The 141,907-nt window shown below is 48.6% G+C and overlaps 3 protein-coding genes and 1 long non-coding RNA gene across 7 annotated transcripts; 3 read left to right on the forward strand and 1 right to left on the reverse strand.

The window, feature by feature from the left end:
- The first annotated feature begins 6,092 nt into the window (after positions 1-6,092).
- Positions 6,093-51,478, forward strand: Morc3 (MORC family CW-type zinc finger 3). Its single transcript, XM_051150283.1, has 17 exons — positions 6,093-6,256; positions 16,078-16,150; positions 17,971-18,103; positions 19,287-19,500; positions 21,468-21,616; positions 22,298-22,445; positions 27,242-27,370; positions 27,965-28,084; positions 29,938-30,035; positions 35,773-35,877; positions 38,068-38,190; positions 38,295-38,369; positions 39,992-40,037; positions 42,125-42,288; positions 45,926-46,805; positions 49,707-49,864; positions 51,317-51,478. Exons 1-17 carry the CDS (start codon positions 6,218-6,220, stop codon positions 51,468-51,470), a joined length of 2,808 nt encoding a protein of 935 aa, XP_051006240.1. The 5' UTR covers positions 6,093-6,217; the 3' UTR covers positions 51,471-51,478.
- Positions 24,930-25,893, forward strand: LOC127192931 (uncharacterized). 3 transcript variants are annotated; one of them, XR_007831079.1, is made up of 4 exons: positions 24,930-25,066; positions 25,239-25,393; positions 25,523-25,582; positions 25,841-25,893. It is a non-coding gene; the product is annotated as an uncharacterized LOC127192931 (long non-coding RNA). The 3 variants fall into 3 exon arrangements; XR_007831081.1 differs by lacking the exon at positions 24,930-25,066 and adding an exon at positions 25,098-25,152; XR_007831080.1 differs by lacking the exon at positions 25,523-25,582 and having other exon boundaries at positions 25,239-25,324.
- Positions 51,479-62,026: 10,548 nt separating the features above from the next.
- On the forward strand, positions 62,027-83,219 carry Chaf1b (chromatin assembly factor 1 subunit B). Its single transcript, XM_051150286.1, has 13 exons — positions 62,027-62,376; positions 63,130-63,262; positions 66,354-66,471; positions 67,529-67,632; positions 70,678-70,774; positions 72,569-72,653; positions 73,037-73,130; positions 74,974-75,043; positions 75,134-75,225; positions 77,722-77,884; positions 78,878-79,291; positions 82,361-82,452; positions 83,074-83,219. The coding sequence occupies exons 1-13, from the start codon at positions 62,251-62,253 to the stop codon at positions 83,181-83,183; spliced, it is 1,698 nt and encodes a 565-aa protein (XP_051006243.1). The 5' UTR covers positions 62,027-62,250; the 3' UTR covers positions 83,184-83,219.
- A 13,087-nt stretch (positions 83,220-96,306) lies between these two features.
- Positions 96,307-106,169, reverse strand: Cldn14 (claudin 14). 2 transcript variants are annotated; one of them, XM_051150277.1, is made up of 3 exons: positions 106,046-106,169; positions 105,723-105,881; positions 96,307-97,181 (listed from the first exon to the last, which is right to left on the reverse strand). In XM_051150277.1, exon 3 carries the CDS (start codon positions 97,099-97,101, stop codon positions 96,382-96,384), a length of 720 nt encoding a protein of 239 aa, XP_051006234.1. In that variant the 5' UTR covers positions 97,102-97,181; positions 105,723-105,881; positions 106,046-106,169; the 3' UTR covers positions 96,307-96,381. The 2 variants fall into 2 exon arrangements, with proteins under 2 accessions (XP_051006234.1, XP_051006236.1); XM_051150279.1 differs by lacking the exon at positions 106,046-106,169 and having other exon boundaries at positions 105,739-105,986.
- Between the last annotated feature and the right edge of the window lie 35,738 nt (positions 106,170-141,907).

Genomic DNA, 141,907 nt, shown 5'->3' on the forward strand with positions numbered 1-141,907 from the left:
CTTTCTTTCTTTTTTTTTTTTTTTTTTTTGGTTTTTCGAGACAGGGTTTCTCTGTGCAGCCTTGGCCATCCTGGACTCACTTTGTAGACCAGGCTGGCCTCGAACTCACAGTGATCCACCTGCCTCTGCCTCCTGAGTGCTGGGATTAAAGGCGTGCGCCACCACGCCCGGCTCCTTATTTCTTAACCTTTGCCCCAGTAACCCTGAAATCCAATTTTAGTTCTTCTGGTATCGCAAGGCAGTTATGCCTAGCAGTGGTTGTTGTATTTGTGTGGGCCCAAGACTCACCTGAGAGTGAAGGGTTAAAACACACAGTGATTCATGCCTTTAATCCCAGCACTCCAGAGGCAGAGGCAGGTTGATAGCTGTGAGTTAGTTCGTGGCCAGCCTAGTCTACAAAGAAAGTCTAGGACAGCCAAGACTACAAAGAGAGACCTTGTCTGGAAAAAAAAAAAAAAAAAAAAAAACAAGCAAGCAAACAAACAAAGAAAAAAATCCACACAGGGCTGTCCATCTTCTTCAGAAGGCTTGATTGAGACCAAGTGACTGGCAGGCTACAGATCTTCTGGCTATCATTTAAGAGAACCTCCTGAAGGCCTCAAGAAATCAGGCCACAATTCCCCCTAGGACAGAAACGTGTTAAGCAAAAGGCTTATAGCTTTCCCAAAAGACTAGAGAGCTTTCTCTCTCCATCTTGTAGCTGAGAATAAGTCTAGTTTAGTCCTCTCTCTCTCTCTCTCTCTCTCTCTCTCTCTCTCTCTCTCTCTCTCAAAACACACACACATAAAAGAAATAAATTTCCCTTATGCTTGGAACTGAAGGGACTGTCTCTCTCTTCAGGGCCACATCATGGTTGCCTATGATCTGATACAGTTTTCCTGTGTCAGACATGGCCACACCGCTTTTGTTACAGGGAGCCCACCAGAGATGAACACTCAGGCACAGCAGATGGCCAACTCAAACTCCTTAGTCCAGGCGGCTTTCAGGAATCCTAGCACTGAGCAGCTAGAGCGTGGTGGGGGTTTTGAGGCAGAAAGCAATCCCTGGCATATCAAGTGGCAGCTGCAGAGGAGGCTTCACATAAGCAAACAATCTGACAGAAGGTAAGAAAAGTTAGCTAGGGCACCCTGACCTTGGGTTCCTAGAACGGTGCTGGGTAATTTCCCACAGGATTCTCCATCAGGGAGAAAAAATTCTAGTTAACCTGAGATGGCCTCACCAGGAATACAAGACAGAGGAACCTCTGTGCTGCCTTGCCCTGTCACATTTTGTAAAGCTCCTCTGTAATGCCCAACTCAGCCGTGAAACTCCCAAAGACCACTAGGAATCAGTCGAATGCAAATCACACATGGTCTCATTTATTAATCAAGTTCAGAGCCTGGACCTTCAAGCCTAACCCTAACCCTAAGCAGGGAAGATGGTGGCCCCTAGCGCTAGGGGAACAGGTCTTTTAAATGAAAAAACTGCAGGTGGAGGGGGGCGGGTTCCAAGCCATTTCCAAGCCTTGCTGTGACCTGATTGGTTAGAGGGGTACAGAAAAGTAGCTCTTTAAGCTGATTGGCTGGGGGGACCAGGGCTAAGGCAGGGGACCAGGGCCAGACCACAGGAGGGAATTTTTTGCATGTTCTGGTTGTGGTGATCTGTGGCTCTGATTGGTTGGCACTGAGTGCAAGCTCATAGGAACAGTTGCTAGCTTTGCTAGCTGTGTATGAGGAACTCCAGGTTACAGGGGTGGGGTGGGGTGGGGCTGGGGTGTCAGGTTCTCAAGCCCTGACACAAAATGCTCAGGCCTTGAACACAAAATGGCGTTGATTTGGTCCCTACACCTCCATTTAGCTCCTGTAGCTAAGCTAACTTAGTTCCCAGAACTACTGTTTTTCTGGGTTCTTGTCCTTTGGACCCCCAGTGATGGCCAGCCATGAGAATTTTTTTACCTTCCCTAGCTGCCCCAGCCATGCTAGCCACTGGACAAAAAGGGAGCCTTTTCACTCCCCTTTCCTCCTTTCTGGCTCGGTGACACCAGTGTGTTTGGCGGATGGCAGGCAGTGTCTTGGACTGGACAGCCCACCTGCAGCCTTTTCCTAAATTACAGCCTATGCTGTCATTGAGTCATTTGCCCCTTTGTCCTGCTCGCTGCCTCTCAGTAACATCTCCCAAAGGAAGCGCACATTTTTATTCCTGCTGAACCCATGGCATCTTCATGGGGCAGTGGCCGCACGAGGATGCGCGTCTGCAGGGCTTCCTGGGCCACACCAGCGGAAACACTGGTTTTCAGAGCAATTCACTAGAGAAGTGATGGCTCTGTGCAAACAAAGAAGAAGCTACAGAGGCGCAACTGTGCTTGGCTGCTGACCTTCCTATACCAGGGGTTCCTTGTCAGAAGAGTCTCACTGTCTAAACACTGACATGTGTATATGAACTGTGGGGGAAAGGAAACAGGCTACATGTACACTATAGCACTTTATTGCTTGTTTGTTTGGTTTTGGTTTTTCTAGACAGGGTCTCTCTGTGTAGCTTTGGCTGTCCTGGACTCGCTTTGTAGACCAGGCTGGCCTCGAACTCACAGCGATCCACCTGCCTCTGCCTACTGAGTGCTGGGGTTAAAGGTATGTGCCATCCCCCTCCCACTCCCCCCTCCAAGCCCCCCCCACTCCCTCATCCCCACCCCCATCCCTGGCTTTAGCACTTTAAATTATATACCTCAAAGAACTAGAGGCCAAGCAAGTTGGCACACACCTCTAGCTGGAGCCCTCGGGAAGCTGAGGCAGGAGGATTAAGATTTAAAAGCTAGTCTTGGCTACATAGTGAGATATGATTTTTGTTGTTGTTGTTTGTTTGTTTTTTCAAGAAAGGGTTTCTCTTGTAGTCCTGGTTGTCCTGGACTTGCTTTGTAGATTAGGTTGTCCTCAAACTCACAGAGATCTGCTTGCCTCTGCCTCTGAGAGCTGGCATTAAAGGCATGTGCCACCATGCCCGGCTTGATATATGATCTTAAAAAAAAAAAAAGGAAAGAAAAGGAAGAAAGAAAGAAACAAAAGAGAAACAGGGTCTCAAGGATATTTGCACACCCACACCCATTAATGGCAGAATTATTCAGTAGCCAACCCAAATGTCCACCAGCCTAAAGATTACACAAAATGAGGCCCATCAACTTGGACCCATACTTACAGGACAGTGCTGGAATACGGCTTTATCCACTGGACATAAACCAGTCCTGAAGTAAAGAGCCATGGAGACTCAGCGAAGGAAACCATGCAGTGATAACCAGGGCTAGAGCGGGGAAATGGAGTTGTTTGGCACTCCCCAGTGGAAAAGCAGACAGGCCAGCATCACTAGAGATGCCAGCCTTTACTTCTTCCTGCCTCTCCCCACTTTCTGCTGTGAGTGATCTTGGGAGATGGCAGTAGACATGAAAGTGGAAGGGCAACCGTGAGACTCTGTGTTGCAGCTTCCGTGAACTCATCAGCCGTGATAGAGTGGGACTCTGCAGTCACTGTGTGTTCGGGCTGACTCACACCCCTGGAGATAACTCTTCAGGGTGTTTCTGTTTAAGCAGGCTGAGTAAGTTCATTGGAGGAGTCCTTACTCTTGTTATCAGGAAATTCGGGGTTTCCTTTCATGGGTTCATAGACTGTTAGTGAAAGAATTTTAAAACGGCCTTAGAAGGAACTTTATTTATTTTGTTTTTTGTTTTTCAAGACAGAGTTTCTCTGTGTTCCCCTTGGCTGTCCTGGATTTGCTTTGTAGACCAAGCTGGCCTCGAATTCACAGCGATCCACCTGCCTCTGCCTCCCGAGTGCACCAACACACCCGGCTTGATCTTAGAAGGAACTTTGGAGAGCATTTTACGAGAGTTGAAGAGCAGTGCAGGCAAACCATAAGTCTTGGCAGCTGCTGAGCAAAGAGGGAAGGAGAAGAGAGAGAGAGACGGTCATATTGTGAAGGAAAAAAAGACTTTACGTGTATTTGTGTTAGCTCCCATGTGCCCCGATGATGTGTGCGCGTGAAGATCAGAGGACGAGAACTTACGAGAATCCTGTCTTGGTTCCTTTTTTATTGCTGTGATAAGACACCATGACTAAAACAACTTCTAAGAGAGAGCATTTAATTTGTGGCTTACAGCTCAGGGTGGGTTCATGTGGAGGGTATGAAGTCCTTGCTCTCACAGGTGTGTACTAGGGACACCAGGAATGTCAGGCAGGCAGGGCCGTCCCTTCAGTCTCTGACAGAAGGCCGGGAGTGGATGTGGTAATCTGCTGGACTCTCATGTTTATCTCAGTTCTTCTCCCTAGACTCTTATCGTGAGCGCCTTTTTTTCAGTCAACAGAACTCATCTTTATAGACGAGGTCACATGTACTTTTAAAAGAGTTTCGATGTAGTCATGCCTTAAGCCTCACATGGCACTGAGTTAATTAATTGTCACCAGGAAACTTTTTTCTAAAACTGTGCTGTGCTTAACTGGTTTAAAATAAACTGCCTGGTGGCAGACACTGGAGGTTTGAGCCAACACCAGCCTCTGAGTTGTGTTGATCAGGACTTCCGTCTTTCCCCATGCTGACTGGCTCGCTGTTGACCCAACAAATGCATGACCATCGTGACAGGGAACATGACAACAGGCAGGCACGGCACACGCACGAGGCAGAGAAATGGAGCTAAGTGGGAAATGATACACTCTCACCCACTACCCGCCCCCCGTGACATCCTTCCAATGAGGCCACGCCCCTGTAACACACTTCCAATGAGGCCACGCCCCTGTAACACACTTCCAATGAGGCTACACCCCTGTGACATCCTTCCAATGAGGCCACACCCCTGTGACACACTTCCAATGAGGCCACGCCCCTGTGACGCACTTCCAACGAGGCCACATCCTCTAATGTTTCCCAAACAGTTCCACCAACTGGAAATCTAGCGTTCAAATATAGGAACCTAAGCTGTGGTCGTTCAAACCACTGCAAGTCAGTTCTTCCCTCCCACTCTGTGGGTCTTGGGGCACAACTTAGGTCATCAGGTTTGTTACAGTCTTAAAAGGAATAGAACTCATGAGTAGAGGTGCTCTGTAGTGAAGGCCGCTGGCTGCTCTTCTGGAGGACACAGCAGCTGACAAATCGTCTGTCACTCCAGTACCAGGACAGATAATGGTTTCTTCTGGTCTCTTCAGGCACCGCACACGTGATACACAGATGTACATTTAGCCAGGGTGTTGGTGTGTGTGTGTGTGTGTGTGTGTGTGTGTGCGTGTGTGTGTGTGTGTGTGTGTGTGTGTAGGGCGTGATGGTGCATGCTTTTAATCCCAGCACTCCAGAGGCAGAGGCAGGCCGATCACTGTGAGCCTGGTGTACAAAGTGAGTCCAGGACAGCCAAGGCTACACAGAGAGACCCTATCTGGAAAAACAAAACAAAGCAACAACAGAAAGAGAGAGAGCACGCGAGCGAGCGGGGGGGGGGGGGGGTGGGGGGGGGGGGGAGTGGGGGGGGGGGGGGGGGGGGGGGGGGGGGCGGGTCGAGGGGCAGGGGGGAAACACAAGTCAAAGGGTAGGAAAGGAGAGGCTCTCACACTTCAAACAGCGTTTAGTACTAGACAGCGTGGGTCCGGAATAAAAAGCATTAAATTGTTATTTCCATTTTTTGAGACAGGGTTCCACTGTGTAGCCCTGGCTGTCCTGGACTCGCTTTGTAGACCAGGCTGGCCTCTAATTCACAGAGATCCATCTGTCTCTGCCTCCCGAGTGCTGGGATTAAAGGCGTGAGCCACCACGGCCCGGCGAGCACTAAATTGTTTATCTGCAAAAGAGGAACTTGGTAAATTTTATGCTTCTGTATTACTTGAACTTTTACAAATAAAACATATGACTTTCATAAGATGGGAACTGCAGTGCGATTCTCATCCGAGTTTGTCTAGCTTCTCCACACGTCGCTCTTGGCGCGGTTCTTCAAAGTCCAGCGACCGGCCGCACGCAGCGCGTGCCAGCCCGCCACACGCATGCGCCCTACGCCGGGGTGGGGGGCACGAGCGCGCAGCAGGACAGACCCCGCGGGGCGAGCCTCTTGGCCTACAGCCCCAGTTTGTCTTTGCCCGAGGCGGAAGTGAATGGGCGGGGCCTCGTATAGCCGGCCCGCCCCGGAAGTGGGCGGGACATCGAACCCCACGGCGGACTAGCAACCTCCCAGTCGGGTTGCGGCCGAGGCCGGTCCTGGCTTTGTAGCTCGCTCAAGATGGCGGCGCAGCCACCCAGCGGGATCCGCCTCAGCGCGGTGAGCAGCCGCGCGGGGGAGGAGCGGGCCGGGTCCCAGGAGGGCCGGGCGGGCCAGCGAGGCGGGGGTGGCAGCGGGCGGCGGCGACTCGCGGGGCTGGCGCGGCGGCCGGGGGGTCGCGGCGGGGACGGGCAGCCGCCGCCATGTCGCTCCGCTCCGTGCGCGCCGGGCGTCTCGGCCGTGCTGCGGCTCCCGGTGGCGGAGGCCAGCGGTTGTGGGAGCCGCGCCCTCCTCCGCGACCCGCCCGCCCCGGGCGCAGCGGCGGGCGCGGAGACCGGCTGCGAGCCGCCAGGCCTCGGCGCGGGAGGACGGCCAGGGCTGCGGTGCGACGTGCTTCCCGCCCCGGTCCGCCCCGCGGGGCCTGGCACGGAGGCGCCGAGGCCGGGGCCCCTCTTCTCCCTCTTCGCGTCCTCGGCTTTGCCCGTGCGTCCGCTTCGGGCCGTGGCCACTACTGACCGACCCTTCAGAAGCAGTTGGGAGTGGCCACACACAAAACCGACTTACACTTTCGGGTCCAAAACATTGTGGGCGTGGCTTCTTCACCTGAGGATTCCGCACAAAGTTTTATTCTCTGCGGTCCCGGAGGTCTTGCCGGGAAAGTACTAACTCAGGTCGAGGAGGCCGGTGTTTGAAAGGATGTCTGCTGGAGGTGGGGGCTATGGTGGCGCATGCCTGTAATCCCAGCGCTCGGGTGACAGAAGCAGGAAAAATCTAGGACACTTCAGGGGATACTGGGAACCTGTATTTAAAAAAAAAAAAAAGAAAAGAAAAGGAGGTACTACAGTGTTGCTGCATTTCATTGCTGAGCGGTAAGGATTTCCGGAAGTCAAAGCACCTCTCCTAGGTTCTCGCTTGCACTTGAGGAATGCATCTGTTCTGCTTCCATTCATTAGTCGATAGTCTTCATATGGGATGTGATAGCCCAAGCGTGCACGGAATGCTGCCTGGTTTTATTGTCTGCCTGTTTGTGAGGTTGAGCAGTCTAAGCATCTTTTGTTATGTTTTTGTTTTTCATTGCCTGTTCATACAGTTTGCCCAGTTCCGCCCACACACACACACACACACACGCATTGGCTTATTTTACGTGTTATGAGTGGTTTGCCTGCACGTGTGTGTGTGTGTGTGTGTGTGTGTGTGTGTGCGCGCGCGCGCCCGCGCGCCTGGTGCTCCGCGAGATAAGGGCTTCAGGTCCCTTGACTTACTGATGGGCCTGGGCTGCCCTATGAGGTGCTGGGCCTCTGTAAGAAGGAAGTGTTTTCTTAGCACTGAGTCATTTCTCTAGAGCCTGTAGTTTGGCCATTCTTACTCTCCTGTTGGAAGAGGAATAGTGCTAACTATGAGACTTGTTTACATATCAAGGGCCTTTACGTATATATTTAGTTTGTTTGGCAGAAAAGTGTTTAAGAGAGTAGCTTTATTCTTTCCACTGGGTTTAAGTGGTACTAGTTCTGTTCCACAACAGGGTGAATCTGGGCAGAATAAGACTCGCCCCTTCAGGGCCCAAAGAGTTCTTATTCCCAGGGAAATGATAGAAATTGCTCAGTGTCACTTAGGAGTGTTCTGTTGCTGTGTCCCCGATCTTATGGAAGCTTCAAAATCATACAACAAAACAAAGTCCTAGGCGAGGAGCATCAGGCAACAGAGCAGAGAGGCCTCAGCTGGGCTTCACAACACTCTGAGAGAGACCATCCTAGTAAGGAGGGTCAGACACAGAAGATGATGGCAAATAGCTCTAAGAGGGACTGAAATGTCAGGCCTCCTGGCACAGATCTGTAATCTCAGCTACTCTGGAGCAGGAGGAGTACAAATTCAAGGCCTGCCTCAGCTACAGAGCGAGTTCAAGGCCCTCCTGGACAACTGCCTCACAGTAGAAAGGAGCGGGGACTGGGCTGTGTTTCAGTGGGAGAGTACCTGCTCCGTGTGGTGGGGCCCCCCAGCACTTGCGGGAAGGGCACTAAAGATAGCTCAGCATTCCATGTCCCAGTCGTGATGGTCTAGTTAGCCAAACACATACAGGATCTTCAGTACGGATGCAGCTAAGAGGGCTTCCATTTGTGCCAGTTAGCCTCAGGTCCTGCCGCAAGTGTTGGAAGTCCCTATTCTGGGTCAGGGATATATATCAGTATAATAGCACACACTTAGCTAGCGCTAGGCCCTTAGTACTACCCCAGGACCAAACATAAATACAAATGCTTTTTTTTTTTTTTTTTCCAGAGCTGTGGACCGAACCCAGGGCCTTGCGCTTGCTAGGCAAGCGCTCTACCACTGAGCTAAATCCCCAACCCTCAAATGCTTTTTTTTAAAAGTCACATCCCAAGTGACTAGGCTTTGCACACATACAAGCCCAGCACTAAGAAGGCTGAGGCAGGAGGATTGAGAGTTCCAGGCCAGCTTATAACATGTTTCTTGAGCTACCACCTAAAGAGCAGTCCCAGCTAGCCTCATGGTGAGGAGAGAAGGGTGAATTAGATGTTTATTTTAATTGCTTCTGCATCTGAGTTCCCCTCTTTTCCGCCTCCTTCCATGTGCATTCTCTGACTCTTCAAAATTGAGGCGAAGGGCAGGGAAATGGTTCACTCCGTTCAGTACAGTGCACACTGCAAAGAATGAAGACCTGAGGCCAGATCCCGGCCCCCAGTAAAGTGTCTGTCAGCTCAGCACGGGAGAGGCTGGAACCATCTGGAACTCACCAGCCAGCCAGCCAGACCAGTGAGCTCCAGGTTCAGTGGAAGACCCTGCCTCATAAAGAAAGATGATGAACGTAGGCAGGCGATGGTGACACACACCTGTAATCCCAGCCCAGAGTGAGTTCCGGGACAGCCGGAGCTGCACAGAGAAGCCCTGTCTCAGAAAGGAAGGTGAGAGTGATTGAGGAAGACAATCCTGGTCAAGCTCTGGCCTCAACATAAGCAAACACCCAGCACAAAAAGAGTGAATTCAAGCTGGGCGTGGTGGTGCACGCCTTTAATCCCAGCACTCGGGAGGCAGAGGCAGGTGGATCGCTGTGAGTTCGAGGCCAGCCTGGTCTACAAAGTGAGTCCAGGATGGCCAAGGCTACACAGAGAAACTCTGTCTCGAAGAAAAAAAAAAAAAAAAAAAAAGAATTTATACGGGGCTTGGTGGTGTGTTTCTATAGTTCTGATTGTTCAGGAGGCTGAGGCTGGAGGAGCACAAGTTCAAGGCCAGCCTGGACAACTTAGTGAGATCCCATCTTGAAATATGAGAAAGAGGACTGGGGACGCAGCTTGGTAGAGCACTTTGTCTGTCATGGGCAGGAGGCTAATTAAATCCCCAGGATACATAAGGACAAACAGGAAAGCTTGGCCTGTGCCTGTAATCCAGCACGTTGGAGGCGGAGGGAAACTCTGTGAACTGTGTGACTTCTAGGCCAGCTAGGGTAACATAGTGTAACCCTGTCTCAAAATAAAGATTGAAATGAGGAAGCAAGCAGACCATATTCCTTTATGTTGACAGTGTTTCCAGATGGAATGTTCTTGAGACCCTGGGTTCATCCCTAGCACGTAGCAAAGTCCAGAATTACTAGTTGCCCTGCGTGTGGTAGTGTTGGAGGGTTAATTTGGCTTTTGTGGATAATATGGCCTGTTTGGAACCTTAGAATTATTTCACCTGTCTGCTTTTAGTTCATAACTAGTTTGTACATTCTAGCTCATGAACCAAATTCAGCCTGGCACCTGTTTTTGTATATACTGTGATGAAAAATGAGTACTCAAATGTTTGAGAAAAGTGTGACACCTAAAGTGTTGGAACTCACCCTGCACATCAGTTTGCTTATAACTATGACATGCTTGGAGTGGGAGAGACTCTAAACATGAGCTGAAAGTTAGAGGAGGGCTAGGGCTGTGGTGGCACACACCTTTAATCCCAGCACTCGGGAGGCAGAGGCAGGCAGGTGGGTCTCCGTGAGTTCGAGGCCAGCCTGGTCTACAAAGTGAGTCTAGGACAGCCAAGGCTACACAGAGAAACCCTGTGTCAAAAAACCAAAAAAAAAAAAAAAAAAAAAAAAAAAAGAAGTGTAGAGGAATTTTAATCCAGCTCTGGCAAGAGATCACATCCAAAGACCTAGGTCTATGTGATCCGCTGGAATATACACTTTTAATCCCAAACAGTCACATCTAATTGAGGGTGGATAAAGTAACGAATAAGAAAGATTTGACAGAATGAGTCAAAGACAGGCTATGCCCAATTCATGAGAACAGACCAGAAAGGCTATGTAAGATCAGTGCAGAGGTAGTAGGGTAGAGCTTGGTGCATTTGAGTTCGTTATGTCCATTTGTGGAGTTCTGAGGCAATTTTTCCAAGCAGAGCAATTCAGTGAGAAGTGGAGAAAAGCCAGTTTGAATCAATCAGCTGGGAGAGGAGTTTTGAGTCCAAACAGGGCTGGAGAGATGGCTCAGCGGTTAAGAGCAGTGTCTGCTGTTCGAGAGGTCCTGAGTTCAATTCCCAGCAACCACATAATGGAATTTGATGCCCTTTTCTGTCATACATGCAAATTGAGTCCAAACAGCTGAGTTGAACCAGCTAGTCAGAGCAGAGTTCAGAACTAGAAAGACTGAGCTTATTAAGCAGCAAGTCTCAGAAGCTGAAGAAATCTAGGCCTGGGTTAGCAGATGGAGGCTAGAGGCTGAAACTTTGAAGGCCAGGGCTTGCAGAAGATTGGATTGTATGGAGGTTAGAAGCTTTGAGGCCCAGGCCTAGGGGTAGATGGGAATGTTCTGGGCTTGGCCCAAGAAGTGTTCTAGTAAAGTTCCCGTCTCATCTTATCTGCTTTGTTTTGGTTTGGTTTGGTTTTTTCCCAAGACAGGGTTTCACTGTTTTAGTCCTGGTTGTCCTGGACTCACTTTGTAGACCAGGCTGGCCTCGAACTCACAGCAATCTACCTGCCTTTACCTCCCCAAGTGCTGGGATTAAAGATGTACACTACCCCTACCCAGCCAGGGCAGCGTTCTTTTTGTTTGTTTGTTTGTTTTTGGTTTTTCGAGATAGGGTTTCTCTGTAGCCGGCTGTCCTGGACTCACTTTGTAGACCAGGCTGGCCTCCCTGCCTCTGCCTCCCAAGTACTGGGATTAAGCCACGACGCCTGGCTTAGGGCAGTGTTCTTCACTGTGCCATTTATACACACATTTTAGAATCATTTAGGAGGTCTGAGATCCTAGTGTGGACTGCAGTGCTAATTAAACATTTTTTATCTTATGTAGTTGTAAATAAAATGCTTATACTATTTACTGTTTGGTGCCTTTCCCACACCCTCAGAGATCCTTGTGCATGTAGCTGATACAGGTGCACTGTTCAGTGATACTACTTTATTTACTTTTGTTTCTGAGACAAGGTTTCTCTGTGTAACAGCCCTGGACATCCTGGAACTCACTATGTAGACCAGGCTGTCCTGAACTCACAGAGATCCATGGGATTAAAGGTGCCACCACACCTGGCTTTACTTACCTATTTTTGTTGAGGTTGGTTTATTCTGTTTTATTCTCAGATATGCCTGCCATTGTACTGTGATTATTATTTTTATTTGATTATTTTATTTTCTTTTATTTTTTCCTTTTCTTTTATGTTATTCAAGACAGGGTTGCTCTGCGTAGCCCTGGCTGTCCTGAGTCTCCCTTGGTAAACCAGGCTGGCTTCAAACTCAGAGCGATCCTCCTATCTTACCCCTGTCTCCCAAGTGCTGGGGTTAAGTATTTGTGCCACCACTGCCTAGCTGCACTTTCTTTACAGCTTTTTAATTTCCCTGGAATTAGTCAACGATACATATTTTATTTTCTGTATACTGATGACTAGGTCATTCATACTTATAAGAATATAGAAGTCTTTTCCATCTGTGCATCTATCAGTTGGGAGCCCCTGACTGGATGGTGACTTGGGGACCTGTGTAACCGTTAGGCCACTGTTTGGACTGTGGGGACTTCTTTAGGAAGCAATTAGTGGTTAATAGCATTGGCTGACCCTGGCTTTGTGGCCTCAGTCCTGACATCATAACTGCGGGTGTAACATGGTCTCTTTGTACCCAAGATTCCAATCTGGATGATAATAATCTTACCTATAACAGAATGGTGTTGTGTTTTGAGTTTTTGAGGAGCCATTGTGCTATGTTCATTGCAGCTGTACATTTTACATTCCCAGCAAGTGTCAGCCTAAATAATACAGAGCGGCTCTCCAAAACAGCAGATTGCAGTAGCAGGGCGTTGCAGGCAGGAGGCAGTAACCGCCATGGATGCAGGGAGGCAAACAAGACAAGCATGCTAGCGGGGACTGGGGAAGGGTTGCGTTTCGAAACAGTTGTCTTTGGCTGCAAGGACCAGGAAGCAAGGGTACCCTCAGCTCAAGAGTGGTAGTGAGTGTGGGCAGGCGATGCCTCCGAGCTCTTCATCTGTATATGCGGCCATGGTTTCTGTTAACTGGCAAGTATTTTCAAGGAACCCCCCCCCCCCCCATGGCTCTCTCTGCTTTTATTTTGGTCCTGACAACTTTCTTTGGTTTCCGTGTTTATTTCCTGGTATAGGGAGTGGAGGTGTGCTGTGGGGTGTGTTGGGAGGTTAGAGGTCAACTCTTAGGCCTCAGTCCTCCCTCCACCATGCGGGTCCCAGGGTTGAACTCAGGTCTGCAGGCTAGATGCCAGGCAGGTTTTTACCTGCAGAGTCATATTGCCTGCTACCCAACAGAGCACAGAAATCACAATTTCTTTACACCTTTAAACCTGTTGTTTCCTTTTTCTTTCTGAGACAGTTTCACTATATAGCTGGATAGCCTCACCTGGCCAGGAACTTGCTGCATAGCCCAGGATGGCTTCTGCCTTCCAAGTGCTGGAATTAAAGGTGTGCACCACCACACCTAGTTTCCCTTGGCTGTGCTTGTCTGGTTGGTTGGTTTTTGTTTTTTGTTTTTTTTTTTTTTAAATGTATGTGTATACACATGTGCATGCAGATGCTGTGGGAGCCAAAAGAAACGGTTGATTTGCTTAGTGCTGGAGCTACAGTCACTGTAACCTGCAGTTACAGTAGGAGCTGACCAATATGGATGCTGGGAACTGAACTCTGGTTTAAGTTCATTTGAATTCTGTTAGTTGATTTTTTTTTTAGTTTTTGCTTTTCTCTAATGCTAAGATGTACCTGTTGGGCAAATACTCTGCCATTAGTATATGTCTCCAGGGTTTTCACTGTTACTTGTGTTGTGACTGAGATTTCCTGGGAGAAGATGGGCCTACAAAGGCCAGTTGACACCCATTATGTGGATTAAGTGTTCAGAGCTAAGTCACACTTTGCCCCTTAATAGCCATTTACTGCCTCCTCTGTGGCTACCGTCTCTGTGACCATTGGGTAAGTGGTTTGAAGTACACAGATAGACCCCTCGCTTCCAGCCAGCTAGCGATGGGAGAGATGCGTCAAGCGTCTGAGGCTGAAAGCAGTGCTTTCCCAGCTTTGCTGTAGCCCAGCTCCTGCTGTGCCCGATGCCTTGATGTATGTGTCTCCCTTTGCTCTGCTACTGTAACAGCTCAGCAAACTTGCCACACTGGGACAGGGATTTGGGGTCACTTGAATCTGTTCTAGGACGTGGCTCTAGAAAGAACTGCCTTAGCCCTTTGATGTGAATATGAGAGAGAGAGAGTGTGTGTGTGTGTGCGTGCGCGCGCGCGCGCGCGCGCGCGTGTGTGTGATATCTTTAGATTGTATAGTTGTAAATAAATTTTATTTGTTTGGTTGCTTGGTTTTTCGAGACAGGATGCCTCTATGTGTAGGCTCAATTTTCTTATCAATTATATTTTATTATGGACTTATTAAGCGAGCCTACCTCCCTAACAACCTGACTAACCCAAACTATCAGAAAAGGATATTAAAAATCACTACAATGAAACCTAAAGGACATCAGTCCCTGGTGTAGTCTGCAGGGTTTCAGCAGATGCTGCTGGAACCTCACGCCTCAGCTGGAGTCCAAAGCCTGGAAACTTTCCCTGGAGCAGTTCTCTTTAGGAGCCTCTTGAAATGCAGGGATAACAGCCAAAAAACCAAGTCCCAACCAACAGAAATCTGCCTGCCTCTGCCTCCCTAAATGCTGAGATTAAAGGCTGTGGGCACACTTGTCTCTGAAGTCTGTTTTATTTGTTGTTGATGTTTTTTCTTTTTTTTTAAAGCTTATTTATTTTATGTATGTGAGTACACTGTCTTCGTGCAAATCAGATCCTATTACAGATGCTTGTGAGCCACCATGTGGTTGCTGGGAATTGAACTCAGATCCTCTGGAAGAGCAGCCAGTGCTCCTAACCATTGAGCCATCTCTCCAGCCCCTTGTTTATGTTTTCCCAAGACAGAGTTTCTCTGTGTAGTCTTGGCTGTCCCGGAACTTGCTGTGTGGACCAGGCTGGCCTCGAACTCAAGATCCTCCTGCCTCTGCCTCTGCCTCTGCCTCCCAGGATTATATGTGTGTGCTATTTTAGGTTTTTGATGTATTTTTACTTAATTCCTATGTGTTGTAATACAGGAATTTGGTTTTCCCAGCATTATTTGTTGAAAAGACCTTTCCCCAGTGAATGATCTTGGTGCCATTTTATATAGGGTTTGTTTGTAGGCTGCTTGCTGCTTTGCTGTTGTGAGTCTGCTGGTCTTGGATTCCACAGCTGGCCATATCATTCCTGTAGGGAGGGAGCAGGTCACTGTAGTTGCCTAGGTTTTCTTTCTTTTTTTTTTTTTTTTTTTTTTTTTTTTTGGTTTTTCAAGACAGGGTTTCTCTGTGTAGCCTTGGCTGTCCTGGACTCGCTTTGTAGACCAGGCTGGCCTCGAACTCACAGTGATCCGCCTGCCTTTGCCTCCCGAGTGCTGGGATTAAAGGCGTGTGCCACCACTGCCCGGCTGGTTTTCTTTTTGAGACAAATCTCCAACAGTCCGTGCTAGTTTCCTAGCTTAGGACTTGCTAAGGATAACCTTAAGTTTCTGATACCCTGCTTCCCAAGTGATGGGATTACAGGCTCTTGGTCACCATGCCCAGTTCTAAAGGGGGCTAGAGATTGAACCCAGGGTTTTGTGCACGTTAGGCAAGCATTCTACCTTTGAACTACACCCCCAGCCTCTTATGTTGGGAAGGTGGAGGCAAGAGGATCACAAGTTTAAGGTGAGTTTAAGACTATCCTAGGATACATGAGCCCACCTTTAAAGATAATGTGCTTAAACTAATTTATTACTTGTGTGCATGTATGTGCTTAAGTTGCTCAAGAACTTAGTGTTCGTCACTCTTCTTCCATACCCTGCCACTGAAGAGCAACCTCGGACATTACAGCGAGGTGTTAGTAATACTTCACATTGTTTGAAGAGGTCGTGGGTGCGAACCAGGCCACTGTTGACTGTGATAAAGCTGGAATAGATGATGAAACCAACTCAGGGGTCAGACAGTTAGTCCCTGAGAGGCCACGAGCCAAGCAGCAGATGAAGCAAAGCTGGTAAGGTGGTCAGACCTAATTAGTGCACTAATGGCCAAACACCTCCTGACAAGATTTTGTCTCAGAGTAGGGAGACTTGAGGCGTGATGTTTGTGGGACTTTAGGATGTTGGCTGGGTCAGGGTCTTACAAGGGAATTGGGAACTGGGCATTGTGTACAGAGGAGACAAGGGGTTGAAAGGGTCTTGGTGTGTAAGCTATTGAGTTGTTTCCCCAGCTTTATCTTCCAGGAAGTTTCTAGGTTTTATCTTCTTGGAGCAAGCAATGAAGTAATTTTTATTTGGCCTCAATTTTGTTTAACAGATTATATTGGGTCTTATGCTCATAATTAAGGGCTGAATTAAATTATATGAATTGTTGGTTTGTTTCAGCTTTGCCCGAAGTTTTTACATACAAATTCCACTAGTCATACTTGGCCATTCAGTGCAGTTGCTGAATTAATAGGTATGTAAACTGACGTTTTCATATGCTATCTTTTAATTGTAATTATAGTTTAATGACTTCTGAAAATTAATATGCAACTATTCCTTTAAAAATGTATCCTGAGTAACATTGGTATAAAAGTTTACTTAACAGTTGTTTAAGTTGGCATCAAGTGAATTACACCTCAGCCTTCCCTGTACTACCCAAGTGTGTCACAGCTTTTAGTACTTGCTAAGTCTACAAAGCACTTACATTGAAAATATTCTTATTATGATTATGAATGTAAAAAAATACAACTTATGCTTTACCGTAGTGTGTGTAACATAGAGTGGATTCACCTTTCAGGTGTTTCTTGTTTCCACTAAGGGGGAAGATAAGGTCCGGGAATATACCTTAATTATTTAATAATCATGAGGCAGTACATAAGTTGTATTCAGATTTGTATCATGAGGTCATGATGATTTTCCCCTTAGGAAATTGCACAAGCAAGAAATTTTTTTTCAAATTTAGGTGTATGTTTTAAATGCAGGAAATCTGGTTTTTTGTTGCTTTGTTTTGTTTTTGTTGTTGTTGATGTTATTCGAGACAGGGTCTTTTGTGTAGCTTTGGCTGTCCTAGACTGACTTTGTAGACCAGGCTACTCACCTGCCTCTGCCTCCCAGAGTGCTAGGATTACAAGTGTGCACTACCACACCCAGCATTAACCTCAGGAATTTCTATACATAGTTTACAATGGGGTGTGTGTGTGTGTGTGTGTGTGTGTGTGTGTGTGTGTGTGTCTCTCTCTCTCTCTCTCTCTCTCTCTCTCTCTCTCTCTCTCTCATCCTCTCTCTCTCCTCTCTCTCTCTCTCTCTCTCTCTCTCTCTTTTTGAGACTGGTCTTCTGTGTGTCCCTGGCTGTCTTGGAATTCGCTATGTTATATGTCCAGGCTGAATTCAAAAGATCTGCCTGCCTCTGCCTCTGAGTGCCAGGATTAAAGATGAGTGCCACCATGCCTGGCTTTAGGGTGGGCTCTTTATTAAAGGAAGGTTCTGCCTGAGGTATAAAAGCTAGAGGAGGAGGAGGAGGGACTTTGGAGGTTTTGTTTATTGAGGAAGGGCCTCCCTCTAGCCTAGGCTGGCCTGGAGCGCACAGTGGCCTTTGTCCCCAGCTTCTCTAACTCTGGGGTTGCAAGGTGAGCCAACTAAGGTTCTTCTAAAATCAGAGCTAATAAGCAGTTAAGAGATTATATTTTTCATCTCTCAAATTTACATTTCAATTAGGGGCTATTCAGATGGACTTTGTATAAGTCACATACTGATTTTTATTACTAATAACAGTTAAATATTTTTCATTTTTAATATATCCCTATATATGTGCCTGTTGTGAGAGAAGTGAGTATACTAAACAGGATGTTAAAAGTGGTAAAAGAAATATGCAGTAAAGCTGGAAGAAACTTGACAAGGATCACAATGGTAGACACTTGGAGGAGGTGGAGCTTCCATCACTGTGTGTAGCTTTGGAGAAACTGCCTGCCGGTTTCTTTATTTACTGTCATTTATCTTCTGTGTCAACGTCTAGTGCTCACTGACATTCAGTCTTTGATTTCCCTTATGGTAGACCAGCTGGTTTTAATCATCTTTGTGAGTTGTGGAGCTTCATGCTGCACTGTGGTGGGCACCAGACTTTACCCCTGCGTGATGGGAAGGGCTTGGGGAGCTAACTGACACAGTCTGTGTTTTCAAACCTCAGTAATAGCCTTTAAAGTAATGGTGGCGCTCTGCTGCCTATTACACATTGGTCTATGGAATGGCGTCTCTAAAATGCAGACTCAGACTTTCTCCAAACCCTTTGTCTTCCAGATAATGCTTATGACCCTGATGTGAATGCGAAACAGATCTGGATTGATAAAACAGTCATTAGTGACACTGTGTGCTTGACGTTCACTGATAATGGGAATGGGATGACAGCAGATAAGTTACATAAGATGCTGAGGTAGGTAAAAAAAAAAGTGTCACTGTTTGGAAAACGATGGCTTCTGTCTTGAAATTTTTCATGTGTCATACAAAATACCATTTTACTTTTTGTTTTTAAAACATGAAATGCTGCTGGGCGTGGTGGCCCTCACCTTTAATCCCAGCATTCAAGAGGCAGGAGGATAGCTGTGAGTTCCAGGTCAGCCTGGTCTACAAAGTGAGTCTAGGACAGCCAGGGCTACACAGAGAGACCCTGTCTCGGAAAAACAAAAAACAAAACAAAAAAGCCCCGTGAAATGGCTTACCCACAGCATGACTAGGTCTTCCATTATTTCCTACACTAGGGTCTTGTTAGGCAGTCCCACCGTGCTAGTCACCTTTCCCCATGTCCACCTCCCCAACACCCCAGTGTTCCTTTACACTTGGAGCACACAGATGGCAGCTTTTTACTTTGATATAAATTAGGCTTAGCTTGTGTTTCTAGTGGAGTTTGCTATTGGAATGGGGTGTTGTCTTTAAAGAGACCGAAAGGATGAAGAGGCGGACAGTAATTTATGCAGTCTCAGGCTGCAGAGTCAGGGAACAGTGTCAGGAGGGTCAGGCTTGTTTGCAGTGGGCACTGAAGTGTACAATACAGAGTAGACGAGAGCCTAGGCACAGAGGCCTTCAGTTGTCTCCCAGTGTTCTTATGCTGCCGAACAGTTAAGTTGACCCGTCATTAATCATGCCACAGCATTGTTCAGAGCAAGAGAATGGCTTATAGCTGGAGGAAGTGACCTGAGCTGTGAAACCTGAAGGTCCTTCGACATCGAGTTATAACCTAGGCCGTCCAGGTGGTGAGCTGGTAGGAGCACCAGAAGTCCTTAGCTATCAGAGGTGTGGAAACATAAGGTCCCCGTTATCTGCCCAAAGACGATGCTCCCAGGATGAGTAGACTCAGCACTCTAACCCAGGCGTTTTGCTTGGCATTACATTTATTAGGTTTATTAAAATTTAATACTTTCTGGACCCCCCCCCCCCACAGGGTTTCTCTGTGTGGCCCTGGCTATCCTGGACTCACTTTGTAGGCTGGCCTTGAACTCACAGCAAGGAGTGCCTCCCAATTGCTGGGATTAAAGACGTGGACCGCCTGCCTGACTTACTAAATTCTTTAAAAAAAATTTTTTTTAATGAGTGTTTATTGTTTAAATCTTTCTTTTTAGTTTTGGCTTCAGTGACAAAGTCACCATGAATGGTCATGTCCCGGTTGGGTTGTATGGCAACGGCTTCAAGTCAGGTTCTATGCGACTGGGCAAAGATGCAATAGTTTTTACCAAAAATGGAGAAACCATGAGCGTGGGCTTCTTGTCTCAGACCTACCTGGAAGCCATAAAGGCGGAACACGTTGTGGTCCCAATTGTGACGTTCAACAAGCACCATATCCTTTTGACTTTGGAGGGAACGCTGCAGAGAAAGGTTAAAGGAAAGGCACACTCTTTCTTTCTTCATTCCTCAGCCCTCGTCTTGTCCGCCACGTCTTGCTGTGGAAAGGTTCCTTCCTGTGACTCAGACTTGCCTCCAACCTCTGATTCTCTTCCTTTTCTTTTTTTAAAAATTTAATTTCAATAGCAGATGTCCTTTTTTAAAAAAGATTTATTATATACACAGTGTTTAGCCTTCATGTACACCGGCATTCCAGCAGAGGGTGCCAGATTTCATTATAGATGGTTGTGGGCCCCATGTGGTTGCTGGGAGTTGAACTCAGGACCTTTGGAAGAGCAGCCAGTGCTCTTAACCTCTGAGCCATCTCTCCAGCCCCCAAATTATTGATTTTCTGTCCTATCTACCCAAGAGCTAGGTTTAAGAGCATACAGCGCCATACCTATCCAAACTTAGGTTGTCTTTAAAGTTCTCATTTGTGTATAATGTCTTGTCTGCATTATGGATATACACCGTGTGCCTTTGTGGTGTCTGCAGATGTGAGAAGAAGGGGTTCCTTCCCCTGCTGCTGCACATGTGTGCTATGGCGGTTATTTGGAAGTCAGCTTTTAGGAAGCCTCCCCTCCCCAGTGCGGGTCCCAGGGTTGAACTCAGGTCTGCAGGCTAGATGCCAGGCAGGTTTTTACCTGCAGAGCCATATTGCCAGCAGAGCACAGAAGTCGCAGTTTCTTCACATCCTTGGCAACCATTGTTTGCTTTTTCTTTCTGAGACCTACATAGCTGAATGGCCTCACCTGGCCAGGAACTTGCTGCATAGCCCAGGATGGCTTCTGATTCACAGACTGGAATTAAAGGTGTGCACCATCACGCCTAGTTTCCCTTGGCTGTGGGCTGCCGAGCAGGTGCTAGGAATTGAACCCATCTACTCACAGGAGCAGCAGGTGCTCTTCAGCACTCAGCTAACTCTCCAGCGCCCACGGTCTTGCTCCAGTTCTTGTCTGCACAGACTTCCTTCCCTGTGCCTAACGGCCCATGTGCTTCTTTTTGGTTTTTTTGTTTTGTTTTTTTGTTTTGTTTTGTTTTGTTTTGAGACAGGGTTTCTCTGTGTAGCCCTGGCTGTCCTGGACTCGCTTTGTAGACCAGGCTGGCTGGAGCTCACAGCGATCCTCCTGCCTCTAAGTCCCACATTTTTATTCCAGTCCTTGTCTCTATATACTTCTTTACCCTGAGTTTTGTTTTTGTTTGTTTGTTTGTTTTTCTTCTTTACTGGAAATTTGCTGTGGAAATCTTCAATGCAATACAATTATGTGTAGTTACTTGATTGCTTTGTTTGTTTCAGACTGCGTCTCACTATGTAGCACTGTCTGGTCTTGCCTCCTCTGCCTCCTGAGTGCTGGGATTAAAGATGCCACGGTGCCTAGATGAGTTGTTTGTTTGTGTGTGTGTGTGTGTTTGTTTTTTGTTTTCCCGGCGCTGGAGCTGAAGTCCATAGTAGAGTAAGAGCACTGGTCTGTCAGATACTAGGATGCAGTCTACAGCACCACCAAATGGCAAACTTGTTCCAGAGCTCTCGTTTTCCTAGACATGGTTTCAGTGTGTGGTGGAATATGCACATCCCCGGCCTCTTACGCAGCAGGGTTACAAGCATGAGCCACTCTGCTTACCTTATTTCAAGCTTCTTGTGGCTTAATAAGAAACAGTGGCATGCAGCCCCGAGTCAGTCAGGAGTAATGCACTTGCTCTCTTCTTTCTCCCCCTCTCACAGGTGGATGGACAGTTGCCTTGAGCTCATAATCCCTCAAACTCACAGCAATCCACCTGCCTCTGCCTCCCAAGTGCTGGGGGGTTAAAGGGGTGCGTGCGCCACCACGCCTGGTTTTCTGTTGAGTTCATTATTAAAGTTGGTTTCTACATTAAAATTGTATAAAATCTGTTGTTGATTTTGATCTTTAACTAAGGACATACGACAGATGATTAATTTAGCAGAATCAAAAGCAAGCCTAGCAGCAATTCTGAAGCATTCTCTGTTCTCTACGGAACAGAAATTGCTGGCCGAGCTCGATGCTATTATGGGGAAGAAGGGGACGAGAATCATCATCTGGAAACTGAGGAGGTGAGTGTGGACACTGAGGAGGTGAGTCTGTACTGGATGCTTTTCAGCTGATAGAAGCCACTGGACCTCTCAAGAGTCTGTGTCCAGTGGACAAACATCACATCCCACACTTGTAATCAAAACAAAAACCCATTTAGGTTAATCCCAGCAGAGGCAAGTGAATCTCTGAGTTCAGTGCCAGCCTGGCTTACAGAGTGAGTTCTAGGACAGCCAAGGCTACACAGTGAAACCCTCCTTTGAGAGCAAAAAACAACAGATAGTGCTGTAAACCCTGCTGCAGGTGATACGGTAGCTGTGTCGTTAGGTTCTGAAAGCTTGCCAATTTATTATGTATACAGTGTTCTTCCTGCTCACCAGAAGAGGGCACCAGATCTCATTATAGATGGTTGTGAGCCACCATGTGGGTGCTGGGAATTGAACTCAGGACCTCTGGAGGAGCAGCCTGTGCTCTTAACCTCTGAGCCATCTCTGTAGCCTGGCCCTGTGCCATTCTATGATGTAGGCAGGCATGGATGTTGTTCTTCCTGCATGCTTTTTCTTTGTCTTTAATTGTTCGGTATTTGCCTCCTGACCCTGGCCTACTGTGTGCTTGTTTACTTCCTTACCATTTTGTATTTGTTTATTTTTCTTTTCTTGATGTGAAGTTAAATTTTGCTTCTTTCTAAATTTTTTTTCTTACAGTTACAAAAATGCAACAGAATTTGATTTTGAGAAGGATAAATATGACATCAGAATTCCAGAGGATTTAGATGATACTGCAGGGAAGAAAGGGTACAAGAAACAAGAGAGAATGGACCAAATTGCCCCTGAGAGCGACTATTCCTTAAGGGTATGTACTCAGCTGCTGTTGGAAACGGGCAGTCAGCAAGTCCTGGAGCCGTGGGCAGGCTTGGCTGCAGTGTGCTAGACAGGACTCCGCGCACTAAGCTGCTTAGTAGTGCACTAGTTGTTGTAGTTGCTCAGGGAACCTTATTTTAGAAGGTCGGTTGGTATGTAGCTTAGTTGGTAGAGTGCTTGCCTTGCATGCACAAGGCCCTGGGATGGATCCTTAGTGACAAATAAAGTAGTGCATGCCTGTAACCCTGGAGTGGGGTGAGGAGGGAGGGAGGCCAGAGGACAGGAGTTCAAGCCCATTCCTGCCTACATAGTTGAGGCCAGCAGTGGTTACTCGAGGCCCAGCCTGAGAACAGGGAGTGGAGACATCAGTTCTCACGGTGCATAAACAAATAAATACACACCTAATATATCTTGATTTGTCTTAATTTTGGTTTTTTGTTTTTGTTTTTTGGTTTTTTGAGACACAGTTTCCCTGTGTAATAGCCCTTGTTGATTTGTCTTGTAATGCAATAAGTTATTGACTAGAAAATACACAGTAATAACACCTTGTGGTAAGCATCTGTTGATTTAGAAATAGGTTGTGTTTCTAAGACTGTGTTAGTATCTGTCTCACTGTGACCAACACCCAACAGAAGCAACAGGGATGGGATGGCTACTTTGGCTCACAGTTCTAGGGAAGGTGTGGTACAAGGGACAGAACAGCACATGGACACTGTTTCTTATCCTACCCAGTTACCAGGGTGTGACTGCTTGAAGTCACACACTTACGAGTGAGACTGGTCCTACCAGTGAGGGCATAGCTGTCGCACCCAGTGCAGAAACCATGAGGGAGTTGTGCGGAGGCATCGTTCCTTGAAACAGGGAGAGTAAAAATGTTCAGGTTTTACTTTTCTACTGAGTCTTTCATCCATCTGAATTATTCAACACACTTCATTCAGATATTCTTGCAGTAATGGGGAGATAGAAAAACATGGTTTAGTGTGTAATGTTTGGCCAGTTTTCTTGTTACCTTTTCTTTGTTGTTGTTGTTGGGTTTTTGTTGTTCTTGTTGTTGTTTTTGTTTTTGAGTTAAGATCTTCCTGTGTAGCATAGACTGGCCTTAAGTCTCAGTCTTCCTGTCTCAGCTTTCTAGTTGCTGTGATCACAGGCATGTGCCACTACGCCAAGCCAATTTTCCTATGTGTTTGTTTGTTTTGGGGTTTTCTGTTTTTTGAGACAGGGTTTCTCTGTGTAGCCTTGGCTGTCCTGGACTTTTGTAGATCAGGCTGGCCTCGAACTCACAGAGATCCATCTGCCTCTGCCTTCCCGAGTGCTGGGATTAAAGGTGTGCATGCCACGCCTGGCAGGTTGCCCCATGTTGAATGCAGAGAAGCTGGACGTGTTGGCTCACATCTGTCTTTTCAGCACTCTGGAAGCTCAGGTGAGGGGGTTAGCCTGGGCTGCAGAGTGAGACCCTGTTTCAAACATCCACCCCAAAAAGAAAAGAAATGAAAACATGCTTTGAGCCTGGTGTGTTCGCGTAATCCTTTGACCCAGCACTTGAGGCATAGAGGCAGAAGAATGTGAGGGTACAAGGCCCATCCCAACTGCGTGGAATAAGGTGAAGGTGAGGCTTCTCAAGAGAAACTTTGTCAGCTTATAACATTGTCTTGTTTGAATTTGAGATTGCTTGTTTTGCCTAACAAATTGTTTTAGTTTGTCTTTTTAAATTATAATGCTGGAAAGAGGCAGGACAGCCAAGGCTACACAGAGAAACCCTGTCTCAAAACAAAAAACAAATAAAATTATAATGCCAGATATGAAAGGTCAGAAAATGTCCTTTTTATTTGCATATTTTTTCTAATTAAACCCACTTATTTGTAATTTTTTTTAAACGTTAAAAGCATTCTGTCAGTCAGGTGTGGTAGTGCACACTTGTAATCCCACCACTTAGGAGACAGAGACAGGCAGATCGCTGTGGTGAATTTGAGGCTAGCCCAGTCTACATATTGAATCTAGGACAGCTAAGGCTACACAGAAACCCTGTTTTGAAAAACCATAACAAAACAACAACAACAACAAAAACATATTTTAGCCGGGCGTGGTGGCGCATGCCTTTAATCCTAGCACTCCGAAGGCAGAGGCAGGCCTGGTGTAGAAAGTGAGTCCAGGTTGTAGAGATGGCTCAGCGGTTATGAGCACTGTCTGCTCTTCCAGCAGTCCTGAGTTCAATTCCCAGCAACCACATGGTGGCTCAACCAGCTATAACGTGATCTGATGCCCTCTTCTGGACTGCAGGGGTATGTGCAGGCAGAGCACTGTATACATAATAATAAATAAATATTTTTTAAAAAAAAATTGAGTCCAAGACAGCCAAGGCTACACAGAGAAACCCGATCTTGAAAAACAAACAAAAAGCCATATTCTTTGCGAACACGTACATGTATACAGTGTTTTTTATTCGTATCACACACACACCCCCCCACCCCATTTTTTTGTTCTTTTGAACCAGGGGCTGGCCTCAAACTTGATGTATAGTCAAAGCTGACCTTGAACTCTGATTCTCCTCCCTCAACTTCATCAGGAATTGGGTATGGGTGTAAGCCCGCACCCCTGGTTCCTGTCAGGGGTTAGGTATGGGTGTAAGCCCATACCCCTGGGTCCTGTCAGGGGTTAGGTATGGGTGTAAGCCCGCACCCCTGGGTCCTGTCAGGGGTTAGGTATGGGTGTAAGCCCGCACCCCTGGGTCCTGTCAGGGGTCAGGTATGGGTGTAAGCCCACACCCCTGGTTCCTATCAGGGATTAGGTATGGGTGTAAGCCCGCACCCCTGGTTCCTGTCAGGGGTTAGGTATGGGTGTAAGCCCGCACCCCTAGTTCCTGTCAGGGGTTAGGTATGGGTGTAAGCCCGCACCCCTAGTTCCTGTCAGGGGTTAGGTATGGGTGTAAGCCCGCACCCCTGGGTCCTGTCAGGGGTCAGGTATGGGTGTAAGCCCACACCCCTAGTTCCTGTCAGGGGTTAGGTATGGGTGTAAGCCCACACCCCTGGTTCCTATCAGGGATTAGGTATGGGTGTAAGCCCGCACCCCTAGTTCCTGTCAGGGGTTAGGTATGGGTGTAAGCCCGCACCCCTAGTTCCTGTCAGGGGTTAGGTATGGGTGTAAGCCCGCACCCCTGGGTCCTGTCAGGGATTAGGTATGGGTGTAAGCCCGCACCCCTGGGTCCTGTCAGGGGTTAGGTATGGGTGTAAGCCCGCACCCCTGGGTCCTGTCAGGGGTTAGGTATGGGTGTAAGCCCGCACCCCTGGGTCCTGTCAGGGGTTAGGTATGGGTGTAAGCCCGCACCCCTGGGTCCTGTCAGGGGTTAGGTATGGGTGTAAGCTCGCACCCCTGGGTCCTGTCAGGGGTTAGGCCCACCCCTGGCTTTTGAGAGGCCCTAGTGAAAGAACAAAGGGAATGCTGGCTTTGCCCAGGGTCAGACTTGCCAAGCAAAGTTTTGTCAAAACCCTACTTGTCCCTCTGAAGGGCCATGGCTGTCAATCTCAGAGCTACTATATGTTGGTCTGGCACTATTGATCTCCTTGTTCCCTTTGCACAACATTATTGATAAGCTTCCTGCCAACTTTGTCCCATTTTCTCTATTGCTGGCGTGAGCTGTCAGCTCCTGCAGCCCTCCTGACCCCAGCTCTGTTTTCTCAGCCCTAGTCCTCCCTCTGACACCTAGCAGCTTGGGCCTCCATCCTCTAGGCTCTGCTGAGGTTCCATGGTAGTTACCCATGGCAGTTACCCTGGTCTTAGTGTCACTGCTCAAGTAGTAGTTGGACCTGGGAGAATGGAGCCAATAAATGAAGCAGGCTATAGTCTTGTGCAATAGCCAACTTTATTGGGAGCCTCACACAATTTATACTGAGGTCATGAGCAGAGTTCTCATGAGTTCAAGCCGTGTACAATCACAAGAACCAGCTACACATCGCATAAGCATGTTTCCCATAGAGGCATGCATGTAAAGTGTAGCTGAGACATGTAATTGAAGAGCAGCAGCAGCAGTAACACTGACCTGAAGAAAGCTAACTCTGCCCACCACACCTGGGTGGGGGAGGAGCACAGAAGCACATGCCAAGAAGAAATCCATGTTTGAAGAAACTGAGGTCCAAGACTCTTGCCTTGTATCCTTGGAGTGTTCTCACAGCTCTATGCCTGAGCTGTGTTCCAACAATTGAGTTTGGTTTTTGCTTTGTTCTGTTTTGTTTTTTTGAGACAGTTTCTCTGTGTAGCCTTGGCTGTCTTGGACTCACTTTGTAGACCAGGCTGGCCCTAAACTCACAGTGATCCGCCTGCCTCTGCCTCCCGAGTGCTGGGATTACAGGCGTGCGCCACCACGCCTGCCTTGAGTTTGTTTTTTAATACTTTTTTGAGACAAGACCATTCTAGGTCGCCTCAAAATGAAGACCCTTCTGCTTCAGCTCTTGAGTGCTAGAGCTGTACGGTGGTGCGCACCTGTAATGCTTCCCTCAGGGAGGGCGAAAGAGTGCAAAGCCATCTTTAGCTATATGTTGAGTTTTAGGTAATTTATGCTATATTAAGACCTTGTCTCAGTTTTTTTTTTTTTTCTTACATCAGAATAATACAATTTTGTATTGTTATTCTTGATACTTGAGTTTGAATCCAGGCCCTCGACCCCATCTGACAGTCTGTATAATTTTATTGGGAGATTAAGGTGTTTGTACTTTCTTTTAAAATTCATATCTGAATAATGTTGAACAAATCTGTGAGTAGTTCTTTGGAAAAGACAGTTTGCTGTGTTTTTTGCAGGCTTACTGCAGTATTTTATACCTTAAGCCAAGAATGCAGATCATCCTGCGTGGACAGAAGGTGAAGACACAGCTCGTTTCAAAGAGCCTTGCCTACATTGAACGTGATGTTTATCGACCTAAATTTTTAGTATCCTTTATTTATAATGCTCTGTAAACATAGTGAGGCATACTCAGTGTCATTTGCTCTTTCCCTTTTTCTCCCTATAACATTTTCTTAAATTACAGGTGTGTGTAGGTGTAGATCAGAAGACAACGTGGAGGAGTCAGTTGTCCTTTCACCCCGTGAGTCCCAGGGATTAAACCCCATTGTCAGTCTAACGGCATTTTATCCTCTGACCCATCTCACCAGCCTTCTCTCACAAGAACTCCAGTCTCCAGATTGCTTTTCTGCATGTACTTTGGGGTGATTCTGGACACTGGCTGATGCCAAGTCCTTTTTAAAATATTTATTTACTTTATTTTATATATGAGTGTTTTGCCTGCATGTGTATCTGTGCCATGTGGGTGCCTGCTGCCCAAGGAGGCTACTAGAGTGTCAGATCCCCTGGGACTGAGATGGTTGGTTATAGGCCACCATGTAGGTGCTGAGGACCTGACCTGTGTCCTGTAGAACACCTGTCATCTATCCAGCCCTTGTATATTGGGATTTATTAATGATATGGAAAGGGTCATCACAAGAGAATGAACTGTTGTGCTCGGAATTTTCCTTAATATTTTTAAGACTAGAACCGTGAGAATTACTTTTGGATTCAACTGCAGAAATAAAGATCACTATGGAATAATGATGTATCACAGAAACAGACTCATCAAGGCTTACGAAAAAGTGGGGTGTCAGTTAAAGGTAAGATTCATATTTGAAAATGTTTTTAGTGAAAAAAATAAATACATTAAGTCAGGAAATTTTACAGTGTTTTTTGCTCATGACTTTTTAGGTGTCTTATGTTTTGGAGGTAGGAAGGGGTATTTTATGAGATAGGGTCTCTCCATACAGCCCTGGCTATCCTAGAACTCAGTTTGTATATCGGTTGACCTCTGCCTCCCAAGTAACGGAATTAAAGGTACGGGCTACCACACCTGGCTAGGTATCAGGTCACACACACACACACACACACACACACACACACACACACACACACACACACGTATGTACGTACGTATGTATATACATACAGATATATTTAAATACACATTGATGTTTTGCCTGCATGTATAGTCTGTGTGACAGTTTCGGATCTGGGGTTACAAACAGACAGTTGAGTGCTACCATGTGGGTGCTGGGAATTAAACCCAGGTCCTCTGGAAGAGCAGCCAGTAGTGCTCTTAATCACTGAGCCGTCTCTCTGCCCCAGTGTCAGTCTTTTAAAAGCAGCATTAGCATAGCAGTTGACTGCATTCATGTGTCATTTGAGTCCCAGTATTCTGTTGCCCTACAAAAGGAGATAGAGAACTTATTCTGCCTTATAGACTTGGACATTGGGACACATAAGTATATAGTTTACCAAAGACTTAATATGCAGTGTGGGTCCCAGGCACAGAAATACATCTCTGTGGCTGAATTGTTCAGAGGGAAATGTTTGGTATTTGTCTGTTTGTGTCTGTCTCACTAGGAGGCTCAGGCTAGGCTACATCTTCTCTCGCCTTGGCCTCTGTGCTGGGGTAACACCTTCTGGGGTGCATTTGGATATGAATCACATGATTGCTTCCTACTGGAATGAAATTGATTGGTGTATGTTTGTTGGTCTAACTTGGCTGTTTTTATTAGTGTGTACAGAACTAGCCTGAAAACCAGTAGCTGATTAAAACTGCCCTCCCCTGCTTGAGGCCTCAGGTCAGCAGGCTTAGTAGCAGGAGCCTATTCCCCGACCCGACTTTCTGGCCCTAGAGTTACTGCCCTAGGAAGTAACTTTCATTGTTATAATATTTAGTTTAGGGTATTAGTCATAACCCCATGTAGCTTGTTCTGTATACATTAGAGTATCTGTATTTTCTAGGTATTGGGTGACAATTATGAGAATAAATCGTCCTGATAAAAGGTTTGTTGTTTGATTTAAATATGGAACATTAATGAATTCGCATGTCATCCTTGTACAGGGGCTATGTTAATCTGTGTGCCCTTCTAATTTTAGTATCTGCTACTGAAATGAGTGTGTGTTAGAGTCTCAAGGCTGAGTGTGCTTTCTTCCTTTCTCTCTTTTTTTTTTTTACCCCTAAGTGTTTTGGTTCTCATTTTCTTTAAATCTTATTTTATGTTTCTTGTAGAATGTGTTATGAGTTCTGCACAGCACAGCAGTGTGGATTTGTGTAGACTGCGGTTTATAATACCAGATGTAAGAGGACGGCTCAGGCGGCGGCAGGGGGTGCTGCTGTCCTGTTGGTTAAAGGTTGCAGGTCAGGTGGCTGTCTGCGGATTGTGCTTGTGCGACTCACACGCATCACAGTAGACGTTGTCCTTTCTCTTGTGTCAGTTTGCACATAATTCTCACCTAAATGGATACCAGCCAGTAATGGGGTTTGGAGGAAAGCTCTAAATATATTTAGGAGTTAACTTACCACAAACAAACAAACCTAAGCACATACCAAGGAATTTTAGGGAAGTCATACAAGATAAAATAAGGAGGTGGCTCATGGCGTAAATCTTTTGAAGGGTGTGGTGAGCACCACGTTCTGTCTGAATGCCTTTTCATTATATTTCAGGCAAATAACACGGGTGTTGGAGTGGTTGGAATTATAGAATGTAACTTCCTTAAGCCAACTCACAATAAGCAAGATTTCGACTACACTAATGAATACAGGTATGTTGCTCATTTAAACGACTGGTGTGCTGAGGGAGGAGTGTGTTAGGGTGATGGCTGGAACCTTCCTCTCTCCATCCCTTTAGCTTGAGGACGTATTGTAGATGGTCTCTTGTGTGGTAGCTGGCTGTAAACCAGCCATTCGGCCTGGGGTGCCTTGAACCTCTGACCATCTTGCCTACACTTGCCACGCGCTGCAGCTGCCCGTGGATGCCCTAATACCATGCAGGTACTGCTCTGTTGCTGTGAATCTCGGGCTGATGTATCACATTAAGAAAACCAGGATGTATATTGCTTGTGGTGGGATAGAGGACAGCGTGTGAGGTAGAAGAAGATGGTCAGCTCACTTTTCTCTATTAGTCTGTCACTGTTTTCAAGTTCTGTAGTGTAAGGCTTCTCTCCTTTTTTGTTTTTTATTAAAGACTTTTTTTTTTTCTTCTTGAGACAGGGTTTCTGTGTTAGCCTTGGCTATCCTAGACTCACTTTGTAGACCAGGCTGGCCTCTGCCTCCCAAGTACTGGGATTAAAGGCATGCGCCACCACGCCTGGCAAGACTTTGTTTTTCAAGTATGCATGCATGCATGTATGTATGTATGTATGTATCTAAGTGTCAGTCTGCACATAGGAATGCAGATGTCCAGAAAAGGTGTTGGCGCCCCTAGAGCTGAAGTCTGAGTTTGGTTCTGGGAACCGAGCAGAGGTCACCTGTAAGAGCAGTAATCTCTCTTGACCACCGAACCATCTCTTCAGCTCCATATAGTTTCTTTCTGGACGTTTTATATTGCTGTGATAAGACAAATCAACCTGCAAGAGAAACATTTAATTTGGAGCTTCCAGTTGAGAGGTTGAGTCCATGTCCATCAGAAATGGGAGTATGGGGGCAGGTAGGTATGGTGCTGGAGCAGTAGCCCAGAGAGAAAGCTAACTGAGAAACGGTGAAAGCTTTTGAAACCTCAAAGCCCATCCCCTAGTGACACACCTCCTCTAAGGCCACACTTTTTAATTCTTCCCAAATAGTTCCACCAACTTGGGGCCAAGTACGTGAGCCTATGAGGGCCATTCTCATTCCGACCACCAACGCTGGCCCACACAGGTCAGCCTCAGCGTGGACCTTCCTGCTTGGATCGGAGGGTGGAAGGAACGGTTCCAGCCCTGAGGTGGGACAGTGTCCCAAGGGTATCCTGATGCATGGGAGCCCAGGTGGTGGTACCCGGGGAGCTTAAGAGCTGAAGAGGGGCACCTGGGGGAAAGTGTAAGGGGAGCCCAGAGGCAAAACTTGAAGCTGCCCAGCCTGACTGCTGAAGCTCCTCAGGCAGAGGCCTGGGTACTTTCCTTCAAAGTGTACAAAGTTAGCAAAGAGAGCTTGTGGTGAATAGCCAGCAACTGTAATGCAAAATACAGCTCAGTCCAACGTAAAAATCCTCATAGTCTTCCACAGTCTCAGCACAGTTCAAAAGTCCCTGTGAAATAAAAAAGCATATTGTGTACTTCCACAGAATGGCTCAGAATACACATTACCATTCCCAAAGAAAGGAGTAAGGGCTCAGTGAAGAAATACTGGACCGAAGCAAGACCAAAATCCATCAAGGCACACTCCAGATCCTGTTTATATCTGATGTCAAAAGGCTTAGACGGCTCTCCTCTCTCAGCTGTTGTTTGATTGATTTTTGAGACAGAGTCTCTTTAGTACTGCTGTTCTGGAGCTCGCTGTGTAGAACAGGCTGGCCAGGTATCTACGTACCACTTGTGTGTCTAATGCCTGTGGAAGCCTGGAGGTGGCCTTGACTCTCCTGGAGCTAGAGTTAGAAATGATTGTGAGTCACCATATCAGTGCCAAGAATCAAACCTGGGTCTCCTTTAAAAAGCAGTGCTCCGGACTGACTTAGACATGAACTCTGGTGCCCCATATTTGACCACCTCCTCTTGGTGGGGAGGCCTGGTGGCAGTCAAAGAAAGAATAAACAGGCTACCAAGATGAGACTTGATAGGCTGTGACCATATAGTGGGGGAGGAGGTCCCCTTCTGTCACAGACCTAGGGGAGGGGAATAGGATGCAAGAGGGAGAAAGGGAGGAATGGGAGGATACAAGGGATGGGATAACAATTGAGTTGTAATTTGAATCAATTAATAAAAATTTTTTAAAAAAAAAAAAAAAAAAAAAAAAAAAAAAAAGCAGTCCTCCTAACCCTGAGATTGCCCTCCAGCCTTTTTTGTAACGGAGCCTCACTGTTCAGCCGTCTGCTTGCCATACAGACTGGCCTGGCCTCTGCCTCCCGAGGGCTGTGACCTAAGTGTCTGCTCCACACTCAGCACCCGTTTGTGAGGTTTTGTTTTTTGTTTTTCGAGACAGGGTTTCTCTGTGTAGCCTTGGGTGTCCTGGACTCACTTTGTAGACCAGGCTGGCCTCACAGAGATCCACCTGCCTCTGCCTCCCGAGTGCTGGGATTAAAGGCATGCGCCATCACTGCCTGGCCCATTTGTGAAGTTTTTAAAGAACCTTTATAACCACCAATTAAAGGGTATGCTAAGCAGAGAGAATTTGTAAAAGAATATTTAAAAGTGAGTATCATTTCTATATGTTAATTATTGGCATGTTTCCTCTAAGAGCGAGAAGGAATAAGAATCTTAGCTGCTCACCACTGTCCCTGAGGCAATATCTAGTATATCCAGGGAAAGGGAGTGAGAGGACTCGTGGCTGGCAAGTGGCTCCGGGGTGACATGCTTGCTGCACAAGCCTGACACCCAGACCCATGTTAGAGTTGGGAAGAGAGAACTCTTCCTGGAAGTTGTCCTCTGATGTCAGCACATGTGTCCACCCACACATCCTAGGATGCACAAGGCTAAGAAGCTGGGAACAGTGCTGCACTCCTTCTAAGTTTGAGACTAGCCAGGGCTACACAGAAAAAAACTGTCTCAAATGAAACAAAACAAACAAATAAATAAATGAAAAAAAAATTAAAGGGCTGGAAAGAAAAGTAACAATTAGCTGGGCTAGTGACTCACACCTGTAATCCCAGTAATAGAGAAGCTGAGGTGTGAGGCCCTAACTTTAAAAAACCAACCTAATTATAAAGGGGGAAAAAAAATCACCTTTCTGGGGAGTTTGTGATCTGAAAATACGAAGACCTATAAACTAAAGCATAAAATGTTGGAATGGAATTTAAGATGTAAATAAATCATTTATTTACCTACTTACGTATAGGCCTGTTTTATATTCTTGCCAGCAAGTCAACCAGAGTCACCTAAGACAGTCCCTGCAGAAGAAACAGGTGGACTGACTTTGAATCTTTATGCTTTGCTTTTAGATCACACTAACCCTATAGTAACTAGGAAGTCTGTCTTAGTGGAATGATGGAGGATCTACGTGGTCACAGCCTTTTGTGCATCTGATCATAGGGTGTATTTAGAGGGTACGGGATTGCAGAGTAGGAGAGTGCTGCCTGTGGCCGTGCTGGAGCTGCAGGCTGCACCTGGATAGCACAGTGGGAAGTGCTGCCTGTGGCCGTGCTGGAGCTAGAACTCAAAGGCTCCAACGTGCAGGGCTGCTGCTCTGCCACTGACTATACTGCACCCAGCTAGGCTGGTGTCATACAGGACAAACACGCTGGTAGCATAGACCTAAATTAAATACCTCTGAAATGAAAAGGACCTGGTAGACGTTAGCAGATTGTAAAGGGATTGGTGTCCTTAAATTACTGATAGCTGTGGAAATTATGGGCTGTTCTGTGAAAACAAGTGGTCTACTAAGTAAAGCTGTATATTAATACATACCCTCCAGCTTTGACCCCACCCTGGGCATATTCTCAGGGGAAATGAACATGGTTGTATAGCCTGAGGCATGCAAATGATGATAAAAAGTGCTGGACAGATGTGACAGGTCAGGAAGGAAGGTGACTTGTCACCTGGGCATCACTGTGCTTGTATAGAGGGCCTTCTGTGGGCAGTGAAGTGAGGTCTCAGGGAACTGCGTGGAGTAGCTTGCAGGGCAATAGTTGTCTCTACTGGTAACCCGCCATCTCTGTGTAAGGTCTACTTGTTGGTTGTTTGTTTATTTTATTTTAATTTATTTTTTTGAGACAGGGTTTCTCTGTATAGCTCTGTTGACCAGGCTGCCCTTGAACTTACAGAGAGCTGCCTGTCTCTACCTTCTAGTGCTGGCATTAAAGGTGTGCGCCATGCTGCCAGGCTGAAGATCCAGCTTTTAAAGAAGCTTTATTTTAAATTCTGAATGTCACAATGACTTTAAGATCTGGTGTTGGCTGGGCATGGTTGTACAGCATTCAGGAGGCAGAGGTGGCCAAATCTCTGTGAGCTCAGGGCTAGTCTGGTCTACATAGTAAATTCTTGCACAGCCAGGACTGTGTAGAAAGACCTGTCTCAAAAACTCCTATATGTCAGCTGAGACCTACTGTGCTGTTCTTTGTAGAGGAACGTTCATTCAGAACATGGCTGCTCTGGCAAGTGATCACATCCAAAGACCTAAGTCTGTGTGATCCGGCTGGAATACAAGGAGACAGATCTGAGTTCAAGGCCAGCCTGGTATAGAGCAAGTATCAGGTAAAGAAAAGCTTAGGTCCAGTGGTGGCACACACTTTTAATCCCAAACGATGAAGGTAGAGTTGATTTTTAGAAGGAAGCACCCATGTTTGAAAGTGATATCTTAATTGAACGGCAGGAAAAGTAACAAGTCAGAAAGATTTGACAGAATAGGATACGCCCAACTCTCATGAGAACAGAGAGGAAAGGAAGGGAAGCGACGTAAGGGAGCAAGACAGAGGGTGAGAGAGGAGGCACTTTTACCTGGAGAGTTTTTAGAGAGAGGCTGAATGAGGGAACAAGGTAGACACAGAAAGCAGAAGGAGCCAGAGAAGGAGCCAGAGAAGGAGCCAGAAGATTAGAGCAGATGACTGAGGCAGTTTGAGGCCAAGCAGAGCAATTCCGGGCCAAGAGGGAAGCCAGATTAACTAAATCAGCTGGGATAGGAGCATGAGCCAGAACAGCTGAGTTGAACCAGCCAGGCTCAGAAAGAACAAGTAAGGGTGAGCTCATTAAGCAGCAGTTAAGTCTCCGAGTCTAAAACATTCTAGGCCTGGGTTAGATTGTAAGGAGGCTGGACACTTCCAGGACTGGGCCTTGCCTAGCAGACAGAGGCAGTAAACCTCAGAGACAATTGAAACAAGTGAATGAGAGTTGTTACATCAGACATACTAAACAAGAACACTATTTCTAAGCTATGCCTGTAGGGCACCCCATCCCCTTTCTGTCCTGCCCTGTGGTCCCTATCATGTCATCCCCCCTCCTGTCTTCCTGGGTAGTCTAGGGACTTCCAGTGACTGTTACAGGAAGAAAATGAGCATATGTGAGTATTATGTATTAGCCATACAGTTGGGGACAGGGAACAACCTTTCTGCTCACAATACTCCTTCCTTCCTTCCATTTTCTCTTTCCTTCTTTCTGTCATTCTCTCTTTCTCTCTCTCTTTTTTTTCCCCCCCTTCCTTTTTGGTTTTTCCAGACAGGGTCTCTCTGTGTAGCCTTGGCTGTCCTGGCCTTGAACTCACAGAGACCCACCTGCTTCTGCTTCCCAAGTGCTGGGATTAAAGGTGTGCGCCGCATGCCTAGCTCACAATATTCTTATAATCATTACTGAATAATTTTTGTTTTATGTTTACTTTTTAAAAAATTGATCTTGAATTGATTTCTTTTTCCTTGAATTAATGTCATAATTTTTTTTTAAGGCTTACAATACTGGCACTAGGAGAGAAGCTGAATGATTATTGGAATGAAATGAAAGTGAAAAAAAATGCAGAATACCCTCTAAATTTGCCTGTTGAAGACATACAGTAAGTACTGAGTACTAAGTACCGAGTCCTGAGTCCTGAGGGACTGTTAGAGATGGTGATGCTGCTGTGGCCTTCCATAGACTCCGGGCTCATTCTAAAAAAGAATCCACACACTCCAAGCTAATGAGCTCTTTGTTTCATCTTGCCCTTTTCTTTTTCTTTTCCACTTCGTGTGTATGGATATTTACCTACACTATGTTTTGTGCTCCATGTCTGTGCCTGGTACACACAGAGACTAGAGGAAGGTATTGGGTGCCCTGGAACTGGAGAGGTTGCTTAGTGGCTAAGAGCTGTTCAGAAGACCCAGATTTCACTCCCAGGACCAGGGAACCCTGAGCCCTCTTCTCTCCTCCCTAGGACCAGGGAACCCTGAGCCCTCTTCTCTCCTCCCTAGTACCAGGAAACCCTGAGCCCTCTTCTCTCCTCCCTAGAACCAGGGAACCTGAGCCCTCTTCTCTCCTCCCTAGGTACCAGCCACTCACATGGTGCACAGACATGCATGCAGGCAAAGCTCTCACATACATAAAGTGAAACAAGAAATTAAATTTTAAAAAGGAGAAGGACTGGACAGTATGATTAGCACATGTAGCACACACTAACAATTCTGTAAAGGTGCAGTGAATAAAATCTCTATGTTGTGATAGGCAGTGAGAGCCAAGGTACCATGCCTGTGCCTTTATAAGCATGAAAGTTAATCAGTTCACAAAGTGAATTCCATGATCTTATGAAACTAGGATTGTTAGGTTAGTTTTACCTCTTACTTGGTAAATCTAGAGTTTCTTTGAAGTTTTACGGTAATAAGGCCTTATTTATACAGAGTACCTCTTCCAGGCCCACTGTTGTGGAAGCATGCTCTTGTTTGTGTGGTTTGCCACAGACTCAGTAAGTGGACTCCTCTGCCTTTGCCACCTAAGTGCTGGGATTAAAGGCGTGTGCCCCATGCTTCGCCCATACCCCACTGTTTTAAAACTGCACTGAAAAAGTTGCTACAGAGGGAATAGAGACATAGTCAGTCAATAAAGTGCATGCTGGCAAATATGCAGATCTGAGTTTGATCCTAGAACCCTGGTGAAATGGCTGGGTGGAGGGTCGTGCACTTGTAATCCCTGCTGGGGCTGCCTGGCCAGTCAGCCTTGCTGTGTGGTAAGTTCCTGGCCAGTGAGAGAACAAAATACCGTTATAGTGTTGCTAGTGAAAGATACTAGAGGTAACCTCTGGCTTCCACAAGCACATGTGCACATACAAACAAGCATGCCCGCAAACTTACACAGACAAAAAAGAAGTTATTAGTGGCTCAGGTGTGTGATCCAGCACTCAGGAGACTGAGACTGGGCATGCTGACACACACCTTTAATCCACTATTCAGGAGGCTGAGGAAGGTGGATCTCTTTACGTTGGAGGCCAGCCTGGTCAGCATAGCTGAGTTCCTGGTCAACCAAGGCTAGGTATGCCTGAGACCCTGCCTCAAAGAGAAAATCTTATAAAATGAGTCTTCATAATTTATTTCTTAAGTATACAGGTGTATTGCTTGTGTGTATGTCTGTACCCCATGGGTGTCTGGTGTCTACCTGGTCCTTGGATCCCCTGGAACTGGAGTTACAGGTGGTTATGAGTTACCAAGTGTGTACGGCGACTTGTACCTGGGTCCTTTAGAAAGTAGCAAGTGCGCTTATCCACTGAGTTATCCTCTAGCTGTACATAAATTCTTCCTAAGACAAGTGTCTCTTTCACTACCCATCTTTCATTTTTCGAGGCGGTTTGTCTCGTTGCCATGGCTGTCCTAGAACTTTCTCTATAGACAAGGTTGGCCTCAAACTCAGATCCACCTGTCTCTGTTTCCCAAATGCTGGGATTAAAAGAGTATACCACCACTACCCGACCATCCCTTTTAAAGACAAGGCCTCACTATAGCCCTGGGGAGCCTGGAACTTCCAGACATCTTCTGCCTTCCAAGTGCTAGGATTAAAGAAGATACTTGAATTGTTATATTCAAATTACTGTGTGACCATGAGCTCTTGAAAATTACCAAAATTTAAAAACTTAATTTTATATACAGTAAATGTAGTTCAGTCACACAGTTTTCAGGATTGGAAATGAGCAGATACTTATTGTGGAAACAACTTAGAAAGTAAATGAAATACTTCAGAGTTGAAAGCTCCATTTTAATGTGCTGTTATTCTTTTGTTGAAGGAAGCGTCCTGACCAGACATGGGTTCAGTGTGATGCTTGTCTAAAATGGCGAAAGTTACCAGATGGCATCGATCAACTTCCAGAAAAATGGTACTGCTCCAATAACCCTGACCCACAGTTCAGGTACCTTACAGCTGGCAGGGCCCTTTCTGCAAAGGCAGACGTGCTGCTGGAGGTGTTTGAACAGGACTGGTGATGTGTTACTCCCATGTGATCTTTCTGTCTAGAAATTGTGAAGTTCCAGAAGAGCCTGAAGATGAGGATTTGGTACATCCTACTTATGAAAAAACCTACAAAAAGATGTGAGTGTTGTTTGTGAGTGTGGTGACAAGCTGTGAGTGGTACTTTGCCTCTGGTGTCCTATGTGGAGCAGCACAGGTGTGACTGGGCGGGTGTGGCGGACACAGCAGGGAATGCTGCTGTTGTCTCAGCTTATGCTGTGGGTGCGGCTTCACCAATTTCACCAAGAGGAATTTGGGCTTCAAAGTCAGATGAGCTGTAATAGGCACGCCTGTATGAGCCGACATCTCGGCAGAAAAGGCGGCGTGTATGTTAACCCCGAGACGTTGATGAGCCTGAGATCAGGGGCTCTTCTCCCGGAGGACCTCGGCTTGATCCCGCACCCTGTGGTAGCTCACAGCCACCTGGAGCGACAGTCTTAGCAGACCCAGCATCCTTTTCTGGCTTCCTTGGACATGACACACAGTCTTGTAATTCCAATTTAAAGAATCTAAAGAGTGTCTCCTCCAAAGTAAACACATTTATTATGTCACAGCTTGCTTTTAGGCTGACAGTATTTGCAGTGTTTTTGTTTTGTTTTGTTTTGTTTTTTTATGAAGATTTATTTGTTATTTTGTATCATATTCTATCTGCATGTGTGCCTACACACCAGAAAAGAGCACCAGATCTCATTACAGACGGTTGTGAGCCACCATGTGGTTGCTGGGAACTGAACTCAGGACCTCTGGAAGAACAGCCAGTGCCCTTAACATCTTAACCATCTCTCCAGCCTGGCATTTGCAGTTTTAAGCCACTCCAGACAAAGAGTAAATATCTGAGCTGGTCTTTTTGTGAATAGCAAATACTAACACCTAACTCCTTTTACTGTATTGTTTCATCATCTACACTAGAAAGTAGGTAAGTTTTATTTCAGTCAATCCATCTTACTTACTGAATCCTATTCCTTCAGAGGTGTGCCCTCTACAACCCTCCTTTTTTAAAAAATAATTTATTTATTTGTATTTTTTTGCCTGCATGTTTGTCTGTGTGAGAGTGTCAGATCCCCTGGAGCAGGACAGTTGTGAGCTGCCATGTGGGGTTCTTCCAGTCCCACAACCCCCCTATCTTTAACTGCATTTTCAGAAATCCCTAAAGGGCATAATAAAAGGAGATCTTGAATCTGTAACCTATTCTTCTGGCCATTCAGGTTTGGTATTGTCTCTCTTGACCTTGCACCAATTATACCGTGAGTTTGCTTAGGCCTGGATGCCCCAAGAAGATCCCTGAAGTAATAGCATTATAAAAAAATTTCAGAGCCGGGCGTGGTGGCCACACCTTTAATCCCAGCACTCGGGAGGCAGAGGCAGGTGGATCGCTGTGAGTTCGAGGCCAGCCTGGTCTACAAAGTGAGTCCAGGATGGCCAAGGCTACACAGAGAAACCCTGTCTCGAAAAACCAAAAAAATAAAAATAAAAAAAGTTCAGCCCTGCATGATAGCACTCACCTGTAATCCCAGCTCTCAGGAAGCAGAGGTAGGCAGATCTCTGAGTTCAAGAAGGCCAGCCTGGTCTACAAAGGCAGTCCAGGACAGCCAGGGCTACACAGAGAAACTCTGTTTTGAAAAACAAAAAACAAAATGAAAATGGGATTGTGAAATAATAATAGTGTAAATATCAAGATGTTCATTTTTACCTTTCTTTTAAAGCAGCAAGGAGAAGTACAGGATCAGACAGCTGGAAATGATTCCTCGGGTAATGAATCCTTCCATTTTATATGTCTTAATTTTTAGAAGTGCTTGGTTTAAATGATGCTGAATTTTAAAGTTTTGGACTTTTATAACCAGTTTAAAGGAACTCGTTGAATTTACTTCTGGGGGTGAGGGGCATCTGTTCTTGCTCTCTTCCCCGAGTCTTCCTAGCCCAACAGCCTTTTCAGACTGTTGAGTTAATATTTGGTGGGATATTACTGAGGTAAGGCAGCCTTTTAAAAATCTTGTCAGAGGGCTGGTGAGATGGCTTAGTGGTTAAGAGCACTGCATGCTATTCCAGAGGTCCAGAGTTCAGTTCCCAGCAACCACGTGGTGGCTCACAACCATCTATAGTGAGATCTGGTGCCCTCTTCTGGCCTGCCAGTGTATATGCAGACAGAGCACTGTACTTAAAAAAAAAAGAATCTTGTCAGAAATTCAACACTGGCTGAAAAAAAGACAGTGAATGCCTATGGTGTGCACACCCATAAATGGGACATGGGTATCATACCCATTCCCCTAAAGTTGACTAAACAGTGGGGAAGGGCTGAAGACAAGACTGTTAGGACCAGCGGTGTGGAGAGAACAGAGCCACAGCACTAGTGACTCCCTACACAAGATTAGAGTCTTCTGCACTGCAGCATGCAGGGGGAGCCATGTTGACAGTTGATGGCTACTAGGGGAGAGACACTTCCTTCCTTCCTTTCTTTCTTTATTTCTTCTTTTTGTTTTTCGGAGACAAGGTTTCTCTGTGTAACCTTGGCTGTCCTGGACTTACTTTGTAGATCAGGCTGGCTTCTGCCTCCAGAGTGCCAGATTAAAGGTGTGTGCCACCAGGCCCAGATCTTTTCTTTTTTAAAGATTCCTTTTTATCTTAATGTGCATTGGTGTTTTGCTTACATGCGTGTCTGTGTGAGTGTTGCCAGATCCTCTGGACCTGGAGCTACAGATGGTTGGGAGCTGTCCTGTGGGTGCTGGCAGTAGAACCACAGTCCTGGAAGAGCAGCCAGGGCTCCGAGTCATCTCTTCAGTCCCGTGGGCTCTCTCTTAAGGGTTAGCTCTTAGTAGGTTAGCTTTACTCTGGTGGATGGCTCCACCCCATTTGTGTATAGGAAGCTGAGATCGGCTCTAAAAGAGTCATGTGACTAGAGAGCGGGATGTGGGTTTTCACACACCTATTTGCTTAGCACTGAGGAGGCTGACATAGGAGTCCTGAGGTAGAGGCAGCTGCTTGAGAAGCTGTGGGTAGGGTGGGCAGTATTTTTTGGGCAGGAGGCTTCCATCTGCCCTAGGGTATGTATGCTTGGAAGCTCAGACCCCATGCTCACACCCATGCTCAGTGTGTGTGTGTGTGTGTGTGTGTGTAGGTGTGTGTAGGTGTGTAGGTAGTCCCAGGACTTGGAGGCTCAGACTCTAGCACCCATGCTTGTAGTGAGTGTGTGTGTGTGTACCCATGACTTGGAGGCTCAGACCCCAGGACCCATGCTCGTAGTGAGTGAGCGTGCGTGCGTAGTCCCAGGACTTGGAAGGCTGAGTGAGACAGGTGGATCCCAGAAGTTTATTGCCTAGCCATTCTAGCCAAATGGGCTTCAGGTTCAGTAAGACCCCATCTCAAAACATGAGGTGGAGAGTAAGTGAGGAAGAGAGCTAGCATTGACTGCTTGCTGCCTTTCACAGCTTGAGTCTGTATGCACACACACTAGCATGCACACACGCCCACACAAAACTGTATGTGGGAATGATAAGTAAAGATGTGAAGCTGTATTGCAGACTGGACAAGCTCACTGGTGCCTTTGCCCGCCCCTGCTTAGCAGAAGAGATACACACGCTTAGGTTAATTCTCATGTCTTCTGGGTGAAAAGAAAACAGTTGGCATGTATCTTGAGTTTGGTAAATGTTACATCAAAATAGTTTCTCTAAGCCAGGTGTGTTGGTATAGGCCTGTAATGTAGATCGCTGTAAGTCAGTCGAGGCCAGCCTGGTCTACAAAGTGAGTCCAGGACAGCCAAGGCGCTACACAGAGAAACCCTGTCTTGAAAAACCAAGACGAAAAAATAGTTCCTCTAAAATCCACTTTTTTTTCTCCGACAGATTAATCATGAGGTGTTATATCAGACCAGTATTTCACGTCAGAGCTTTTCTCCTGCGAAGGAGAGTGCTCCGAGGCCACGTCTTCCAGAACTCAGGAGTCCCTTTGTAACACGGCCTATAAATAACCACCTTGCCCCACCACAGTCTGAGCCTGAGAGCAACAGGTTAGTGGTGACATGAAGGGTTTTTGTAGAGCACGGATGGAGTGCCATGTACCTCTTCTGCAGCAGGGATGCAGTTTTGAGAAGTGACAGTGCACACGGATGAGACCGTCTCAAGGATTATCCCTACCTTCTATCTAAATACCACATACTTAAATTAGCTAAGAGGATATCAGTTGAGTGGGTATACTAGCACTTACTGGAAATCGTGCACTCGAGGTGTTATATGGTTTGATCAGCTCTCTATCTCTTGCTAGCTCCTTGGGTGGTTAGTTTGTTTGTTCAAGGTCGGTTTGGAGCTATAAAGTGGGAATTCTAGGCTCTACTCCTCCCCCTGGGTGTCGTGTCCCCCACTCCCACCCCTGAGACAGGGTTTCTCTGTGTAGCCTTGGTTCTCCTGGACTCGATTTGTAGAACAGGCTGGCCTAGTATTCATAGATCTGCCTGCCTTTGCTGGGATTACAGGCGTGCGCCGCCGTGCCTGGCCTGAGTTTAGGTTCTTACACAGCCATCTCAAGCTAGAAGCACAGCAGGCCCGAGTCTGTAGATGAGTGGTGGAAGCACCTCCTTATTGTACACCAGGCACAGAACCCACTCCTGGTCCATACACTTCAGTTAGCAGAACTACAGAAGCCAATGCTACAGTTAGTGCTTTTAGGGACTTCCCTGGGTCCTAGGACTATGGGTCTGGGCTTTGGTGGAGTAGCGCTTTGTTTCCATGTTGGCAGGTGTTGGGGCCTGCGTGCTAGGTTTTAAGATCAGAATGGTGCCTATAGCATGGTGTCAGTTGTGCTAAGGTCTGAGGGCCTTTAAGAGTCGATAGTATAAAAGTCACTGCTTTTATAATGACCAGTGTCTGTCTTAGTTATTTTTCCTGTTCTTATAAAACACCATGACATTGGGGTCTGTTTATTAGGAGAAACATTGAGACAAGACACTGGGAGGTAAGGGACCATGCCTTTTGAGAGGTGGAATAGCCTTCCCATTCTAAAAGTGGAACTGGGATGAGCTTGGTTATTAGGGTGGTGGCCACCATGCATGAAAGCTCTGGGTTATCCTTGGGACTGTAAAAAACTGGGTGAGGCCTTGAAGCCGCCGTTGTCAGGAGATGGAGGAGGAGGAGGGCCGCAGCGCAAGGCCGTTCTTGTACACATAGCACATTCAAGACCAGCTGGAGGAGACAGGAGGCCCTGGCCACGGAAACACAGATGAGTTAAAGTACGTGCTGGAGAGGTAGCTGAATAAAGGCACTTGCCAGGCCTAACAATGTCGGCAGACCACTGTACATCTGTGTACTTAACCACCCCATACAGTATAAATAAGTTAATAATAGATAAATAATAAATATACTAGGAAACTGAAAATTTAGTAACTATAGGCCTTGATGATATAGCTCAATTGGTGGAGTGCCTGCCTAGTCTGCACAAAGCCATGGGTTCTGACCACAAGGAAAAATAAAGAAAATTGTTTTATTTTACCAATAAAGACTCAGGAACCAGATGCTGGGTGAAAAACCTTCTAGCTCAGAGAGGCAGAAAAGTACCCAGCTGACCTTCCTACTCAGCTCACACCCTAATGGAAAAGGCCCAAAAGAAAGGCTCACAAGCTCAGCTGACAGCCCAGGAGGAAAAGGTCAAAAACCCCAAGGTCAAAGGCTTGCTAGCTCAAAGGCCAAGGAGCTCAAGAGCTGAACAGCCAGAAGTTCTTCCTACTCCTACAGGCTACCTCAAATACCCTCTAACTCTAAGTCTCTTCTGCTCTGTAACCCGTCTGCTGGTTTCTTGTGCCGCCTCTTGTCCTTGGGTTAGCTTTATTAAATCTTGTATACAGAAAGCCCTTTGATTAAAGATTTGTGCTTGGCCTGGTTGAACCACACCTTAATCACCTGCTTACAATAAACAAAGTTCTTGGATTAAAGGTTTGTGTTAAGGCTCAACCACAGAAAACAGTTCCCAATCTCAGGGCTCACAGTGGAATCAAATATCCTGCAACGGGCTGGAGAGATGGCTCAGCAGTTAAGAGCACTGTCTGCTCTTCCAGAGGTCCTGGGTTCAATTCCCAGCAACCACATGGTGGCTCACAGCCATCTATCGTGAAATCTGGGGCCCTCTTCTGGCCTGCAGGTGTACATGCAGATAGCGTGTGTGTATGTGTGTATACACATATATATGTGTGTTTGTGTGTATATTATAATAAATATATTTTTTTTTAAGTTAAAAAAAAATTCTCCAACAGTGAGGCTGTTTTCACACAGGTGTGTACATGTCCACACACATTTAGAGGCCAGAGAAGACATCAGGTATCCCACTATACCCCTGTCCACATGGTGCCCTAAGTGAGGTCTCCTGCTGCGTTTGAGTCTCACTGTTTCGGATGGCTGGTCAATGACTTTGTACATCTGTCTGTCTCCACCCTCCAGGGCTGCCGTTGCAGACACCTGCTCAGGTCCTCCCTGTTACACAGCAAGTGTTCTCACCTCCTAAGCTATCTCCCCAGCCTCAGGACAGTTATCTTATATGAAACTGACCTGGACCAGCAGGTTGTTCTTGGTGATGGTGTCCTTTGCAGGAGGTGGACAGCAGATGGGAAGAAGAAGAAGAAGAAAGGGAAGCTGAGGTTGGGAGGTCTTACACAAGCTCTGTCTTCTGCTGAGCAAGGTCATTTAGAAGTATAAGTTTTCCTGACAGGGAGGGTGGGACAGAGCCAGCAGGGAGCTGTCCAGACGGTGTTACACAAAGAGGACGCACACATGGTATCTCAAGACCATCACAGGCTCAGTGCACAGCAGCTTGGGGACTGATAGCCATAGCCTTGTGTGGTGGGAAGAGTTGGGTTCTCCAGATCCACAAGTTCCCAAGGCTCTGGCCCTAAGCATGCTCCTGGTTTTAGACCAGGAACTATGTTACTTCTCAATACGTCAGTGCCTCAGGGAAAATCTTGGGTCAGCCTAACCCCAGCACAAAATACTAGAGAATACTATTTGCCTTTTGTCACTGTAGGGAATTGTGGTCAGATGAAAATGTCTTTGCCATTCCTCACAACTTCAAGAAAGGCTCTCAAGCGGCCTTCTGCCTGGGGCTAGTGTTTATTATAGTCCTGGAAACCACCTGTGAAGAGATGTCCGACAGGGTGGACAGGCAGGTCACGCAGGCGAGAGAGAGAGAGAGGGAGAGAGAGGGAGGGGGGGGCGGTAGATAGATATCTTAGTAGTCACAAGTTGTAAAAGGAGAATGGTTTCGCTTCAGCTCAGTGCCAGCACTGAATAGTGTGATAATGAAAAGTCAGCATGGGCATTTCTTAGACTTTGGAGAGAGAGAGAGTTGTCAGCACAGAGCCTTTGTTAGAATGATTTGAGTGTGAATTCTCCCCACCGAGTCTGTGTGTTTGTGTCCTTGGTCCTTACGGTGCTGCTTCAGAAGGCTGGTACTGCAGCAGTGCTGCCTCACTGGGGTCAGCTCGGGCTGCCAAGGCCCCATTTCTGCCTGTTTTGCTAAGATGTGAGGACGCGCGGCTTCCCTTGCTGCGCCCTCAGTCCTTCATGCAATCGCTTTTACATACTTGTCACAGAAACAAGAACTTTGGTATTTTGTCTTTCCCATGCTTTGCAAACTTACGTTTTATATATAATAATTTCTTTCAGCCTGAAGCGAAAGCTTAGTACTCATTCAACAATTCTGAATTCAAAGACTCAGAAATTAAGTAATCCTTCATTTGAAAATTCATCGTACAGAAATGATGATGATGACGATGAAGATGTCATCATTTTAGAAGAAAATAGTACACCCAAACCCGCAGTAGATCTTGATATTGAAGTTAAGTCAGAGCAGAGCCACAGGGAGCAGAGCGGTATTGAGGTTGAGCTCCTGGACAGCCCTGAACCTTGTGTCCAGGCCCGGTCAACAAGCACGTGTACCTCCAGGTGTGACCAGGCCACTGCTGTCTCCACTCAGACTGAAGCACCAGGCCTAATTGTTAAAAAGGAAGAGATTGTTGAAGATGAGATGGGTGCAGTGAATGATAGAGCCACACTGTCCTGTGCAAACGCTGAGGCAAAGGTGCAGGAGACCTTGGGTAAGGCAGAAGATGCTGGCCGTCAGTTACAGGAACTGAGAAGTGAGCTGCTTTTGGTCACTCAAGAAAGAGATGAATACAAGAGACAGTGTGACGTGTTTACTGATGAGATAAAAGTGTTAGAGCAAAGGATAGTGGAGATGAATGACAAGTACATGAAAAAGGAGACTTGCCACCAGTCGACTGAAACCGATGCCGTGTTTGTACTCGAAAGTGTTAATGGTAAATCTGAAAGCCCAGACCATGTGGCATGTCAGTATCAGCAAGCTCTGGAAGAAATAGAAAGGCTGAAGAAACAGTGCAGCACTCTGCAGCACGTGAAGGCTGAATGCAGCCAGTGTTCTGGGACTGAGAACAAGAGCGAAGTGGATGACATGGCCGTGCAGCTCGATGATGTGTTTAGACAGCTGGACAGGTGCGCGGTGGAGCGGGACCAGTACAAGAGTGAGGTGAGTTGCCAGCAGTCACCATCCAACACAGGGCAGGCTGGCACGCACTTGATTTAATAACAATTGTGCTTATTGAACGCCTCTTACTGCTTTGGTTCTTAGCAGGAAGTGGGCTGCCTGGAGGCGATGAAGGATATGCAGAAGCATTTTTTATTCTTCTGTTTTTTTTTTTAAAGATTGGTTTATTTATTATATGCACAGTGCTCTGCCTCTATGACAGAAGAGGGCATTAGGTCACATTACAGATGGTTGAGAGCCACCATGTTGCTAGGAATTGAACTCAGGACCTTTGGATGAGCAATCAGTGCTCTTAACCCTTGAGCCGTCTCTCCAGCCCTATTTTAGACATGAGATCTGGTGTCCTCTTCTGGCTTGCAGGCAGGATATTGTATACATAATAAATAAAGAAATTAAAAAAAAAAAAAGAATAAAAAATGTGAGGCTGGAGAGATGGCTCAAAGGTTAAAAGCACTGACTCCTCTTCCCAAGGTCCTGAGATCAATTCCTAGCAATATGGTGGCTCTCAACCATCTATAATAGAATCTGGTGTCCTCTTCTGGCATGCAGACAGACCTGCAAGAGTGCTTATATACATAAGTAAATCTTTTTTTTTTTTTTTTTTAAGAAGTACAATTCTCCCCCTCACCCCCACCCCCAGCCCCCAAGACAGAGTTTCTCTGTAGCCTTGATTGTCCTAGACTCATTTTGCAGACCAAGCTGGCCTCGAACTCACAGTGATCCACCTGCCTCCGTCTCCCGAGTGCTGGGATTAAAGGCATGCACCACCACTCCCGGCAAGAAGCACAAATTTTTTTTAAATGTCTAAAATAGGGATGGATGAGCTGCCTCCAAGAAGAAAGCCTTTGCCTTGTGGGCGTGGGCACTGGAGTTGAGATCCTTTGGCTGTAGCAACTCACTGTAATCTGCTCATGAGGCAGCGGTAGACATTATAAGCTCAGGGCCATTAAGAGAGGGCTGCCTCCGTAAACGAAAGTAGAGAGTCGGTAATCGGGGAAAACACCGGATGCCACCCTCTGGCCCCCACGCACGTACATACATACATACACACATACATACATGAATAAGCAAATGATACATATTAATCCAGGTGTGATTATAAATACCTATAATTTCAGCCCTTGGAATACAGAGTCAAAGATTAGGAGTTTTAGGTCATCTTTGATACACGGTAAGTTAAAGGCTAGCCTGGGCTACATAAGATCCACGTCCCTTCCTTGGCACTCCTCCCAGTGCCATTCCCAAAAAAAAAAAAAAGGCACTAAAAATAATGGGCAAAGGCTGGGTGTTGTGAATGCCCTGTCGTGAACAGGATGTTGCTGGAGAGTGAGTAGCTTTTACTCTGTGTAGTCAGAACTTGACATGTGAAACCCACACACCTTTACCATCTTATGAGGCAGCAGCCAGTAGTGTCCTCATTGTACGGAAGGCAGAGCCCAGATACAGTGGCAGCTCCACAGTTGAGCCAGGCTCCTCCCGGGTGGCGGGCTTGTTCTTAGCACAGCTGTGACCTGAGATAGCACCCCCACGCTAAGGAAAGAAGAATTGTCTGTATTCTGTCGGGCTGATGGTGCCTGGGAAATGTCCTCACTGTTCAGGAGGAAATATTAGATATCAGGAGATGAGCAGTGGCCTGTGCACGTGGCTCACTGCTTCAAATTTGCAAAGTGTTTTGTTTTTAAGATAGTTCTTAAATGTAGCTCTGGCTGGACTGGCACTTGATCTGTAGACCTGGTTGGCCACAACCCCAGGGAGACCCACCTGCCTCTACCTCCTGAGTACTGGGAATAAATGTGTGTGCCACTACACCCAGTATAAAGTTACAGATTTAAAATTTTTATTTTATGTATATAGGTGTTTTCCTATATATGTATAGTGTGTGTGTGTGTGTGTGTGTGTGTGTGTGTGTGTGTGTGTGTGTGTGTGTGTGTGTGTGTGTGTGTGTGTGTGTGATATCCATCTGTGTCTTATTGCCAGAAGAGGGTGAGGGTTCCCTGGAACTGGAACTGCAGTAGTGGCAAGACCCTCTGAAAGAGCAGCCAGTGCTCTTAACTAATGACCTGTCTCTTCAGCCTTGTATACACACATTTTAAAAAATAATGTACTTATTTTTATTTTATGTACATTGGTGTTTTGACTGTGTATGTCTGTGTGAGGGTGTTGGGTCCCCTAAAACAGGAATTACAGTTGAGCTGCTGTGTGGGTGTTGAGGACTGAATGCAGGTTCTCTGAATAGTAGTGCTCTATTCTGCTGAGCCATCTCTCCAGCCCCAACACTCTTAATGCTAGGTTATCTTGTGTTAAATGACAAAACAGAAGCAAGTTATGCAAGCTTTTGCTATAACTTTAATCATGAAGGGGATGAAATGAGCCGCTTAAGATGCGAGCATTAGCGTCTTGGTGTTTATTTTCTAGCTTGTCACATGGTAATTAACACTTGGCTCCTCACTATAAAACGATAGGGAAATGTGTTTAAGGGGAAGTTATTGGAGGCTGGGATATAGCACAGTAAAGGCTTGCTGTATGGGCCAGGCCCTGTATCTCCAGGCCTGCGAGAAAAGAGCAACAAGCCTGTCTGTGTCCAGTGTGCTTTGGCAGCTGATAATTTCATCAGGGTGTCTTACATTTCTTAGCCTAAACTTGCGCTTGGAGTGTATTTCTATTTTTTATTTTATTTATATGAGTGCATTATCTGCATGTACGCCTACATGTCAGAAAAGGGCATCAGATCTCATTATAGATGGTTGTGAGCCACCATGTGGTAACTGGGAATTAAACTCAGGACCTCTGGAAGAAAAGCCAGTGCTCTTAACCACCAAGCCGTTTCTCCAGCCCTGGAGTGTATTTCTAAATGTTCTGCTGATAAAATTGATCTTTTGTCAGGTTCAGTTATTGGAAATGGAGAAATCGCATGTTCATTCGCAGTGTGAAGAACTCAAAACTGAAATCGAGCAGTTGAAGTCTACAAGTCAGCAGGCAGGAGCAGATGTGTCCACGTCAAGCAGTGCTGTGGAGCCCGTCAGCTACGTGGATGAGGAGAGGTACTGGAGCTGTGGGTGCACGGTCGGTAGCCGGCCTTCTGACGGGGAAGGCTTAGGGAAGGAGCCCGGCATCGCTGCTTCAAGTTGCCAAGTTAGGAGCAGGAAAGGGGTTGGATTATTTGGGTAAAAGAGAAATATGGGCTTTATCTTTGAAAATGGAGTGGATTTCACCCTGGCTATGACATAGGACACAGTCTCTGTCTCTCTGTCTGTCTAACTAAGCATACTGTTAGTGGGGCTGGAGAGATGGCTCAGAGGTTAAGATCACTGCCTGCTCTTCCAGAGTTCCGGAGTTCAATTCCCAGCAACCACGTGGTGGCTCACAACCATCTATAATGTAAGCTGATGCCCTCTTCTGACATGCAGGTGTACATGCACTCATATACATAAAATAAATAAAAATTTTTTTTTAAAGCGTACTGTTAGCGCATCCAGTTAACCTAGAGCTGTGTGTTTAGGCTTGGGTTTTTGTTTAGATTTGGGTGGGATTAGGGTGATCTTTTTGGTCCAGGGTCTCAGCTGTTTACTGTGTGGGCTGGGACCTGAATACAGGACCTCTGTAAAAGCTACAAGTCTAAACAGTACATGAATTATTCCCCTATCTCTTGGGATAAGTTGGCTTCTCTGACCAAAAGCAGCTTGGGGAGGAAAGGGTTTATTTGGCTTGCACTGGCAGGCCACAGTCTCTCACTGAGGGAAGAGAGACAGGCGCTCGAGGCAGGAAGCGAGGGCTCGGCTCATCCTGCCTGGAGCTTCACTTGGACTCTAGGTACACACCAGCTTGTTGCTGAAGCTTCTTTCAGGGATGCTAGGCTGTGTCAGCTGGACAGTGAAGCCTACTAGGGCAGAGAGATTTAGAGAAGTTTTACAAGGTGACAGTGCCTGCTTAACTTACAAACCAAAGTTGTGGAAACGTACTTGACCACAGAATATTTTCCTTTTATACATAATTACGGCCCCAGGCTGTGTTGGTGCACACCTTTAACCCCAGCGTCCCGCAGGCAGAGGCAGGCAGATGACTTTGAGGGCAGCCAGGACTACACAGAGAAGACTTATCTCAAAAAACTATAATTAAGGAACAATTGATTTTATTTTTCCCAATGGGAAGGTGAAATTCAAGCTCTGTATTTCAGTTCTTAGATGAGTGTTTCTGCCAGCTTATTGCTATTTTCCCAGGCGATAGGAAATTGGAAATAACATGTAATTGGTGTGTTTTGCCCGTCCCAAGTTGTCTCAAGAGCCATTAATTTTATGAAACATTCTTCTTGGATTTAGCCTAGCATCTAATGAATCGATTGGTTATTGAATTAAATCCAGTTCTTGAGGGAGTTAGTGCTTTCCATTTTATTCTTTATCATTCCTGGAAGATTTTTGTCTCTGCACTCTAAGCTCTGTAAGAGGAGCCGCTCGTTTCGCGGGAGTCACCTCAGCCCCTGGTGTTTGTGCTTGCAGCCTCAAGCTCCGCTCTCTTCGAGTCAACGTAGGACAGCTGCTGGCTATGATTGTGCCGGACCTGGATCTTCAGCAAGTCAATTACGACGTTGACGTAGTAGATGAGATTCTAGGACAAGTGGTGGAACAAATGAGTGAGATCAGCAGTTCTTAGAGTCTGGCCACAGCTCTTAGAGTGTAAGCTTCAGTGGGACAGGTGCCAGGCCGAAGAACCGACACTTGACTGTACTCTGCATTCTAGTGTCACAGTCGCTGTGGGCACAACTTTTGACATAACCTGTGAATTGCTGGTGTCAAGCAGCGTAACAATTTTCTGTTCTGAATGTAAATATTTGTATTAGACCCACACATATTTTTTTATTGCCCTAGAGAATGGTGTTTTTCACCAAGAGCTTTTCAGGTTGTTACTACGGTTTGTGCAATTTTTCTGGCTCCCTAAAATGTATTTTTCTCAAAATGGAGGGCTGTGCCATAAAGTAAATGGGCATGTTGCTACTGAGGTTTCTTTAAATGAGCATTAAGAAAGATTTTGAAATAATGTGACTATACCCCTGATGGAGCTCTTCTGCTGGGGGAATTGAGCATTAGTGCTGTTCTCTATAAACTCCTGTCTCTGGAGTAACTATTCATAGGAGAGAGGAAAGCCAAAGCTAGCTACATTTGTCTGGCTTTTTCTTGTGCTGAGATTGCTAGTCATCAAGTAAAGAGTGTCTTCCAGGACAAAGAAAAGATCTCTAAAGTGTTAAAAATGCCCAGTGACAACCATGTTTACTTTGAAACCCATTTTTGGCTGTTGATTCAGCATAAAGTGGGCGCAATAATTAGTTGAGATTTCTTTTTGTGAAATTTCCTGTATAGCCTTGTAGGGTTACTGCAGGTTAATGTAATCTGAAAAGGCAGTCTTTCTCGAACAGTGCTGCATACCTTTTACTATATTATGAATGTAAGTGCTTTTTATCCTGGAGTTCATCACAAAGGGGCCTGGCATTATAGTGTCACATGCCATAAATATGCTTTTACTGGTCCCAAGTTTTGTGCAATCTGAACAGGTGGCTTTACATATGTGCATCTGTATATAATTAAGAATCATATTTTCCTCAACTAGAATGTGTTATTTTTTCCAAAATTTTATTATTGCTATTTATTTTAACTTTTGTTCATGAAAATTCAGTACATACTCATTTTGTGTGTGTGTGGTTAATTATACATCTGTTGTATATGACATTGGATCTTTGTGTATTTTACCTTCTGGAAATTGCAAATAAATGAAGTTTTTGTTTTTATTTACTTGATAAAAGTGATTGGAAGTTATTTTTGGTATAGGATGACTTTTTCTTCAGTTGTGCTAAGTATGTATAATGACAGATCCTCGGAAATGCTTTTGAAGAAGTCGGGGTTGGCTTCATATGTTTAAACACATGACGGTTTGGCCCTCGCTGACTTGAGCTTACTGTGTTAATTATACACTGCGCTAGAGACTAAGACTCTCCCCTCAGGAAGGCCAGGCTCACTGCTCTGGAGGGTGAGATGTGTGCTCAAGAAGAGGGTCTCTCCTTGGGGCTGTAGAGATGGCTCAGCTGTGAAGAGCACTATCTGCTCTTCCAGAGGTCCTGAGCTCCACAACCATCTGTACTGTGATCTGGTGCCCTCTTCTTGCATGCAGATAGAGCACTCATATACATAAAATAAATAAAATACACTTTTTTTTTTTTTAAGTCTTGTTTTCAAGGGTCCTAAGGACAAATCTTTACCACTGAGCCACATGCCCAGCCCAACACGAAAGTGTTTGTGTAAACCACATCATGCCTGAATGACGACAGCACCTGTGTAAGTCATGGGAGTTTTCTGGATGTTGAGAATATCCCGTTTTTATTTATTTTGTTGTTGTTGTTGGCTATGCCCTTGAAAATGTATTTTATGTTGTTCTCACCCTTTAACAAAAGAGGCCGGAAGGGGGTTAATAAGGGGAATGACATGGGCCTTTGTGGGGCACGTGGATTAGATGAATGATCTTCCTGTTGCGGTGCACAGTGTAAGCCAACACAAACACTGTGAGGAAGGTAGCCGAGCACACTCCAGAGAGAAGAGTGATGCAGTGATGGTACAGTGAAAAGATCGCCCGCGCTCGGAAGGCAACTACATCGCGGTCCAGGAACAGCTGCGTAGATAACATGCATATACTTACTGGCCCTGTGTCTTAGTTTACACAAGGGTCCTTAGCAAGATGTTGGTAAGTGTTCAGCATCACTCCTTGAGAAAGGGTTAGTACAGGCCGACTCACTGGCAGCTCTGAGACGAGTGTGCTCCGAGTCTTCACTTCTTGTCTTCTGCTGTGCAGGGTCGGAAACAGGGCCATGCATTAGTTGTTTGTCTTTAATATGTCAAAAATACCATGCAAATGAATAAATACCACAGTTCCCCTTACCTCTCTCCCCCCTTTTTTTTTCAAGACAGGGTTTCACTGTGTCTCCTTGGCTGTTTTGGACTTGCTTTGTAGACCAGGCTGGCCTAGAACCCACAGTGATCAACCTGCCTCTGCCTCACAGAGTGCTGGGGTTACAGGTGTGCACTACCATGTCTGTCCCACATTCCCTTTTCAAGTGCATCTGAAGTGTAAATTCTCTGTAGGAAATACTGGTAAGGCTGGTGAACATGTCCATTTTACTGAATGTTTTTCAAAGTCAATGATGCAGGGCTTTGTGGAGTGTGTGCGGGTGGTTCCCAATGCTCTGCAGCATTCTGATTTTGCTAATTTGATGTGTAGGGGGGAAACGCCAGTTGTGCTTATTTGTCTTAGGTTGAAAGTGTTGCCTTCCCTCTGCCCCCCCCCCCCCCAGTCTGTGTGGCATTGCTGTCCTGCACTCACTTTGTAGACCAGGCTGGCCTGGAATTCACAGCAATCCCTCTGCCCCTGCCCCTGCCTCCTCTGCCTGGATTAAAGGCGTGTGCCACCACTCCTGGCTTATGTTGCCTTTTTTTTTTTGTTATGGTTGGTTGGTTTTTTGAGACAGAGTTTCTCTGTAACAACCCTAGCTATCCTGGAGGTCACTTTGGTGGTGGACCAGGCTAGCCTCAAACTCAACAGGTTTCAAAACCCTACTTTATTTCGGGTTCTTAAATGCTTCTATCTCCCTTCCAACCCACCAAACACAGGTTGGAGGAGAACTAAGGTTAATAGGGGCGCAGGATGTGGACCTTTTTAGACGTAGTTCTTTAGGGCGACTCCACTTTGCCTTGTCCGGGTACCACCAGTTCAGTCAGTAGCCAACAGCAACAGGAATCTGTAGTGGTGGCACAATCCAGCAGAATCTGCCAGGCTCCGCCAAATTGGCACAAGTCAGTGGAAGCGGCCAGAATCAGCAGGAATACCACGAGAAGTTCTCTGAACATTTCTGCCAAGTAAAGACCAGCAAAGACCATTGAAGAGTTGTTGGGCGCAGCAGCGTAGCAATGCAAAAAGCCTCATCTCCCTGTCCGTGGCATTCTCTTTACTCCTTCCAAACACCACACACCCTCTCATGTGAGTGCTCCCAGCAAAACACCCCATAATACAACTGAGGCCTCAAACCAGAAACTCACATCAGGGCAACTGCACAGTCATACTGGCTGCCAGTGCCGCCACCACTGAACAGTAAGCCACCACTGAACAGTAAGCCAGGATCTTTCATAGCCTGCTGAGAACTAAGGCTGCAAAGAGCCAAGGCGGTGGTGGCGCACGCCTTTAATCCCAGCATTTGGGAGGCAGAGGCTGGTAGATCGCTGTAAGAGGCCAGCCTGGTCTGTCTACAAAGTGAGTCCAGGACAGCCAAGGCTACACAGAGAAACCCTGTCTCGGGGGGGAAAAAAGAAAAACTAAAAGACTACAGAAAAGAAACAAATTGTACATGGCCCTGGGGTTGTATGTAAGAGTAGTCACAAAGCATAACCAATGTGGCCATGAAAACAAGATCCTAAAAGCCAAAGAAAGATTTCTAATGCTGAATCTGTGGACTTTGTCTACAGGAAAAACATCATCGTTCAATTAAAACCCATCTTCAAGATGTGCTTGAACTCTGGAGGGTGGTGATGAGGCTAGCCTGGTCTACAAGTGAGTTCCAGGATCGCCAGGGCTATACAGAGAAGCTGGAATAATAACAGCGATGACTGTAATAATAACGTAAAAAATAATGAGATGAAAAAGATGGATGTAGACCAGGCAGCAGGTTGTGTCTACTGCCTTCCATGATCCTCAAGAAATAGACTGGTTTCTGTTGCATCCTGCCTGGGCTCCCCAGTTGATAGGAGAGATCTGCCCAGGACTGGAGCAGTAGTGGAGGGCATGAGTTCAGTCCTCAGAACCCTTACAAAAAGGTCACTTGTGCTCCGACTGAGCACCTGGGAGTCCAGGCCAGTTGGCACAGCATAGTTCCAGGCTCCTGAGAGAACCTGTCTGGGGGAGTGGGACGGGAGGTGGTCAGCGCTTCGGGAGCAACACTGAAGTCCTCTAACCGCATAAATACATGTGCAGTGTGAGTGCAAGCACGCGCGCACACACACATACGTATATACGCAGACACACAGTCAAAAACTTGTGCCACTTTTTGATGGGCGTGTGTTCTTCATAGAAACTGTAAAACTTCACATCCCTGGTGGATGACAGAACAGATTCCATAACTAACTTTGTTGGCCGTTTCATACGTGCTTACGATGCATTCTGATTGTCTTCCATCTTTCTGCCTTTACTAAGTCCTTTCCATCCCCACCAGTTCCTTTCCTAGGGTCACAGTTTTGGTTTTGCTTTGTGATGACTTTAGGTTGACAGCGGCCATCTGTGTGGCCACTGGATTAGGACTGACCGTTAACGCCTGCTGGGCCGTCAGCACTGGATATGCCACCAGAGGCCAGAGGTGATGGTTTCCTCTTTCCCTAACAGTCCCTACTAGTCCTGCAGTGGGGGTGGGGTTCCCAGAGCCTCTACCCCCACCCTGCCCGTGCTTGACAATTGACAGACCTAGTCTTGGGCTTACCCAGTCCAGTTCATGACTGCAGTGTCTTCGTCATCCCCAGGAGATGACATTCCACAGCCCACCTATCCTCTAGCTCTGACACCCCATCCTCCACCCCTGAGGTATTCCATAAGCTTTGGAGGGCATAGCATAAATGCCTGGTTTAGGGCAGGCCACTCATCCACCACTTATTTGAACACCTTGTAATGACATGGGTCTGCTTTCATCACCAATCATTGGGAAAGAGCTTCCTTAAGGTGGCCATCGTTAGTCTGTGGGTACAAAAATAAACATAAGGCCGTTTTACATGCTCAGTTCAGCTAAATAGTATTCAAGGGCTCACACCATTCCCAGCTAGTGCTCAGTCCCATGCTTGTGTGTCAGTTGTAAGCTCTCAGCTTCTGGTGCAGCACCATGTCTGCCTGCCTGCTGCCTTACATGCCATGATTGTCAGGGACTCACCATCTGGAACTGTGAGCCCTAATAACTCTTCTATAAGTTCCCTCGGTCACGGGGTTGCTTCAGCAAAAAGACATGTGCACATCTTTTTGTGATGGTTGCCCCCACAGCAGTGGTACCACATCTTGTTTTTGCTAGAGCTTCTGGTATACCTACACACACACACACACACACACACAGCAGTAACACTCCATTACTCCCAAAGTATTACTGGGATCAGCTGGTCACACTGCTTTGCTTGTCATTTGGTGTACAGACATATTTGCAGAACTGGCAGTTGACAAACCACCTGTCCATGAAGACTCAAAATCTGATGAACTCTGGGCTTTCAAAAGTCAGTGAAATCTTTACAGAATTCTAAGAATACATTCCTCAGGTGCAAACCAGGAAGCTGTGGCTGTGTGTCCCATGTCAAAAAAGAAACTGTCTCAAAGGGGGGAAAAGCCTCCTTGGATGGAAATGGTTTGAATTTCCGGACAGTGAGAAACATTTTGGTGGTTTGGATTAGGATGATGTAGCTTTCCGTCACAAAGTTTCCACATGCTACATCAAGAATGGATAGTGATTGTTGTATTTTGTTAACTGATTCTCCCTGTCTTGTATATTTTTCTCTGTAGTAAAACTTATTCTGTGTCTCTATTCTTGTTTTGGTTTTTGGTTTTTTGAGACAGGGCTTCTCTGTGTAGCCTTGGCTGTCCTGGACTTGCTTTGTAGACCAGGCTGGCCTCGAACTCACATCGATCCGCCTGCTTCTGCCTCCGAAGTGCTGGGATTACAGGCGTGTGCCATCACGCCCAGCCTTGTCTGTCTTTCTTTCTTTTCTTTTCTTTCTTTCACCCAGTTTATTTATTTATATAGTATTCCGCCTGCATGTACACCTGCAGGCCAGAAGAGTAGATTAGATCACATTTAGATGGTTGTGAGCCACCATGGGTTGCTGAGAATTGAACTCAGGGCCTTTGGAAGAACAGATAGTGCTCTTAACCTCTGAGCCATGTCTCCAGGCCCTCATGTTTCTGTTCTTAAAGGTATGACTTAGGGCAATGTTGGCATACTTTTCACCAACAATTTTTATTTTGGGTTCTTTCTCCCTTCTCCACCCCAGTCCCTTCCAATACCCCAGCAACACCAGGTAGGGGAGAAAGAAAGTTAATGGGGGAGAGAGGACATTGTTTTCCTTAGCTGCTTCCTGCTGTTTAGGATCACCTGGTTCCTTGGGGCAAGTCCAGTCCTCAGTTCAGGACATCTCCAACTTGCTATGTCACAGGGCAGCAACAGCAGCCAGGAGGAGCAGGGGGAAGCACCAGCAGCCGTCTTCTTTCTCTGATCCCTCAGTCTCCCTTTGCGCCTGGCTTTTCTCCCCACTGACAAAGACCACGCCCCCCCACGAGGCAGTTCACAGCTGACAAACATCACGTGTCCTCTCAGGAGGCAACTATCAGCTGTGGACAAACTGGAGCAGCCCCCAGATCCCACACCTGGGATTAAAACAAAAACATGTTTACATATAAGCCACAACTCTCACAACAGGGCTAGCATGTAGTTCAACTCAGGTAGCAAGCAGCAGGCCCTGGGTTCGATGCTCAGCACGGTACAAACCAGGCATGGCGGTGCATGCCTGTAGCTCCAGCATTCTGGATAAACATGCTTGAGGCACCAGGATGAGCTAATTCAACACAAGTCAAAGTCTATAAATGCAGGTTTATTGGGAGCAGCTGTCAGCAGGCTCACCTGTCCCAAGGATTGGCCAGGGAAGTGTGCACCCACAGAGGGAGGAGAAAAGGAAAGGCAGGGTGGGGGTGGGGGTGGGATGCAGAAAGTGGGAGGGGGGAACCCAAATGTCTGGATTATGTAGTGAAGAGCCTTTGAGAGGGGGAGCCCTGGGCAGGGTATGCCAGCTATGCCTTGCCGTAGGTAGGGACCCAGGAATACTGGGGAGAACCTGGAAGTCAGGTCTGCATTGGTTAAAATGGCATCTCAGCCTCTTGTCCTGGCTCTGAAACCCAACATCCCAGCCTTTTGTTGATAATGAATAAGTGGTGGTGCATTAGTCTACAACTGCTTCTTGCCGACGTTATAGGCATTGTTCCTGGGGGTGTGGGGGGGTGGGGGATCCAAAAGCTGGAACGTTGCCAAGTTTGGAAAGAGGGGGCTGTTTTGCTTGCTGCCCAGGATCTGTTGGACCATCTGCGGCTAGGTAAGTGCAGTTGAAACAGTCTGTGAGGTTAGGTGGGAGCACCTGCGCGCTGGCTGCAGGAGGCACCTGGACCTGGAAGGGTGCTGCAACAGATGTGTTAGGGGCATGGATAGGGTTCAGGGGCTTAGGGAGAGAACAGGTTTTCTTTGGATGTGCATTTGAAACTTTTAGGCCTGTGGTCTTGGTAGCTGGAGGGGGAGTGGTCCCAGGACTAGGGAAAGGGGCCTGGATCCCACTCTCAGGCGCAGGCAGGGCGGGAGGGCCCAGGCTGTTGATTGCCAGTACTTATCTGGAGTTCATTTGGCCTGTGAGACTTGGATCCGAGACGGTTCCCTGAAGCTTATAAGGATCTTTTTAAGTTTACAAAATGAGACAAATTGGCTTGGGGAACAATGTAAAATCTGATTAATGTTAAAGCGCTGAACATTGAAGTCTTTTTTTGTTTGTTGTTTTTTGCTTTTTTGGTTTTTCAAGACAGTATTTTTCTGTGTAGCCTTGACTGTCCTAGACTCACTTTGTAGACCAGACTGGCCTTGAACTCACAGCAATCTGCCTGCCTCTGCCTCCCAAGTGCTGGGATTACAGGCGTGTGCCACCATGTCTGACTTGAACTTTGAAGTCTTAATGCAACAGTAGCATAGTGAGGCATTTTTCATTCCTTTTATACACTGTAAATCACTTTCTTAGACCCTTAAACACTTTGTACCCTCATAACTTCTCTAACCTTCATAACTCGCATTTGCCAACCTTAAAATACATTCTTAGACCCTCAAATACTTTGTTTTTCAAGACAGGGTTTCTCTGTGTAGCTTTGGATGTCCTGGATCTCACTCTATAGGCTAGGCTGGCTGGCCTTGAAGTCACAGAGATCTGCCTGCCTCTGCCTCCCAAGTACTGGGATTAAAGGTGTGCACCATGATGCCTGGCCACTTTCTTAAATATTTATTTATTTACTTATTTTTACAGTGCTCTGCCCACATGTGTGCTTGCACACCAGAAGAGGGCACCAGATCACATTATAGATGCTTGTGAACTACCATGTGGTTGCCTGGAATTCAACTCAGGACCCTTGGAAGAGCAGCCAGTGCTTTTAACCTCTGAGCCATCTCTCTAGCCCCTCATAACTTACATAAGTTTTACATAGAAAGTTACTTCTTTCACTAGTCTGGTCTTCAAATCCACCAGAGACCCAAGAAGGATAAATTATAACCTAAACAGCATATATATTAATTAAAATGACGGAGACTATTCCATAGTCCACTACCTAGACAGCTGTCCCAGGCTTCGTGGTTTCCATGGTACCACAGGCAGAGGCAGTCTAGCCATCAGGCCGAAAAGATGAAAGGGGGAGACAGACCTTACTTTGTCATTGGCAGCTTGGATAGTTAACTCTCCAGATGTGTCTGCGTTTTCCCTGTATGTATGATTGTGCCCACATATGTGCCTTGTGCTGCTGGAGGTCTGAAGAGGGTGTTGGATCACCTGGAGCTGTGAGCCATCATGTGGGTGCTGGGAACTGAACCCAAGGCCCTCGGTGAAAGCAGCCAGTGCTCTTACCTGCAGGATCATCTCTCCAGCCTTGAAATGAATTCTTTACAAAAACTTAATTTTCGGGGACTAGAGAGATGGCTCAGAGGTGAAAAGCACTGGCTGCTCTTCCCATCTATAGCGAGATCTGGTGCCCTCTTCTGGCGCGGGCATACATGGCAGGCAAAACACTATTAATCATAATAAAATCTGGCGGTCCTAGACAGAAGCAGGAAGATCTTGGAGCTTGAGGCAAGCCTGGTCTACAGAACGAGGTCAAGGCCAGCCAGGGCCACACAGAGAAACCTGTCTCAAAAAAAAAAAAAAAGTGAAATTATTGAGAAGGGTTATGAACTAACCATTACGTAATTGGAATGGGAACTACTTGGTTTCCCACACACAATCTTGTAGCCCAGGCTTGCCTCAAACTTGCTGTGTAGCTAAGGATTGAATTCCTGATCCCCTTTCTGTCTCCACCTCCTGAGTGCTCGGGTTACTATCCTAACAACTGAGCCAGGCTTCCCTCACATCACTAAGAGGGTAGAAGACCAAGTTCCTATTTCACGGACATTTCACACCCCAGAGACCACTCTGGGATCTTTTGGGGGGAGTGACGGTTCTCACATAGTCACTGATGCTGTGTGGGCTGTGATTTGGTTATTTTGCATGAGTCCCAAATTTCCCATCTGTCCTATAAGGAATGGTATGTGTTTTGGTTTTGTTTGGTCTCAAGTAGTGGCCAGGAACTCTTTTGTAGCTGAGGATAACGTTGCGCTTTGGGTCCTCCTGAGTGCTGGATCACAGGCAGGGGCTGGTGAATTACCGCGGGCAGACCTGGGTCTGCGGAGCGCGCGGCACCGACGCTTGGTAGGTAGAACACTGCAGAACTCTCGGGTAAACACCCCCAACGCTGGACCTCCCTGGGATTCGGGGATGCGCGCGGAGAGGATTCCCGGTCCGGCACAGGGGGAGCCACAGATCGCGACAACAGCTCCGCCCACAGGCGGGAGGAGCGTCCTTAGCCCCGCCCACCGGAAGCAGCGACAGCACCGCCCACGGGGGGGAGGAGGGATGCCCTGCAACCCGGGCCCGGCGAGTCTTTCTGGCGACGGCCCCGCCCACGCAAAGGAGGGGCGCCCTGGAGCTCCGCCCTCCGGTAGGCGTGGCCTGCGGCGCGCGGGAAGCGGCGGGTGGCGGCGGCTCCGTGCGGACCGCGCGTCCTTGCAGGTAGGCTCCTTGCTGACTCCCGGTTTCCGCGCCTCGGGGCCCGGTCGTGCTGCAGCTGCCGGCCAGGGTCGCGGGGCGGGGATCGCGGCGGGGCCGGTCCTTCCCAGCTTTCCCAGGCCGCCGTCCCCGCGCCCCCCCCCCCCCGGGATCGGGACTCAGCGCGCCTCCCGCAAGGCCGGGCTGCGCCGTCGGGACCCGCGTCCCTCCCCACAAGGTCCGGCCCTCCCCACGACCGGGTCTCCTGCTGCTCCCCGGGATGACTCCCGGTACCCCGGCGGCACCGGTCCCCAGGACCCCACCTCGGCGGGATGCGCTGTGCTCGCCTCCATCTGGGCTGTTTGGTTTCTTTCTCTTCCGGAACCGTACACTGGTGGAAGTCACTTACTTGCCGGTGGACGGTTTTAGCTGAAGATTGCGGTTGTCGGCGTCGCCAGCAGCTTCCGCGCTGCTTACCTTGTTCGCCCTTGCTGTTCTAGGGTCGCTGTTTAACTCTTTGCTGAAGTTTCCAGCCTCCCTTTGCCCGGCCGAGACTTGGGAGGATGAAAGTGATCACGTGTGAAATCGCCTGGCACAACAAGGAGCCAGTGTACAGCCTGGACTTCCAGCATGCGGCAGCCGCGAGGATCCACAGGCTGGCGTCCGCGGGGGTGGACACCGCCGTCAGGGTAAATGGGCGGGCGGGGGGATACGGGGAAGTCCTGTGTGGAGCCCACATTTTCGTTCCTTTATTAAAAACTGAAGCCAGCTACTCAAGTCGGTTTGCCACCTCGCTAAGTTCTCAGGCCTGGGGTAAGCAAGGAACGCTGGGGAGATTAGCTTCTTAATTAACATTCCCTACATTGTTACAAGTGGGTTCTCAGTAATTTAGAACTAATTGAGAACTCTGCAGCACCGGTCAGATACTGGATGGAGGATCTACAGTTACAGCTTCTCCTCAGCAGTGGTGAGTTTGAGGCCAGTTAGGTGAGACCTTGTTTCAAAATAATAATATTGGTGTAGTTCCTGTCCTGTGCCCACCCAGTGCCTGTGCTGTGCCCGTTTTTTCTAGGAGCTGGGAGGGGGCATAGCAGGTGCTAAGGCTCCTTAGCTTGCATTTTTGCTGATACTTCCTTCCATTTACAAAGCTTCAAAAAGAAAATTGCATTATTTTTTACTTTAAGATTTATTTATCGTATATACAGTGCTCGACCTGCAGGTGACGCCTGCAGGCTAGAAGGCGGCACCAGATCTCATTACAGATGGTTGCGAGCTGTCCTGTGGTTGCTGGGAATTGAACTCAGGAAGAGCAGCCAGTGCTTTTAACCTCAGCCATCTCTCCAGCCCCCAAAATTGCATTTTCTGCCAGAAAATAAGTAGTTGTCTAGTGGGAGGAAGATGGGAGGCGGCTAGTCTGTTGCCATGTGCTCTGCTGTCAACAGATCTGGAAGGTGGAGAGAGGGCCGGACGGGAAAGCCACCGTGGAATTTCTCTCCAACCTTGTTCGACACACCAAAGCTGTCAATGTTGTGCGTTTTTCTCCGACCGGGGAGATTTTAGCATCTGGAGGAGACGGTAAGCATTGTACTTAACAATCCCCAGACCTGACCACCTCCGTACCTTCTGTCTAATAGTGACATTTGAGCTGGGGGTAATGGGCCTGTATTCACAGCATCCCGAGGCTGACACAGGAGGACTGTGAATTCCAAGCCAGCCTGGGTTAAATAGTAATGTTCTGTAAAGGAAGGAAAGTCAGATATTGGGATCTGAGCTGGTCGTATCTTTCTAGTTCCCTGTCTGCCTTTCGGATCGTTTAATACGTAAGAGCATGGCAGAGTGGGAAAACGGAGGCTACAGCATTAAACTCAGAAGATAGGTCTGAAAACAGCTCCTCCTCCACTCGTCCTGTGCAGGCTAGCTGGGCGTGGTAGGAAAAGTGGGTTGTTCTGTCGGCATCCCGAGGCATGTGCTGGGCCTGTCTGCTGATCGGAGTCAGCGCTGCACCTCTGTGTAATTAAGGGCTTTGGCAATGTTTTCATAATGTGCGCCTGTTCGGAGAAGATTGATTTGTATTGTGTGTCTGTGCTTACATGAGGCAAAAGAATACAGAAAAGGGCATCCTTGTCCATACATTAAATACCCTGTAGAACACTAGAAAGTAAAGCAAATCTTAGTTTTTGTTTGGAAAAAAATAGTTGTGTTCTCTGCCTTGATGCCCAGAATCTGTGGGATGTGAGTGTCTGTGTGCATGTTTACAGCGCAGTACATACATACAGTGTACGGGCGTACACACATGTACAGGAGTGTGCATGCTTACAGTGCTGCACATACACACAGTGTACGTGTGTACACACATGTACAGGAGTGTGCATGCTTACAGTGCTGCACATACACACAGTGTACGTGCGTACACACATGTACAGGAGTGTGCATGCTTACAGTGCTGCACATACACACAGTGTACGTGCGTACACACATGTACAGGAGTGTGCATGCTTACAGCGCTGCACATACACACAGTGTACGTGCGTACACACATGTACAGGAGTGTGCATGCTTACAGCGCTGCACATACACACAGTGTACGTGCGTACACACATGTACAGGAGTGTGCATGCTTACAGTGCTGCACATACACACAGTGTACGTGTGTACACACATGTACAGGAGTGTGCATGCTTACAGTGCAGCACATACACACAGTGTACGTGTGTACACACATGTACAGGAGTGTGCATGCTTACAGTGCTGCACATACATACAGTGTACGTGTGTACACACATGTACAGGAGTGTGCATGCTTACAGTGCAGCACATACACACAGTGTACGTGTGTACACACATGTACAGGAGTGTGCATGCTTACAGCGCTGCACATACACACAGTGTACGGGCGTACACACATGTACAGGAGTGTGCATGCTTACAGCGCTGCACATACATACAGTGTACGTGTGTACACACATGTACAGGAGTGTGCATGCTTACAGCGCTGCACATACACACAGTGTACGGGCGTACACACATGTACAGGAGTGTGCATGCTTACAGCGCTGCACATACACACAGTGTACGTGTGTACACACATGTACAGGAGTGTGCATGCTTACAGCGCTGCACATACACACAGTGTACGGGCGTACACACATGTACAGGAGTGTGCATGCTTACAGCGCTGCACATACACACAGTGTACGTGTGTACACACATGTACAGGAGTGTGCATGCTTACAGCGCTGCACATACACACAGTGTACGTGTGTACACACATGTACAGGAGTGTGCATGCTTACAGCGCTGCACATACACACAGTGTACGTGCGTACACACATGTACAGGAGTGTGCATGCTTACAGTGCTGCACATACACACAGTGTACGTGCGTACACACATGTACAGGAGTGTGCATGCTTACAGTGCTGCACATACACACAGTGTACGTGCGTACACACATGTACAGGAGTGTGCATGCTTACAGCGCTGCACATACACACAGTGTACGTGTGTACACACATGTACAGGAGTGTGCATGCTTACAGTGCTGCACATACACACAGTGTACGTGCGTACACACATTTACAGGCAGTGGTAGTGGAAGTGTGGAGGCGGCCATAGGCTGTCTTCCATGAGGTGGCCCCAGGGCAGTTCTCCTTTTACAAAGCCCCTTAGTCATAAAGACCAAAACCTCCCTCTAGTCTGCACGTGGAGTGTTGATCTGCCCGGCCACCTCATCTCTAGCAGACTCCATGAAGAACTTGCGTAGCTAGGATTCCAGGCACTCTGAGCTCTTTTTGTCTGTATTTCCTGCTCCCTCATCCACTCTCCTTTTCCTGGACATGCTAAAAGGATCATGTCATGTGGTGAGCCTATAGTCAGCGCGGGACAGGTTGTTAGGTTCAGACCACTGCTAGTGTCGGGCTAATAAGGTTTCTGACGTGTTCACACAGGTGGCAGTGATACAGCTTACCATACCAAAGCCACCGTGTTGTGAGTGCTTTTTGCAGATCCTCCCACCCCCACCCCGTACGGTCCTCACAGGGGCATCCAGGGGAAGCTTCCACAGGCGATCATAGATCAGGCCGGAAGCTGGCGTGTGTGTGGGATCATAGATGAGGTCAGAATCTGGCGTGTGTGGGATCATAGATGAGGTCAGAATCTGGCGTGTGTGGGATCATAGATCAGGCCGGAAGCTGGCGTGTGTGGGATCATAGATCAGGTCAGAATCTGGCGTGTGTGGGATCATAGATCAGGTCAGAATCTGGCGTGTGTGGGATCATAGATCAGGCCGGAAGCTGGCGTGTGTGGGATCATAGATGAGGCCGGAAGCTGCCATGTGTGGGATCATAGATGAGGCCGGAAGCTGGCATGTGTGGTGATCATAGATATATCAGGTCGGCTGTGAGTTACTTTCATTTCACTAAAGAAGGCAAATTTACTTGTCCTGTCCAAATTTTTTGTGTTTTTCTGAGGTAGGGTCTCATGTAGCCTAGGCTAGCCTTGAACTTCCACTCTTCCTGCCTCCTACTCCTGTGTTCTTAAAAGAGAAAGGCTCTTCCCTGGCCAGAGCATCCATTGAGCAACATAAAATTTACAAAGCACCCTGGAGCTCCGGAAGTGAAGGAGGCATGGGAAGGCCTGGTTCATGCTCTGGTGATTCGCCCCACAGATGCCGCCATTCTGTTGTGGAAGATGAATGACAGCAAGGAGCCAGAGCAGACCGCCTTTCAGGATGATGATGAGGCTCAGCTGAATAAGGAGAACTGGGCTGTGGTAAAAACACTGAGGTAACGGGCGGGACTGTGGCAGCGGTTTTTTGTTTTTTTTTTTGGTTTTTCGAGACAGGGTTTCTCTGTGTAGCCTTGGCCATCCTGGACTCACTTTGTAGACCAGGCTGGCTTTGAACTCACAGCGATCCGCCTGCCTCTGCCTCCTGAGTGCTGGGATTAAAGGCGTGCGCCACCACGCCCGGCTTGGCAGCGGTTTTTTAAAAATTACACATATATATAATTTATGACTATGCATGTGAGTAGGAGTGCATGCCGTGTGTGCGCGCGCGCGCGCGTGCTTGCACGCGTGCCTACAGAGGTTGAAAGGGATTATCAGATCTCTCAGAGCTGGAGCTGCAGGCATCCTGTGGTAACCGACATTGGTGCTGAAAACAAACCTCCATTTCTCCGGAAAAGCAGCAAGTGTGCTTAAGTTCCAGCCCCCCAAAGGACTCTTCTTTACTTCCTGAATACCTTGATAAAATATGTACCTACTTTAAAACCTTTGCCTACATTGTAAGACAACAAAGGATAAAAACACAATAAAAATATCTTTTTTCTATTACGAAGTTCTCCTTGGTTTAAAAAAAAAAAAAAAATCACATCTTTCCCCACCTCATTTTTGAGCCAGGCTTGTCTAACTATGTAGCCCAGGCTGGCCTTGAATTCTCTCTCCATCCTGTTCCCTCAGCCTCCCAGTGCTGGGATCATCAGTGTGGGTCCATGACGCCCTGACTCACTGTAGACACAGGTAACAACTGAGAAGAGCTGTTCATATCCAGGGCTGGCGCAGCGCTGCTGGAAATTCCTAGAGTCTAGTTCCAATGTCGGGTTCCAGGTTTTTTGTTTTGGTTTGGCTTTGGTTTTCCAAGACATGGTTTTTCTGCATAGCCCTGGCAGTCCTGGACTCACTTTCTAAACCAGGTTGGCCTCGAACTCACAGAGATCCACCTGCCTCTGCGTCCCTGAATGCTGGGATTACAGGTGTGCGCCACTGTGCCCGGCCAGACTTTGAACTTGTTGATAGCTTTTCTCCTCTTGCAGTAATGCTCCTGTTTCTGCCTTTGGGCTCTAGGGGCCACTTAGAAGACGTGTATGACATTTGCTGGGCGACGGATGGGAACTTGATGGCCTCTGCCTCTGTGGATAACACAGCTATCGTATGGGATGTCAGTAAAGGTGAGCGACATGTTTATTTCATCTTATTCGTGTGTGTGTGTGTGTGTGTGTGTGTGTGTGCACATGCATACAATACCCATGGAGTCTAGAACAGGTTGCCTGCCCCCCGGAGCACTTGTAAGGCTCTCAGTCTGGGCACCAGGAGCCACCCAGTTTGGGTCCTCTGCAAGAGCAGTGAGTGTGCTGACCTGCCGAGCTCCACACCAAGTGGTATATTTTTGCAATTACGAGGAGGAAGAAAATATCAGATTAGGCAGGCATGGCGCTGAAACAGGACCTGAGAGCTCACGTCTTGTTCCACAGCCATGAGCCAGAGAGGGAGAGCATGCTAACTGGAAATCTCTGAGTTTTTAAAACCTCAAAATCCGCCCCTAGCGACACACCTCCTCCAACAAGGCCACACCTCCTAATCCTTCCCAAACAGTTCACTCACTAGCCACCAAGCACTCAAATGCATGAGTTACAGGCCCATTCTCCTACATAAGACTACTATGCTCCCCGGGCCTGTTGCTCTCTGTCTAGCTTGCTTCTCAGTGTGATCCTTAACCGCCATAGTCTGTTCCTCTGACCCCTTTTCTTCCTCTCACCCTCAGAGAAACCCTGCCTGGGATCTGGCTGCCTGGGATCTGGGTTGCGTCCCACCTATTAAACTTCCCAGCTGTGGCCTCAGCTGCTTCTCAAATGCTTGCGCTTGCCAGCCCCGTCCTCCTGTTCCTCACTTGACTAGGTAGCTTACTTGGGACCTGCACAGGCTCCCTTGAAGCCCTCCTCTCAACCCCCACCTTCCTTAATCCCAGCCAACTTTCTGGAAAGGCTTTCAAGGAGAGAGACACCCTCTGGTGGAGTAGGGAGGGCAGCGCCTTAGAATGAGGCTGAAGCATGTGTGTCCCCTATGCTGGGTGGGTCAGGGGCACTGTGGTTTGTGCTGGGCGGGGAAGCTGGCGGCATTAGGGTGGGCGAGCGGATGGGAAGAGGAAGGAGGAGAGGGTCTTTTTTCCCACCTCTCTCGTGGACTGAACTCAGGGCCTCGCACTTGCTTCTTTGTTTACTTTCTTGTTTTGTTTGTTTGTTTTTGTTCTTCGAGACAGGGTTTCTCTGTGTAGCTTTGGCTGTCCTGGACTCGCTTTGTAGACCAGGCTGGCATCGAACTCACAGTGATCCACCTGCCTCTGCCTCGAGTGCTGGGATTAAAGGCGTGCACCACCACCACAGGTGCTTTGTTTACTTTCAAATCAGACCAGTATGTTTCTCTCAGACCAGTATGTTTCTCTCCAACTATGCAGCAGTCTGGTAATTTAAGTTACCAGCCAAAGGCTTTGTTTACTTTCAAATGGTTAAAGCCTTTGAATGGTAACTTAAATTGCCGACTGTTCCATAGTTTGAGAGAAACACCCTGGTGTGAGTGGGGTCCTTGAGGGCTAGCCAGCAGTTCTGTATGGTGCGGAAGCCTCCTTCACTTAGCAGAACAGGCACTAAGTTAGAAGAGCAGAACATCACATTGGTGTTTGTTGTGGAAGAATCTGTGCTTGGAGATGAATGCAGGGCCAGGTCCCTCTTGGCGTGCCTGCACCCGGCTGTGACAAGTCTGTGTGTGTCAGGCAGGCCTCTGGAAAACGAGGGAGAGATGCCCATCTTTGAGAGTCATAGGGAACAGGTACACGGAGGTTAGGATGATGACAGCAGGGAATCCCAGACCAGAGGTGTCGTAGAAGAATAACTCAAGTGTGGAAGTGACTGAGCAAGCAGTTCGTGCCTGTCATCCCTGCACGCAGGAAGCAGGAGAATTGCTTTGAGTTTGAGTCCTGCTTGAGAGTTCCAGCTTAGCTTGGACTAAAGAGTGAGTTCTAGGCCATCCTGGGCTACAGCAGGAGATAGATGGGTGCGCGCGCACGCGTGTGTGTGTGTATGTGCGTATGTGTTTAGCTTCATAATTGTGTGTTCCTTTTGTAGGGGAAAGCTCTGTGCCGCTCGCTGGCTTACCCACTGAGTGCCTTCATTAACATGCCCTGCACAGGCCCCCTCCATCCTTCTATGTCTGTGACCTAACTTGTGACTCTTGCTGTCATATTTTCTTTTTTTTGTTTTTGTTTTTCAAGAGAGGGTCTCTCTGTGTAGCCTTGGCTGTCCTGGACTCACTTTGTAGACCAGGCTGGCCTCGAACTCACAGCAATCTGCCTGCCTCTGTCTCCCTGAGTGCTGGGACTAAAGGCGTGCGCCACTGTGCCGGGAGGCACTGTCATATTTTCTAAACTTTGTTTGTCTGCCTTGAAGCTCTTGTTACCCAGGCTAGCTGGACCCCTGGATTCCCATCCCCTCCTCCCCAGTGCTAAGGTCACAGGTATGCGCCCCCTGCCACATCTGGCACAGCCTCCTCTTAGAAACACAGATCACGAGCCAGGCGTGGTGCCGCGTGCCTTTAATCCCAGCACTCGGGAGGCAAAGGCAGGCGGATCACTGTGAGTTCGAGGCCAGCCTGGTCTACAAAGCGAGTCCAGGACAGCCAAGGCTACACAGAGAAACCCTGTCTCAAAAAACAAACAAACAAACAAAAGAAACACAGATCCCTTCCCAGCGTGCTGGTCCCGGGCTGTCTCTTCCCAGCTCTAACTCTCCTGTGCCTCCTCTGCCTCTTGATTCTGACTTCGTCCTTTCCCAGTAGCAGTTCCCAGCTCCTCATTTGTGGCTTCTCATGTGCTAAGCCCAGCTGTGACGGCAGCGGTGTGAGTGCTCATGCACATGTGTGCTGGTCTCGGTGGTCCTCCCCACCCCCTCATCCCATCCCATCCGTTATCATCCCCAACCCAGAGAACTAAACTCAGGCCTCCAATTTCACAACTGTTTCTCTGGCCCACACAGCTCTAGGCTGCAGGTGCCTGCCTCCATCGCTCTGAGTGCTGCCATGGGGCGGGGCTGTGTGGAGTGGGCAGTGGGTCCCCTGGGACTACCTGCAGCATGGTGGGCTGCAACCAGGAGGTGGCGTGGAAGCCGCGCTTCCTGCAGTGTGCCTCCTGGGTCTTCATAATGCTGTGGTGTGCTTCTTTGTAGGACAGAAGATTTCCATTTTCAATGAACATAAAAGTTACGTACAAGGAGTAACCTGGGACCCTCTGGGTCAATATATTGCAACCCTGAGTTGTGACAGGTGTGTAAGTAACATGGGAGTTTTTGCACGTTTATCACAGTCTCACTAAGGGATTGCTGGTCCAGCTCTGGCTGGTTTGCTCTTGTTCTGTTGATTCCGGCAAGAGGGGAGTTAGAGACTACTTAGGTCAGGTGCCTCATCCAGCGCTGACAGTGCTGAGTCCTCACTGGATGGGAAGTTAACATAGACAGAACGTGTGTGTGTGTGTGTGTGTGTGTGTGTGTGTGTGTGTGTGTGTGTGTGTGTGTGTGTGTCTGGTGCTCTCGGAGGCCAGAAGAGGGCACTGGATCCCCTAGAACTGGAGTCACAAACACTTGGGAGCTGTCAATACTGGCCACAAACTGGGGGCCCCCTACAAGAGCCATGCCTGCTCTTAGCCACCAGCCCATCTCTCCTTCCCATTAGGAAGAGCTTTTAAAATCAGATGAACTCAAGTGATTTCAAGGACACAGACTAGCAAAGGTAGTTGGTGGATTCGGGTATGCATTTCCCATTTCTTTTACAGTGCCGGGGATCACACAGGACCTTGCTGGTGCTGGTGCTGGGCAAACACGCCCACATTTCACTTTTGATCATAGTTTTCTTCTGTAGTGGCTTATATAATACTTTTTTGGATTTATTTATTTTATGTGTACAAATGTTTGCCTGCATGTATGTATGTGCACCACATACATACCACATGTGTGAACACAAGACAGCTGTCAAATCCCCCAGAAGTGGAGTTACAGATGGCTGTGAGCTGCCGTGTAGGGGCTGGGAACTGAACCTAGATCCTCTGTAAGAGCAACCAGTGCTCTTAACCGCTGAGCCATCTCTCCAGCCTATAGATATAAAGATTTATTTATTTTATGTGCGTTTGGTGCTTTGCTTCCATGTGTGTCTGTGTGAGGGCATCAGATCTTCAGGAACTGGAGCTACAGACCATTTGAGTTACCACGTGGGCGCGGGACTTGAACCCAGATCTCCTGGAAGGGCAGCCAGTTCTCTTACCCTCTGAGCCCTCTCCCCTGCCCCCCCCCATTGTTGTGTGTTGTCGTTGTTGCTGTTTGTTTGTGTAGTGACGGCATTTCCTGTAGCTCAGGCTGGCCTTTCTACATAGCCAGAGCTGTCTCTGAGCTTCACACCTTACTCCACCTCCTGAGTACTGGGACCAGCTCGCTCTTCCATGCCCTGGTTATTAGGTGTTGGAGCTGAACACAGGTGTCAGTGCACGCTGGGCAAGCACTCGGGCAACTGAGCAACATCACCAGGCCTCAGCTGCTTTTAATTTAAAATTGGAATTTCATACGGCCCTGAAATACAAAGTGTGTCAGGCTTGGGGTTTATTGTAGACCTTCCTGTTAGGTTCTGAATGTGGCGTGTTTTCTAATGTCCCTCTCACTGAGGCACTTGAGAGGGCACTTTAGTTTGTGGGAACAATGAAGCAAGATTCAGTTGTCGGCGATTTTCCATCCCTGCTCCTTGACGGAGTGAGGGGACCCAGCTGTGTCTTCCTGGTCTCCTGCCTCAACCTTCCAGCGTCTTACTCTATAACCCAGGCTGGCTCTGAGCTCACGGTGACCCCCCTGCTTCCGCCTTCCATGAGCAGGTGTGTGAGTCACTGTATCCGGCATGCCTTACTCCTACAGTTCGCACCACCGTTCCCCGGGGCGCCATACCGAGGTCTGAGTTCCCCAGTGAGGGTGTCCGTGATGGCTCAGCTGAGGCGCTGTGGCATCCACAGACTGGCAGTTGGTTGTTACTGTGTGAGACAGTTCCCGTGCCACCATGGGACTCAGACTTTTCTTTCTTCAGGGTGCTACGGGTCTATAGCACCCAGAAGAAGCGTGTGGCTTTCAATGTTTCAAAGATGCTCTCTGGACTAGGGCCTGAAGGAGAGGTAGGAGGAACTTTTTATTATAATTTCATTTGTGTGTGTGTGTGTGTTTGTGTGTGGGTGTGCGCGCGCGCATGCGCGTGTCCATGTCACAGTGTGCTGCTGAAGGTCAGGGTCAGTTCTCTATCCACTGTGGGGGTCCTGGGGCTGGAACTCAGGATGACAGGCTTGGCAGAAAGTGCCTTTTACCCTCTGAAGCCTTTGCCAGCACACTCCCTCTCACTGGTACTTTGAGATCTGGTGAGTCCTGAGGTCCTTGTTGCTGAGTCACGGCACTCCCCAGACCTGTGGGCTAACTGATCTGGTGGGGCTTCCTCTTGGGCCAGTTCTAAGTGGTGAGCCTCTGCGGAGGGTTTCGGGGTGACTTTGCGCTCTGCGTACCACAGGCACGGAGTTTCCGGATATACCACGATGACAGCATGAAGTCGTTCTTCCGAAGACTTAGTTTCACAGCAGACGGCTCCCTGCTCCTCACTCCAGGTGTGTCTGGTAATGTGAAATGGGGTGCAATGGCAGCATGGGGACGAGCTCACGTAAGTGTGAACAGAGCCATCGTGCAAGCATTCTACAGCTGAGCTGCAGCTGTAGCCCAGAACTCTTGTTTTGTCCTCTGAGTCATGGTCTGGTGTAGCTCAGGCTGGTCCTGCACTTGTTACATGGCTGGGGATGATCTTGAACGTCTCACCCTCCTATCTCTGCTTCCTGAATGCTGGGGTTACAGGTGTGCGCCCCAGGCCTGGCTGGAGTGTTCACGTTCACATGGTAAAGTGTAGCAGGCTAAGTCAGCAACACATGACAGAAGTGGCACTTGGCGCTTTTGATAAGATATATTCGGGAGCCGGGCGTGGTGGCACACGCCTTTAATCCCAGCACTCGGGAGGCAGAGGCAGGTGGATCGCTGTGAGTTCGAGGCCAGCCTGGTCTACAAAGTGAGTCCAGGATAGCCAAGGCTACACAGAGAAACCCTGTCTCGAAAAACCAAAAAAAAAAGAAAAAAAGATATATTTACAGCAATCCTCTCAGTAGGCAAGAAAACAAAACAAAAGAAGAAAATTGAAAAGAAAACATGAGGACTTGAATGTAGCTCATTGGTGAAGTGCTTTCCTAACCTGTGTAAGGCTCTGGGGCCAACCCTTAGCACCATAAATATGAGTGAGTGAGTGAGGTGACAGAAGGGCACAGATCATATCCAAGAACCGGTCCTGACACCCGGGAACAGGCAAATGCAGAAATGAACAGCAAGACAATTTAGATGTTGCTATTCTGTTCAGATTGAAAAAAGGTGACAGTTCCCATCAGTGCTGCATGGGCAGGGCCTGGGCATTGCACTGGGACCGAGGCTTGTGTAGGGGCATCCCAGAAATGCCATCCAGTCCCACGTCTCACATCTACGTCACACGGAAGTCCACAGGAATTCCTCAGCATCTATGTCCGGTACTTGGCTGTTAATCCAACACTGGGAAGGAGGAGGTGAGAGAAGGTCAAGGTCATTGGCTGTATAATGAGTTCAAGACCATCGTGGGATGTTTGAGACCCTGCCTCAAACAACCTTCCCCCAGACCAAGAGCCCTGAAGCCCCCAGGCAGCACTTTGCAACAGAGGACATGGTTCTCCAGTAAATACGGAGCCACCAAAAATGCAGGCCCTGGTGCCGTGCGAGCTGTTGACAGGGACAAGCAGACAGGGAACAACGTGTAATTCGCTATTTCCTACAACAAATGCACTAAGGCCACTGTGGAGTTGCATGTGCCCAGGCAGACAGAACCAGCATTGGCTTGTCACAGTGGGGTGGTGGGGAGGGCTGGCCAGGGGGTAGCTGTGCACAAACGCCAGAGGAAATCCTCCTTGTAGTCCCACAATGGTCACATGTAAATTGGCATTCATATGTTTTATACCACGTGACCATCGGGTTCTGCTGGAGGCGGCAGCGTGGGCTCAGTCTCCTGACAACTTGAAGGTGAGATGGACCACCAAGGTCTGAATGCTGGAAGCAGACGTGGAGGCTCTCAGGCAGGGCGCCGGCAGCTGGATCCGGCCACTGGCCCCGTCAGCTGGATTGGCCTCTGTTCTCAAGCATGGGGTTTTACAGTGAGATCTCCTGGTTCTGGGCTTCCAGGGGCCCAGGGCCCTCACTCAGGTGCAGGTGACAGGCAGGTAGGACTGAGGCAGAGAGTGGGACCAGACAAACAGAGTGCTTGTCTTGGTGTCTGTCGCAGATGCCTGTCAGTCCCCCGCTTGAGGGGAGAATATTTTGCAAGCCAGACTGGGAGGCTTGTGAGGCTTTGCTGAAGAACTAACAGTGACTCTCCTCCCCGCTCCACAGCTGGATGTGTGGAATCTGGTGAAAACGTGACAAACACCACATACGTGTTCTCCAGAAAACATCTGAAAAGGTAGACGGTTGACGAAACATCTCTTTGATTTTGCCCGTTTTGCCTTTGTGCCGCATTGGTGCTGTTGCTAACCCGTGGTCGCCCTCGCAGGCCAATCGCCCACCTCCCGTGCCCTGGGAAAGCCACTCTCGCTGTCCGCTGCTGTCCTGTCTACTTCGAATTGAGGCCGGTGGCAGAGACAGGTACCATCAGAAGCCACTGCATGTGGGAGGGCGTGCTTTCTCCCTGGAGTGGGGATCTGCTGACTGTCCTGTGGGGAAAGCTGTGTGGATCTGGCTCGGGTTTTTAGTTTTGTTCATTGTAGCATGTAAAAAATGTGTATGATGCCTCAGTCTGAGTGTAATAATGTAACATTTGCTGTGGAAACATCAAGCGCCCTTTCCCCAGCCTTTTTGACGGACGCGTACTCATCTGTAGGAACTCATGATCCATATAGTGTGTCTTTTTTCTCGTTGTCCGGAAGACACTTTTCTCATCTATAGCAACAGCAGGAAATATGATAGCACTAGCTAGTTTTGTTCTGTTATTTGGCTTTTTGAGAGAGGGTCACGTGGTCTAGGTCAGCTTCAGGCTCACTGGTGAGGGTGACCCTGGACACTGGGCTCAGGCACTTGCCGCCACACCCAGTCTGAATTAATCCTGCGCCATACATTGTGTTTACATGGGTGTTTCCGTTCTTGTACATATTCCTGGAGTTTGCTCTGCAATGCAGTGTGTTGCTCAGGAGCGTTTTGATCCTTTGGGCTGTTGTTTTTAGGTTCCTTACATAGGGCTAGGCAGCATTTGGTTCGTGACACAGTTTGCACCCTGAGGCGCAAGGCCTTCTGCCTATTAACTGATGCCCAGGACTGTGAGTTCCTTGGTTCCCCGAGCCTCTTCGCCAGCCTGCTCACATGAGCGCTGAGCTGACAACTCCTGTGGCCTGGAGCTTTCCAGCTGGTCTTCCTGAGCTCTGAGGCCCACAGCCTTTCAGCTGGGAGTCTTCTAGGCCATCTGGGGTCTCTGCCTTCACTTGGCCCACCAGGCAGTCAGTTGAGGTGACTTTGGACTGTGCACCTGCTGGACACCCAGGATCATTGTCGCTTGCCACCTGCTGGCCAGTGTCCTGAAGGCTGCTGTCCACTTGCTTGGCTCGGAAAGTAAATCTGGTCCCTATTTTCCCCACAATGGAAGCAGACACTACTTTAAAGTTTACTCTTTAAACTTTGTAAATGGTATTGTTAACTCTAAAAGCTTTGCTTGCGCCCGCATGGTCATTCACACCTGTTGTCCCAGTACTTGGGAGACTGGCCCAGGCTTGCTGTGACTTTGAGGTTCACTTTGGCTGTCACACACACACAAACACACGCACACTCCTGCCGCTACCCCCTCCCAACCCCCACCCCAGACAAACCATTACTCAGCAAACTTTCTAAATGAAACCATTTTCCTGCCAGAAAGCTGCACTTCCTCATGACACTCAGAACCCCTGCTTCCTGCTTGGGCCTCTTATTCGTACTCATAAATGTGAGGACTAAATTTGATTTCTTCTTGGTTTTTCTTTTTTTCTTTTTTTTTTTTTTTTTTGCTTTGAAATTTAGAAACAAGTTTTATTTAAGATCTGAAATACAATTCCTAAAATATCAACTTTTCAGAAAACTGTGGCTACACAATAATGCATTGCCTCTATCATGTTAGAATGTGCATTAGACTCAAATACAAAACCCAAGAAACAAACCACCATCCTTCAACAATTTGAGCAAAGATAGAATGAATGCCTAAGGAACAACAACGATGGATTTGCAGAGGATAGGCTGTTTACGTCAAGCACTATAAAAAAAAAAAAAAGCACAAATGCATGGGTTTGGGTTTTCAGATATATACATTTAAGTTGAACCTTTGGCACTAGGAACCAGGGCATCTCATCACGTAGCATTAACACATATTAGAAAACCGTGTAGTGTCAAAGGGATAGAACCACCAGCATTCAAGCAATGTTGTCAACTAGGCAATAAAATGTTCTACTGAATTTCTTCTTTGTCTATTCTTCTTGGTTTTTCGAGACGGGGTCTTTCTGTGTAGTCTTGGCTGACCTGGACTCACTTTGTAGACCAGGCTGGCCTTGAACTCACAGTGATCGCCTGCCTCTGCCTCCTGAGTGCTGGGACTAACAGTGTGTGACACCTGCTTGAATTTTTTTTTTTTTTTACTTTTCTAGACAAGGTTTCTCTGTGTAGCTCTGGTTGTTCTGGAACTCACTCTGTAGACCAGGCTGGACTTGAACTCACAGTGAACCACCTGCCTCTGTCTCTCAAGTGCTGGGATTAAAGGTGTGCGCCACCACCGCCCGGCTTGAATTCCTTTTTATTTTATTTCTTACTGTATTATTAAGCACAGGTATGTGCGCTGGGGTGGTAGTTGCATGCCACAGTGCGTGTGCACAGGTCAGGGGGCAACTGGGAGGAATCAGTCCTTGCCTTCTGCTCACAGTGGCAGCGTGGCAGCAGGTGCCAGCAGGTGCCTTTACCTACTGTCCCATGTTGCCAGCCCAGGAGCCAAGTTCTTCGGGATGGTTGGCAGCAAACCAGCTTTTAGTGACATGGCATTTCCTTCCCCAGAGGAGAGAATTTGGGGAGAGTGATTCTTTCCTTTGGGAACTCTGTTCTATAGCTTCACTCAGCTTGTCTTTCCCCCCACAGAGAAAGCACCAGAGGAGCCCAGCTCCGAGCTGTTGAGCCTGCCCTACCGTATGGTTTTCGCCGTGGCCTCCGAGGACTCCGTATTGCTGTATGACACACAGCAGTCGTTCCCGTTTGGCTACGTGTCTAACATCCATTACCACACCCTGAGTGACATTTCCTGGTGAGCAGCTAACAGAGGATGTGGAGGGGGGTTGACATGTGTTTCCTTGGATAGATTTCTGAGACAGGGAGTGTTTTGTTTCTCTAGTCTGGTCTTGTTTCTGTGAAGCAACTTTTATTAAAAACGGAAGCCATTTCACGTGCGTGCATGTGTTTGTGCGCACATGTGCTACAGCATGCGTGTGAAAGTTGGAGGACAGCTCACAGGAGTCTGGCCTCTCCTTCCACAGTAGGTTCCAGAGAGCTGAACTCACATCATCAGGCGGTGCACAAGCACTGTGACCTGCTGAGCCGTGAGTTCTGGTGCCGGGCGCATTGCTTTATGGGGAGAAATCAAAGATATCGCCTCACCTGCCAGGGTCACCTGACACGGCCTTTCCCATATAGTTTAGGGGGTCCTCAGCGTTACCATATGCCGAGATGACCTTGTGATCCCAGCTCTGGCTTCCCATGTGCAGGGAGGAGAGGTGTGCCACCGGTATGGGGCCTCGTGCACACCAGGCAAGAGCTCTCTCAACTGAACTACCTCGATAGGCCCCTTGCATGTGTATGCGTGGGGTGGTGCACGCGCCACAGCCCACCTATGGAGGTCAGAGGACAGCTTTGTGGGGTCAGTTCTCCTGCCACCCTACGTTGCTCCCAGGAATCCAGCTTTGGTCACCAGGCTTGGACAGCAAGCACCTACACTAGCTGAGCCAGCTTACTGGCCCTGCGCTTACTTTTTATGTTGGGATAGGAAAAGATCACTGCACATTTATCCAGGTGAAGGCAGGAGGAGGCACATGGATGAAGGCGGCTTCGGAGCCTGCGGTGGGACTGGGAAAAGAAACGCTTGCCTGGAGCGCTTGTTCAAACTGTCTGTTGTGCCGTCCCCCTGACTGCCGCCTTCAAACAGACATTTGTGATGGGCTCCCGTTCTCTAACTGGCCATGGGGGTGTAAAGCGTGAGCTGTCAGTAAAAACCTCTGGCTTCTCTCTCGTTCTGGGGTCACAGGTCCAGCGATGGGGCTTTCCTGGCCGTTTCCTCCACGGACGGTTACTGCTCGTTTGTGACCTTTGACAAGGGCGAACTTGGCATACCTTTGAAAGAGAAGCCAGTCCTGAGCATAAAGACTCCTGATACAGCAAAGAAAACCAAGAACCAGGCACAGCAGGGCTCGTCGCCAGGGTCCAGATCAGCCGAAGGGACCCCCACCAACAGAGTCCAAGACCCCAGCAGCCCCTGTACCACGCCCTCACCAACCACACCTTCTCCAGCCTCGTCCTCAGCCGCTCCTGCGGGCAAAATCTCCTTGCCACTGCCTTCTGAGGAGAGGCCCCTGCAACCTGCTAGTCAAAACACGAAAGCCCCGCAACCCAGGAGGGTCACGCTGAACACGCTACAGTCCTGGGGCAAGACAGCTCCCCGGTAAGAGCATTCGACTAAACAAAGTGTCCTTGTGAAATGAGCCCCAACATAGCAAATGCCTGAGGTTCCATATCCCTCCTGCTGGGCCTGTATTTCCTACCTAGGGGTGAAGCCCAGCCTCTTCCCATGGTCCACCTGTGGTATGTGCTAGATGGCCAGTGGCCTGGTCTGGCCGCCTTTTCTTCTCAGCCTTGTCTCTGCCCTCCCTTTGGGATCCCCCTTTGTCTGCTTCCTAGGGAAGAAGCCTTGGGTGCCCCCTCCTGGTGATGTTAGAATCTTCCTGAGAGAGACATTTGTCTTCTCTCTTCCTGGTCTTTGTGACCCCTGCTCCCTGGAGCATGCTCTGGTCAGGGGTTTGTTTCCTCTTAGGTTATAAGCTATAAGGACAGGAAGTGCCCTCCTTTTTCAGCTCAGTTCTCCTTGGTGGCACCAGGCACCTCCTGGCGGGTAGGAAATCAAGGAAGTGCTGCTTCCAGAAGCTTCCCGACACTGATTAAATGTCTGAAACAAACAACTTAAAAGGGAAAAAAGCCTCATTTTGGCTTACAGGTTCTGAGACTTCAGTCCACAGTTAATTGCCGCATTGCTCTAGGCTATGCCAGCCAAGCACAGGATGGCAGGTGTGTGGCAAAAAAAAGCTGCTTACCTCACGGAGCCTGGCGGGGCAGGACAGGGAGGAAGGAACCAGTGTCAAGGGCACCTAACATCATCCCCTAAGCCAGTGGTTCTCAACATCAGGTCCAGACCCCTGGGGGTCAGGTGTCAGATATCCTGCGTATCAGATACTTACATTACGATTCATAACAGAAAAATTGCAGTTATGACATAGCAATGAAATCAACTTCATGTTGGGATATATTGATTCCCCTCCCCCCCCGCACCCTCCCCCCCCCCACCGCCTGCAGAACCCTGACTGTCCTGGAACTCACTCTGTTGACCAAGCAGACCCTAAACTTGGTGATTTGCCCCTGCCCAAATTAAGGCATGCACCACCACACACAATACCGTTGTGATATTTTGATAGGCATGTGTATTGTATACAGGTCAAGTCATGTCATTTAGCCTTTTGGGAATCCGATCTTCCCCATTGTCCGCCAGGTCCCTGCCTGTGCACTGGGTCCTTGTCCAGCTGTGGCACTGTGCCACTCCAGCCTCCATAGTCGTTTCTGTCTATATGAGACCAATGCAGGTGGTATGGGTATCTTTCTCCAAGCACTTGGGAGGCTGGGGCAGAAGGCCTGTGAGTTTGGGGCATCCTGAACCACACAGTAAGTTCTAGACCAGCCTGAGTACATACAAGGCCCTCTGTCTCCACACACAAGAAAACTCCGTGAGAGTGACCTTCCTGATCTCTCATCTGAGGGAGGCCATGTGTTTCTTTCTGGGCCTGCTTCTCGTGTGTAGCCTGTCCTCCAGGCTTATCCTTATGAGGTCACGGTGGTCCAAGGCCTCGCAGGTGATGCTATGGGCGTTCCTTCCTGGCCACAGCCATCTGTGGCCATGCATCCTGTGCAACAGCAGCTGCCCACATCCTCATGCAGCAGGAGGTGCCAGCCTGGGTTTTCCTTCCGCGTCTATGCTACCCTGGTATCCCCTGACTGCACTTCCTACTCCACCTGTCTCTTCCTGCTCACCCTGTGGCTGGGCTGAGTCAGGTATGGCCTCCCACTCCTTCCTCCCAGCTTCCTGCCATGTTGTTCTGACTATTGGTGAATTCATAGTACAATTAAATATAATGTTTGCCTCTTTTAAAATCTACTTTGGAGCTGGAGAGATGGCTCAGAAGGTAAGAGCACTGGCATAATTAATCTTTAAAAAAATAAAATCTACTTTCTATAGAATACAAGTGCATTTTCAAAAAATATTTATTATGTATACAGTGCTCTGCCTGCATGTACACCTGCAGGCCAGAAGAGGGCATCAGATCTCATTATAGATGGTTGTGAGCCACCACGTGGTTGCTGGGAATTGAACTCAGAACCTCTGGAAGAGCAAGCAGCCAGTGCTCTTAACTTCTGAGCCATCTCTCCAGCCCCAGAGAGTGCATTTTTTTAAAAATGTGTGGTAGCGCGCGCACGCGCGCTCATGTGTGTGTATGTGTGCGCACAAGTGCCCTTGAAAACCAGAAAAGGGTGTCGGGTCCCCTTGACAGTACTGGGAACTGCAATTAGGTCCCCTGGCGGAGCACCAAACACTCCAGCCCCACAATGTGGTGTTTTGCTTCTATTGTTGGTTTTTTTGTATTTTTGTTTGTTGGTTTTTGGGAGGGTTGAAACAGGGTCTCACTGTGTAGCCCTGCCTGTCTTGGAACTCAGTATGTAGACAAGACTGGCCTCAAGCTCAGAGATCTGCCTGCCTCTGCCTCTGTGAGTGCTAGGATTAAAGGCATGGACCACTGCACCCAGCAAGATAGGATTTGTTTTGTTTTTAAAGTTATTTATTTATGTATACAGTGTTCTGCCTGCATGTATGCCTGCAGGCCAGAAGAGGGAGTCAGATCATACTATAGATGGTCAGTTTCTGGGAACTGAACTTAGAACCTCTGGAAGAGCAGTCAGTGCCCTTAATCGCTGAGCCATCTCTCCTGCCCCAGTGAGATGTGTGTTTTGTTTTGTTTTTTTAATATTGTAGTTCTTTTAGGTTTGGGAAGTATCCTTTGGGATACTTTTGGTGTTAAATTTCTTCTCTCAATTTCTTCTGAGCCGTTTACCAAGTTCTCTGCAGTTTTAACTTTAAAAAGAAAACACTAATTCTGGGGAAGCCAAGGCTCGGCCCTAAGAAGGGATCCTGTGTGTTTGGGGTTCGCACTCAGCAGAGTGTGCACTAGACTCCTAGTCAACAGAGCTGGGCTTTTCAAGCTTGTGCGACGTGTTATGGTGACTGTTGACTGTGAGCGGGGATGGCAGAGCCTCCTGGGGGTCTTCACTGGGCAGGACATTTACGGCCCTGCTGACGTGCCCTGTGGGAAGCTGTGTGCTCTTCCTGTGGTGGGTTTGCAACCTAACTTCCTACTTAAACAGTCCCTTTGACATTAATGAGCCGTCCAACCTTTTCCCTTTTCTAATCTAGGAGAATAAACTTAACACCGTTAAAGGCAGACACCGCGCCAGGTCCACCACTCACCAACAGAAGTGCCCCCTCCGCAGAGGAGGTTCAGCCAGGTAAGGGAGGGGCTGGGCATGTGTTCTTAGGAAGCTAACGCTCCCTGATTTGAGGCCAGCTCTGGGAAGGCCAGAGTGCACCGTTCAGAACATATGGCAGCTGTTTGCCTTGCCAGAGAGTAAAGTGACCCTGTGCAGAGGCGGCTCATGACAGCTCATGTTTAGGGCAGGAGACTAGAATTGTAGAGGGCTTAATAGCATCCCTGGTGCTGCCCCCACCCCCACCCCCCATTTTGGTGTTTTGCCTGCATGGATGTCTGTATGAGGATGTTGGATCCCCTGGAACAGGAGTTACAGACAGTTCTGAGTTGCCATGTAGGTGCTGGGAACTGAACCTACCCAGGTCCTTTGGAAGAACAGCCAGTGCTCTTAAGCACTGAGCTGTCACCCCAGCCCCCACCTGACGCCACTTTCACACCTTGTCGCCTCTTCAGCTGTCACAGATGTTGCCTCTCTCTTGACACGCAGTCACCCTGGCTGAGAGCAGCCATGCGGATACATTCCTTGTGTCAGTGCAGGATCTCACCAGCCATTTGCTCCTCATCTTGTGTCTGGATTTCATGTCACCCTGACTCACATGAGTCGTCACCACTTGCTCACCTATGTCTGTTGACATTTCAGAGCCTGGGGATCCCCAGGAGGAGCCTCCCGAGCTGAAGAGACCCAGGCTTGAGGAACATGAAGGAGATGCCCAAAGCCTGGGCCCCGACGAAGCTTCCAGGTTGGCTTGAGGCCTTCGGTAGCTGGCAGCCATGTGTGCAGGAGGCTGGGTACGGTGGTGTGCGAGCTGAATAAACACTCATGAATTAATTCACAGAAAAAAATGCGCGTGCCGAATTCTCCAACAGCCTGTGGTTCAGTCGCCCCTTTCTACAGGGACTCTGCGTGCTGTGCTAGGTGAAGGCCTCTTTCTGATGAGTATCTCAGACTAGGAAACCTGACCCTTAATCCCTTCACCTGACGGACTTTACACACCTGGATGCTCCCCACCTTGGCAGAGGACAGGGCCAGGAGAAAAGACAGGGTCATCTGTCCTACAAAGGAGACATTAAGTGGAAGTGTGCAGTGCTCCCGATGACCACTGGGGGTCACTGTGCCCACTGAATCTGCTCAGAGGGCTTGCTTGCTGGCTGCCCTGCTTGGCCCTCAGCCTGAACCTGGCTGGCTCATCCCCACCTATCCACCCTAGAGTGGTGTGTCTGGTGGCCACACTATGGGATCCCAGTCAGCTGTGCTCAGAAAGTGAGATAAAATCAACCCCTGGTCGGGGTAGTGTAACTCTCATTCAGAGTCAGGTTCTGTGGGTGAGCCCAGCACAGTCACCATGCCCTCCCAAAGGCTCCACAGCAGCCAGCTCTGAGCTACCCTCTGGGCAACTAGAAGACACAGCGCTGAAGGGCACATGGGACCTTTAACCTCAGTGATTCCATAACGGACACCAGATACAGCTGTCCAGGAGACTCCTGGTTCTCCAGGGAACAGAACCAGTGGGAAGGGTGCGCAGAGTAGGGAAGGTGGCAGGAAGCAGGCTACCATCTTACCTAGATGGGGCAACAGCCCTCAGCTGTTAGGGCATTTCCACCGCACCATGGAAGACAGCTTCCTCAGACTTGAGGAAATTAGCTTGACGCATGCCTGTAATCCCAGCATTCAGGAGGCAGAGGCAGATGGATCTCTTGAGTTTGAGGCCAGCCTGGTCTACAAAGCAAGTCCAAGACATCCAAGGCTGCATAGGAACCCTGTCTTGAAAAATAACAGAAAAAAATTGATGTGTATGAGTGTTTCTCTTGCCTATATGTACCACATAGGTGTTCAGGAAGGCTGTAGGGGGCATCTGATCCCCTGGGACAGGAATTACAGGCAGTGGTGAGCCGCCTTGTCGGAAACTGGGAACTGGACCTGAGTCCTCTGCAAAAGTGTGGGTGCCATCACTCCAGCCTCCAGAGATGTGACTCTTAAGTTGCATCTGAAAACTCTCCAAGCAGACTCAAAAAATTAGCCACCAACTCAGGCCAACACCAGGACCTGTAGTCTGTAGCCTGTGGCTGACTGGCCACCCCTCCCTGCAGATGTCCCTATGAGCAAACACACAAGACCAAGAACACTAGTGCACTAACCTGCTTCATCCTTTCGGGCTGTGGTGGTCCTCCACAGCTGTAGGCAGCCTCTTCCCTCCACTGAGCTCACAGCAGCCTGCACTCTGCCCTGCACCAAAGACAGTTCCACCTTCCTTGGCCTTTTTTCCAGGCTAAACATAATTGGAGAGAGGGGGCCTTCAGACTTGGCAATTTATGAAACCTCCACATTAACCCCCACAGGTAGTGGAAACCCAGCCCAGGAGACAGATCCGTGGCGCTACCTGTTGAGAGGCACAAAACAGGATCTGTGCTCTGGCTGTGCTATTTTCTCAGGCCAGCGTTGTGGGTTTATCTAGGGCTTCTGTTTCCTGGCAGGTGAACAAATGCAAGAAACAGGCCTGTTAGCCACAGGCCCCTGGAAGACGCAGGCCCGGCTGGGCAAATGTCCCAGCCTCAACTGGAGGACCTGAGCCACCTCTACCCTCCTGAGTCACACACAGGCTGGCACACTCGCCTCCGTCCTCCTTTTGGCCTCTGCTCAGTCAGTGGGACCCTATGACTGCAGCTCTGGTTTCCAAGACAACAGGGTTCTCTCTGCTGTGCTGTGCTAGGATAAAGAACTTGACCGGTGGTCTACAAAGTGTCCAGGACAGCCAAAGCTAGGGGGTGGGGTGGAGGGAGGGAAAGGGCTTAAATGGAGTTGGGTGGGGAAGCCAGCCATTAAGTGGCCAAACTTGGTTTGAGCAAGCACTCTGCACTGTGGTTATGGCCCGGCTGGGCCCTCCCCCACCCCATCAGTCTCTTAAGAAAATGCCTACAGCTGGATTGTGTGGAGGCAGTTTTTAAATTGAGGTTCCCTCCTCTCAGCTGACTTGTGTCAAGTTGACATAGAACCAGCCAGAACAGAGGCACAAGTGAGGTAGACTGCAGCTGACTACTCACGACTCACTGTCACACCTCTCTGGTTGGCTCAGCCAAAGCGACAGCTGTAGGGCTTCCTAGGAGCGCCTGGTTCTGGGGGCCTGAATTCCCAGGCTCTCCTTTTACTCTGCAGTCCTAGCTGCTCTTGTGGCCTGGAGCCGTTACTGTGTGTTTGCCTTGGTTTCTCCTCAAGCCCCTGTATCCATCCCTTCTCGTAGAGGAACGTTCATCCAGAACATGGCTGCTCTGGCAAGAGATCACATCCAAAGACCTAAGTCTGTGTGATCCGGCTGGAATACAGAGACAGAGGCAAACCGATCTGAGTTCAAGGCCAGCCTGGTATAGCGCAAGTATCAAGTAAAGAAAAACTGAGGCCCAGGTGTGGTGGTACATGCTGTTAATCCCGAATGAAGGTAAAGTTAGTTTGTAGAAGGACGCACCGTGTTTGAAAGTGATGTCTAGTTGAGTGGCAGGAAGGGTGACGAATCAGGGAAGATATTACAGAATAGCATACGCCCAACTCTAATGAGAAGACAGGAAAGAGAAGCTAATAAGAGGCAGTTTTACTAGAACAGTAATAGATGGGAAGCAGAGAAAAGACTCAGGTGAAGATGGAATGAGCCAGAAAATGAGAAGAAGCCAGAAGATTAGAGCAGATTGCTGAGTTAGTTTGAGGCCAAGCAGAGCAATTCTGGGCAGAGAGAGAAGCCAGATTGAATGAGTGAGCTGGGAGAGAAGAGTTGAGCCAGAATAGCTGAGTTGAACCAGCCAGCCCAGAGCTCAGAAAGAACAAGTAAGGCTGAGCTCATTAAGCAGTAAGTCTCAGAGGCTGAAACATTCTTAGGCCTAGGTTAGACTGTACGTAGACTAGAAGCTTCCAGGACTAGGTTAGCAGAAAGAGGCAGTCAGCTTCCCAGACAGCAGCTGAGCCAGGACAATAAACATGACTTTCACATGATATTACATAAAGAGCCAGTTAAATGAAGCGCTCTCGCGCTTGCTCTCACTCCCCGCTCTCGCCCCTCCGTCCCCCCCCCCCCGTATCTCTCTCTTGACATACCATGCCCTTACAAATACTCCCCCCAAAACAAGCCAATCTGTTACAAATGCTGATGTAAATTCTAATGAAATATTAGAACAGGGATGGAGAGGTGGCTCAGCGGTTAAGAGCACTGTCTACTCTTCCAGAGGTCCTGAGTTCAATTCCCAGCAACCACATGGTGGCTCACAACCATCTATAATGGGATCTGATGCCCTCTTCTGGCATACAGTGTACATGCAGATAGAATACTCAAATAAATAAATAAATCTTTTAAAATATTAGAACATAGATCACATATAAATATGCTTAATAGAGCCAGGCGTAGTGGCACACGCCTTTAATACCAGTAGTTGTGAGGCAGAGCCAGGCTGATCTCTGAGTTCAAGGCCATCCTGGTCTACAGAGCTATTCCAGGACAGTCAAGGCTCCAGTGAAACTCTGGGTTTTTTTGTTTGTTTGTTTTTTGTTTGGGCTGGGGGAGTTTTGAGACAGGGTTTCTCTGTTTAGCTTTGGCTGTCCTGGACTTGCTGTGTAGACCAGGCTGGCATTGAACTCACAACGATCCGCCCGGCGAAACTGTTATATATGCTCAATAAACAGTTTATTATTTTTTTAATCGTAGAACTTCCAATAGGTCAGAGAGAATAGTACAACATCTCACAAGAGCCCCTGATGTTCATAGACCTCCGCCGGCTCTCCTAATCAGAAGAAGACAGCAAAAAAGCCAGTTTTCTTTATATTATCAATTATCATTATTATTACTGTTATAGAGACAGGATATCTCCATGTAGCCCTGGCTGTCCTTGAACTCTTAGAGCCCCCGCCCCGCCCCCAGTGGTGGGACTAAAGAATTGAGCCAGCGTGCCTGGCAAGGAGCCTTTCTTAAAAGCCCTTTTGTAGTGGGTGTATCAGTAACTGGACAGGCCTAGGGTACAAGCCTTTGGGCATGTCTGCGCGGGGCTCTGGGGTACCGAGGCAGGAAGAGCTCCCCTGACATGCGCAGCACCGTCCCGTGGTTTAAGGCCCTGGACTGAAAAGGAGAAAGGAGGTCAGGAGAGGAAGTAATGTTTCTGCCTCAGAAACACGAGGGCTTGAGCTTGGTCCGAGGACCTTCCTGGGTCTGACAGATCAAAATAACGCAGGCATAAACAGACAATCCGACGGAGAGGAAGATGCACTACTCCCCCGGCCAGTGCAGCTCGCTGGTGGGTGGTGACACTGCACCAAGACCTCTGAAGCTCTCCTGTGACGGCTCCATGACCAGGATGTGTCAAGAAGGCCCTCGCCAGATGTCGATCTTAGCCCCGGACCCTCACCAGATGTCGATCTTAGCCCCGGACCCCTGCCAGATGTAGATCTTAACCCCGGACCCCTGCCAGATGTAGATCTTAGCACCGGACCCTCGCCAGATGTAGATCTTAGCCCCGGACCCTCGCCAGATGTCGATCTTAGCCCCGGACCCCTGCCAGATGTCGATCTTAGCCCCGGACCCCTGCCAGATGTCGATCTTAGCCCCGGACCCCCGCCAGATGTCGATCTTAGCCCCGGACCCCTGCCAGATGTCGATCTTAGCCCCGGACCCCCGCCAGATGCCGATCTTAGCCCCGGACCCCCGCCAGATGCCAATCTTAGCCCCGGACCCCCGCCAGATGTCGATCTTAGCCCCGGACCCTTGCCAAATGTAGATCTTAGCCCCGTACTTCCCAGCCTCTAGCACCGTAGTCAAATTTCTTTTTTCAGTTGCCCCAGTTCTATGGCATCTTGGTGCCTCACTGTGGAACCCAAGCATTGGGGCCGTTACTTTAATCTTTCTCCTGAGAAAATAAAGCATACGGTGGCCATGACAGGCAGCATCTGCAAAGGTCTGCCCAGGATGAGCACCAAGGCCACTTACAGCAGTTGCCCAGATACTGTCTTGTAATTTTAAAAAAATTAACCTTCCCCCCCCCACTCCAGACAGGGTCTCTATGTGTAGCCTTGGCTGTCCTGGACTCACTTTGTAGACCAGACTGGCCTCGAACTCACAGTGATCTGCCTGCCTCTGCCTCCCAAGTGCTAGGATTAAAGGCGTGCACCACCACGTCTGGCTAAAAAATTAACCTTTTAAGAACATTTCGTTTTCTTTCTTATTTTTAAAATGTATGTGTGCATTCGTGTATATGTGTGGGCTAGCGTGTACCACGGTGTGGGTGGAGGTCGAAGGACAACTTGCAGACATTGGCCCTCACCTTCTACCTGTGAGGCCCAGGGATTGAACTCGGGTCTTTGGGCTTGGCAGCAAACTTCTTTTCCCCGAGCCACCTCACTGGCTTTTGCTTCTAGTTGTATGTATTTGATTTCCCCTCACCCTCCTTTTGGTCTTTTTACTTCCTACTTTGTCCTTCAGAGAGTCATAAACCTTGGATTCATCATCCATCTTTCCTGCCTACTCCTGTGAACTTTCCCGTTTTCCCCTGGATATTTGATTTGTACTCCACGAAGCATTTGCAGAGATGATTAGCCTTGCCTCAGCCTCGGCCCTGTCTGGTAGGTGTGACACAGTGACCTTGCCAGTATAACGTCCTAGATAGGCTGTCACTGTAGTTTGATTTCCTCTTTAAAATGAGAGAGAGAGAGAGAGAGAGAGAGAGAGAGAGAGAGAGAGAGAGAGAGAGAGATAAGGAAATGAGATTTTAGTTTTTGCATTTCCAATCAGTTGGGCATAATTTCTTTTTTGCTTCAATATTATTAGTTTTAGTTTTATCTCAGGTTGTGTCTATAGTTTATCTTGCACTTCTTAGAATTTGTGGTGATTTGGGGACTAGCCTTACTTTCAGCTTCCATGGGAATAAAAGTGTCACCAGGACAGTGGGTTGATGGGGGAAATGGACCAGCCGTGGATGAGCTGTGAGGAGGACAGAGTGTACAAGATGCAGGCTCCTGGGGCGCTGCCTCCGAGGTCCACAGGAGAATGTGCATCATTGTGCAGACTCTTCTCTTCATCCCACGGATTCATCTCCGCCAGGACTGTAAACTGTGGCCACATCTCTCTCCACATTTGATATTGTCCATCTTTTACAGTTTATTCATCGCTGTCTCGTCCTGGTTTTAATCAGCTTTGGTTTTGTGAAAATAAAAGCAAGTAGTATCATTGAATGAAATCATGGAGGCCTATTAATCCCAGCAGTGGAAACAGAGGCAAGAGGATTTAGTTTGAGGCTAGCCTGGGCTACAACCTGGACAAGACATTGTCTCAAAAACAAAAGGTAGAGGAAGACAAAAACTGAATGTGTGCGTTGTGTCAGTATTTTTCAGGAGCGAGGGCTCTGCCCCAAGGACTCCCAAGGGCATCCCCCGCCTCCCCACTCCCACCCCGTCTTTGTTTCCCAGGCCCCTCCTCCTGCACCCACGTCCTGATTGGCAAGGTCATGGGACTCCCACCCAAGGTAAGTACCCACTACCTTGGACACCTGCTGAAGTCACCAGACCAAAACCCTCCTGCTTTTCTCTCACTTATTAGGCTAGGTGAGAAGTCTATGCAAATGTTTTATGTTGGAAAAACGTCTGAGATGACTAAAAAATATCCCAGACCTCCCCAGAGCTGGAGGCAGCTGATGCCCGGGGCGGGAGCTGGTAGGCTGCCCTGGCAGAGGGACCGCTCCAGCCAGTCAATCATTTGCCAGCCTCTGGGGAAGGTGGTGAGCTGCCTACCTGCCTGTGCGAGGCTAGCTGAGCAAGAGGAGACTTGAGGAAGAGGCCGTGATTAGCCTGGGAGCGGGGCGGCGGTGTGATTTACGGGGTGACCTCCACTGGCCTTTCTCGGCAGGAAATGGGCTGTTTACTAATGTCTTCCCCTTCCACGCACCTGCGAGCCTGTGGTAGTATTTTAAAACAATTTACTAGACGAAGTTCTATGTTTTCCTTTGGACAGTTGCCCAGTAATAGACTGTTGTGGTTTTTTGTTTTTGTTTTTAATTTAGATCACAATGTTTTCCACTGTTTCTGTCTCTATTTCCCTTTCTCTTTCCCTTTCTAGTAAGGAAAGAAAGTCTCGGACTTTTATTTCTGCATCATTTTCCGACACAGCGTCTCTGTTATCCCAAGCTTTCCTCAAACTCCATTCATAGCCAGAGGATGACTTTGAACTTTGGAACCTTGAACTCCTGACCCTCCTGCCTCCACCTCCAGAATGCTGGGTATGTACTGCTATGGCCAGTTTATGGGGTGCTGGGGGATTGAACCTAGGACTTCATGTGTACTAGGCTAGCACTCTAGCAACTGAGTTAGGCCCTGAGCCTCTGTGCCACAGCTAGAAACAGACCTCAAAGTCTCAGATAAACCTGTTCAGTTCAGCTAACATACCGTATTCATGGTGGCCATTTGGCCAAAGGGCATTGGCAACTCTCTCACTCTGTCTCTCTGTGTGTGTGCATGCACATGCGCCCCCCCCCCCCCCCCAGGCACACATGTGCACAGTGTACAAGGGCTTCGGGTGACATGTGACCTCTGAAACAGAGGATAACTTTCAGGAGTTCTCTCCTCTCATCATGTGGATCTTGGGGCGCAAATTCAGGCTGCCACTCCGTGGCACGGCAACAACCCCCGGTGGAACCTGTCAAGAAGCCCAGGTACCCAATTCCCACCCTCCCCCCAGACAGTGTTTCGGTGCAGCCTTGGCTGTCCTGGACTCGCTTTGTAGACCAGGCTGGGTACCAAATTTTAAGGTAAAAAATCCCAATTCTATCTCTGGTTTCTCATTATCAAGTAAATGGCTGTTGTACAAAAGACTGAGCCCATGAGAGCTTCGGGTGTGCCATCCAGGAGAGGGAGGCAGAACGCATTGAGCACGGCCTGGGCTCAGGCCCTTGGCAGGATATGGCTTCCTCAAAACCCACTGAGAAAAGGGCATTTCTCCAGGGATCCACAGGTGATATATTCCAGTGTCCTTCCTCAGGGATGAGTGGAGGAGACTCCGGATTGGAAGAGGCGGCAAGACCTGGTAGTCTGTGCCTAAGCTGGGCTGCCCTAAGGGAGGAAGATCACTTCTGAAACCAGGCTGTCCTTTGCCCGCCCCCCGCCCCCACCTCCATCCCCGCCCCCACCTCCATCCCCGCCCCCACCCCCAGCTCCCTCCCCGGCTGCCTGAGGACAAGGGGCCCAGGAAGCATGGCCGATTACAGCTGTCTCAGGATCAGAGCCAAGTGCAGAGGGGAGCAAATGTAGTGTTTCTCAATCCACAGGGGTGTGGTGCCGTAATTCATACCACGTTGTAACAATGGGTTCCTGGCACATATCTGAGTCTGACTCATGTTTCCTTTTCGCTAGGAAACTGAAGGGCTTGTGTTGCATCTCCAAAGGAGGAGTCCATGTTGCTTTAGACCTGAAGATGTGGGCAGAAGGTGACATCTGCCGGCATCTACCCATGGTGACAGCCCTGATTGTAGGTGGAGACACTTGTCCTGGGGGTAAATGAGAAAGAGAAAGAAGACACTGTTACCTGCAGGAGGAAACCCAGGTCTTTCTCAGATCTACTTCCTGGTTTAGAAGGCTCGTATAGGGCAGACTCATCTTGTCACTTCCTGTTAGGTATAGGATAGACCCATCACTTCTGTTTTCTCTGGGATTTAGACTTGGGACTGACGTCACTTTTCATCCTATGCAGTCAGGACCGCCCCTCCCCCCTAAGAGCTCTATGAGTGACTATCTGGGAGGCTCCACCTATGGCCACCAACCAGCTACGTGCTTTTCTGCATTCGCATGGCTAGAAGGTGACTAGACTGGAGGGCCAGCCTGTGTTGGAGCTGACATACAACCCTGCCTGATCGTGTGTGTGTGTGTGTGTGTGTGTGTGTGTGTGTGTGTGTGTGTGTGCGCGCGCGCGTGTGCATATGCACATGCAGGTTCCCATGGAGACCAGAAGAGGGCGTCTAAGCCCCTGGAGCTGTAATTAATGGCGAAACCAACTGCCTGGTTTGAGTGTTGGGATCCAGACTCCTTTTGGAGCAGCTGTGGTCTGCTGAGGTAGCTCTCCAGCCTGCTTTCTCCTGTGCTTAACACTTCTAGGCCAGGCAGCTTATTTGAGGTCCAGCTTCCTGCCTGGGAGATTGAGAGGCCTGTTTGTATTAACTCTTAAGACAGGGATATGGTGTGGTTTTGGTGTTTACCAGAATGCTTCCGGCTAAATAGCAATTTTGTTCAAGGAGTTTTGGTTTTATTTTATCTTATGTTTCTCAGGCTGGCCTTGACCTTGCTGTGTAGTCAAGGACAGTCTTTAAAATTTACTTACCTGAACCGGGCGTAGTGGCACACGCCTTTAATCCCAGCACTGAGTAGGCAGAGGCAGGCAGATCGCTGTGAGTTCAGGGCCAGCTTGGTCTACAAAGTGAGTCTAGGACAGCCCAAGGCTACACAGAGAAACCCTGTCTGGAAAAACAAAACAACAAACAAACAGACAAACAGAAAGAGCAGCAAGTGCTCTGAATGGCCAAGCTTCTCTCCAGGGTGACATTAAATGCCTTGATCTTTCTGCCTTCTCCTCCCAAATTCTGAGATTATAGGTGAGCGTCTCCGCACAAGGTGTGAGCCCTGCTGGAGCTTGGACCAAAGGCCTCAAGCACACTGGGCAAGCACCTCACCACCTGAGCTTGGCCTGCAGCCACCTAGTGGTTGAGACAAACTCAGAACTCCTTTTTTAAAGTCGACTTCAGTTTTTATTTTTGAGAATTTTGTAGTTGTACACATGGCTCTTGCTCTTTTGAGCACCTCGTTTTACAAGCTGCTGCTTATGAGGGAGGGCCCGTTCCCACTGACCTCAAAGCCTGCCCTTTTCTGACTAGCTACCTCCTGTTGCCAAGTGCGCTGCCTGGTTTTATGTCAACTTGACACAAGCTAGAGCCACAGGGAATGAGGAAACGTTAACTGAGCGATTGTCTCCAGACCCAGCTGTAAGACATTTTAAAAATTAATGATCAGTGGGGGAGGGTCCAGTCCACTGTGAGTGGTACCACCTTTGCATAGATGGTCCTGGGTTCTATAAGAAAGCAGGCTGAGCAAGCCATGGGGAGCAAGCCAGTAAGCAGCACCCCTCCATGGCCTCTGCATCAGCTCCTGCCTCCAGGTTCCTGCCTGCTTGAGTTCCTGCCCTGACTTCCGTCAGTGATGGACTACAATGTGGAAGTGTAGGCAGAATAAACCCTGTCATCCCCAGCTTGCTTTTTCGTCATGGTGATTTGTCATAGCAATAGTAACCCTGAGCTCCGCAATGTCAGGACAAAACATGATGCCAGAGGGCGGGATGACGAACCCTGTCAATTTGACAGCCCTGTGGAGAACAGTAACTCCCATCCTGTGGTGGGGGATGGGAGTGAGGGTGTGGAGGGGGGGCAACACCTTTTTGGGCTGCATCTCAGATATCCAGCACATCAGACATTCACACTACAATTTATAACAGTAACAAAATTACAGTTAGGAATACCAGTGAGGGGGCTGGAGAGATGGCTCAGTGGTTAAGAGCACCGCCTGCTCTTCTAAAGGTCCTGAGTTCAATTCCCAGCAACCACAGGGTGGCTTACAACCATCTATAATGTAACCTGGTGCCCTCTTCTGGTCTGCAGGTAAACAAGCAGACAACACTGTATACATAATAATAAAATAAATCTTTAAAAAAAGGGAGGGGGGCTGGAGAGATGGCTCAGTGGTTAAGAGCACCGCCTGCTCTTCTAAAGGTCCTGAGTTCAATTCCCAGCAACCACATGGTGGCTCACAACCATCTATAATGTGATCTGATGCCCTCTACTGGCCTGCAGGTGTACGTGCAGGTAGAGCATTGTATACATAATAATAATTCTTAAAAAAAAAAAAATGCCAATAGGATGATTGTATGGTTAGAGGTCACCCCAGCCTGAGGAGCTTTATTAAAGGATCGCGGCATTAGGAAAGCTGAGAACCGCTGCCCCCAGAATCACAGAGGACATGAATTGCCTGGCTTGCCTGTGAGGAAGTTTTGAGGTTAACAGAGGAAGGAAGATCCACCCTGAATGTGGGTATCGTCGTCCCGTGGGCTGGGGTGCAGGACTGAAAGCTGGGAGAAATCGCCAGTGGAGCACCAGAATTCATCTCTAAGGACCTCCTGACGGGGCTGGACACGCCCAGCTGCTCACACTCCTGCTGCCGTGATGAGCTGAACATAATAAACCTTTACTGTCTTGAGTTACATCTGAACAGGTGGTGTGTTTCTTTTTCATTTCTGACACAGGGTCACATGCAGCCCAGGCTGGCCTTGAACTGCCTGAGTAGCCAAGTATGGCTTTGAACTTCAGAGCCTGCAATATCCACTTCCTAATTTCTGTGGTAATCTCCACACCCCAGGGCCCTGCGCATAGTAGGCAAGCACTCTATCAGCTACCCTCCCAGCCACTGACAAGTTATTAGAAAGTGACTAATGCAGACGTTATGGAGGCCCTTGAGGCCTGTCTGGGTCTAGGACTTGGGCTTCCCTTTTTTATTTATTTATTTTTTTATTTACTATGTATACAGTGTTCTGCCGCATGCACACCTGCAGGCCAGAAGAGGGCACCAGACCACATCCCAGATGGCTGTGAGCCACCATGTGACCTCCGGAAACCGAACTCAGGACCTTTGGAGGAGCAGTTAGTGCCCCCAACCTCTGAGCCATCTCTCCAGCCCAGGCTTCCCTTTTGGATCTTCATTCTTTACCCTGTGGGCTCGTGGGCCAGGGTCTCCCCAGGCTGAGCCTCACCCTGCCCCACTGCAGCTCTCTTGGGCTGGGGACATTCACGCTCAGCCCTAGAGTGGGTGTTTCCTCTGCACTCAAAGACACTGCCGCAGAGCGGAGAGGTGAGCCCAGATCCAGGCTCCCTGGCTAGGGTGTGGGAAGGAGGCTGGGGGAGACTTCCTTTAGCTTTCTGATCATGTGACAGAAGCCAGGAGGGTGCTAGGGCTCTCACAGCTTTCAAGCCCCACCCTGCTGTCTAGGAGTTTTTTCTCTACATAGAGGAACCCCGTGGAACCTGTTGTCATGGCAACTAGGACTGGTCACCCTAAAAAAAGTGTCTTGCAAATCCAGCTAGGCCCTGAGGGCCAAGCACTCCTGACTGAGCTTCTTGCCAAGCATAGAAAGTGGAGGCACCAGACGCTCTTCCCTTTTTACTCACTACAGTGGGGACTGTTGGGCCAGCAAGACCACCCAGTGGGTAGAGGTGTGTAGGACGGCCTGAAGACTTGAGCCACAAGGTGGCAGAAGAGTGCAGACTCTGGGGAACTGTTCTCCAGTCTCTACAGACTGGACTCTGTCTGTCTCTTACACACACACACACACACACACACACACACACACACTGTAATGGGAATGGTTTGCAGGTAGAAGAAATTTCCTGTCTGTGTATCGCCTCCCTTCTGCCTCTGGATTTACAGGGGTTTCTGTGATTTCCTGGGGGCATAGCAGATGGCTTTCTAGATTTTCCCATCATGCACTATTGGATGCTAGTGATTCAGTGTCAGGCTCAGGGCTCCTCATCCTTACTTTGGCTGTACAAACAGGATATTCCATATTTCTAGGGCTCGGATGAAATTTCCCATACTTGAACACGCAGTAGGAACTACAGCTGCCTACGCCACAGACCCCCCCAACACCCCACCCCCCAAGCAGTTTGTTCCTGCATCACACACCAAACCCATGGGCCAAGCTTCCAAGTCAATCTTTATTGAGCTCCTATTAAAAACCACCCACATAAATACATATAATAAATACAAAACCAGCACTTTTTAGGAGCCTTTGAAGAACACCTGTGTCTGGGCTTACTTCACATTCGTATAGGTCCCTGAGTCCTTCCTGCCTCCGTCACTGGTCCCTTGGGCCCAGCAGCCCTGACAGAGGCCTGGGGACGGAACTCACACATAGTCATTTAACCTGTACCCACTGTGCGAGGCTGAGGCCACCGAGGGGGCACGGTTGTCCTTGTAGGCTGCTGGTGGGTGGTAGGCGGGGGCGGCTGCTGTGGTGGTGGCCCCAGCCCTGGACTGGGCCTGGTAGGGTCTGTAGGGGGCCTCATCCTGACAGGACAAGCAGAGCAGGGTGCCCCCGATGAGCGACAGGGACGAGGAGATGAATCCCAGGTACAAGGCCTGGCCGATCTCGTACTTCATGCCACTGGGCAGCAGCGGGTTGTAGAAATTCTGCACGACGTCGTTTGTGGTCCAGGACACGGCCACCATGCACAGCAGACCGGCCAGCAGGAAGAGCACGCCCCCCAGCACCGCGAAGGTGGTCTTGGCCGGTGTGCCCTTGGCACAGCGTGTGCACTTCATGCCCACCACAGCACTGGCACAGGCCATGCCTGACAGCAGGCAGGAGATGACCATGAGTGCCCGGGCAGCCTGTAGGTCCCGGGGCAGCGCCAGCAGCGAGCGGTAGATCTGACACTGGTAGATGCCTGTGCTGTGCCACACACACTCCATCCACAGCCCCTTCAGGTAGGACACGGCCGTCAGGATGTTGGTGCCCACGTGGGCGGTCCTCCGCCAGTGCGGCAGAATAGTGGTGATGAGTGTTCCCACCATGCCCAGGAAGCTAAGCAGGAAGCCCAGAAGCTGAACCGCTGTGCTGGCCATGGCCAAGGGCCCCGCTAGCCACGCCGGGCAGTGCCCAGGTCCCCAGGGGTGGATCTGGTCCTTAGGTGCCGGCAGGAGGCCTAATAAAGCCGAGGGGGGGAGGGCGAGAAAAGGGAATTGGGTTAAATATTATCTCAATGCATTTATTTCTGTAGTCGAAACACTTTTCCATAGGCAGTTGGTATGATAATTAACATATCCTGAAAAAAAAATTGGTTTGGGGCACTTGACAGGATGGAAGGACAGAGCTGGGAGAGATGGGTTCAGCTCCCAGCAGCCTGTGCTTCCTGGAGACCCCAGGGAACTGCCCTCCAGATCGCCCATTCTGAATGTCTCCTGGGACCAACTTATGCACACGGAGGAAGTTCTACCTGATGCCATATTCAGGTTTTTCTGTTACACCTGAACCTTCCTTTTGTTTGGTGAATTCTCAGTAATAACAAATGTTATCCACACAGCTTGGACTGACACGTTAAGATGTGTGTGGCTTGAACAGCCTTGGGTGCTGTGTCTGTAAGAGGGTGACTTTCTCAGGTACCCCAGAGGCAAGTCAGAGGCTGTTTTGGAATTCTGAGCTGATGTGACACTACAAACAGGATTGTAACTGGTCACAAGCTTACATGCCTCTGACAGAAGAATAGGTCACTGGCTCAGTCCTGCCTTACTAGCAGCAGAGGCTACCCATGGTAGGGGACTCCCTCAAGCAAATCACGACAGTCCTCCCTCGTCCATTGTGCGTTGTCCAGGGTCTGCATGTCTGGGCCCACACTGGGCTCTCTGGCTGACCCCTGACCTGAATACTATGGCTTCTCCAATCCTTGTCAAGGTTACCCATTAAAGAGTACAGGAAAGCTTGCCTGCCCGAGCCCACAGGGCTTGCTGAGTGGACCAGTCTGGGGAGGTCTAAGTGTATTTATGGAAAGCAAGAGGGCTAATTTTAGAAATCATTAGGTTTTGCTATTTTTAATCTAAGGATTTTCTAATTTAAGAAGTGTTAATGAGCCCCCAACCCCCAACCCTCGCTCCGCCCACCCACCCATAGCAACAGCAGGCAGCTCTTGCATCAAGCAATTTTTCCTGGCTTTGCTTCTCACGTTAAAGCCATTCTGTAGAAAACATCTTAACTGAATGAACATGTCTCCTTGGAGACTGCCTGACTCTCCACCTGAGATACTGTGGAAAGCTCTGCCCTGCACTGCTGTTTGCATAGGAAGGCCCTGCCTCACACTGGGCTGCGTGCAATGGGCTGGCCTGGCCCGTCCAGGGCTGACTTTGGCGTGCACTGTGGGCTACTGTTTTCCCCGCAGGCATGTGTACACCTGTGGAAACATTTGCTAGGGAGGTGTGGGTCCAAGACAAATGTTCTGAAAGGCCTCAGCTGGCTGGGTGGGCGGGAAGGCATCTGAAAAGGCATCAGTCTCTCTCCCTGTCTCTTTCTGTGTCTCTGTCTCTCTGTGTCTCTGTCTTTTTATGCCATTCAGTCTCTCGTTTGGTTGGTGAGAATTACACACAGGTCTGATCATTCAGGAAAAATGGGAGATGTCCTCTCCCAAGCCACACAGAAGTGACATGATGTAGCGGGCACACCTTTAATCCCAGTACTCGGGAGGCAGAGGCAGGCTGATTGCTGTGAGTTCGAGGCCAGCCTGGTCTACAAAGCAAGTCCAGGACAGCCAAGGCTACACAGAGAAACCTTGTCTCAAAAAAAAAAAAAAAAAAAAAAAAAAAAATTTCCATCTCCACACACGATAAAGAAAATTCCTTTCCGGAACAAGAAAGCTTATGTTGGTTAGATGAAAATCACCACTTGGTCGAGTGCAAGGTCATTTCTACTTCGCTAAGGTGCAGCAAGAGCCTGCAGGACAGAAGCCTCAGACAGCCACAGGGATCGCGGGGATTCTAAGCCCCTGCCAAGCCTGCCAGATGAGTTCAGTCCCTGGGATGGAAATGGTGGAAGAACAGAACAAACTCCTTCAAGTTGTGTGCTCCCCCCTCCATCTGCATGTCACACATGCACATACGCACACACATAGCGCACACACATAATATGACATAATAACTACTTTTTAAAACTACTTTTTTTCTTTCCTGAGACAGGTTCTCTCTGTGTAGCCCTGGCTGTCCTGGACTCACATTGTAGACCAGGCTGTCTTCGAACTCACAGGGATCCACCTGCCTCTGCCTCCCGAGTGCTGGGATAAAGACGTGTGCCACCACTGCCTGGCGGTCAGATCAGCATTTATAAGGATGAAATAACTGAATTTCAGTTTTAAAAACAGTGCTTTCTTAACATTTTTTTCTAATTGCGTAGATTTGTAGGTTTTCGTTTTTCAAAAATCTGTCTTACAAGAACAAAGAAAACTGAAAGAAAAAGTATACATCCCACTGATGAATACAAGACATGTTTTTAGTGGTAAATGAGTATTAAATAGCAATAGCTGACATTTTTAAGGGTGGGGGAAGCTTTCTATAGAGGGTGTCATGGGCTGAACTGTACCTCCCCATAGATATATTGAAGACCCAGCTCCCAGGACCTCATAATGTCATCTTCTTTGGAAATGGGGGTTACACATGTGGATGGGGACACACTGGGGAAGAGTGGGTACATAAACTAACAACATTAGTGTCTTTTGGAGACAATAAAGACAACTGAGAGTTAGAAGATGTGATGTGACCATTGAGGCAGAGTTTGAAAGGATGCATCAAGCGGCCCAGAATGTCCTAGATCCAGCAGCCACCAGAAGCCTGGAGAGAGTCTTGGGGCAAGCCCCCTTCAGCCCTCAGGAACAGCACTCCTGGGGAGCCTAGGCCCCAGGCTTCTGGAATCAGTTTCTGTGTGTTAAGTGTCTCCAGCTTCACAGCTCTCCCCCAGCACTGTCTACTTAGAGAAAACACATGCCAGCCTGAATACAAGGGGAAGTGTCCTCCAGAGCTGGAAAATCTGGTGGCTTTGTGTTTGTCACCGGGATACTCAAAGCAGCGTCTACCTTCATGTCCCAAAATGTAGACGACAGAAAATGACAACAATCCGGTAAAAATCCCCTGTGGCTGTGAAGTTCAAGGGCAAGCTTTGTCTAAGCAGCCCACACAGGGGTCAAAGGGCTGGGCTTCTGTGTTTTTTTTTTTAAGAATTACCTCAACCCACCAAGAGTCTGAGACTATGGTCTGTGTTCAGCTTGCTGCCTGTGCGCAACCGCTGACTGGCCTTCTCTGCTTGCTTGTCTGTTTTTCTTTCTCCTTTCTTTAAAACAGAATATTATGTGTATGTATGTGTGCCTGCACTGTGTGTGTGTATGTGTGTGTTGCCATGGAGGTCAGAGGGGTGGGATCCCTTGGAACTGGAGTTACTGTTGTGAGCTGCCCAATGCAGAACAGTAAGTGTCCTTAACCGGTAAGCCATCTTCCCTATGCCCCCACTGCCCTTTGACAGTGTCTGAATTACTGTCAGTTTTTCTTAAATCAACATGTATTGGTTTCATAGATCATAAAAAAAAATCCACACAGGTCCCTTGGGGCGTGGACCAGGTGTGGAGAAGGTGACTCAGCCACTGGCCAGGCTTTACCTTGGAAATATAATAGAGCTCAGTGGGGCCTAGACTAAGACAGACAGACAGACAAACAGGTGCGGGGGAGGGAGTTAGAGAAAACCACAAACCCAACTGCAGGACACGGGCACAGCCAGACTGGAAATCTCCAAGGATAAGACGACAGAGCTGGCCTGTGAATTTTGTGAACCTCTGAAGGTTGTTCATGGAACCCTGAACCAGGGACGTATGGCCGAGGTTACAAATGTGGCACTAAATAAAATGTAAGGCAAGGATTTACAGATGGTAAAGAAAATATTGTGGAAATTGTTCCGAGGTCATTCTCAGAGATCCCAGATCTTGCATCCAGGTGCTCAAAAGCTGCTGGTTACTGAGGTGAGAGCCCTCGGTGCCCTCGGTGTCCTCGGTGCTCTTGGTGTCATTCTCATTTGTGGGTGGGAAAACTGAAGTTTGAAGTGATTAAGTGACGGATTGATCAGGGAGACCAAAGAGGAAAGCGCTGTGACCGCCCCCTGGGGTAAGAGATGGGGTGGGGGTGGGGAAGTGGAAGAGCATGGAGTGGCCAGGTGGGTTCTCAGAGGTTGGTGGGACCTACCTACGGTTTGCTTTCAAAGTGAGAGACATGGCCTTGGGCCACCAAACAAATGGAGAGTGAAGACAGAGGGGGAGGGAATGGTGCGGGGGTCTTGGCTGAGGTGGTTAGCTCTCGGAGGGCTAGGTATCTGGGCCGGTTGAATATTCTCTGTGACCTTGTCATAGTGTTTGGGGTGAGGTTAACATTTAAAGCAGTAAGGGGGGGTTGTTCTTTTATTTTCTTTCTGTTTTTTTTTTTTTTCTTTCTCTTTTTGAGAGGGTCTCATGTAGTTCAAGTTGGTTTCAAGTCTACTGTATAGTCAAGGATGAACTCTGGATGCTTTTAACCCCCAGGGCTGGGACTGCAGACTGGAGTGGCCATGTGTGGTTTGTGTGGTGCAGGAGATCGAGCCAAGCACTTTACCAGCTAATGAGCTAATGATGCATATATATTAGTTTTCAATTAATTAAGCCAACTAATTGGTTAATTTTTTTTTATAGTCTCACATAGCCCAGGCTGGCCTTAAATTTGATTTGTAACCAAAGGTGTCCTTGATCCTCTGATCCTCTGGCCTGTACTTCCTGAGCTTGGGCATTACAGGTGGGTACCATCACACCTAGTCTGTGGTGTTCTGGGGACCAAGACCAGGGCCTCATGCATGCTAGGAAAGCACTCTACAAACTGAGCTGCATCCAGCCCTGGCTATACTTTTTCACAAATTTGGAAGTCTAGAGTGAACTGGGTAACTGATGAGATTTTAGGCTGTGTAATTCCCTATAAATTCAAGGGCTCACAGAGAAGGTAGCTTGTGACCTTTCTGGCTTGCTGTTCATGTGCATGCGGTGCACTTTCTCTGAGGCATGCTGGATGCTGGAGGTTGCCCTTGCCCACTTTCAAGCTGAACCCATTACAAATGAAAACAGGGACCTTTGTTCAGAAGTTACTGGGAATCTCAAGATGGCGGCAGCAGTGCTCACAGCTCAGTGAGCATTTCAGGGGGTGGCTGGCTCCTTGGAACAGGCCACACACATCAGGCACCAGTCCTGCTGTGATTACAGACCCAGGGGCTGTGCACCGAGGTTCCCTCCCCCTATTACACAGACAAGAACATCTGGGAGGGAGTTTGAAGGAAACAGGAGTCTCACTTGCAATGTTCTGTAGTATAAAAAAAGGTTTCATGTGCTTATTTTTTCTTAGGTGTAACCTGGATACTTCTGTGAACATAGTCTAAGGAGGAGCCTTTCAAAAACAAAAATGTTGCTGGTCTCTGTTGCCCAAGGGCTGTGGCCAGTGGAAACAGACCTGGGGGCTCCTAATCATAGGCTTGTGTGTCTCTTGTCACAGAGAAACTACAGGGTCTCCGTGATGGACCATCTATTGGGAGTGAAGCTACTGCCCCAACTTCCCTCTTCCTTCCTTTTATAGTCACTCAACGGGCAAGACGGCAGAGGCTGCCTACGCTCACACTGCAGGCTCCATCAGATGGTCCTGGTGGAAGTTCCCCACTTGCTGCTGCTGTTGGCTGCTGCTCCCCCCCCCCCCCCCGCCCGCTCTCCCCCTCCCCCTCTCCCTCCCCCTCAAAGCTCATGGTCCTGGCAGCCACATGTCCTGCAAATACTGTTGGGGACTTGCTGCCTGAAAGAGAAATACACAGATCAAGCGGAAGGAGAAACGCTTGGGTTAAAAGCTCCAAGAATCACTCCTGAACTGGCAAAGTCCACTGCCTGCATCTCAAAGTGGAGTTGGTACAGGCTTGACTTTGATACTTCTGTACCACAGCAGAGCTTTTTGATGTACGCAAGAAAATGATTTTAAAAAGAGCCCATGAAATATATCCAATTCCATTGAATTTTATCTACACACACACACACACACACACACACACACACACACACACACACACTTAAACACGCACAGAGGATAGAGACACTAGTTGTATAAGCCGGAGGACCAGAGTTCAATGCTTGGACCCACACAAAAGTCTGCCCTGTTTCTGTAATCGCAGCACTTTTGTGGCAGGATGGGAGGTGGAGACGGGAGAAGCTCCCTGAGAGAGTTAGCCAGGAGTTACAGCGCAGCCTCAGAAACAGGAGAGATCCTGCCTCCACAGGGGGAAAGGTGAGAGCTGACTCCTGAAAGTTGTTGCCAGACCCCCACGTGCCGGCCCCGCCCCCAACCAAATAAACAAAAAGGAAAGCAGGATATGCTAATTAGCAATTGTGGCCAACTGTTTCCAACACCAGAAGGAAATCTCAGATAGATGCTTCTTCCAGGTTGTTTCTGTGTTAGGAGAGGGAGGAGTCACCGGAAAGGGGCGGAGTCACAGGACGGGGGCGGAGTCACAGGAGCACTGGCTGTAACCTAGCCAGTACCCATCTCCTCCTTCCTGACTGTGGGCCCATCCATCTGCCTCCTGTCCCTGCTGCAACGGCTTTTCTGCCTCAAACCCCAAACTTCTTCTTTTCCTTGAGTTGCTTTTGTCACAGCAACTAGAAAAGTCACTAGGATGGTGATATTTTCATGGCACCCAAAGATGAATTAATTTTTCTCCCCCTGCATAGTTTTCTCTGCAGATGCCTCATGAGGCATTGATCCTGTTGCACAGATAAGTAAGTAAATTACAGTAAGCTTCCAAGATGGGTGGATCACAGGGATCCAGATAAAGCAGAGGCCAGCACTGCCTCCCACCCTGAGGAGTTGTAGGCAAGCTGCTCAGCCGTGAGTGACTCACTGTCACCTACATTGAGGCTGAGGCTTCCTAGGTTGTAGGAGATGCTAAGATAATGCAGTAAAAAACCCAAAGCCCAGTTTGGAGGACACCAGCAAATGCAAGGAGTGCGAGACTGAGGTTCCATCGCTCCTACAGATAAGAGAGCCACCCTGAGAGAGGCCAAAAGTGACCGGAGCCCACATGCCTTCTCAGACCCAGGTAGAGACTGTGGGTCTTTATCCTCTAGTTTGACAAACTTAAACCTAAACCCAGGACCAAAAGGGTTTAGATCTTCAAAAGTGTAAGAGTTAAGCTTCTTTGTGGGAATTAAAAGCCAGAGCCCCAAATCTCTCCAAGGTTTGGAGACCATCTCAAGATGCTAACCCTAAGCCAGGCATGGTGGCGCACGCCTTTAATTTCAGCACTTGGGAGGCAGAGGCAGGTGAGTTCAAGGCCAGCCTAATCTGCAAAGTGAGTCCAGGTCAGCCAAGGCTACACAGAGAAGCCCTGTCTCGAAAAACCAAAACCAAAACAAAACAACAAAAAAAGATGTTAACCTTGATTCTCTTTCTACTTTGCCTGTCTGCCTTGGGAAGACTACACTGCTGATAAAAATGTGGGGCTCAGGGTAGTTGAGAATCTCACATAAAATTGCTTAGGACCTCCCCTCTTTATATCATTTTTTAAAACTGCTGTTAAGTGAGAACCAAGAGCTGGAGAAATGGCTCAGTGGTTAGGAACAAACACTTGCTCCTCTAGAAGACCCAGGTTCAGTTCCCAGAGCCTGCATGGCAGCTTGCAACTGTCTGTAACGCCAGTTCCAGGGGATTCACAGCACCAGGCACACATATGTATGCATGCAGGCAAAATACCCATATACATAAAATAAAATAGATACATCTTAGAGGGGGAGTGCCCCAACAGAATTGAGAGAGAGGTGGCTCAGTCAGTAAGGGGCTCGAGGACCCAGGTTTGATGGCCAGAACTCACATTAAAAGGCGGGCATGGTGGCCAGAGGTTAACATCCCAACACTGGAGAGGTGATGGGTCCCTGGGGCTCTGCAGTCAGGCAGCCTAGACTAGAGCTCCAGGCTAACGAGAGACCCTGCCTCAATAATAAGGTGGAAATACTCCTGCCCTCCCCATGCATGTACACACTCAGACACATCCTCATGATCACACACGTGGAGGTAGATACATGATGCATGGATGGATGGATATAGATAGATAAATGATAGGTAGGTAGGTATATAGATAGATACAGACAGACAGACAGACAGACAGACAGACAGACAGACAGAGGGACCAAACTGTCTCATTTCTCCTTCTCCCAGTGGATGTGCGTGAGCTTGGGGGTCAGGGAGAGGTTCCCATGTGGAGGAGGAGACTCTCACGGCAGATGTGCTGAGCACTGCTGGTGCTCTCCATGTCAGAGCGGACAGGAGGTGATACTGATAAAGCTCCAGAGCTGACACGGGGTCTCCAAGCATCCTGATTCTGCCCTTGCCCCCAAATCGAGGCCCAGAAAGTGAGGAGCGTTGCACAGATACTGTGGAACCAAGTTCCTGCCCTTCCTGGGTCCTCAGCAACTGCCCTTCACTCTCAGATTCGTAGGGTCCCCCGAGACATCCAGGACCAAGGGCCACAATGGCTCTTTCGCCAGAAGAGCGCTCCTGTTCACCAGGCTACTGACCTGCCTTCCGGCTCACCCACCCACACACCTAACGGGCAGGGTCCAGCTTTGCAGATAAGCGACTGCCGACCCCAGCCACTCCCGTCACACAAAGAGTACCTTGAGCCTCATTCACCTCGCTTCTCAGGAACTCAGATGCTCCGATTCAGGTAGACAACAGGGACGCTGCAGGGACACTTCCAGCTTTGCCTCATTCGCCGAATGGAAGCTTCAACGCCCGGACAGTTGTCTGGTCAATTGCGGTCTCTTGATTACGGCCTGCGTGGGCGCACATGCCCTTCAGTTAGAAGATTAACTAGCCGGTGCACCCTACCAGGTGGCCCTGCTGAAGCAGACATTCAAGACCAACCGGAAATGCCGTATCTGCACTTGGAACAAGAATGCTGGAGATGCCCACACGCGGCCTTCTAATGGGTCCTCACCTTCCTCGCCCAGTGTTCTGTGTCAGCCCTTTCTGACCTCCCTGCTCTGACTTTGTTTGTTCCTGCGGCCTCATTGCTGGCATCTGTACAAGTCACCGGACTCCTGTCAATAAGTCAAAATGTCTCCTGTACCCAGGTGCTGGCCACAATGACACATCCTCGCAGCCGCCTACCTGACAGCTGTGCCCACGTAGCTTTGGACTTTTTTTTTTTTTCCTTTTGAGCCATTGGTTTCCAAATTCCTGGTGGGTGCTGTCAGTGAGCCCTGAGGAAGGAGTGACTTCCCTTCTGTGGTCGTTTTTACTGTAATGGCCAATGGCTGATTTAGGTGATGTCTGTGTGCAGGAAGTGGTGCTGAGTAGGTCAGAGGGCACAGAGCCGAGTGAGGGACAATGCCACAGGAGTCAAGAGCCTAAGGGAGAAGACCACTTTCTCAGGGGCAGGAGATGTTGTCCTTGAGACCTCAAAGGTGGCACAGGGACTTGGCTGTACTGGGAATGACTCCGGACGTTCAGGTGTCCCGAGTATGGTTCTGGGATGCCAGGGTATGCTGAGGTCCAGTGGGTCGGCCTTCTGGTTGACTCTATAAGCCTCTCTGTGGTAATGAACCTGCATGTTCAGGAACCTCCCTTGGCACTCCTTGGTCATTGGGGCTTTAGAGGGGACGCTGTGAAAACACTCCAATGATGGTGAAGACAGAAAAGGAGTGTCTGGGGCAGTGATGTGAGCCTGCAGTAACTTAGTGTCTGTTTCATCTTTGAAACTTCTTTGTGTTTCATTTTTTTTTATTTGTGTTTATGTGTGTGTGTGCACGCGTGCGCACACATGCACCTGTGTGCGCGTGGAGAGCAGAGGTTGACAAATAGTGCCTTCTTTTTTTCTTTTTGTGAGACAGGGTTTCTCTGTGTAGCCCTGGTTGTCCTGGACTCGCTTTGTAGACCAGGCTGGCCTTGAACTTGCACAGATCCACCCGTCTCTGCCTTTTGAGTGCTGGGATTACAGGCGTGTGCCACTGCACCCGGGGAGTGCCTTCCTTTTTGTTGTTGTTGGTTTTGTTTTGTTTTTTTCCGAGACAGGGTTTCTCTGTGTAGCTGGCTTATCTTGGACTCGCTTTGTAGACCAGGCTGGCCTCGAACTCACACAGATCCACCTGCGCATGCCTTTAGTCCCATGGAGTGCCTTCTTCTTCATGCTCTGCCTTCTTTTTTGAGGCAAGGTCTCTCATTACACCTGGTGGAGCCTGATGATTGGCCAGTGAACGCCAAGCATCAGCCTGTTTCTGCGTCCACAGCCCTGAGGTTATAGCTTTGCCATCGCGCCCAGCTTTTTATGTGGCTCCTGGGATGCAAACTCAGTGCCTGGGCTGTAAACCTTCTACTGAGACTTCTTCCCTGGCCTAGCACCCTCCGCCCACGGAAAGTCTTGCTGAGAGCTGAGATGACGTCATTGAGGGAAATGAGCATCCCTGGAGGCAGGACAGTTGCTTTTGCAAAGCCATGGCTCTTGAAGAATCCTGGTGTCTGCTCGGGGTGCCAGCCTGGACAGTGGATGCAATTGTTCTGATTTAATTTTTTTTTTTGAGGTGGAGGTCTCACTGTGTAGCCAAGGTTAGCCTCAAACTCTGAATTCTCCTCCTTCGGCCGTCTGGATGCTAGGAATAGAGGTGTGCAACACCGTGTGCTGTTGGCCTGGGGCTGTGGCCACCCACTCAGGACTTCATGCATACCAGGCCTGTGTTCCATCCCCTGCGCCTTAGATAACACATCCAGTTTACATCTGGCTTTAACTTCTCAACCCTCACTGCACATTCTTAGGAAATTATTTATCTTGTTTTCAAAAGGATTTTATTTTATATTTAAATTATGTGTGTGTGCGTGCGTGTGTGCCTCCATGCACGTGTGTATACAAGTGAGAGTGGTGTGTGTGTACACATGAGTGTGGGTTCCTGCGAAGGCTAAAATAGGATGATGCATTTTTGGAGCTGAAGTAAGAGGAAGTTGTGACCAGGACACTGGGAACTCCGCTCGGACCTCGGCACCAGCAGCATGTGCTTTGGGTCGCTAAGCCATCTCTCTGGCTCTCAGATACAGATGTGTGACTGCAGAGGGATGTGAGCACAGACAGAGAGATAACCAAATAAGGAATGTTTGTTTGTTTTTGTTTTTTCGAGACAGGATCTCCCTATAAAGCTCTGGCTGTCCCACAACTCACTTTTTAGACCAGGCTGGCCTCAAACTCACAGAGATCCACCTGCCTCTGCCTCCCAAGTGCTGGGATTAAAGGTGTGCGCCACCATGCCCGGTCAGTGACTTTGTCTTTAAGCCCAAGAATGGTGGGCAAGCCTTACCCACCTAGTGGATCAGCCAGACTGTAGGCTGGACCTTTATATTTCAGTCCTGGACAGGACAGTCATTCAAAAAGAAAATCAAGACAGATGAAGGGCTAACACAATGCCCACACACCACAGCATTGTGTACTTAATATAACAGTCCTGAAAATATCACTGGAGCCCCATACGTGACAGATGTGGATTACAGGCAAATGTCAGCCTTAAGTGTCCCTCACTGACTCTATGCTTGACCTGGCTATGGGATGGCTATCGGATAAACCTTTAAACTGCATTCTTAGCAGACTAGCAGCTCCCGCCAACATAAGCTGAGAACGTCATGAGCTAGCGTATGAGACCAGTAACAGGTCTACTCCACGTTGTAGTAACCCCAGCCTGTGATCCAACTAGTGTACAGTGAATGCCTTGATTTATCCTTGTTATGAGAGTTGAAGTAACAGCTCCCAAGGTGGAACATGTCTTCCTATGTTCTCTTACAATTAATATTTTGTTGTATGTGGGTGGATGTTTTGCCTGCATGTATGTCTGTACACCACATGTGTGCAGTGCCCAAGGAGGTCAGAACATGGTGCTGAATCTCTGGCTGGGGTTAGAGATGGTTGTGAGCTACCATGAGGGTCCCGGGATTGGACCCAAACCTTCTGGAGGAGCAGCAAGGCCCCCCAACGGCTGAGCCACGCCCTCAGCTCCAGAGCGTGTCTTTGAGCCAACCCAGACTAGGCTCAGAGTAAACCACTGTTTACTCCCTTTGAAGTGAGAGCTGTTTCAGCCAGCAGTTAAAATGCTAAATTTTACTTTGGGGATGTTTGTGTTATTTTGTTTTCCATCAGTGCAACAAAATACCTGAAATAATTAACTTTAAAAGAAGAAACATTCATTTTGGTTCAGAGTTTTAGATATTACACCCATGGCCGGCTGCCATATCGCTCTTGAGGGCCTCACGGCACGAGTGTGCCTGCATATGTGTGTGTGTGTTGCTGTGTAGTGTGTATGTGAATGTGTGTGTGTACGTATGTATGTGTGTGTATATGTGTAAATCTGTGTGTGTTGTGTGTGTGTATGTATGTGTGTGGTGTGTATATGTGAGTGTGTGTCTGTGTGTGTTATATATGGTGTATGTGGTATACGTGTGTGTGGTGTGTGTGTGTGGTGTGTGGGTGTGGTGTATGTATGTGTGTGTGTGTGGTGTATGTATGTGTGTGATGTGTATATGTGAGTGTGTGTCTGTGTGTGTTATATATGGTGTATGTGGTATACGTGTGTGTTGTATGTGTGTGTGGTGTGTGTGTGTGGTGTGTGTGTGTGGTGTGTGTGTGTGGTGTGTGTGTGTGGTGTATGTATGTGTATGTATGTGTGTGGTGTGTATATGTGAGTGTGTGTCTCCGTGTGTGTGTGGTGGAGTGCTGTTCTCTGTGGCTGGACAGGAAGAAAGGAGAAGAGGAAGAAACTGGGGTCTCACAATATCCTTCATGAGACTGTCCCACGACAACAGAACTTGTCATTAGCACTGAGCCGACATTGGCCAGCTGTCCTTGCCCGTGCTCACAAGGAAGGAGGGATACTGTGTTTTCAAATACAGATGGACACGCCCTGCTCTCATCTCTCTTCTGCCTGAGCCAAACGGAAAAGCTGGGAGCACAGGCCGCGAGGTCCTGACGTGCACTTCCAGCAGTGACCTCTTCTTTCTCAGGAAGGCTGCCGCTGTGGGAAGACTCACTCAGCCTTCGAGGCTCCCACAGGCGGAGGTGCCACGGCCCACAGGAGGCCTGGCACACAGCAGCCTGTCGGTGGCTTGAGAAGACAGACGGGTCTCTGCCGACCTCCCGCCATACCGGCCCTGGATACCCCGCCTCCTGATTGCTCCCTCTAACACTCGTGCCTGCTGGCTCCCAACGTCACACCTCTCGTGTGCCTCAGACCTTATAATTATATAAGCATCCTCATGTGGATGACGCTCAATGAAGTGTGGGCACAGGAGGAAGCTGCTATCATTGCCAGCCATCTTGTCTGGTGCTGCCGTCTGGCCGTCCTCACCCAAAGGCCCCTTCCAGAGCAGCTTTGAGTTCCTCCCTCCACCGTTGCTATCTCAGAGTCGTCAGCCCTCGCTGGAGCCATCCGAAATGGCTGGTGTTCTGACATGGGGTCTGAGACGGGCCCTGCGTGCGGGCCCTGGTTACCAGTCCAGAAGCTGCTGTACGCCCATGAAGAGCTATCAAGAAGTGTTCTGGTAAAGTCTCCTTGTCCATGCTCAGTTGCAGATTGTGTCTGTCACATCTGAGGGGCCAGCAGGACTTTGCAGGGGCCATATCTAAAATATTTCATTTGCCATAGGCCAGAAAGCACAGGATTTAAGAGGAGACAGGTGTGGGAGATCCCCTCAGCTACCATCAGGGCCTTGTCCACGGGGAGGGATATAGTCTGAACTATGTGAACATTTAATTTAATATATATGTAACTATGTTTGTTTGTGCTCTGCAATGCCCCTCCCCCAAATAATTTCTCCCTCTCTGTCTCTCCCTCTTTGTCTCCCTGTCTCTGTCTGTCTGTCTGTCTGTCTGTCTGTCTCTCTGGCTAGTATAAGTATACACCTAGAAGTAGAAATGACTTCCAGTGGCAAAGCCCAATCATTTTAAAAGCTTTCAGTAACTAAGGTAAGAAGGAACAAATCTGAGGAAGGCCCTCACTATGCTTGTGTTAGGCCAGGACGCTGCACGTCCATAGGGCTCACAGCTTTTCCTGCAAGCCAGTTAGGGACCCATGTGACCTTAGGGCATAATTCTGGTGCTTAAAGGCCCCCAGGTATCTCCATGAGCTGTCCTCACACAGGGCCCATACGGATTAAGAGGAATCGCCCCTCTTCTGTTCAGAGGCTACCCAGAAAACAAGAAGCCACACCCCCCAGCTGTTAGACACAGAACAGCCAGGACTGGGTGTGGACCCTGGAGCCCAGGAGGCCAGGGCAGGGAGCCCAGTGTCAAACCTCACCCCATCAGTTTAATTCCTGAGCGCGTTTGGACCTTTTTATGTTGCCTTCACGGCAGTTTGTGTTTGCTGAGGAGACTGCGTACCACAGGAACCCAGGGCTCTCTTGTGGCCCCGTAATAAAAGCCATCTGCCTGAAACTCCTTTTTGGAACAGGAACGGGTATGAACAAATAAACAAATAGTCATAAAAGAGCAGAAGGGCTGCTTGGTGGGGGGGGGCGGTGGCGGGGGGCCGGGGGGGGGGGGAAGGCACACATGCTACAGGACAGCGTCACTGGAGGTCAAGGGTGAGAGCCACTGTGAGAACACAGACAGCACAGAAATAAATGTGCTCCGTGTAGGAGAAAGAGCCAGAGGATCGGGGGCTGACCTCTTCCTAGAACATGCATGAAGGAGAGATAAACCTGTTCTTTAGGATCCCAAGTGCAGGATCGGAACGGTCTTGTGAGAGAACAGGTGAGGTTAATTCACTAGAAGACCAACCACCTCATGCAGGAGCTTGATTGTTGCCAGCTGAAAAGATCCTATGAACAGACTCTGGGAGGAGATATATAAATGAGCCCAGAACTGGAGGCGGGGCTTTTTGGAGACTTGGGATAGTTTTGGCTGTTCATCACTGCACTTTGAGCCGCTCCTAGAGAGAACCGCTTGAGGGAAGGCTTCGGGCCTCCAGCTCCTGCTGAGGATCCAGGTTCTGGTTACTCCAGGTTCCAGCAGAAGAAATCCTGATGATTACGGCAGGAGATTTGCTCCTCGGAACTGATATCCTTACCGTTTTGTTGTTGGGTTCCTTAATCCTCATTTCCTATAGTTTTGGTTAGTTGGGTTATAAGTGACGTACACTCGGTTAATAAGTTATAATAAAATATATTGATTAAGAAAATTGAGCCTACGCATGTGCAATACCTGGGGTCCCACCACCTCAGGGAGAACAAAGGCGTGAGCCTTACCCATGAATCCCGGTAATGTGTCCTTGTGTGCACACCTGTGCCCCAAACTCACATCCATGCAGAAGTTCGCATGTAACCTTGTTTGGAACCAGCAGTGGTGCACACCTGTAATCCCAGCTCTACTTGAGGAGGCAGAGGCAGGTGGATCTCTGTGAGTTCGAGGCCAGCCTGGTCTACAAAGCAAGTCCAGGACAGCCAGGGCCACACAGAGAGACCTGTCTCAAAAAACCAGAAAAAAGAAAGAAAGAAAGAAACAAGCAAAGAAAGAAAGAAAGACATGATGAGGGGGCAGGTGGTACATGCCTAGCCCAGCGTGAGGGAATCAGGAGGCAGGAGTAGCCCCATGAGTTTGAGGGTAGCCTGGTCTCCATGGTGGATTCCAGGCTGCCCAGCACACAGCTAAGTTCTATCTCAATACAGACAAATATGACAAGATCACAGAGGACTAAAATGGTCCCTCAACCCAATGGCAGATGTCCCTAAAGAAAAGGAGAGGGCAACGGGGCAGGGTGGGGGACATATGAAGACAGGACACAGACTGTGCTGATGCCCTGCAAGTCGGGGACTGCCAGGGGCCTACCATGCTGTGTGTGGAGTGGTGACCGAGATGTAGCTTTTCCTAGTATTCTTGACCCATAGTCAGCCGAATCTACAGTTACTGAAGGCTGACTGTGACATTCGCTGTGGGTATTTCATATTTTGTCCCCACTTCTACCACATGTGAATGTCAGGCTTTTAACACTTTTGCATCGGTTGATACAGTGTTTAGTTTTTTTCCTGTGGTCACTATGGTAGATTACGTTGATTGGTCTTCAAATATTGAGCCAATCTTACATCTCTGGAATAAGTTCCACTTGATTATAGTGTATAATATATAATATATTTATTTGATATATATTACTGTTTAATATATATTTGTCAATTATAAATATATAATATATTTATTTGATATATAATTGACATATCAAATATAATATGTATTTGAATGTGGTGTACCGTATAACATATGATACATCATAGTCAAATTATATATATATATATATATATGAATTCTTTTTTTATATTTTTTTATGACAGAGTTTCTCTGTGTAGCCTTGGCTGTCCTGGAATTCATTCCGTAGACTAGGCTGGCCTCGAACTCAAAGATTAATTCTACTTGACAACATTTTTAGGTAAGTTGCCCTATCACCTCTGTGGTGTAGAGAGAATGTTCTCATGTGCCCCTACAGTGGGTGTGGCACACATCAGGAGTCTAACTGGAAGCCATTGATTGCAAGAGGCCCACCTTACCAGGAATGGAGTGGGAACACCATTGGCTTATCAGGGAATTATGTACATAAAAATCCCAACATCCCAGGCCCTCAGGCCTTGGTCCTCAGCAGAGACACTTGGTGTATGCCCAAAAGGCAGACTTAGACCACAGGTCCTGGATGTACACCTACCAGCATGCTCCCAGGCACCCAGTGCCTGAAGAAGACACTAATAGCTCAGATACGGCAGGCAGAGGGGTAATTCTAAGAAGGTGGATGCTCTTAGGAGAGTTCTCTGAGGAAACAAGAGAAAAGAATTCCTGACAGCAAGCCCGGGGAAGTAGGCACGAGGACACACATGAGGCAGCAGACCGATGACTCATGGGAATGCGCCTCTCTGTGAATGCGGCCTTCCCCACTTTGGGATTTGTAGGGGATGGCTGCGCAGAGCTCAGAGAACACCTCCCTGGGTCCAGCTCTCCCGCCTTTACACAGGCTCTGCGGATTGCATTTAGGTCGCCAGGCTTGAGAAACCAAGCGCCTTTACCTGCTGCATCATCTCGCCAGCCCTCTCTTCCTCCCCTGACTCCCCACAAGGCTGACAGTTGAGTCCAGGGCCTCATACATGCTAGGCAAGTGCTCTGCGCTGAGTTACACTTCCATACTCAGTCATCAGAAAAACCCTCCAGTTTCTGGAGGAGCCTTGGAGGACTTTATAAAGGGTATCTCCTGTGGTGTGAACTAAGAAAGTCTGTGCAAGAAGGGGAGTGACAGCCACTGTGCCTACTGGATTCGGCTCCAAGGACCGGCTCCTGGCCTGGCAGATGCTGTTGGGAGTGGAAACGGGTACCTCCCGGGCTCCCCGGGTCTTTAGCCTAGCTGCTGTGTGGCCGTCTGTCCTCCATTCTCTGCACCCTCCTTCCCGACTTTCTGTTCTCTCTCAGACGCTCCACATTAGTTTCCCACAGCTTCCTGATTAACCATCAGCACGGTACAATTGAGGTCCTTCCTTGCTCCTTCCTGGAGGACCTCACCTTAACTTCACTGTTTTCTGCAATAACTCAAGCAAGGCAACATTCCAAGGTTCTGGGAAGGGTATACATGGGGCAAAGTCACCAGTCAACTCAGAGAATCTCCCCTCCTCCCCAGTCTCAGGGGAGCCCAGCCTTGCAACCCCACTCATCTCAGGCCATACCCATCCCAGGAGCTTTCTCTTCTGATGTAGGGCAGATTTATTTTTTTGCTCACTGTCAAAATCCTATTAAAAAAAAAAAATCCATAATCCAGTCCTTACTGCATCAAGTCTACACTACAGCAGCTAAGGTCTCCAGCACCTGCAGCCGCCTTTGGGCATTTTTTTCAGCCACTGTCCCCTGCCAGTGGCGGGAGCTTCCCTTCTCTTCTAGGCTTTGGGCCCAACAGGTCCTTCCTAGTGTTGCTGAAGAGGAGAGGATTCCCACCCCCCCCCCCCCATCCCCTACCCACCCACCCACCCCCGCCCCTGCCCTGAGCTTGCTTCCATGACAGGGCTGTGAGGTAGAGTGTGTGGACCTGAGAGGGGATACAGAAGGAGCCCCCTCCCTGGATGGCCTTGCTCCTTCTTGTTCGCTGGCTCCCACACCCGGTGCTCTGGTTTAGGGTTTTTGAAGGCACATTCCACGGCACCACTGTCTAGATGCCGAGAACATTTTTCACGTAAGGTCTGTGTGGAACAGCCTCTTTGCCTTCCGGGCTGCTTCCTGGGGCGGCTACCGATGAAGGAGTGAGTTAAGGCACAACGTTAGTAAGAAACAGATGAGACCGGGAAGCAGTTCTAGTTCAAAGTGTAAATGTATCCAAGGCTCGCCTGTCTGGGAGCTCAGGGACCCGCACACCCAGGGCCTCCTCCTGGGCCGGGATTGGGAGTGTGGAGCTGGGAATCTGCCTCCACGTCAGCCAGCGCAGTGATCCTCACACACCAGAAAGTACAGTCAGCCACCGAGACACAATCAATAGCTGCCTGGCGGCATGTGTGTGTGGGGTTGAGACAGAACTCTGGCTTCTTACAGCTCCCAGAGCCGCACTGGCATACTGCATGCCAGCCATCACCCTGCACAGAAGGGTGCTCTCAGAACCAGAGGCTGGTGGCAGAGCCTGAGGGTCCCTTGGTCTTACCAGGAGGGCAGAGCTGAACCCAGAAGCCTGCCGCAGCTGCAAACAGAGCTGCCCTGCATCCTGGTTCCCCTAAGGCAGAGAATTAGAGCGGGCTGTTCATTCACAGTGTTTATTTTCCTTTTGGAAACGCCTTGGGGCAAGCCAGGATAGGTTTTCATAGTTGTGTTTGCCTTGGCTTGGCTGCAGGTTTCCCCTTTGTAGTCTGTTTATTGGGAGTTCGCAACCCCCCCACCCCCTATCCAGGAGCCTTACCGCAGGTCTAAACCCGGGGCTGGGCAAGTGATGTAAGAACCTGGGAGGGCGGGTTCAGTCTTCTTCAGACGACCCTCAGCCTGCAGCTAACCTGAGGCCGCTCAGAGACACTTCAGAATCCTGACACATCCAGCTACAGCCTGACCTGACCAGAAAGACAACACATTCTATTCTTTCAGGTCCAAATTTACAGCCATACTTTTTTCCCTCGGTGACATTCATTCATTCATTCCTTCACTCATTCATTCTGACCACTCATGTAGCCCAGGCTAACCTCAAACTGTTATGTGGTTGAGGAGGACTTTGAACGTCTGGCTCTCCTTCTAAATTTTGGGATTATCAGCAATGCACCATCCATTTCCGGTTTATGAGTCAGATGTGAGGGTTTGTGCCGACTACACTCTAGCTCAGTAATATCTGTCTGTCTATCTATCTATCTATCACCTATCTATCTGTGTGTCTGTCTATCTACCATCTGTCTGTCTGTCTATCCATCTATCCTTTTGTTGACGGATCTGGGAATTGAACTCAGGGCCTTATGCATGTGAGGCAAGTGCTCTACCACTGGGCTATGCTCTCAGCTTCATGCTTGCCTTCCTCCCTCCCTCCTTCCCTCTTTTTCTTTCTTTCCTTTCTCTCTAAAGCAATTAGCTTCCCACAGTAAGCTGCTGAGTTCCCTCACTGTTTATTCTCTTGCATTAGCTGTGAGAGGGCGGCAGAAGGCAGCAAGATGCTGTGAGTTTAGGGAGGGCTGAGGGGTTTAGCTCAAACAGTACAATGGTCTCCTTGCAGGTACAAAGCCCTGGGTTCGATCCCCACCAAAGTCCATTTGTTTATCTGATCTAAAGAACCCAACAGGGGCCAGCTCTTTTTGGCACTTGGTCCTCAAGCCTGTGCCCTGGGGTCAGGATTGTGAAGACCACATGACTCTGGCTGGGAGGGGTTAGCTACATCCAAGCCTTTCTGCTTCGAATGCCTTCTGCTACGGAACACCACAGTGTGTCGGAGCACTCACAGCAGTGATTTCCACTGCATTGGCCGCACACTCTGCACACTCCAAGGCATCCTTGCCATTTCTGTCCCAGCTTCACATATGAATTTGGGCAACAGAAGACTCGATGAACTCAGGCTTGCCCAAGATGACAAAGGTAGCAAGCCGTAGAAACCCTGAGGGGATGGGGTCTTTTTCTCTCATACTGGTGCTTGCGAAAACCTGTTCTCAGCCAGGAGCGGTCTGATGTGGAAACCTATCACGGGGCTGCACTAGGGAGGCAGGGAACAGCCTAGCGGTCCCTGCAGTGCTGGCCTCAGGCCTGGAGTGGACGGAGCGCACGCTCCCCTGAGAGCAGGGTTCCAGAGAGGCGGTCCTAGCTCCCCTGGTTTGCAGAGCTGTGCACATCAAGCTGGGTTGCTGGGCACCTTGTGAACCCTACACGGTCACACTCTTATTGTGTTCATTTCCAGTGACACTGCATGGGTGGGAATCCTGGGAGCGACTGTGTCCTTTGGCTGAGCTGACTCCCCAGACAACCCTGTCTCCAGTTTGCCTATTGCTGCCTTAGTAGGGAGTGTCTTGCAAGCACCGAGTTAGATCACCAGGACCGGTATAGAGTCAAGTGCAGTGTTGTGTGCTTATAGCCGGCTGACTACAGCCTGGCAGCATCGGAGCGTGCCAGTGAGAGACCCTGTCTCAGGAAAGAAAGAGGAGAGGAAGAGGATGAAGAGAAACGTGATAAAAATGTTTTGTATGACCTTACCGAAGAATTAGTAAAAACACTTTAAAGAAAAGGTTGATGAAGCATGTAGAATGACACCCAAGATGGTTCCGCTGTTATGTACACACACACACACACACGCACATGCACGCACACACGCACATACACACACGCATGCACACACGTGCGCACACGTGCGCACATAGGAGCATGCACACACACATGCGTACACACGCACACACATATACACATGCATACCTGTGAGCACACATGCATGGAACACACATACACACAGGAGTACACATGCACACACGTACACACTCATGCATACACACGTGCACACAGGTACACACAAACACATGTGTACACACAGGAGCACACATGTGCACACACATGTGCATGCATGCACACACATGTACACGCACGCCCGCATACGCGCACACACAGAGTAGCTTTTGCATCCATAAATATTTTATTCTACTTTTTCATATTTTGAGACAGGGATTCACACAGTCCAGGCTGGCCTCGAACTCACTATGCACTTAAGAGTTCAATTCCTCAGATCATAGATGTGCAGTGCCACACCCAGCCAAGAGCTCTGTACCTTGAAATAATAATGTTTACCACTAAATATTTAACAGAAATGCCTAATCATTCGAATGCCCTCCACACAGCTGGCATGAATCTGACCCTAACAAGGAGACAGTTCACGCCAGCACACAGTAGGTTCCTCAGAATGCATGAGTCTCACTCTCTGAGAAGCGTGTTCTGGGACACGGTCGTTTAGGGAGCTCTGTAGGTGAGTCTCACATGCAGTCAGGGGAGAAACACTCCCCAAATGACAGGGCTTTAAGGCCAGTAAAAGTCCACAGTGACGGTCCTACAAATGCGTGGAGCTGCTCCGCACACACCAACGGATCATGAACAAAAGGCCGTGTTCTGCACCACAGCCAAGAGCCTGAATATGATTGAGCAAAAACATATGTAATGAATAACACACAATAAATCTGCAAGCCCTGGACAACGAATGGATATCCAGTAACTGTCCCTGAAAAATGGCTGAATGAATGGTACCCCACAAGGTACAGTAAAGTTGTATTTGGTGAAACTGAGGTGTCGGTTGGATGAAGGGTTGTCAATGAAGGAAATAATTTAAATTGTGACATGACATCTGTTACAGATACGCCTCAATTTAAAAAAACGTTAAACACAGGGGAAAGAGTGGAAGGTGAAATACAGCACTTAAACGTGTGGTTTTTTGTTTTTTGTTTTTTTCTTCCTTCCTCCTCTTTGGTTCCAATTGTTAAACCACCGATGTCCACTGGGTGGTGCTATGATCCGCTCTTTCAGGCTCCAAAAGGCGCTCTTAAAGCCAAGTTCTGAAAGTGCGCAGCTGCCCCCTTAAAGACAAAAGACTTAAAAGCTTCATACTTTGAGGCACCGTGCTGCGTTGCTTTTTTACGTTATGGCCTACCTGAAATATCTCATTAGGCGTGAACTTACTCAGAGAGTGAATGGAAAGGCTGTGTGTCTGGAGAGAGTGGTTGCTGCCTTGTACACCAGCCCACTCCTGAGCGACGGATCGCTTGATTTCACTGACCTGTCTGAGATGGGCTGTGCAGAGGAGATGTGGGACAGCGACTGGAATAGGCTGACCCTTGATGTGAGCAAAATGCAAAGTAATATTGGACCTGAGAACGTGGTGTCTTCTGGCCGCACTCTGCCCGCCCTGCTCAGAGCGTATCAAGGACAAGCTAAGGGGAAACGGGAACCCGGGAGGTTAAATTTAACCCCCAGCCCCGTGTTAACCTTGAGTCCTGCTTTCCCCTCACAGGGATGTGTAGCTCCTTTGGCTGACTGATGTAGGCTTTAGGGCAGGATGAAAACCTTGGAGGCCCCCAGAGATATGCTTAGAGGAGCAGCTCCGGCGATCTCCACTGGCAGGGACGAACAGTGAGAGGCAGCATTTACAGCTTCCACAGCAAATTAACAAAGTAACGCAAGTCTAATGAGAGGAAATTGGGGGACTAGCATCTGCTCAGCCTGTGAGAAGACATGAGTTAAAGCCCCATCACCATCACCTCTCTCTCTCTCTCTCTCTCTCTCTCTCTCTCTCTCTCTCTCTCTCTCTCTCTCTCTCTCTCTCTCTCTCCTGCAGGCAGGGCTGCAGAGCTCTTGCTGTTTTTTACAGAGAGCCTGAGTTCAGCACCCAAGTCCCACAGCACACAACTGCCAGCTCCTCTAGCTCCAGGGATCTGATGCTCTCTTGGCCTCTGTGGGCATCTGCCCACACAGACACACACCCACACACAGACATACACCCACACACAGACACACACCCGCACACAGACACACACCCACACACAGACATACACCCACACACAGACACACACCCGCACACAGACACACACCCGCACACAGACACACACCCATATACATGCACATACCCACACACAGACACACAGGCATAAAGAAATAATAAAATAAGTCTCAACAAAAAACTCCCAACAAAAACAAAATTCTGTTTCTGTGGGTTTTTGTTTTTTTGTTTTGGTTTGGTTTGGTTTGGTTAAACCCTGGCGCATATCTTGTTCAGCCCCTGGAAGAAAAATAGCTTCTGACATGCTAAGTTATAGCCATTGATCCTGATAAGATGACCACAACAGAATCTCTCTTCTTTGTGAGTGCAGCATATGTATGACCGTGTATGCATGTGGGTGTAGGTATATGTGTGTCCATATGGGTGTGCACATGTGGAGACCAGAGGCTGATGTCAGGGTCTTTCCTCAGTTTCCCTCCACCTTATTTTTTGAGACAGAGTCTCTCACTGAACTGGATCAAGCCTTCATAGAAATGATAGATGAGACCAAGGAAAAAGTTTAACTATGGGATGGGATGGGTGGCTTCTGTACCGGAAGTGGCATTGTAAAGGCTGCAGGGGTAACTGGGAAAATCTGAAGGGCCATTGAGACCCAAAGGGCAACAAGCATCCTTCCTAGCTTTCTAGGTCATGGCCTTGGATCAGGTGTGTTGTGTGCCTCTGGAAGAGGGGCGGGGCCAGAGCTTTCCCTACAAGAACAGCCTAGCACAGGGCTAGGGGTGGGGGTGCACTTGAAAAGAAGCCACATCTTTTAGGCAGGGCAGCCAGCTGGGTGGTCCAAACCAGTAGCAGGAGGAGACAGATAGGAAATACTCCTGTCCTATAGTCACCTCTGCGGCAGGTGGGGAGGGCAGGGCCAGGGAGGCACACTGTAGCATTTGAAAGAGGTTAGAGGCTTGCCTGCTCAGCGGATGGATGAGCAAGCCTTGTCTGGCAGGTGGGCAACCCTACCTGTGGGCCTTTTGTTTTGTTGAGAGGTGGCACAAATTCTTGCCAGAAATGTATTCTCTGGAGACCAAGGGGGGCGAAAGGCTGAAGCTACCTGCCCTGGGGCCTTTCCTCCTGCTGAGCCACCCGTTTATTTATTTAGAGAGCTGGGCCTTTCATCTAAGTAAATATTGAACAAATGTTTAAAAACCACAGGTTTGAACAATGTCACAGTATTTACCCTGCCCCAAGCTGGCCCTAGGCATGGCTGCTGTAGTCCTTCTGTTTGTGTCCTGACTTTCCAGGGCTAAGCAGGAGGGGACTCGGAAACTCCCCACCTGCCCGTGATGGGCACTTCTGGATGTCAGTCACCTTGGGAGGCCCTCCCCCACACCACCCCTCCCCCAAGGGAGAGCCAGAAAATTCTTGCTCTCTGAAAACATCCACAAGCCAGTGCTTTTAGACCGGGACACCTTATGAACACAGACTCTGCTTCCTGGCCACCTACACCACCTATGGAACCCACAGAGACCTTACAGGGTAACTTTATAATATCCCCTGCTGCCTGCCCACATCCTCCCGGTCTCACTGGGGATGTCTGTGCTCTGCCATGGCAAGGCATGGAAACACCTAGAGCCCAGTTGTACCCAGGGTTCGGCTGGGCTCTTGGCCTTCTGCATTCTCAAATGTCCCAACCATGGCTCCGTGTCAGACAAACACAGGGTTCTGGGGACAGTCTCTCAGCAGACCAGAAATGCCGGAGAGCGGCAGAGGCGGCGGCTTTCAGAGGAAGCAGGGGCTTGCAAATTTCCCCCCCACCTTTGGCCACTTCAGCTTTGAGTAGAAACTGGAATAAGAATTATAATGATACATGTTTATAGATTTTAAGTAATTAATCCCTCGGAGTCCTCTTCTGAGGGAAAAGCTCGCTACCCACCTCATACATCAGGCAAGGAGGAGGCCATATGGCTTGACTGGGCTGGGTGGTCGCTGGTGTCAGTAGAGGAGTGGAGACTGTGGCTTCAACAGTCTTTGGCTTCTTGGCTCTTGTCCAGATTGCTGGGCCGTGCAGACCCTAGAAAGGTGACACATGAGAAGCTGACATGGACCAGACCTTAAAACTTCCAGGAACAGTTGTGCATAGTTAGGCAGGCAGGGTGTGGCCTCCCCCACCTGGGTCTGGAGGCTTGGAGGGAACAGAAGCCATCCCAGCAGGACTTCACCTGTCTCTTACTGCCAGTTGCTGCATTCTCTAAAGAAACTCTCCCAGGAAGAAAACTCCAAGCGACCAAATCCCAAGGTACACAACCTTGTGATCCAATATGGTGGACGGGGGGGAGGGTGGAATATTGCTGAAACATCCCTCAAGGATCTCAGCAGGGTCAGGGCCAGGGACATAGCATTCTTTTTCTTTTCCTTTTCTTTTTTAAAGATTTATTTATTATTATGTCTACAGTGCTGTCTGCATGTACACCTGCAGGCCAGAAGAGGGCACCAGATCACATTATGGATGGTTGTGAGCCACCATGTGGTTGCTGGGAATTGAACTCAGGACCTTTGGAACAGTAGTCAGTGCTCTTAACCTCTGAGCCATCTCTTTAGCCCCGGACATGGCATTCTTGGTAACGTTGAGAAGTTGGCCCCAACCTGCTTAAAAATACTTTTAACTTTTAAATTTATTTGTAAGGGCTTGTTATTTTTAACCTTTGTGATGCTGAACACCACTGGCTTAATGTTTAATCCTCCTCAGCGGTTGTGTCGCCAGACCAGCCTTTGAACTTGTCGGAACAGCAAAGTCTAAAATGTGTGCTGCTCTGGAGTCCGGCTGGCTCTTAAGCGCTGAGCCATTTCTCCAGGCCTGGGCTGGCTCTCTGAGTGTCCGCAATGTGGCCCTAGCAAGCCACCCAGAGGCAAGCATGACAACAAATGGAAAACAAACGAAGAAACAAATAATGAATAATTCCACTCAGATCCTTCAGGCTCTGCCACTTGCACCTCTGGCTCCCTCTTCTAGGCCCTCTTTTGGCTTTGGCTACACTGGCTTCCTCATAGCTTCTGGGAAGAGAGAGAACCTTCTGGAGACTCGTATATAATCTTTACATTACCCAAGCTACTCCTGGTGCCCTTTGGTAGTTGATGACTGAGTTTTCACTTGATTCTTCTCTATTTGCAGCAGTGATTTTCTGGACAAATTAGAGTGGCGTGCTGGGGTGCAGATGAGAGGAGAAGAGAAACCAAGCCCTGGCGGAGACACAGGGAGACACTAAAGCTCAGGTGGGTAACGGGGTCCAGGCTGAGCCCCCAGCAAGAACTGCTTGTGTTCTCGTCTTCGTACGTGAGCAGGCACGGCTGGGATGCTCCCTCAGTGTGTGGGTGCTCCCTCGGTGTGTGGGTGCTCCCTCGGTGTGTGGGTGCTCCCTCAGTGTATGGGTGCTCCCTCGGTGTGTGGGTGCCCAGCTCTGTATGGAAGCTCTGGGTTGTTCTCACTGAGCCCCCCCCCCCGAATCCATACTGAACACTGACCTACTCCCAATTGTATTACTGTCCAGCTTACATATGCAGGCACCCTGGTTCCCCAATTCAGTTCTAGTTTTCTTAGTAGTCCAGAATATAATTTTCACAATCAATATTAATTACAATGATTGATTTAAAAAACTCCCCTCGTGTACACCATAGATATATAAACTAATTTTAGCTTCTTTTTCATATCTTGATCGCCTCTCATTGTGCCTGCTTCCTCTTATCCAGGAGCGTCCTCTGACGTGGGGTGCATCTGGAAGCCAGGTGTTTCTCTTCTTTGCTCCCACACATGGTCTTTTTTTTTTTTTTGATTACTGCAGGAAGCTGAGTGGATTCAGAAGTACACGGAGCCACACGGACACCTGAGATGACCATCCTCAATGTTATCAGCAGGTTGGAGTGGCAACATCTGCCGGGAGATGGGGTGCCCCCTCAAAGCTCACCCCAGTCTCAAAGTTGATCGGCCGACTTGGGCTGCTAGCCTCATATTGAAGTGATTTCTCCCAACCAAAGGGTCTAGAGTAGGTTCAGTTGTAATCTACTTGACGTAGTTTTAGCTGCTCGGAGAAACCTGGCAAGGATTATGAGAAGTGTGTCTGGCATACGGCTGTGTCCGGGCTCAACAGTCTGTGAACACTGTTAGTAACCCTTGCAACTGCTCTCCGGGAAGTGCTGGCTCTTAATGACTCTGCCCAGATGCCTCCTCAGGATCCGAGTGGAGGGAGAGTGTGGAGGGGATGTGGCCTGCTGAGCCCAGGACCACTGTTAAAGGAAGTGTGGCGATGAAGCACCTCGCTTGGCAAGAGTTGACTCATGTCTCTGCTGAAACACAAGGAGTGACAAAGAGGAGACTGAGGATGCTGAGGCTCTTCGGCTGGTCATCAGCTGGCCACCAGCTGGCCACCAGCTGAGGCCATCGGAGACGAAGAAATGGCTTATGCGGTCAAGGAGAGGCGGTCTTTTCTTCAGTAACTGCTAATTGATTTTCACTTAGTAGAACAATATTGCCCGAGAGCCCATGAAGACAGAAAGATCGCTGTGTCCTCCAGAGGGTTGTGTTCTGACTAGGAGAGTGTAGCCATTATCAGCAAAGTAGTTAAAACATGTACGTGGCAATGGAATGTCCACCTGATGGGATAATATTCGGCCGTTAAAACAAGTGAGGCTTGGGTGGTTGGAGGGTTTGCTTCCATTGCAGGTGACCCAGGCCCAGCTAACAACCTCCTGTAACTCTAGGGGCCTGGTGGCCTCCCTGGCTTCTGAGGGCACCTGCACACATGTGGCACCACACATGAAGACCCTGGTCCCATAAAGACAAATAAAAACTAAATCTTTAAAATGAGTGAAGTGCAGAGGCCTGGAGATGGCTCTGCAGTTAAGAGCACTGGGTGCCCTCCCAGAGGACCCAGGCTCGACTCCCAGCACCCCCATGGCATCCCACAGTGGGTTCCTAACTGCATTTCCAGGGGATCCAACCCCCCTCTTCTGGCCTCTGTGCACACAGGCACACAGGTGCATGGACATACACAAGGGCAAGATACCCATCACACACAATATAAAATAAGTACATCTAATTTAAAAATAAAGTGAGTGAAGTAGATTCTATGTGCTAGAAGTTAGGCGGGAGAAGGTAAGTAGCAGGGCAAGATGCTGTGTGTATAAAATCCGAAACATGAGACGGCATGCATGCGTATGACCACACGCGTCTCTAGGCAAACATGAAGGGAAGTGATGTGAATCTCCTCCTTCCTAAGAGAAGATGGCCACCCTCCTTCCTAAGAGAAGATGGCCACCCTCCTTCCTAAGAGAAGATGGCTACCCTCCTTCCTAAGAGAAGATGGCCACCCTCCTTCCTAAGAGAAGACGGCCACCCTCTTTCTGATAAGACAGTCACCTCCTTCCTAAGAGAAGACAGTCACCTCCTTCTTATGCTGGGGGCGGGCACCCTCCTTCCTAGGTACAGGAGGCACAGCCACTCTCCCGGAGAGTACACATCACAACATTAGCTGCCCCTTGGATCTGGAGAGAGTCAGGTTTGGCAGGCACTACCCTGAGCAGAGTCCAGGCCAAGCTATGAGGCTCTGTTCCTACAGGAGTTCCCAGAATCCACTGGGGGCCACGATGGCTTGCGCTGTTTTGGTTTTGTTTTGTTTTGATTTTGAGACAGGGTCTCATCATATAGTCCTGGCTGGCCTTGAACTTTGGAAGAGCAGCAAACAAACCATCCCTCTAGCCATATTCTGTTGGCTTGTCTTATTTTTTGTTTTGTTTTGTTTTTCCAAAGAGGAAATCTCTTTCAGTAGCCCATGCTGGCCACAAACTCATGGCAATCCTCCTGCTTCAGCCTCTTTACTGCTGGAATTAGAAGCATGAACTACCATACTCAGCTTCTTCTTCTTCCTCTTCTTCTTCTTCCTTCTTTTTCCTCTTCCTCTTCCTCTACTTCTTTCCAAGACAGGATTTCTCTATATAACTCTGGCTGTCCTGGAACTCACTCTATAGACCAGGCTGGCCTTGATCTCAGAGATCTGCCTGCTTCCGCCTGCTGAGTGCTGGGGTTAAAGGCCACCTGGCCACACTTAGCATCTTAATAGTTAACATCGTGTCAGCTGGGCTCCGCCCTACTCCCATTCTTGCCCACAGAGCACTCACACCTCTTCTACCATTTGTGCAAGGAAGTTTCTATTTAGTGGCAAATACACCCATGCTCAGGAAGCTTGTGTGTCTTGCGTTGGTCTTTTAAAGGTTCAAGCTCACTTTTATCCACTTATATAAAATCCTGCGAGCATAGCTTTGGCATGCCGGAGGAGCCAGCTGTGGCGTGTCAACTCACCATTTTTACACGGTAAACATTACTTACTGAAACTTTTGGTGGTTCACGTCTGATGCTCATGTTTGTGCACAGGAACATAAACTACTGCTAGATACTGTCCGTGGTTCCGCTTAGACACAGAAGCTTCTCTCTCCCTCACGCCAAGCATCTGGATCCTTTTAACCAGAGAGTACCTTGACTGGCTATCTGGAACTTTCCTTCCCTTGCCTTTTGCATTCATCCAAATACAGAAACACTGTAAATTTGAACTTGTAAAACAAAATGTTACCAATAAAACATCTGCTGCAAGCATTAGACTCTCTACCAGATTCGAGTTACAGAAAGTCTGCTGGTCAAACAGACATTTGAAAAGGCACTGCGCCTATTTAACTCCTGTTTGATTCAGTTCAGCCAGGACCTGAATCCACTGCTGAGCTCATGGGGGATGGGCAGAGGGAGGTCATTCCAATTGACTGTGCCCTGAGAATGACTTCTAATTTATTTTTTATTTTTTATTTTTTATTTTTTTGAGACAAGGACTCCCACGACTTTAGCCCAGGCTGGCCTAAAACATAGGATCCTGTCTCATCCTGCTGAGTGCTGGGATTACAGACATGCAACTGTCATTCCTGGAAACTTTTGACTTTTTTTTTTGTTAATGTATATTAATTGCACATGATAACGGGTTTTGTGATGATATATTTTGTGCTTGTCCCCCAGCATAACCTTTATCGTTTTCTTAGTTAGCATATGAAATAACCGGCATCGTCATGGCATTTTATACGTAATGGCTTTGCACGGTCCCCCTCAGCTGCTGCTCCTCCACACCGCGTGTACGATCCCATCCCCAGGGTCCCCCTCACCCCTCTCTCCTCTCTGGTGTCCTGGCCTCCACACACAGTTGCTCCCACACGACGCGCATATATAACAATTAGAATCTAGGGTCCTTGTATGAGAGCGCACATGTGGCGCTTGCTTCTCTGAGCCTGGGCTAGCTCATCTAATGCATACCCACCGCACCATTCTCCTGTAAATGTCATAATTACATGTTCCTTTACAGCTTAATAACAACCTCCCTGTCTATTTATCTGCTGATGGTCTTCTGGACCAATTCCATATCCTCCCTATTTTGAAAAGGACACTGGACAACATGGATGTATTGTGATGTGGGCTCATTATGGTCTGAACATAGCGTAATCTGCAAAGAATATATTCCAGGTTGAAGGCCATTGATGAGGATGGGAAGTGAGAGCTGAGGGTCCCTGTGTGGGCATACGACTCAGCTTCCATCGGATGGAGACGCCATGTTTCTAAACGATCCACCAGGAGCCACAGCTGATCCCAAGTGGAGTCTTTCCAAGGCTGGTCCAGCCTGACTAAGCATGTGCTCATGAGCACACAGGGAGGCACTTCTGTGGGCCTGGCAGGAACCAAGTCTCCATCTTGGCAGCTCCCTGTCATTGGTCAGAGGGAGCTATGGAAGTGTACGCCTTCTTCTTCTGAGCTCATGTGGATGTGGGCTCCCTGTAGCCGGAGCCTTTTCCCGGCTCATCATCCTGCCCGAGCAACTGCTGGCTTCAGTTTGTGAGCTGTGCAGAGCAAACAGCCCAGTGGCTTCTGGGAAATAAAGATTTTCTCAAAAAAAAAAAAAAAATCTTTCATTTCAAAAAGGAAGAAAAAGATTTTCTTTTATATATCACAAATTATGAAACCCGGCCACAAACATTTGTAAGATTGGAGGCTGCTTGGTAGACATCAGCGTTCTTTCTTAAACCCGTGGGATGTTCCCCATGGTAGTCAGGAGGTTGCCCTGGGAAGGGACTGGAGGGTGCGGGGATGTGGTTCCCCTTTTCCTGGGCTCATATATGCAGGAGAGTCAAGTAGCCCACAAAACATGTGGTCAGGTCAGCCATACACGTAGCACCCTGTAACCGGAACCACACAGGCTTTGGCTGAAATTCCCGTGCCAGAAACACAGTTTTTTTTTTTTTCCCGCCACATTCCAAGAAAAGCCTGAAGTAAAGTTCTGTAGACAGATTGGAATTTCTTCCCCAAGGAAATGATATTCCACACACCAGAGGTACATCTGTGTGGGCAGATGTCTCAGGAGCCGTGGAGAGGCCCAAGCTGGTGGACCACCATGTGGGTGGGGAACCGGAACAAGAGGGAGGCCCTTACCCAGTGCCTAGTTCTGACTCGAAGGAAAACGGCAGCGGGTGATTTCCTAACCAGAAGTCTCAGGGAAGGGCAGTTAGGGCTCTCTAGAGGGCCAGGGGGCTGGCAGGAGGCTCTTGGGGCTTAGAAGTTTTGTGACTTGATCTTAGCCAAAAGGCTGAGGTGCGACAGAACGTAAGCAACCCCTCTCAAAGCACTTTAAACAGCTTAGTTATGCCTCACTTCATTCATTCACTCACTCATTCATTCATTCATTCACCTTTTGCTTGCTTGCTTGTTTGTTTGTTGTTTGAAGACAGGATCTCATATAGCCCGCCAAGGTGCTGGCCTTGACCTCCTGATCCCCTACCACCAAGTCCCAACTGCTGGGATTACAGGCCGGTGCTGCCACATAACTGGTTTTATGTTATTTGGGCTTAACCCAGGGCTTGCTGCACACTGGACAAGGACTCTACCTACTGGACCACGTCCCCTCCTCGAAGTCTAAGCATTGAGCCCTGCACCTCCACACGGGACTCCTCAGATTTCTCACGGCAGAGGAGTTTCCGAGCTTCGGTAACAACAGGTCCCCTGGCACCACCGCCTCGATAAAAATCTCTTTCTCCAAGTCCAATATTACCATGGCAGTCGCTCTTGGGGTTCAGCTAGGCTGGCCTTTCCTTCTTGGGGCCTGTATTCTACTTTACGTGGTTGGTGTGAGTTTATGCCCTGGAAGACTTTAGAACAAGTGCGGAGCGTGGGCTTGGAGAGATGGCTCGGCAGTTAGGAGCACTTGCTACTATTCTGGAGGCTGAGATTCAATCCCTAGTACCCACGTCGTAGGTGGGTCTGTATCGCCAGTTCCAATGGATCTGACACCCACTTCTGACCTCCCTGGGCACCAGACAAGCACAGGGTGCATATTTATATGTACACAAGCAGGAGAAACATTCATAAACATAACATAAAATGTAAACGTCTAAAAAAAATCTAAAAATCCAGACCACAAGAGAGTGTAACTGAAGTGCAAGTTGTTTCTTGCTTTGATGCTAATGATTTTCCCACCCTCACTATCCTTGGGGGACACCGAGGGCTCCCCAGTATGGACTGAGGGCTTACAAACATTCTCAGCAAAACCTGCCTGGGTACCGGGGCAGCCAAGTTCCTGCACGCCCATGCTCCCATCTCAGGACCCTGTGATATATGGCGGCACCTTCCAGAAAACAGGATGCAGATGCGCGGGGGAGGGAGAGTAACCGGAGAGCCGTGCAAGGAGATACGTCTGTCTGTCCCTGGAGCTCAACACATAAATTAAAAGCCACAAATTCAAATGTGAAGGAAATATTGACATTTCTCTTTTTTTCCCTCTAGCTTTGGCTTTTTTCCCCTTCAAGGTTAAGTTTGATAGAAATGCAACTTTCCCCCTCAAAATGACTTTTTCTTGCCTCCCCTCAGTCACCCACCCAGTGCTCAGCAATCAGCGTGTCAGCACGCTTGTCTTATAGACAAAGTCGGGGATGGTGAGTGCCCTTGTCTCCAAGGTCCTGGCACCAGACAGCCAAAGGTGAGCATTCACGGTGGCCGTTGGCTTTTCTTGGAGCAGAGGGACTTGGCGAGGGAAAAGAGAACCAGCACACAGAGGTGGGCAGCCCAGCACACAGCATCAGTGGTCCTCCCCTCCCACATAGCTCTGCCTTGCATCCCTTGATGTCGTGATGTCTCTGCTCCTGACTCCCAGCTCTAGGGAGCAAGGAAAGGGACCAGACTGCACCTTGGAAATCCCTCAGGCTCCAAGCTACAGACTTGCCGCTGCCTTGTGTAGTTTCCTCTGCTTTTGTGCACAGGAAGTGAACAGCTTCAGATAATACATTGTTTCTAGTGCATTTGCTGTAGGCTTATAAAGCACTGAGTCACTTCTTCTAGAAAGTTCTATATGAGCACAGAAAAGAATGTGTGTGTGTGTGTGTGTGTGTGTAAGAGAAAGAGAGACAGAGAGAGACAGAGACAGAGAGACAGAGAGAGACAGAGACAGAGAGAGAGACAGAGACAGAGAGAGAGACAGAGACAGAGAGAGACACAGAGAGAGAGAGAGAGACAGAGAGAGAGAGAGACAGACAAAGGGAGGGCGAGAACATTCTTTTTGGTGAGAGGCTGGAGAGATGGGTCAGCGGTTAAGAGCACTAGCTGCTCTTCCAGAGGACCCAAGTTCAATTCTCAGCACCCACAAGGCAGCTCACAACTGTCTGTAATTCCAGACTTACAAGATCTGATGACTCTGTTTTCTGTGGGCACCAGACATACACATGGTTGTGCAGACATACATGCAGGCAGGACACCCATGCATACAATAATAAATATATGAAAAAAATTTTTGTTGCTTTTTTTTTTTTTTTTTTTTTGAGACGGGGTTATACCATAGCCCTGACTGTCCTGAAACTCACTCTGTAGACTAGGCTGGGAAAAATTTTTTAAATAGTTTAAAAATTTGTCTTGCTGACTTGAGCTAACTTGGGCCTTTGTAAACAGATGCCCGGTAGGAGTGTAAACCCTGTTTAAAACACTCTAGGAAGCTTCCTAGTTTAAGTACAAAGTTTCCATTGCTGTGATAAAATGCCCGGACAAAAAACAACTTAGGGGAGAAAGGGCTTCTTTTGGCTTAGAATTCTGGGTTTCCATGTATCATAGCAAGAAAGTGACTCAGCCGATCACATCCCAGTCACAGTTGGTAGCAGAGGGAAGTGTGAGCAGACATGCCTGCCTTCCACTCCACCGCGGTCTCTACTCTCAGGCCAGGGCACCACTCTCTTTCAAGACGGTCTTCACACGTCAACGAGACAGTTCTCCACAGGCATGCCCATCGCATGCAGAAAACCCTTCTCTTCTCAGGGGATCGGTAAACAAAACAAAACATAAAACAAGCCCCCCCAAAACCAACCACCACACAGACACTTTACTATGTATGGTCCCCGGTGTACTTGAAACTTGCCATCCTCCTGTCTCAGCTCCCTGAGTGCTCGGATTACAGATGCAGTTTCATGTCCCGCATGAAGCTGAGCCACGAAGGATGGTAGAGCATTTCTGGGTTAGGAGAGGGAAAGCTGGGCAGACTGTTCAGAAGACGCCAAGGAAATCTGATGGTGACGGAGGAGCTGATGACAGAGTGGGGCACCGGACTGGGGTGAGAGTGGGGCCAGATGGGACTTTTTGGAAACTTGGCAGAGGCTTCAAATGGTGACTTCCAGAGCTGGTAAACCACAGGCTGGGGAGGGCAGGGTATGCAAGCACAGGTGGGCCACATGTGTGGGGTGTCTGTCGCAGATGCCCTCTGAGCAGAGAGAGAGCCCAGTGATGCCTGCCTCACCAGCTGTACCAGCCAGTGCCCTCCACATAGAAGGCCTGTCTCGGGCACAGCAACAAGTAATCACTGGGGATCCCCGACTTCTTATGTCTGCGAATTGTGGCATCTTATTTGTTGCTGTTTGCTGTTGAGACAGTCTCCTTTAACGCAGGCTTGCCTCAAACGTACCATGTAGGCGAGGAAGACCCGACTGTGCTGAGATTACAGGTGTGTGCCACCCCACCCGCCTTATGTTGTACTGCCTGGAACTCAGGGCTCCGTGCTTGTCAGGTGAACACTTTACCAACTGAGCTGCGCCCCTGCCTGGGCTGTGGAACCTTTAAGGCATGGTCTGGCCCCACCCCACCCCTACCCTGTGAATCCCTGAAGTCCAGCCCCTGGGCTGCAGACAAACACCCCACCAGAGCAGGAACACCAGCCTGCCCAGCCCCTCCTTTCTGTCTGTCCCTCACTCAGGTGCCCTGAACCTAGTCTTCCTTAATCCTGCCCACAGGTGCTGGAAGCGCTCAAGAAGGATGCTGTCTCACCCAGAGCGTGACAACTTTGCTGGGTCTCTGGTCACTGTTATAGCATAAACATGCACGCTGTGTCCAGGCAATACTTTAACGGCAAAACAAGCAGTGGGCCAGGTTTGGCCAACTGTCAGTGACGTAGTGTTGGCCACTCCCACTTTACAGGTGAAGCAGAAGTCTAGAGAGGCCGACAGACTGCATCAACGCTGTTTGGTGAGCAGAACTATGCCAGTGTATGTGTGTGTGTGTGTGTGTGTGTGTGTGTGTGTGTGTGCGCGCGCGCGCGTGTGTGTGTGTGCACGCGCCTGCCTGTGTGTGTTTTCAGGCACGTGCATATTACTATGTGTGTTCAGGTGGAGGCCACAGGTTGACACTGAGACATGCATCACCTGGTGGTTGATCTAGTGACGCTGGCATTATTGTTCAAAGGTTTCGCTCACATAAGTTCTGACTGTAGCTCAGAGTTTAGCTGTCTATATCTGTCCAGTCTGGAGTATAGTTAAGTGCATCTTAACTATGGTCAAAACTGACCTATGTAGAAATTGGGTGTATTTTAACCACCCAATATCAAGATATCCTTGGTGTTGAGAAATGTGACTGTCAAGAGCTAACGATGGCTCTTAGGCTGAAGAATTAGCTCACTGGTTAAGAACGCTGGCTGCTCAAAGGCTCAGGGTTCAAATCCCAGCACCTATGTTGGACACATGCAACCCTAGCTCCAAGCACTCTCTTGGACTCTGTGGCACCTGCACACACATGTGCACAAATGCACACACATGTGCACATATGCACTCACACCGGCACATAGTGCACTCACAGATGCTTGCACTCATACACAAGAAAATAAATAGATCTCTTTTTTTAAAAAGAGAGAAAAAATATTTTTAAAATAATTTCAGCTGGCAAATTAAAGCAAAATCCAAAACTTTCACCTACATCTAGTAGCATAACGCGCTCCCTTCAGTATGCACTTCAGTATAGTAGCCAATCGCATCCCTCAAACTGGCATTTTCACCCCCAGAGCTCTTTATTGTTGTTATTATTATCATGTGTCCTGTATGCATCTGTACATGTTCATGCCTGTGTGCCAGAGGCCAGAGGGTGACATCAGATGTCTTCTTCAGTCTCTCTCCATCTTGTTTTTTGAGACAGGGTCTTGTGATATAGCTGGACCTCACTGATTGGGTGTGGGCCGTGAGCTCCAGGCACCGCCCAGACCCCCCACTCAGGACAGGCGTTATAAACATGCGTATGGAGCTTGGTGTTTGCATGGGTGCTAAGGCTTGAACCCAGGTCCTCGCGTTTGTGCGATGAGTGCTTCCCCAGCTGGACCATCTCCACCAGCCCTTTTTATTTTCTTCCTCACCCAGCCCCGCCCTCCAGGCAAAGCTATGCCCCAGACCTCATTAACCCACAAGACCTGGAAGTCCAGCAGGACTGTGGGATGTTTGGGTGGCCACTGAGGTAGAGAAAAACAAAAACCGAGAAAGCACCTAGTTATTACTATTTTTTTTAGTTATTACTATTTTTTTTAGTTATTACTATTTTTTTTAGTTATTACTATTTTTTTTTAGTTATTACTATTTTCAAAAGCATGCTCACTTAAACAAACTTTAAGCCCCATAAGGCAACTGCTAGCACTTGATACTCGTGAAGTTGGGTCAACCATATTCAGGAGAAATGACTTTCTGTTGTAATGCAATTAATCTTGTCCGCAGGCCTTACCAAGCCTGGAGTCTACCTCATTCCTGGGGCAGCATCGCCATGGATCTGCCACAGCTGTGAACATCAGGACCTCTGGAGACTAGGCTAGCCATGGGCAAGAGTCTATCTGCTCTGAGGACCCCCAAGAGCATTGGGTTCCCTCAAAGTTTCAGTTAACTCAGAAGTAAGCGTCTCATGCTACTGTCGTTTTCACCTACAGGCACCGTGTCTACTGTATAAGACGCAAACGCCTCGACAGGGCAAACCAGGGACCCGTGAGAAATAGTAACACACAGCGGTACAACACTGGGAAGCTTGGCTATCCTTTTTGGGCGTGATAATTTCTTATATACCAACCATCCTGTCAGCACGTCGGATTTAAAATATTACATGTGGAACAATGAAAAATTGCCAGCATCTCAGCACTACCTTTTGATTAATGAGCCATTCCTCGGAGATTGATTGGCCTGTTTGATTCCCTCACCTGGAATGACTGATGGCTATTTTAAAAAACACTTAGCTGTGGCGTTGCCCTGCGTGAGATAATTTTCATGTGCCTTTTGCATCCACATCCAGAATAATTGGACTTTATTGCCTGCCTTCCATGCATGAACCCTCGCTCCCTGGAGAAGCCTCACGACTACCTTACCCTGAGTCTTTCCACACCGATCAGCTGCCGTCACCACAGAAAGCTCCCGCCAGATGGCCAGCCTGCCTTGTAGTGACAGTTCCTGTTTCCCGTCCATTACTCACCGATGGAAAATAATGTGACGCGAATTCCCCATTTTGAATAATATGTGGTTATACCCTTGTGGCTCCTGCACTAAAGATAAATGAATTATCATGCAGTCCTGTCTCAACCCTCCAGAGAGAAAGCAGGAGAAACAGCCGGTCACCGTGTTTGCCTGGAAAGGGGAAATCGTCATCACTGTTAAGGCATTCACGCCGACACTTACATTCGGTTTCCTAATTTCTGGTTCCTTCACGGCATTGCTTACCCTTTCATTGCTCAGGAGAAGCAAGTTTGACAGCTGAGGACATTTGAGCTCGGACACTCTGTTTGTGATTAGGTTGTCTGACTGTTCCTTTTCCGACGGGCCTGATGCTGGAGGGAGGTGGTAAACACAGGTTTTGCTCTGTCTTTAAAGATCCAATTTTCTCTTCCACACAGACTCAGCTGCCTAGTTCCTTTAGAACGCTTTACTTTTCAGTTTTAGAATTTTTTAAATCTAATTTTAAAAAATAATGTGTATGTCTGTGTGTCTTTGTTGGGGTGTGCTTGCACAGGGCCCATGGAGCCTGAGTTACAGGCAGCTGTAAGCCACCTGTCGTGTGGTGCTCACTGCGCACACTGGGAGCTAAATTCAGGTCCCTCTGGAAAGGCAGTGAATGGCCTTCAGCGTTGATTCGTGTCTCCAGTGCAGGAAGCTTTACTGTTAAGTGGTGTTTGCCTGTGTTTTCCCTTTTGATCAGCACCTTGAACATGGCTGGGTTTTGGTTGTCTGGTTGCTTTACTTATTGTTCAAGACAAGTGAGTAATAATGAAAGTACAAAGACAAACTCTTGAAACTGACGGGCAGGCAGCCCTTGCGGTGTCGGGGTGGTGAAGAATATGACGTCCGCCCCTGGTCACTGCTGGTCTATGCACTCAGTATGCTTAGGACCATCAGGTTCTGTCCATGCTCCACCACCCAGCAGGAGTTCACCCCTCGCTGTGATTCCAACCTGCTAGCCTCTTACACTGGGGGAAGCCACGAGCTTCTTTCTGGAAAGTTCCCTCCCATCATTCCCTTCTCAGACAAAAGGCAACTGTGACCCTTCACTGGACATGGGCGTCCTGGTCTCTGCTTACTCTGTTTTCACAGGAGGACAGAGCTAAGGGCCTCTTTGTGGTCCCTTCCTCGGGCAGCCAGCCTAGAGGTCCTAGGGACCTCCTCTGGGAGCCAAGATACCCGCCCTAGGGCCCATACTGCCTTCTTTTAAATTAACTTTTGTTCAATGAGAGAATGCATGTGTTACAAGGCAGCAGGGTGCTCCAGGAGTTGTGGGAAGTTCTCAAAGTGCTTCTAGAAGGTTGTGGGAATTGCTTTTAGAAAGTTCTAGAAATGATTTCCCTTCTTCTCTCCCGCATCTCTACTATAGGCAGAATGAATTACAAGTGTGCTTGGCCCTCTGTCCTTCACACAAGCCTACTCATGACAGACAGCACCCAGTGTGACCTGCCCCTGAGTGTACCTTGTTGGTGACTCAAGACTTTTATACACTCATTTGTACTCACCCAGACAGCTCTTGTGGCTACAGAGAAATGTGTCTTCCTTAGTAGAATGACAAAGAATCTGAACAGAAAACTTTAGGAAAGACTTATTAATCATGTTTGAAAAGAGGCATCTCTTCATACAGAAGGTTTTTTTTTTTTTTTTGCATCTAAAACACCCTTCTCTGAGCTAGGCGTGGTGGCGCACGCCTTTAATCCCAGCACTAGGGAGGCAGAGGCAGGTGGATCTCTGTGAGTTCAAGGCCATCCTGGTCTACAAAGCGAGTCCAAGATGGCCAAGATAGCATAGAGAAACTCTGTCTCGAAAAACAAAACAACCAAACAACCAACCAACAACCAACCAAAAACCCTTCTCCTATCAAAACTCTGTGTGGCAAGGCTTCTTGACACACAGAAAGTGCATAACTGGCTGAGTTTCTCCCTCAAGTGGAAAAGTCAAACCCATAAGTGTGCCTGTGCCCTTTGTATGACAGTCTTCCTCAGCTACCTGGGCCACATCTGAGACATGAACCATGACAGAACACTGTCTACACTAGTCCCCTGTAACTCAGATGTGCATTTTCTAGTTAAAAACAAATGAACAAACAAATAAAAACCCCACATAAACAAAACAAAACACAGTATGGAGACTGGAGGGATGGCTCAGCAGTATCCCAGCACTTGGAAGGCAGAGGGAGGCACAACTCTGACCAGCCTAGCCTACAGAGCTAGGTCTGGGACAGCCAAGGTTACACATGTGCATGCACGCACTCATGCGCACACATACCGATGCACACACAAACCTGTCTCAAACAAACAAACAAACAAACAAGTCTGTCCTGTTTTTAGGAGAACCTGAGTTTGATTTCCAGAAAATATATGGCAGATTTCTAACTACTTATTATGTCTGCTCCTGGGGGTCTGAGGCCTCAGAGGGCACCCACACACAGACACACACACACACACACACACACACACACACACACAGACATAGATCCATATAGGCACACAGACACACAGATATACACAAACAGATATATATTCACACAGACACACAGATACATATAGACACACAGACATACACAGATACACATAGACACACACGGACATATAATCACACACACACACACAGAGACTCACAGATACACACAGACATATACACACCCACACAGACACACAGATATACATACAGACACTCACACACACAGAAACATACACAAATACATACACTCACACACACACACACACATACATTATATAAGAATAAAACATTTTAAAAAATTACTGCCATCTGACACATGCCCTAGAAAATACAGACAGGTTTGAACCATTGTTTCTTATCTCTTGTATTTGCTGGTCTACCACAAGCCAGCAGCAACTGACACATAACAAAAATGCAGCGACGGGAAACCTGGTGTCCAGAGCAGCGAGTGCTGGGTGGGTTTAGGTGACGCGGACGTCTCCGCTGCTCACAGTATCTGAGACCTGAGCAAGTGGCTTCCAGCTGGTGGGTTTTGAGTGGGCAATTAACAAGGCTGGTTTTTGCCAGGATTTGTGTGTGCAGCCCTCTGCATTGCAGTGAAAGATTAAATCTTCACATGAGGGGTTCGGCTCGAAAGCAGATTTTAAAGGGATGAGGAATATTTTCATTAATTTTAATAGAGAAAACTGAGCAGGTAGAGTTTATCTTACTTTTTTGTTTGTTTGTTTTGTTTTGTTTTTGTTTTTGTTTTTGTTTTTCAAAACAGGGTTTCTCTGTGTAGCCCTGGATGTCCTCGACTTACTTTGTAGACCAGGCTGGCCTCGAACTCACAGCGATCTGCCTGCTTCTGCCTCCCAAGTGCTGGGATTAAAGGTGCACGCCACCACCGCCCGACCTGAGTTTGTCTTATTTTTAACAGGGGCAGAAGCACCGTGGGAAGCTGCCTCCACAGCTGCATCTCAGGCAGGCTGTGTTCCACAAATGAAGGAGCTGCCTTGGGTCTCCCCAACTAAAGGAGTGCTGGGGTGGAGGGGTCTAATGGGCAATGCCCTCTGCACAGCCTTCCCAGGCCCGGGCTGGTCCACCACAGCTCTGCCTTTGCTCTGTACACTCATCACGCAGCAGCGTGCTGCCCCAGGGGCTCCTGACGGCACTAAGCAGCCGCTGTACGCTGGACACAGCAGTGGACTAGTAACTGTAAGTGCTGGAAGAGACAGACGCAGAAGCAGGTAGAACAGGGAAGGGCCATGTGGCTCTGAGAGAGCATCCAAGAGAAAGCTAAGCTAAGTGAGGAGTAGGAGGCGGTGAAGCAAATCCAATCTGACTGAGGTCAAAGGGCTGCAAGGGCTTGGAGGTGGACAGGTAAAAACAGCAGGAGACGCTGGCGGTTCAGTTTCCGATGTGGTTGGAGAGGGGCTGTCTGGGACGGAGATAGCGGCTCAGTGAAAGCAGGGCGCACACAGATAAACTAACACAGCACGCGACCTCCAAGATAGGCTGCCCAAGGGAAAACAAGTCACAGAGTAGATGCTGTTAAGAGGGAGTTTGTGAGAAGAATTTGCTTTTCAATAAATAACAACAAACAATCCGTGCATCCTTTAAGGAAACATGCATACGAATATGCAGCTCTACAGAAAGCAGTGGGCTGGCAGTCAAAATATTTATCTTCCCCGCTAAAGCCCCTACATGGCGTTGGCACTAGCCGCTCTCCCGCACCGGGGGTTTCCAAGCCCCTGGGAAATAGTTATCTACTACAGAGGAGGCAAACTGACATGTGAGGAAAGATCGCCAGGCTTGCAATATACACTTCTTAGCAGGGCCTGGTGGCACAAGCCAAGAACACCAGGCGCTAGGGAGCCTGAGGCAGAGGAACGGCAAGTGCCAGGCTAGCCTGGGCTACCAAATGAACTCAAGGCCGGTCAGGACTATAGTGTAAAACCCTATTTCAAAATAACAGGTAAAGACAGGGCTGGGTATATATAGCTCACAGGTAAAGCACTTACCCAGTACGTGGGTAGCTATAGGTTTAGTGTCCAGTTTTACACACAGTGACACACACACACACACACACACACACACACATTCACACACCCATGAAAAAGTTTCAAACTTATCTAAAAAGAGTATCTAAAAAGAGTAATTCTAATTAAAGTCTCTCAGAATCTGGGCTGGCAAGGCGGCACAGTGGGTAAAGGTGTTTGCTACCACGACTCTCATGACCTGAGTTCAATCCCCGGGATCCACACAGTGGAGGGAAAAGTCAACTCACGAAGCTGTGCACTGACCTCCACACAAGCACACACATCTTAAAAAGAAACCTGGTGAACCAACAAAAAAAGAAAGCCAGGGTTTCTTTGGAGAATATGACGAGAAAGGAAAATGTCCAGTAAAGAAAATATTTAACCTAGGATCAGAAATACATATGTTTAGATATTTTTAAAAAAGGGTTTCCCCCCTCCTTAAATACCCACATCTGGGTCTCCAGCCTTATAAAGTTACAATGTTACCAAATGACTCCGCTTGCAACAGCTGTATGGAAGACTGACAGCATGTATCTGCCTCCTGGAGTTACCACACCGTGTGATCCTGGTTTATTTTACTAGCTTCAAGAGTCTTGACATTTAACGTCTGTAGCGCTGCCTCTGAGATGCTTGGTGCTAAAACAAGTAAGTGCAGTGCACTCTGATCCCAGATGGCAGCTAGCAATCTACCGAGGGCAGCCAGCAGGGTATGGAGAGCAGCTAGCAGGTTATAGACAGCTAGCAGGCTATAGAGGGCAGCTAGGAGGACATAGAGGAGCCAGAAGCAAGGCAGCAAGGAGGGACTGGGAATCTGGGTACATCTTGCCTGGGCTAGTGGGGGAGGAGCTGCTGGGGTTAGGGTCCAGCTGCACAGACTGCACAATTATGACCACATGGGCAGAGCTCAGGCCACAGGTCTGAGCTGAACTCCCTTGGATACTGCCCTGCCTGTCCTTCCGTTGTTGTGGTAAAACGCTGACCAGAAGCAGTTTAGGGAGGAGAAGGTCTGTTTGGCTGACACCTCCATGTCCCTCCGTCACTGAGGAGTCACTGAGGTGAAGGTACCAGGATCAGAGGTTCAAGATCATCCTCAGCTACCCGGCGAGTTGGAAGCCACCTTCAACCCTGTGAGACTGTCTCAAAAAACAACACCCAAACCCAAAACTTCCATTTGACTAATGACAATGAATAACTTTGAAGACACTATCCTTGCTTTCTAAGAACTCTGAGGAGGGCAGGCCTGCATCTGGGGACACTGGGCAGCACAGAGGACGACAGGAAGGGTGATAGAATGCCGGCTGCCCTGTGGGAGCCGGGATAAGGCTGCGGACCTCCAAGCTCTGGCAGGTCCTGGATGCTGAAAGCATGTGGTTCCCCGCTGCTGCTGGCAATATCTTCAATGTGGTGGGGACAGACAAATCCACCAGTCCCATTGGCACCATCGTCACTGTGCTCAGACAAACGCGCTGGAGAGAAACAAGCTGGCCACATTACACCTATGCCACTGTAGTGCACCCAGCCTTCACACAGTGCAGGCATGGTCTGATCCCTCCCACTCTGACACCAGCAAGCGGCCCCTCAGACTCCTGCCATCACCAGTCTCTTGTGCCCTCTTCAGGATGCTACCTCACTCACACACGGGGGAAAGGTGCTGGTCCCGGGCTGCACGAACAGGTCTTGGCCACTTACGTTCAAGTTCATGATGGCTTGGCCTTTTTTTTTTTTTTTTTTTTTTTTTTGGTTTTTCGAGACAGGGTCTCTCTGTGTAGCCTTGGCTGTCCTGCACTTGCTTTCTAGACCTGGCCTTGAACTCACAGTGATCTGCCTGCTTCTGCCTCCCAAGTGCTGGGATTAAAGGTGTGTGCCATGACGCCCGGCTGATGGCGTGGCCTTCTGATGAGCTAGTGCGGCCCTGCCCGGCAGAGGCATCTCTTCCTTTCCCCACAATGGCGGCATTTGATCATTGCAAGCCAAGGAGGACAGCAGTTTACCCTGGATCCTACTGTGTAAGAGCCGCAGATGTGTGGTTTGTGTAGGACGAAGGGATGGAAGGAAGTGGCAGTCTCTGACCAAAAGTGGGACAATGACTTTAGGGCTGTGGAAGCAGCAGTTGGCAGAGAGCTTGCCCCAGCATACATGAAGCCCTTGGTCCAATTCCAGCACCTTCTGGATGTGGTGGCAAAGACCTGTAATCCCAGCACTTGGGAAGTGGAGGCAGAAAGACAAGAAGTTTACAGTCGTCTTCAGCTGCACAGTAAGTTAGAAGTCAGCTCGGGATACAGAAGACTGTGCCTCAAAAATAAATAACTATACTACTTCATATAGGCTACATGCTATTGGAAAAACATGACATACAAAATTGAGAGGAAAAGTACTGTACAGAACAGTATATTATTTGTGACTATGCACATAAATGATATGTTTAAGAACAGAAAAGAGGCGGGAGGTGGTGGCGCACACCTTTAATCCCAGCGCTCAGGAGGCAGAGGCAGGCAGATCGCTGTGAGTTCGAGGCCAGCCTGGTTTACAAATCCAGTCCAGGACAGCCAAGGCTACACAGAGAGACCCTGTCTCAGAAAAAAAAAA

Source organism: Acomys russatus, chromosome 8, assembly GCF_903995435.1.
Source record: "Acomys russatus chromosome 8, mAcoRus1.1, whole genome shotgun sequence".
Classification (NCBI taxonomy): Eukaryota; Metazoa; Chordata; class Mammalia; order Rodentia; family Muridae; genus Acomys; species Acomys russatus.

Excerpts from the sequence above, each read along its gene's own strand:
- Morc3 (XM_051150283.1), top strand. The coding sequence starts at position 6,218 with ATGGCGGCGCAGCCACCCAGCGGGATCCGCCTCAGCGCG. Across the intron at positions 27,371-27,964 it reads TTTATCGACCTAAATTTTTA|ACTAGAACCGTGAGAATTAC; the intron begins GTATCCTTTATT and ends AATATTTTTAAG. Across the intron at positions 49,865-51,316 it reads AGCTACGTGGATGAGGAGAG|CCTCAAGCTCCGCTCTCTTC; the intron begins GTACTGGAGCTG and ends TTGTGCTTGCAG.
- Chaf1b (XM_051150286.1), top strand. The coding sequence starts at position 62,251 with ATGAAAGTGATCACGTGTGAAATCGCCTGGCACAACAAGGAGCCAGTG. Across the intron at positions 63,263-66,353 it reads TTTAGCATCTGGAGGAGACG|ATGCCGCCATTCTGTTGTGG; the intron begins GTAAGCATTGTA and ends TTCGCCCCACAG. Across the intron at positions 75,226-77,721 it reads GAGGCCGGTGGCAGAGACAG|AGAAAGCACCAGAGGAGCCC; the intron begins GTACCATCAGAA and ends TTCCCCCCACAG.
- Cldn14 (XM_051150277.1), bottom strand. The coding sequence starts at position 97,101 with ATGGCCAGCACAGCGGTTCAGCTTCTGGGCTTCCTGCTTAGCTTCCTG.